At 36.9% G+C, this 144,179-nt stretch overlaps 2 long non-coding RNA genes across 2 annotated transcripts; both read right to left on the bottom strand.

Annotated features, from left to right (window-relative positions):
* Nucleotides 1-49,946: 49,946 nt before the first annotated feature.
* On the bottom strand, nucleotides 49,947-98,804 carry LOC130608661 (uncharacterized). Its single transcript, XR_008974600.1, has 3 exons — nucleotides 98,737-98,804; nucleotides 71,043-71,124; nucleotides 49,947-50,014 (listed from the first exon to the last, which is right to left on the bottom strand). It is a non-coding gene; the product is annotated as an uncharacterized LOC130608661 (long non-coding RNA).
* On the bottom strand, nucleotides 78,543-81,871 carry LOC130608660 (uncharacterized). The gene is made up of 3 exons (XR_008974599.1): nucleotides 81,816-81,871; nucleotides 78,827-78,957; nucleotides 78,543-78,643 (listed from the first exon to the last, which is right to left on the bottom strand). It is a non-coding gene; the product is annotated as an uncharacterized LOC130608660 (long non-coding RNA).
* Nucleotides 98,805-144,179: the final 45,375 nt, after the last annotated feature.

The following is a 144,179-nucleotide window of genomic DNA, read 5'->3' as shown; positions in this document are numbered from 1 at the left end:
TAGTCCGTATTATTATTGTCTACTGATGGTGACTGGGGAATAGTAATCCCATCTGGATATAATAAGAAATAATCTGGACCTTTCCTTAAATTCAAGATTTTTGGTTGGTTTTGTCAGTTTTCATGAACTAAAAGGTTTTGGCAGGGACTTTGTCAGAAATACCACAAAATATATTGGTTCCCACAGTATTGCCAGCCTAGTTTTCAAGACAAATAGGTTTTGCTAAGTTCAAATAAATTTTGCATGACTGTTCTAATTTGCAGAAGACTATGCTGAATGAAGAAACTCTGCTTAAACTTCTCAGGTTCACCCATTCTATGTAACTTTTATTGCAGTTTGTTTCTTGATACAGTAAGATAGTAGAAAACATGATAAGAAAAGTAGAGCTGATGTGAGAGATGGGTTATATTTACCCATTTGAACATAACTTTGCAAAATGATATGGAGATAGATGCCTGGGATTATACAGTCTGTCAGCAACATTTTGGGGAGCAATAACTTTTCCATGCTGTAGCTGTCTTGTAGACACATGGGAATAGATGATAAGTACAATGATGCTGTATGCACTGCATGTGAGTAATGGGGAAATAGGATGATGAACTACATCCCTGGCTTTCTCCTAAAATATTAGTATTATGACACCATTCTCAACAACATCTATATGCTTTTTCCTCCATATTAAGATTGAATGAGGACTTTAATCATCTGCTTTCATAAAATGTGCTTGGGATGACTAAGTGTTTGCTGCTTGGAGCAATAGATTTGTTGACAAAGCAAATTTTAGTTTGTAGATGCAGAGACTAGGAAGTAATCTGCATGCACTTAGCATTCTGCCTATATGAGCAAAGAACTCCAGTGCAACTGGGAAAGGAAGACGTGGCCAGATACTTGAGATCAGCTGCCATGGTTGGAGCTTCCAACTTACCAAAACAATCACTTTTCCATACCACACCCTGAGTCATGCATATGGGCTTACTTTGTGGATTTTGTTTACAGGGACGTTTATGTACAAGGGTACACAAAGGGAATATACAAAGAATTACAAAAGCTGCCAGATGGGGACAAATAACTGTAGCACATGTGGAGTCCTGAATCTCGGGGAATGAGACCTGTACCCCACTGAATGACTGCTGGACATCAGTTCAGACAGATGATTCATGCCCTTCAAATGACCACTATGGAATCTTCTAATTCTAAAATTGAGTCTATACCACACTGGCCAAAAGTCCCTTTTGTCTGGGCCTTGAACTATTCTGCATGTTCCTGTAACAGCAGCCTCAGTTACCACAGTTTCCAACTCCAGGTTAGCCATGCTGACCATTGTACTAAGTGAACTTGAGGTGATTCAATTCCCATCATATTTTCAGCTCAGGCACACTCTTCCTTTACTACCACTTGGAGTTTTCCAAATTATAGATCAGGAAGAATCACAGAGTGCATTTACAGTTACTTATAAAAATGCTTATTGTGGTTCTTTTATATTTTAGCATGTTTATTCAGTCATAAGAAAACAGGAAAAATAAAGCAAAAATTCATTTATGGTCAAATGATAAACCAATTTAATTATTAAAAAAAGGAAAATGCCAAAATATAAGGAGCAAGCAAACAAAATGAAACTTTTAATGTGGTTCTGTGGTTGAGACAGGAGATGGGGAGTTGTTCTTGGCAATGTTGTGGGTTTTTTTCTGAGAATTTGTTTGGGAAGCTTCTGTCTCAACTACGCATATAAGTCAGAGCACATCGTAGAGGGTGCAGAGGCGAGTCATTTCTTCAACTTCATTCCTGGATTAAAACAACTACATGTGCTGGATTTATGAGGTCAATTCAGTTTTTTTAAATCATATCTCAGTGTCCCAGAAATGCCTGAAAACATCTTGTTTTTCATTTCACCAGTGAAAACATTTGGATTTTACTAAATGCAAACCATTTACTTAAGATGTATTGTTACTTTGAGTATTTCCTTTGGCCAAGATTATCCAAAAATGGCTAGTAAATTCAGGAACTAATTTTTATGAGGTCTTTTTACTTCTTTTCCTGACCAAATTTAGGTCTCTCTCTAAAGAATCTCAAGTGGAAAACCAAGGATCATTAGACATTTTTTAAGATGTTAGTATTGTTTTCACCAAGTGCAATCATATCTGAGTAATAAATATATAAATCAGCCAACATATCTTGTACATGAATACTCTTAAATCTGTGGGTTTATTTTGTTTTCCTCACAAAACGAATGCAGGAGAGATGCACTTATTCATTGCATCCTGAAAATCTCATTGTTATTATTTTGACTGTTATTTATTTTTTATTACAGCAGTGTACAGAGGCCCTAATCAGGAACTGGCATGGGATATGACAGGTGGCTACAAACAGATGGGGAAAATACAGAGTAATAATAAGGCAAACTTGACCAAGTAAGCTTCAGCCACAGTAAAATGTATCAGCAATTGCTACCTAGAAATATAGTAAGTTGCCATAGTTCTCTTCCTAAACTAAAAAGTGGTCTCAGACTATTCAGGAAACCACTCACAATAAGTAAAGCATGTATCACAGTATGTGTTCAAGGCTAAAATAGTTTAAAGAAACCAGGCATTAATGGAAAGTCAAGAATGTGCCAATGTGTTTTCCTGATATGTCTGCAGTAAGAATTCAGACTATTAGTTCGAATGAGTTCAAGAAAGATTGGCTGTACATTCTTGTATGCATACTCATTACTTTATTTTTAATTGATAAACATCAACTATTAACTTGCTTACCTCATCCTACTCACCCTTTTCTGCTTTTTTGCATCCAACTTTGAGTCTTTTCTGCCTAAACCAATCCTTACAATATATGATCAAGATCAGTCTCTTCTCTGCTTGGTAAGTGGTTTTGGTGATCTTCTGCCTGTTGCTCTCAGCAGAATTCATATAAAGTGAAGAACACAATCAGGATGGGTAGAACTGAAGTAGAACAGAGAGTGCACATCATCAATCTCATTCTAGAGAAGGGAAAGCAAGTACTTCCAAGGGGACACAGTAAAAGTAGAAAGACTATTTAAATTGCTTTAAAGTGATCACCAGTGATATAAAGCCATAGGTAAGAGAAAAGTCTGATTTAATCATTAACTTTCACAAAAAATGAACTTCCAAATCTGATAAATATATAACAAAAACAATATAATTTTTTAAGGTATTGTGAAATTTGGCAAATGTATTTTGAAATACTGGCATGAGCCATTTTAGAGAAAACATGAGAATTAATTCAAGGTCCTTAGTTCAGATCTGGAGCTTCTATAGGAGTTCATCTGTATGAAAATGACTAGGAGCTCCAGTACACAGCAAGATACTTTAATTATAATTGAATTATTTTGTTTATAGATGCTTACTTTGCTTGTCTTTTCCCCACCCCCAAACTACTTTCATACTGTATAGTGTTTTACTCTATTAAAAAAGGAGTAGTGGTAGGGGAGTTATATGTTCCATTATATTTGCAACTATATTTTGGACATCAGTTACAGCACCAAATGTCAAAATGTGGAAGATACTTTTGCAGCAGCATCTGGTTCTTCACAGATCTCCAGATGCTGCTGTATTGGTGGTTTTGGAGTTGTTTTGGGGTCAGTTATTTTGGGACATGAATTGTTTGACTGTTTTGTCCTCTCAAAAGCTGTTTTCTTTTGATTTAAGCTATAATACTTGAGATTTCGACATACAATCCATATAGAATTGTTTTAAACCATAAAAAACTTAGGAAGTTGCACAAAGCATTCTATTATACATGACTTATGCAGTATCCTTTTTATGCATTTTACTTAAAGATATAGTCTGTTGTACTCTTGGAATGTTTCAGAAAGCACGGATCTGTAACTATTAAACAGCAGTAGCAAAGTGCTTAAACAGCAATGAGACTTAAACAGGAATTAGTGTAAAAGCCATTGTGGTCATACTGCTGGCAAAAATAACGCTATTCTTAGTGATGGGAAAAAGGATGATGCTTTAAAATCCAAACCACAAAAAATGTAAAATAAGGTGTTTGGACTCATCTGTGGATTTGGTCCTCAGCAAGAGACTGTGGGAAGTTACATTCACAAGGAAGAGAGCAGAGCAGGAGTTTTTAGATAAGGAACCTTTAGAGCAGGACTCACGGACAAGGGCAAGCACAGCTAGCATAAGTCTTTGGCACTTTTGGTGCCATGATAGTTCCAATGCCAACATGACATTTGATGCACAGGATATCTAACACAATGATACACTCATTTCTTTTTAAAGATAAATTTCAGAAAGATCACATTCTGCTCACAATTTTAATTTCACAGCTCATCAGTAAGGCTATAGAATGCACCATGTGCTACAAAAAAGCTATCTTAGACTGTTTGAGAGAGACTTTAAGAAATAAAAGGATTGTTTAATATATCTGTATGCCTGCAAAGCCACATCCTTTCATCAGAGTGAGGCGAATAGAAAAAGAATAAACACTTTTTTGTGACAGAAAAGATTTTCTAGATTACACCAAACTAGATTTCTTCTCCCTATTAATGGCATTATTTAAAATACCCAGTCTTGGACGTTTTTAGAAATTAAATACAATCTGGTTCACATAGGGAAGATTATCATCTGTTGTTTCTCCCACCTCAGCCTCAAAACCAAAAAATAACTTTTTTTTTTTCTGCTAGTATACCAAAGTTTTTGGCTTTTTGACTCTTAAGTAAGGGTTTCATGCATCCAAATGTGTGTATGACTCTCAGCCATCAGCAAGTATCACACTATGGTAAAAATCGTGGGTTTTGAGTAAAGAAGTAAAACTTTCCTTGAAGTGTTAATTCTCCTCAGAGATTAGTGCTCACAGAAAAGAAAATTTAGTCAAAGTTATATGATGAACTGACCAAATGTTATCACATGAGCTTCTAATTCATCAAATGCTCCAGCAGTTCATGACAGTGATAATTGGCAAGGCTCCATTTTTATGCTTGCAACTATTTCAACCTATATCATCTTGAACCCTAATACAAATGTGGCTCCAGCCAGTGGTATATACTTCCATGTGTGTGTGTTCCCTTACATGTGCATGCAGGTAACATTTGAATATATTCACAGCTTGGAGGTTGCTGTTAAGTTCAAGATCCTTTTTTCTGAAATGAAAATAGTGGACAAAAGAAGACATGGTGGCTCATGGACATTACGCAGCAATGGAAAATCCTGAATGTCGAAAACAGACCTGTTTCTCTGTAGCTTTTAACCACACAAAATGTAATTCAAAAAGCAGTCTTGAATGTGCCAATCACATGTTTTTTCTGAAGAAAGAAACAGTTTGTAGGGAGTTTAACAAGAAAAATATTTTCAGAATACCAGACAGAAATAGTACTGCAAAACACCCTACTCAAGGTTTAATAAATAATCATTAAAGTTGCTGGACAGATTCCTACAGGTTTCTAATAGGCTTTAGATGAGGACATCAGTAATAACCCAGTCAATGTAATTTATACCTTTAAGAGACCTGATGATTAGAAACAGACTTTTTTTTCAAAGCAAAAGACAAAATATGAAACAACTTCTTTTCCTTGCCTCTCCCACAGCCTATCATCCAACATCATTTGCTGTCATCATGCAAAGTACAAACAGGAGCATTTAAGATAATCTTTCATATTATTTTATTCCAAGAATAAAGCAGCAGACTATCTGAGGATGGCTTAAAATTCATATTTAATGAAAACATTACTTGTGAGGAAAACAAATACAGAAGCACAAAAATAGTTCAAAAGAAAAGATAAGGTTAAAATAAGGAAGGTGCATAGAAAATGGAACATACAGACCATAACAAAAGTAGAAACAAAACACTACTATTTTAGACACAGTAATCTAAGTAATCCTTTAGAAATAATTTGTAAGGGTATTCACAGGCACAACTTTAGTCTTCAAGGATAATAAAATTATAGTTTCACTTCTGGAATATGTTTAAAGAAAGAATTTGAAAGAAGAAAGTAGGTATGAGATTATTATTTCTCGGGCAGAAAACTAATCCACATGTAACCCCCAAACCAGCAGCACCATCATATACTCTATTAAACATGTTGATGTAAGTTCAAGGTTGTTTTTTTCTGAAACTATCTACACATATGCATTAAGATAAGAATGTATTTAAAGCATCTATAGTCATTGAGGCATAGGTTTGCATTTAATATCTTTGCTGACCTGGAGGCAGCAAAATGGGTAGCAAAGTTACATTACAAGAAAAATGGCAGCTATAGAGAATTTCTAAGTAAAAAGAAAAAAAAGAGTGATAATGTGCATTTGGGAAAACTAGTAAAGAACATATGAGAACATATTTGTTCTGTTCTGCACTTCCAAATTGAAATTATTTTAGGAATACGAGATGTCTGTACTTAATTTTGCTTTCTGAAATCAATAAGATTTGCACAAGGAAAAAGAGAGGCAAATTTGAGCCCTATGTGTATATGATTAAGGAAAACATATTTACAATAAATTAAAAAAAAAAATTGTTCTATAATTTGTACCCAAAAATAGCAGCAAATTTAATACAGCTTGTTAATAGGTATTACCTAATAAATGCTATTGCTGAAGCAAGTATACGAGCATTTTAAATATCTAAATTAAAACAAATCTTTATTGAAAGAATATCTAGTTTTCTCTCCTGCTGCTTCCAACAGTAGCCAAACAAGCAAGACTCTGTCTTTCCTCACCTCAATTTCTCCATCTGCTCAATGAGTCTTATGGTATTTATAACCCTGGAAAGTCCTTTATGATCAGCTGACAACAGGACATTAGATAGCTGCTAGACTATCTCAGTATCGCTTCCCACTGTGCGACATTCTCTATGGAGAACATCTGTACTCTTAATCATAATGATAAATGGAACATTTCAGGTTGCTAAGCAAAAGAAGTGCTACATACAATAGAATTACAGTCATTTGTATTCCATCAACACCCACAATGTGCTAGCCACTGCCACTGTTCTTACACACACACATACAGTCAGACAGGCCCTGAAGACCATGTTTAAAGGAAGTGGCAGCAGTACCTTAATGACACATCAGTAATTTACAGCATCAGAGACAACAGCATGATCTATGCTGTTAGACATAACACATCCTAAGCATGCTACATTTATTTAGAGACAAGGCTAGAAAAGCCTTTTAATTTATGGAGATGCAGAATCTGAAGAACTGTGCTTAGAAGTACTTGTAAATATATAATTATAAATAATAATAAATGCTAATTAATAACACTGATTCCTAAAAATCCTATTAACTCACCATTATATGTGACACCACATAATTGTATAATAAAAATCAATCAGTCTTAAAAATTCATCTGGTAAATGAAATTAATAATGAAGAGGGAGAAATGAAGTTACAGTGACTCAGCCTTGTTTTTTCACATTTTCTTGGTTTAGATGGTCTGTGTGACCATTTTGCAAGTAGAAATGTGTTTTGCAAAGGGATGCAAAAGCACAGATTTGTAGCATTAGCTCAGCTATTATCAATTTACAGAGAGCATTTTGTGAACACTTCAGTTCTAGTGATTTTTTATTGGGGACTGTAAAGGCTTCTTGTTAAAATTTACTTTCTATTGCTCAGTTATTCTGTCTTTAAATTAAGGGCATATTCTGCCTAAGGGAAAAATAGGCCTTGCATATATACTTTCCATTACTAAATAGAGTTTTGATTTTCTCCAAACAATATTGAGTAGAATACAGTTTCCAACACAGAAAGGCTCTTTTTGGTGTTTTTTTAAAAAAAAAAACAAAAACAAACAACAAAATAGAAGATGAAGAGGGAAAAAAAAAACAAACAAAAAACAAACACAAAACCAAAAACCCAAAACAAACAAGCCAACCAAAAATCCAAACAATGAAGCAAACATTTCCTTTAGATCAATGCAGTAATCAAAATCACACAGGAGCTCCAGTTTCTCAAAAGCAATTGAAAAATATTCTCTTAAACTCATGGAAGCATGAGGAATTGAGGAAGAAATGAGCTTCTTAATGCTGGAAGCTTTCAAGCAGAACCAGAAGAGCATCTACGATGATTTGTTAAAGTGTATGAAACACCCTTCTCTGACAATATGTTTTGAAAAGAAAATACGAAGGATAAGCAGATGTTTGACATTCAGCAAAGTGTATTTTCTTTGTGAGAGTACAGTATCATTATAGAGATCTGCAAACTTTTTCTTAACATTTATTTCTATATAACTCCTTTAGCAGTAATTTCCATATTTATTCTCTGGAATTTGCAAAAGGCAGGTTGCCTGCTAACTATGTATTATTTTTTTAATTACACTGCAAATTCCTTGCTCTTTTTTGGGGGGGTTGTTTGTTTGTTTGTTTGTTTTTTATATAACACTTACTTTTCCTTCTGTTTTGCCCTTTCATTTAGTACTACGCATTGAGATTTTTCCTTTGGTTTGAGACTTATGTGGACTTTGGGTACAGTATTAGTTGAAAACACTGCCTTTTCTGGTCTTTGGGTTTTAATCTAGCCATTTTAAAATGCAAAATATAGTGTCTTATATAATATTATTGTAAGTATTATAATATTATTAAAAGCATTATTTAACATGTTTAGATTTATTATTTTTTTTACCTGAAGAAATGAGAACTAAAATTTTAGATAGCGTTTTTCTTCTGTTTTTATTGGAAATTTCTGTGGGATCAAATACTTTCTACTCTCTTATTCCCACTAACAGTTTTAACAGTGAATTATTGCATGGAAAACTTGTAGTGGTTCACCACTGACCCTGAAGTAAATGGAGTTTACTACTGATTTAACTGAAGTCAGCTTTAACCTTTATATTTAAACTATTACAATCTCTCAATGGGTAATTTATTCTCCTTTGTTCCTACAAAGGTATGAATCAGTTACATTTCTGTGGAGGTGTGAGTTTTGACTTCAGAAGTGTCCATTTAAACCTTAATCACTAATAAGACAGCAGATGTCACATCAACCTCTTGCAATAATGATCTCTTTTCCCCTGTGTTTGTAAAGCAATAATGGGAAGGTCCTGATCATGACTTGACAATAGCACTATAAAAATAAATTATTACTAAGTGATATTGCTGTGAAAATGTATGGAAGACCCAAAGTATAAAAAGTGAACAACACTGCAGCTCTCATATTTTTAGTCAAAATTAAATTTTTTTCTTCTGTCATATTAAATGCCCTGTGGTTCTTCAGTAATGCAGCAAAAACAACTTCTAGACTCAATAAAATGGCAGTTGTAACATGTCTATCTATTTCCACTAGTTAAACATGTTTTCTGGAAAAGAAAAAAATGGTTTATTTTCCTGTTAGAGAACTAAGAATACCTAAGAAAAAAAATACAATATAACTTTCATTGAAACTACAGACATACAGAAAGCAAAGTTGCAAGGGGAAAGACTTTTAAGACTCCGTTGATTTGCTTTTGAATACAAAATCTGATTACATTTCAGCTATATGAAGGCTTTATTAAAAGTAGTATCAAAGCACTAACATTTTGCATATCATGAATGAAAACGTGACTCTTCACTGGGGTGTGCTCCAAAGTCTGCTAAATAGAAATCCATCCACTGAATTCTTAGGTCTTATCCTGGATCAACCCATAGTAATGCATTTGTTCAAGTTCTACACAGATTTTGGACCACACATGGCAAAATAAAACCACCTATTATCAGGAAAAAAACCCAAAACACTTCTGAATATATAAGTAATCAAATCAAAATGAGAAGAAGAGAAAAAAAGATATCTTGAAACCATTAATTTCCCATTGAGAAACATTAAGTTCCAGTCCTGATTAATTTTTTTTTTTGTGTGGTCCAAGATAAGAGATCTAAGTTCCTCTCATAATTTCCTATGCAGGATTTTCTAATCTCTTATCACTTCCGTGATTAAGTTTAATATTTTCTGAGGCATTTTGTCACAGAATCATAGAATAGAATCATAGAATCATAGAATAGTTAGAGTTGGAAAGGACCTTAAGATCATCTAGTTCCAACCCCCATGCCATGGGCAGGGACACCTCACACTAAACCATGCCACCCAAGGCTTCATCCAACCTCGCCTTGAACACGCCCAGGGATGGAGCATTCAAAAACTCCCTGGGCAACCCATTCCATTGCCTCACCACCCTAACAGGAAAGAATTTCTTCCTTATATCCAATCTAAACTTCCCCTGTTTAAGTTTTAACCCATTACCGCTTGTCTTGTCACTAGAGTCCCTAATGAAGAGTTCCTCCCCAGCATCTCCCTTCAGATACTAGAAAGCTGCTGTGAGTTCTCCAAGCAGCCTTCTCTTCTCCAGGCTCAATAGCCCCAACTTTCTCAGCCTATTTTCATACAGGAGGTGCTCCAGTCCCCTGATCATCCCTGTGGCCCTCCTCTGTATTTGTTCCAACAGTTCCATGTCCTTTTTATGTTAAGGACACCAGAACTGCACAAAATACTCCAGGTGAGGTCTCACAAGAGCAGAGTAGAGGGGCAGGATCACCTCCTTCAACCTGCTGATCATTGAGGAATTCAGTAACAAGGCTGATTCAAGGTTGGTGGCTGTAATTTCAAAGCCTAGTGAAGATATTTTCAGCTGATAAAAAAATCTCAGTAATTCTTTGTGCATCTGGCATGTGTGCCAATTTCTAAATGGTTGTCACTAGAAATGGTATTTTAATAGTTTTTTCACATGTGACTATTTTTTTCCAGCAGAGGTTTGATGTTCCTGTTTCAATTGCTATTAACCCTGTTAGTAAAAGTATTTAAACAAAATAGTGAAAAAGTCCTAGGACCAGAAGTTTTTCGAGATATAGGACCAGGCAAGGTGATGTGAACATATGAAGATCCCATATTTGACAAAAGTAGTACCCGCTGAAATAAACAAAAAAAAATTCTCTGAACCTTAATCTTGGACCCAGTTTTGAAAGAGAATCCTACATAAATGAGACAGTATAGTAAAGCAGCCTGCAATCTGTAATTCTCCTATGCCATGTGATCTCCTTAGTACCTACAACTTTTTTCTATATATATGATGTCATCACTAACATGCACAAAACATGTTTTCTTCTCTGTTTTTCACAAAAACTGTTATAAAAATGATTGCTAAGCAAAAATTATTTTGCAGAAAAACTGTCTGTAAGCTCCTCTGCACAATTGAACAGTAATTTATGGAGTGACAATTGTAAGGTAGGTACATAAAAATGAAAAGACATTAGAGGAAATAAAGTTTTTCAAGAAGAATATCTTATGCACTGGTGTGTGACTCACATTATTAACAAAACTATCTTGTAAGATGGTCTGTTAATAATAAACATAGCCAGATATTTCACACTGTGTTGGAATGTTGCTTCTTAGCCTCAGTCACGGAAAGAAAAATTATTAACAGACATGAAACTAACCTTTTTGGAAAATGCCTTCAAAGGACATTGCAGCATAGATAAAATACAAAACCACAGACCTCACAAATTTTAAATGTTGGAAAGCCTGACCATTCAAGAGGAAGTTTCTACTTAAGCAAACAAATTTTGAAAAGCAAGGGAATATAAAATTGATGGCATGCAGACAGCATACAACTGCTGTCATAGTCCTTCCGCAGCCAAAGAGAAGTCGAGACAGCTTGCCACCTCTTTTCAACACTGAATCTCTGATATTTTTAACCTATAGACTGCTTAATAAAGAGATTTTGATTTGTTTTCCAGGTTAAATGTTGGATATTTACTGTTTTTCATTTTGGCTCCATAATAGATTAAGAAGATACTCCAAGGCAGCATGACACAAGTATATTTACAGCAACTTCCCAGATGCAGTAAGAAGGTCTAAGATTTTCTGTTCTCTAGAGCTGTGTAACTGAAGAACAGGCAGAGGACAGTCAAAACAACAGGACAAATGGTAGTGCCTAATTCTCACATTCATATCATTGTCACAAATACTAGATCTAAGGTGTGGAAATCTGACAAAACAGTTTGGAGCAATTCACCATCCTAAGACTAGGGGAAAAAAAGAATCCATTAGGTAATCGCTGTGCTTTTCTCATATAATTTTAGAAATTACATTGTTCAAAATGAAGATAATGAATAAACAGCACACTGTCTTTCTTAGCCTGCAAGATTGTGCAGCTTGTTAGATTAGGTTTATGATGCAAATTATACTTGAAAGCCTTTGTAATGAAGAACACTTGTTTATGTCACGTGTGTTTGATTTACTATTCAGCTATAGTCCCAAGTGGAAACTTGTGATTTGTGACTAGTCCATAACTAATGGCTTTGGATACCAGTTGAATAAATCAAGTTTCTCATTTTTGCAGGGCTAATTAAGTACTGAAGAAGAAAGAATACTTTCCCCAAATTTCTCCATTAAAAATAAAAAGACTACAATTCTTCTGTATACATAGGACATGTTGCTGTCATCCTAGTGTTGCAATAATTTAAATGGGTGCTAAGGATGGTGAGTACTGACAGCATGTTTTATTGTGTACAATGAACATCTCCAATTTTTCTTTTCAGAGAAGAAGTGTAGATTTTCTGTGTATCTTATCACCAGTAATATGAGTTTCATATGGAGATTTAGAAAAACAGAAGTCCATATTGCCAACCAGACAGGAAAAAAAAAGTATTTTTTATTGTCCCAGTCTGCTTGGAAGAACTCTGCACAGTATCTAGACTAATAGGTTGAAGTTAGTCTTTGGTTTGACTTGTTTCTAAAAGATTCAGGTATTTTATTTATTATTTCTACTTACACTGGGTTAATTTCAGCCTTCTGACTAATTACACATTTTTGTATAGCTGATTAATTTGGTATAGTTCTTCAGGAAATCATGTAAACCCTGTGCTGCTGGCTGCTTGTCTTTTGAGTGAATTTATTTCTTCCATAGTAACAATTAACTATCAAGAGGGAACAGAATATGAACAGATTTTTTTTTAACATTGAAGAAGCAAGAGAAGAGGGAGACAAAGGTGGCAATCTGAAAAGATGAAATTTACAGAACTGTATACTACCATTAAACATTGTGATACAATCCTTCTCCCTACATCTCAGCTCTTCCCAATCAACATGATATTTAAAGAATGTGTTAAAAAATGCTTATTATTCCACAAAGACTTAATTAGTGTAATGCTTTCTGTGTGTACTTGTTCGTGTTCTCTCCAGTTTGCTTCATGTAGGACAGTTATTTTCTCACCATACCCTTAGAAATATTCATACACAGATTTGGAAATACATACTAAGTCAGGCCCATGTACCCTCTTCATATGTCAACTGAATCCCTTGGAATTCTACATAAAAAGTTCATTCTCCACTGAGGATGCACATATAACATCCTTTAATTCCTAATAAGATACTACCTGTGTAAGAACACTTTACAATAAGAAAATGGAAGACAGAAGAAAGCAAGAAAAAATGCCCAGTCATACAGTAAAAGTGGAGAATAGCTCAGCAGTTGTGAGGTGAGATATTTATTGAAATTCTTCTGAGGCTATAAACATTAAAATAAAACCTTATTTTTCTGCTTTGTTCATGACAATGACCTAAGGAAGCTAAAGACCCTGGATACACTGGGAAGCAAATATATTACCATAAAGAAATTCTTCCATACACTCAACCTGCTGCAGGAAAGACCCTTGAATGGCTACTTAAGCAGTTAAAAGATAAGAACTGAAAAATAGCTGTAAAATCATCAAGGCAGGAACTCACACATATCCTCTACAAATATCTGCCTTGAGGTCTGCAATTAGTCTTCCATGTTCATTAGTGCAAGGTAGAAAGCAATAAGTTGAATTCTTGCAAGAGAGATTTTGTCCAGGAGTAGAAGGAAAGGCCTAACTATAAAGGCAGGTAAGTCTTAGGATAGATTGCCTGACACTTTGGTTTTTGTTTCTGTGCTTTCAGTTTAGGGAAATATCGTATTGAACGGAGTGCCTGCTTTTTATTAAAACTTCTTATATTGAAGCTTTCAGACTTTCTTCTTCTTGTTCCATCAAGTATCTTTATCATATTTTCTTACTGATTAACACCTACAAATGTTCACTGGTAACTTTTAGGTGACTACTGCCAAAAAAACAGTTCATGTACTAAAGCAGTTTACTACACTAAAGCAGTTTACTCTACTATTTGCATTAGTGTTAGTATTTCTGCTTATAGTACTGTTGCTATTACCAATACTACTGCTATTTTTAGACTGTGTAACTATACGAGAAGCAGCTTTCTAATATTCCTTCTTTTTTTTTTTTTTCAGTAGCCCTTTGTCCTGGGTTCAGCAGTAGCAGTCATTTTTCCCCTTCTTAGTAGCTGCTGCAGTGCTGTGTTTTTGACTTGCAGCTTGGGAACAACGCTGATAACACCAATGCTTTTAGTTGCTGCTCAGTAATGTTTACTTCAAACAAGGACTTTCTGAGTCTCATGCTCTCCCAGGGAGGAGGGGAAGCCAGGAGGAAGCAGAGACAGGACACCTGACCCAAACTGACCAAAGAGGTATTCCATACCACAGAACATCATGCCCAGTATATAAACTAGGGGCAGTAACCCGGAAGGGTTAGATCACTGCTTGGGTTGGGCTGGGAATCAGTTGATGACTGGTGAGTGGTTTTATTCTCTTCCCTTTGTATTTCCTATATCATTATTATTGTTGGTGGTAGCAGTAGTGAATCATGATGCATGATTTCTGTTTCTGCCACACAAAGAAATAGCAGCAATCACAACAGTAACTTCACAATATTTTGCTTCATACACATTACTCTAATTACAAAAACTCATGGATAAAATATACGCAGTGATGTATCACAAGATTTAGGGAATGACCTCTATTTTCAGAGTGGATAAAACTCTCAGTACTAGAAATTTGTAGATTTTAGTTACAGGGCATTTTCATAGGGAAATGTTAATGAAATATAGTATCATAGAATAGTTAGAGTCGGAAAGGACCTTAAGATCATCTAGTTCCAACCCCCATGCCATGGGCAGGGACACCTCACACTAAACCATGCCACCCAAGGCTTCGTCCAACCTCGCCTTGAACACGCCCAGGGACGGTGCATTTAAAAATTCCCTGGGCAACCCATTCCAGTGCCTCACCACCCTAACAGGAAAGAATTTCCTCCTTATATCCAATCTAAACTTCCCCTGTTTAAGTTTTAACCCGTTACCCCTTGTCCTGTCACTACAATCCCTAATGAAGTGTCCCTCCACAGTATCCCTATAGGCCCCCTTCAGATACTAGAAGGCTGCTATGAGGTCTCCAAGCAGCCTTCTCTTCTCCAGGCTCAATAGCCCCAACTTTCTCAGCCTATCTTCATACGGGAGGTGCTCCAGTCCCCTGATCATCCCTGTGGCCCTCCTCTGGATTTGCTCCAAACAGTTCCATGTCCTTTTTATGTTGAGGACACCAGAACTGCACACAATACTCCAGGTGAGGTCTCGCAAGAGCCGAGTAGAGGGGCAGGATCACGTCCTTTGACCTGCTGGTCATGCTCCTCTTGATGCAGCCCAGGATATGGTTGGCTTTCTGGGCTGTGAGCGCACACTGAAGCCGGCTCATGTTCATTTTCTCATCGACCAGCACCCCCAAGTCCTTCTCCGCAGGGCTGCTCTGAATTTCTTCTCTGCCCAACCTGCAGCTGTGCCTGGGATTGCTCCAACCCAGGTGTATGACCTTGCACTTGGCTTTGTTGAACTTCATGAGGTTGGCATCAGCCCACCTCACAAGCATGTCAAGGTCCCTCTGGATGGCATTCCTTCCCTCCAGTGTATCAACTGACCCTCACAGCTTGGTGTCATCAGCAAACTTGCTGAGGGCACACTCAATCCCACTGTCCATGTCAGTGACAAAGATGTTAAACATGACCGGTCCCAACACCGATCCCTGAGGGACACCACTAGTTACTGGTCTCCAGTCGGACATTGAGCCATTGACCACAACTCTTTGCGTGCTTCCATCCATCCAGTTCTTTATCCACTGAGTGGTCCATCCATCAGATTGATGTCTCTTCAATTTAGAGACAAGGATGTCATGTGGGATAGTGTCGAACGCTTTACACAAGTCCAAATAGATGACACCAACTGCTCTACCCCTGTCCATCAGTAAGTAATCTTTAATAACAGTGAAGTTGACTGGAAGTGAATATTCATCCATATTGCTTTGAAAACAAGAATAGTGCACTGGAAGTATAAGTTTTCTCTTTGTTTAGCAGCGTATTATTAACCACATTAAACACAGAAATCTCAATTCATTTTACAAATTATGGGATATGAAAACACTGGGAAGCTCAGCAAACAGGGCCTTTGAAGTCATAAGCAAGGGAAAGTTATAAAACTTCTATGGGAAAATGACCAACTATTTACTGTAGGGTATTGCTCAAACTTACATTATTTTTACAGGCCAGAAAGCAACAGTAACTTTTTTAAAGCTCTTGTTGCAGTAGCATGACATGCTCTTGCTTTCATAGCTTCCCCTCTCAGGTGGTTGCCATATGTTTGGCTTCCTTGCAAAGGTATATTATTTCGTGACTTACCTCTCTGGCACACAGTTTGGTTGAGAATGCGGAGATTTCTTTTAGAATTAGAATGTTTAGCCAGTCTGCAGAATAAATATAAACCGGCACAGCAGAGCCTAAACTGGGGATTACAGAAGAAGGCGGAAATAACTGAAGAAACAGTCCAGATCCAGTTTCTGGCCACTCCTCAGAAGCTTTATTCCATCCTGGAAGCATAGAAGTAGATATCAACATGTACTGAGGGACTGTCTCAAAATTACTTCTCTAGAAGGGGATTTTTAGTTGTAAAGATACCTGTTAAAAACCTCAGAAACTCATGCAAGGGATTTACAAGTCCCAGTACTGGCTAGCTCCAAGCCTTCAGAACCAGCCTTACAACTACAAAAGTCCATGAGTTGTCTTTTCCACCACTAATAAGTTTTAGAGCCAAAATAGCAACCTACCCTCCACTTACAGAGTATCTTTTGTAAGGTAATCTCATTGAAATCTTTCCTGAGGTCTAAAAGTTTCAGTCAACTTGTTTATTCATTCAGCTTTTTCAGGAACTCTCTGGGACCACAAGCAAGCATGGCCAGAAAAACCCTGTGAGAGGCTGATTTTATGGTATTTACCAACTGATCAGAAAGAATTACAGAAATCTAGAGATGTTTACAACCAAGAAGTTTGTTTAGCAAGAGAACTTATGAATGCTTTCACTAAAACTGTTTGTCAACCTTTTAAAGTTTAGTCTTTATTCTAAAGAATAGAAATGTAACTCAGTTCATACTGAGGACAAAAATAAAGGCACTAGTGTAAAAATAAATGCCTAGTGCTGTATAGAAACACAGCAAGGTAAAAAAGTCCTTTCTTTCAATGCATGAGCAGGTAGTGGCTGGGTTAATATTTTCTTCTGTGACATATACACAGTTGACTACCTGTTTTTTCTAGCCCTGTATTTTTAGGTTTTCTTATTTCACCCACCACTGAGTTACTCAGACAGTAAATGAAAACTGTGTAAACTGTTGTGTCCTTTTCTTCTGCATTTCCTATCCATGCTGCTGTTTAAATGAAATTATTTTTCATTGTCTTATTCAGAAGGAAGGAATCAGAAACTTCAGAAAAACTGGCAATATGCACCGTGTACTATTGGCTCTTGTTGCTACACCAGCTTCTTCTGATGGGTTCACCAGAGAGGACTGTGAGCCACACACATGCAGTGGTCAGCTGTGCTAACCTCCATGGGACTGATTTTATCAGGGACAGATTTTATGCAGACTCCAAACCAGCTGCTAGTTCATATCATCAGCACGTTTGGTTCTCTGTATCCTGAATTTTTCTTTTAGCAGCTTAGCTGCTGGGTGTATATGCAAGACCGAGCATGGGGTCACCTCCTCATGAGATATTAGCCATACCTTTCATAGCCTTAATCATAAAATCATAGAATGGTTAGGGTTAAGATCACCTAGTTCCAACCCCCCCTGCCATGGTCAGGGGCACCTTATTCTAACCATGCTGCCCAAGGTTCTGTCCAACCTGGCTTTGAGCACTGCCAGGAATGGAGCATTTCCCACTTCTTTTGGCAACCTGTTCCAGTACCTCACCAACCTCACAGTAAAGAATTTCTTCCTTCTATATAACCTGAACTTCCCCTGGTTTAGTTTAAATCCATTCCCACTTGTCCTATCGCTACAGCCTCTGATGAAAAGTCTGTCTCAGGTATCCTTGTAGGCCTCCGTCAGATACTGGAAGGCTGCTATGAGGTCTCCACATAGACTTCTCCAGGCTGAACAGCCCCAATCTTCTCAGCCTGTCTTCATATGGGAGGTACTTCAGCACCTTATCATCTTAGGTGCTCTCAGCTCCTTATCATCCTCGTGGCCTTCTTCTATACTTGCTCCAACAGCTCCTTGTCTTTCTTATGTTGAGGACACCAGAGATGCACACACTTAATGTGAGTCTTAAAAATATTTTCCCTATTTTCTTGTACTTGAAACAGTACTTTAGTCTGTCTGGGGATGCACTTTTTCATCCAGGGCAAGATAGCTCCACTGCTAGCAATTAGTATTTTGCTACTGATTTCAATAAAGGCAGAATCTTTACCTAGATGTACAGTGTATGGAGATGACAAAATTAATCTGGTGGCCATTGCAAGTTTAAAATTTCTGGTAAGAAATACATAATTTATGCTGAATTTACAATAATCCAAAAGATCTTGTGACACTCAGTATTTTCTGTAAGAGTCAGGGACACATCATCCTCTTGAAGATTATTTTCTGTATTTCTTCTTAATATTTTTATTTTTCTTCTATTGAATACTCTCAGGAACAGCCATTCTTTGTAGAATTAGTTGTAATACTTAAACAGAGCTCCAGTCTCTTTTTGTACAGTCAGATTTTAACTCCCTCTCTGGATTTACATCTTCATCCTTGAAATATGCTTAAGCAAGTAATATCTTGTACTCATTTAGGTGCATAGTTTTATGGATTTGCAAAAAGCACTAGTGAGGATATATTCTTGAGCAATTAAGTATTTATGAAAGGAGTGCCATAGGCCCTATTATAAAAAGTCTGAAAATAAAACCTTAGCATCATAACTTGTTATCAGCACTTCTTTCTTCAAAAATGTAGAAAGTAAACAGATAAACTTACTGTTATCACCTTGTTCTATAATACAGGATTTTACATTGTTATCACTTTAGCTCAGCAAAGAATTTAAAATTAGTTTAGTTCATGCTGGAATGCTTTTCTGAGTCAAGGCCTAGTGGATAATCCACAATTCACAGATCTAGTGAAAGGTTAGGTCTTTGAGGTCAGTTTGATGTCTGGACTTTCAAATTGCACACAGAAAGTTTATTTGTAAGACAAAACAGTATGTTAAGTATTTAGAAGACTGCTTCTTTACACAGTTTAATATAAATCAACTTCTCAATATACTGTATTCACTAGAGATTCGTATTCTCCTTAAAAACTCTGTAACAAATATTTTACTTCTGATTTCAAAAGATGTGATACTTTTTGTAATAATTGTTGTCCAAAAGGGATTGTGAATATGTTGATCACCAAAAGCATCTCATGGGAGCTTCCATAACAATGAACTAAAGACCTTCTGGCTTCTCACAAGTGAGGAGAACCTATCTCTAATAGCTATGTTTACTATTTTTCATGCAACATAGCAACTTGGTTTTAGCTTCATGAAATAATTTTTTTCTATCATATACAGAAAAATTCAACTTGTTATGTGTATGGGTTTAGTGGCACCTAATGTAGCTATTAGTTAGGCAATTTAAGGGTATTATTTTGAAATACAGTGCAATGCTGCTTTTAATATTCTTTCTTTAACTCCTTCTTCAAATGAAAGAATTTGAATAATTTAAATATTGTCCTAGATAAAATGTTAAGTTAGTATATTGGTCCTCTACCACCTCTGATTTTAACAAATTTACCTTCTTATATATTTTGATCTCTTATTACCCAACTGACACAGCTGCACTGCTAAATTTGGCTTGGAAATAAAGATCTGCAAGTTGAATTTCATTTCAAGCTCTGCTGATGGATCTCTTCCTTTCTCCTGTGGATATAAGTTACTTATATTGTCCCTGCTATTAGAGTATCTGTCTGCTTTATAGTCTTCAGCTTATTTATCCTCACAGTCCTGCAGAGAGATTTTCTTGAACAGAGAAATTCAGCACAAAGGAATCAAGCATCAATTTAAGGTCACAATAGTGGGCCTTCACCCATCATCATCATCATGGCTTGACTTCACAAACGAAGATTTGGGAAGGGCGCTGATGACTAAAAAAGCCAACATGAGATAGGCAAATCTGGCTGCAAAAAACACAGCGAAAGGTCTCCTTGGGTGGTATAGGCGGGGTGTGATTCTTTCTACATTGTCTTTTCTCCTTGAGACTAGTTCTGAGTGAGTTCTCGAAGGAGTCAATGGCATTACGTATGATGTGTCTCCAAGTCTCCTGATTGGAGGCCAAGGTGGACCACTGATAGTAGTCAGTATGGCCAAGGCTAAGGTATTGTTTCAGGGAGTCCTTATATCTCTTCTTTGGGGCACTTCTCTTGCAGCTACCAGTGGCAAGTTCACCGTAAAACACGATCTTAGGGAGCCGGTGACCCTTCATACTAGAGACGTGCCCTGCCCAGCACAGATGCAATTTCAGCAATATGGCCTTGATACTGGTGACCCTTTCCTGTTTGAGGACAGTGACATTTGACACATAGTCAGTCCAATGGATGTTTAGAATTGGATGGAGGCAACGCTGATGAAAGCGTTCAAAGAGTCACAGGTGATGACGGTATATGACCCATGATTCAGACCCATATAAAAGAGTAGACAGTACAATGCCTCTATAGACACTGATCTTTGTACTTTTCTTATGGTGTTTATTGCACCAGACTCTTATGGAGTATTCTGAAGCCTCTATATGCCTTTGCTATTCTGTTGTCTATCTCTTTGTCAATCGCGGCATCCAAGGAAATAATGCTTCCCAGATGGCTAAACTGCTGAACTGATTTAAGCTCTGACTTGCCAATGATAATGTGGGGATGATGGTAATCTTCTTGTGGTGCAGGTTGGTAGAGAACTACTGTCTTCTTCAAGCTGACATCCAGCCCAAAAAGCTCAGCCTCCTCCGCAAAGCAAGATGTTAAACACTGCAGATCTGCTTCTGTGTGGACAACAAGGGTGGCATCATCAGCAAAAAGCAGTTCACAGACAAGATGATTTAGGGTCTTAGTGTGGGTCTTCAGTCGCCTTATATTGAATAGGCTACCATCAGTATGTGCCGCAGAATATATATGGACTCAGTCAGAGATCAATATGATCAGACAAAAAGCCATTTATTACAAAGCCTTAACCCCTTAAATACTGTTTCTTATATGCACTTATAGTGATTTGGCATATTATGATTGGATACATGTCTTGAAGACCCTTTGCAACTAACATATAATTGGTTAAGCACAGGTGTGGGAACTTGACCTCAAAAGCTTGCCAATAGTCCACAGTTCTCATTAACTCAGTGAAATCCAGCTTCTTCTTATCTTGCTTGTTTAGGTTTCCTCAGGCCTCTCATGGCCTTGCTGTATCTTTCAGGAGTTTCAGAGTTTATGTACCAATTATCCATTCTCCTGTGAGCACACTGCCTCCACAAGTACGATATCGAATATAAATGCTGTTTTGTTTGTCGAGGTCTACCGTAGCCCTTTGGAGCATCATGCTGAAGATTGTGAATAAAGTTGGTGCGAGAATGCAGCCTTGTTTCACACCATTGGTTATTGGGAAGGGCTAAGAGAGTGCATTGCCATATTTGACTTGGCCTTTTCTGATCCTCATGTAACAGAAAAATCATTTTGAGGAACCTGGGGGGACAACCTAATAGTTCCAAGATCAGCCACAGGCCTTTTCTTCTCACAGTGTCAAAAGCTTTGGTGAGGTCAACGAAAGTTACATAGAGCCCCTTATTCTGTTCTCTACACTTTTCTTGCAGTTGTCTGAGAACAAATACCTTGTCTATGGTACTTCTATTAGCTCTGAAACCACACTGACTTTCGGGTAGAAGTTCTTCTGCGATAGCAGGTACTAATCTGCTCAATAGTATTCTTGCAAGAATTTTTCCAGCAATGGAGAACAGAATTATACCTCGGTAGCTTGAGCAGTCTGACTTTACACCTTTTTTCTTATACAGAGTGAGATGATTGCATCACGAAAATCTGATGGTAATTTACCTTGTTCCCAGCAGTGCACAACTAGCTCATGAAATTTAGCATGGAGTGCATGGCCTCCATGCTTCCAGATTTCAGGTGGGACTCCATCAATCCCAACTGCCTTACCAGTTTTCACCTGCTGTATAGCCTTAAGAGTCTCTCCCATGGTAGGGGCTAAATCCAATTCATTTTTCACCGGATGTTGTAGAATGTGCTGGATTCCTTCGCCTTGGACTACACAGTTAGCACTAAAGAGTGTTTGAAAATGTTCAGACCAACGATTCAGGATGGAGATTTTATCTGTAAGTAGCATTTGGCCATCTGCACTAAGTAAGGGGCTTTGAACCTGAAATGTGGGTCCATACACTGCCTTCAGAGACTCACAGAATCCTCTGTAGCCACCCAGATCTGCACATAATTGAGTCTTTTTTGCTAGGTTGAGCCACCACTTGTTCTGGATGTCTCAAAGTTTCTGTTGGAGTTTTCTACATGCAAGACAAAAGGCTGCTTTTCTTACATGGCAAAGTGGCTGAGCGAGGTGTGCTTGATGAGCAGATCTCTTCTTTGTCAGCAATTCCTGGACCTCCTGGTTGCTATAATCAAACCAGTCTTGGTTTTTCTTTAAGGAGAACCCAGTGGATTCTACGGAGGACTGCAGGATGCTATTTTTAATATGTTGCCAAAGCGCTTCAGGAGAAGAATCTATAACCTGGTCTTCAAGCCTAGTTTGAAGGTTAGCCTGAAAGCTGTCCCTCACTGCAGCTATTTGGAGATTATTAACATTGAGCCTCCTCCTCAGAATGCCTCCCCTCTCAGGTTTGGGCTTGAAGTGGAAATTAAGTTTGCAATGAACAAGGTGGTGGTCTGTTTGACATTCTGCACTAGGCATCACTCAGGTGTGACAGACATCATGAATATTTCACTGGTGCACTAAGACATAATCAATAAGGTGCCAATGTTTAGATCGAGGATGCATCCAGGTTGTCTTCTGGCTGTCTTTCTGCTGGAAAATAGTGTTGGCGATAGTAAGCTGCTGCTCTGCACAGAACTCTAGCAAGAGGTGACCGTTATCACTGCAGCTGCCAACATTGTGATTGCCTAGTACTCCTTTCCAGGCTTCAAAGTTCTTACCTACTCAGGCGTTGAAGTCACCAAGGATTATGATCTTATCTTCTATAGGAATCTTTTGAGTGAGGTGATGCAGGTCGGAGTAGAATTTTTCTTTTTTGCAGGGTCAGCTTGCAGAGTTGGAGCATATATGCTGAAAAGAACAACATGTTTCTTATTGTGTAGTGGAAGACGTAGGGAGATAATACGATCGGAATGACCTATTGGCAAATTTTCAAGTTTAGAGACAATGGAGTTTTTAATCATGAAGCCAACTCCAGAAAGATGACTTTCAGTTTTGGATTTGACTGACCAGTAGTGTATAGCAGGAACCATGTTCTATAAGGCTACCTGCCTCTTGAAGGCAAACTTCACTGACAGCAGCAATATCGATGTTAGGTCATGACAATTCGTGGGCAATTAGCGCAGAACGGCGCTCAGGATGCCCTCTATTCGCTGTATCAAGCATGGTTCTGATGTTCCAACATGCGAGTGTCAATCTGGACACACCTTTGGAGGCAGGTGTATGCCTTTGTCTCTTTGTCTTTAATTGACCACAACAGAAGATGCCTGTTGGCCACGGCTAGCCAACCAGGTGGAGGGGGAGATGAGCTTTGGTTAGGCCACCTTTTCTAGGCCTCTCTCCATATGGAGCAAGCAGTGCTCTCCTTGAAAAAAAGGCTGCTTGGTCATTCAGGGTACTGCCGAACAAGACTGTCATCTCCTGGGTCAGTCTCGAATGACCAATGTCCTGAACCGCCTGCATGCAGGGTTGGGTCTGTGACTTCCAGTGCACCTTATCACCTGCCGTTTCGTCCCTCACCTATCGCTACAGGGCTTTGCAAGTGTGGGTAAACCCTTTGGGCCTGCGCAGTGGATTTTTTAGTGAGGCACAGTGTGTGCAGAACTGGCCTCACCCTTTACACCTGAGGTTCATCTGCCAGGGCCTAGCTAGTTTGGACAGTGGCAGCAAAGTCCTCAAGTTGTAGGTTTGGTTAGAGTGTCCTTCTCTTAGGTGGATGGCCTTACAGGGCTATACGAGCTCCATCTGCCCTGGTTTGAAGTTAGAGTTGTCCTTCTCCTGGGATAGTTGCCCGAAGGCTAGTGAACCAATCCTGCCCATGGACACACTTTGTCTGACCCTTCAGTCGAGACCTGTCTGGCATGGGAGACCCTACCAGAGGCATAAGCCACCACCAGCATAGCTCCCAACCTCACAAGGGCACGCAAGTGCTTTCCCCACGACAAGGGGGTGTCCATGAAAGAGGGGCCTTCACTACAGTGGAGGGAAATGACATCTAACTCTGCCCTTCTGTGTTACTGAAGACTATAATTATTATTATACTGTTTTAGCATTCTCTCTTTTGCTTTCTGTATCCCCCTCTTAATTTAACTCCTGAAAGTTTTCTGTCTTTTCCTTTCTTCATCTCAATTATACACTCCATCTGGCAGTCTGGCCTGCCCCTGAAACCAGAACTCTTCTTGCCCAGCTGTGTACTTGGCTTAATCCTTTCCTATAATTAAAATCACCTGCCATTTCTTTCCCTTGTTCTGGATAATAATTTTCTAAGGTATAAATACAGCTCTGCTTTGTTCCAAAGTGTTACTTGCTTTTCACAAGGTACTATTTCATTTCAAAACAGGTTGTGAAAGGATGCTATTTAATAAAGATCAGTAGCAAGAAGGCTGTTTTAGAAGAGCATTTAGATTATCCTTCACACATCAGGAGAAGAAATGGAATAAAAGGTTCCTTCCTTTCTAAAAATCTTCAACTCCAACCCATGTAATACGCAGAAGTAATCTGGATGGCCATACACTCAAGGAGATTTAGTATGTTTCTAGCCATTTTGGAGATCAATGTTACAGTGCGGTCATGCCTATCCGCATTGGTGCAATGCATTTCACCTTTGGGGTGGCCAGGTGAAATGACAACCCATCAGAGCAACAGCATGAACAAAGGCATTAACAAATCTGTGGAGTCTTACGTTGAGAGGAAAGGTTTCAGTCCACATGTTAAGGAGTGTGATTTAGTGAGTAGATGAGTAGTTAAAACTGCAGCATTGAGGGGGAAGTAACTTCTGGCTTAACCCAGATCTGGTGGAGCCAGAATAATTTCTCTGGCCATGCCCTAATTGGATGCACAGGGAAGGACGGCTATGAGTCTCTGAATGCTGAAATACAAAAATGCTCCCAGCATTTTGGAATTTCAGGCTTAATTGTGTTCTTATCAATGTGAAAACTACATTTAGCTGAAAGCTGATTTTTTAGAATCACAGTCTCCTTTCCTGTGATACCCCTGCGTTCTAAACTCTGAGGCTGTGTGTGCTCTGTGCTAGAATAGTTACCTATGCTCAGATAAGCCATTTTTATGAGCTGTGGGATGGAGAAAAAATGCCTATGGCAAGTCATAAAGGAGCTCTCGTGGTCAAAATTTATCTGAACTTGGGTAAAATTGCAATCACTACTGACTGGAATTTAAATTGAAAGAAAGACTGAATCAAGCAGAAGCTTAATAAAAATTTCAGAAATGTGGTCTACTCAGAAAAGTAAAATTTGTGTTCTTAATCAGGTATAGACTTTCAAACTATATAAATACGTTACTGCTAATATACTTTGGCAAGGTTTTCTAGAATGGAGGATAAAAACCAAAAGAGATTTTGGACTTCTAGGTCATTATCTTAGATGGAAAACATTTTTTAGTTAAAAAACATTAGAGGATTAGATGTTAAAGCATAGAACTGACAGAAACATTGTTTATTTAGTTTGTATTTCTTTTAATAATTATCATGGGATATTACTGTAACAAACTCACTTCAAAATTATCCTACAGCTATCTACAGCTAATTAGTCCTCTGAGTTTATTGATTAAATTTATTTATATTGCGTAGGTCACTGAGGTTCAACCATCTCATCTGTGTGGCTGGAAAAGAGTTGAAGGAAGAACAAAAAAAAATATATTTTTAAACACTTGAAAGTGTTAAAGCCTAGGCTACAGGTATTTATTTTACTATATAGACATCATTCTTACAAATCAGATATATAGGAAGGGCAATTAAAAACATTTAATGAAATTATTTTTCTCTTGGACTTTCACATATAGCAGCAATGTTTGGACTTCCCTGCTTTGTGACATTTTTGCACAGCTACGTGCAGTAATTTTTGGGTCAGTGACTTCTTTCCTCAAACTCATCACAAGATTAAGAAAACAATAGTAATATCAGTCATCAAAGTCTGGTGGACATGGAAGAACCACTTTTTTTTTTTTATTCTTTCTACACATACGTTCTGAGTAATTTAAGTAGTAGTAAAAAAGGAGATGGTCTGAAGGACTGAAGATAAGCAAGACAGGACGACTCAGTGTTTAGAAAGAAAAAGAAAATGGCAAGGCTACTTCGGATCTTCTAACAATTCCAGAATAAAAACATAACAGTGGAAAAGGATACTAACAAATTTTGTTTTTTGCTCCTATAAATGGATTTTTTTCCCCTTAATGGCTATTGATGCTCCTCTTATTCATTTATTCCTTTCCATTGCTTACTTACTCATCTTCTTCCAATAAAGTTTCTTTCTGTTTTTTGCTATTCTTCTTGGGTTTCCTAATTCCTTTCATAATTTCAATTATGAAAACTTGGTAAAAGGGTAAATGATTTCCCAAGTGACGTCCAGTCATTGCTAGAGCAAATATAACTGACAGATGAAAAAGCTGTAGAGACCGTGTAACCTTTCACATTTTGCATGTCTCAGCTAAATCCATATGGTTAGATATTCTGAATCGTATGAAGAAGACCTACATCTCTTTTTTGATATGTCCTCATTAAAGAAGTGCACATGTACTTATATCAACAAAACCAGACTTGACCATTAACAACAAAATGTTTCTTCTTAACCTTTTTTCTTGTCCTGGGTTCAGCAGTAACAGTCATGTTTCTCCTTTGTGGTAGCTGGTACAGTGCTATGTTTTGACTTCCAGCCTGAGAACAGTGTTGGTGAAACCGATGTTTTCCGTTGTTGCTAACTGATGTTTACCCTGACCAAGGACTTTGTGAGGCTCATGCGCTGACAGGGAGGAGGGGAAGCCGGGAGGAAGCAGAGACGGGACACCTGACCCGGGCTAGCCAGGGAGGTATTCCATACCACAGCACGTCATGGCCGGGGTGGGGGGTAACTGGGAGTTACCCGGAAGGACACGGGCTTCCGGGTGGAACTCGTTTTCTTGGCCGGTGGTATCGTATTCTCTTCCCTTGTTATTTTCCCTTATCATTGTTGTCGTTGGTGGTAGCGGTGGTGATTTGTGTTGTACGTTGGTTGCTGGACTGTTCTTGTCTCAACCCATGGGAGTTGCACTCTTTCGATCCTCCTCCCCGTTCCTCCGGGAGCGGGGAAGGGGAGAGCGCCGGTGGGGGGTGGGGGGGCCCTCGGTTGTTGTCAGCCCAGCACCACTCACTGGGAGTGAGTGAAAAAGTTGCCTGACTGGGTTTAAACCACGACAGTTCTCTAATAGGATAGTTATTCAGACATAAACTAATAGTTTAAAAAAAAGTCTAATATTCAATAATTTTTTTTCATAATTGTATTGCTAGAAGTCTTGCATGTAGTTCATATTTATCAAATATTTTATTTTATCACTTCTGAGAGGTTTCTGTAAACTTTATATCTCAAACTGAACTTCCACGCATAACTAAATCAGGAAAAAACAATATTTACCCTAAGAAATTAAATACATTGACTTGAGTATTTGGGTAATATTATTATAATGGAAAAATTATAAATAAGTATGTCATTATACTTTATGTTCAAACAAGGGCAAATTACAGACATTTAATCAATTTTCTAGTCCAGCGCAGCAACGAAAAAACATTTTTTATAGAGTTATCCTTACTGGTTTTGCTGAACTAATATTTGCCTACATTTTTTATAATAGGACTGTGTGGTAGGTGGGTGTGTACATATCCACTAAATATACATGGTAGTTTATATTATGCAAATACTGAAGAAGCAAGCAAATCTCCAAGGTTTCTATGAAGCAGGAATTGAAAAACTGGAAGGAGAAAGCAGTAGTTATAAGAAAAGAAAAGAAATCGTCAATGAGCATATACATATTGTTATATTTTCTCCTCATCTCCATTTAGTAAGTTTCTAATATAACAGATAACCCAAGATTAATTAAATATGTCTTGTTTAATAAGTTTTGTTAATTTTCCACAGTCAGTTTATATGTACAGAATTAAACAGATCAGACTGGATAGGTTTAGTTAGCCCAACTACTGATTAAGGAACATCAGCTGCCAAAGGCACTAGGCACAGAGGAATCCTTTTAATGCATTTGCATATAGTTTATATCCATTAACTGATTAGATGAAATATCATAAGACCCCAAGGTACCTGTCTTCAAGCAGAACCATCAAGCATATTTGCATACAGAATGTCATTTTAAAAGACATCCTAGCTGATTTCTGGTTGCTGCATAGCTGGGTAGAAGAAAACCAGGATAAAATAGAGGAACTGAGAGGAGCTGGGACTGAAGTATCTTATGACAGGAGTGCTCCCTGAAAAAGGTTGTCACTAGCTCTCAAATCCAACACGTCCTAAAAGCAAAGATCAGTCCTGGGAACCTTCAGCAGACTGATTTCGCAACAGCCTGTAGTCCTGAGTCCAGCTGTAGACTCCAATCTCTTTTCTTGAACCCAGCTCACGGAATCCAGATGAGAACCAGTTCAAGATGTGCAGAACAAGTTTTTCCAGCATACCTTCTGGATGGAAAATTTTTTTTTTTTTTTTTTTTTTTTTACCCTGTGATTAATACTTTCCAGATTCGCCTGTTAAGTCTTGCTGAAGAAATCTTTCCCCAGTCACTCTGGTGGAGTCCTTCACATTGATTTCAACATGTATAAAAAGATAACACATTTAATATATCTAATACAGATGCGTGGTTAAGAGTAGCCATCCTTGCCATGCCTTTGAAGTTGACTGCAGTGTACCACAGTACCTTTATTGTACTTGCTAATCTACCGGCAGATCAACACAAATGTAAATGAGACAGGAGAACAGCTAACCATGTTTCTGAGAAAAGATGAAGTTGACGAAGCGCTTGGGATTTCAGCAATGAGTACAGTGCAGTACAGCTCACTGGAAGACAACAGGGCACTGGTTCGTTGGCACTAGTCAATAAATACTGAAGAAAGTATTTTATACGCATTTCCTCAAACCTAATTTATAATACTACCTTGATGATAACTGCAAACTTTTTGAGAGATACTTATGCTTTTGATTCTTTTTTTTTAATTTGTAAAGATTTGCACATAAAGCAATTTGTCCAGAAATACTCATGACTGCAAAAGTGCAGGTAGTTTCAGGCTAAGATTGTTCAAATTTTTCTGTTTAGAAACAAAAGTTATAACACATGTAAAAAAAAAAAAAAAGGTGCTCAATTTTAACAGGTTATGAAAGATGATCAAAGCACAATTTAGAAAAGTAATTTATGAACAGCAAACACAATTAAATTTCTGCTGAGCTGATAAAAAAATAGAAGGGGAAGGGATGTGGGGGAATAGAAATCTAGACATTAATATCAACGAAACACGTTACGTTACTATGGTGGGTAAGGGTCTTCATTTCTATCCAGATATCACATCTTACAAGCCAGATATTTGCTTTTCGAACAATTTTTTTGAAGTTCAACTCCAAACAGATACTTTGTGGAAAAGTAAAGTGGTCTTTTGGTGTTGAAGGTTTCCAGCACCTATGGGCTGTAACCAAACTGGGCCATATTATTTAGTGGTTGGACTCAGGAAATGAGCAGTTTAAAATATCATGTTAAGACTCATTAAGATCTTCAAAATATTTCTCATGCTGGTGTTGACATTTCAAGTGCATAAATTCCACTGCCACTGAAGTCCAACTCTCATGCCAGTAAACTTGGAGCTTTCCATTAGCTAATACATCTTAGGTGCATAATTCTCTTCCTACACAGTGTATGGAACAAGAATCCCACTCCCAGCTGTTTTTGCTGGGGAAAAAGGCAAGTGAAGGCAAGAAATTGATAAACAAAATTCCAATATTGCTTTATTTTCTCCATAAGTATTTAAGGTTACTGCTTTTCTGTTCCTGTGTCTTAAGATTTGTCTAAAAGATTTTTGAGTTTGCTTAGAAATAATTATTTATTTTAGCGATATGTAATCTTACAGATCTTATGAACAATTTTCACCATTGCAAACTTCAGGTCAACATTGATTTGACTGCATTTCCCGAAGTTGTTTCATTCTATACTCATGGATTTTCTTTTCTACCCCTTTGAAAGGTTCATTTTTATGTGTGTTTTTGGCAGAAACAGTCTATTTTTAAGCATCAAATCTCAACTTGATAATAGTGTATTAAGTAAACTCACATGAATTGAACTACAAGCATTAATTAAACACAGATTATTTTAGTAAACGTAAAAATCCCTTTGTCTTAGTTTGGCCTAAGTGAAACAGTTCAACCTACACCCACCTAAACCAGGAAGCGTGAGAGATGCATTCAGGATTACAGACCTCTTCTTTCTATTTCCTCTGCCTCTCTCCCTTAGCTGATAGCTCTTGCAGGATATGCTAATGTTGTCATCATTACATAGCCCATGACTGCCTTCACCGAACTGAAAACATCAGCTAGAGTGAAAGATTTCTCTCTGAAAGACCATTTGAGAGGTCACCTGAGAGTAACAAACAGAACTCCACCGTGTTTTCTGACTTGGAGTATTTGCGAACTTATGAAAAAACCATGGAGATGTACAGCAGGGTATAGCTGAGCCATAGCATTTCTAACAGAAAACATAGGGGGGTCTAGGGAGTTAAAATTCAAGGGCTGAATAGAAGTTGGAAAAAGCTGTGAGAGAGATGCCAGGAAAGCAAAAGGCATCTGGAGCTGGGTCATCTTCCAAAGGCAAAGCAGTAGTGATTACTATTACTATTAGCAAGAAGACCAATATAATATCTTCATATTTATGTGAGGAATTTGCTATAGGGTATTAATTAACTCTTTACTGTGTATGGAGTCTACATGTTAAAAAAAGCCTAAGAAGCATTTGGTTATTATTCATTACACATTGGTCATTTTCCCAGGTTGTTATTGGGTGATGATTCTTCAGCATTCTCCCAAACACCAGATGTATTCCTAAAAGGCAAGATGTCAGTAACATTGACAAAATGCACTGCACAGAAGTTGTCAGCATTTCAGTGCTGAGCATCAGGGATCCCTCCTGCAGTGTAACATATTGATGCCTGGGAGCCAGATATCTGCCCTCTCGTTAGCACAAGGGCACTCACTAGCAGTGTCAATGCTAGACAGTAATGACCATGACAGGGGACTGGCTGGGGGATACATGCCATTGACAAGGTGCCCCTCCTTACCAACAGTTTGCAACCACTGGGAGATCCAATGAATGTGGTAGGGGCAACCTTTGACTTCAGATTGCCTAGAGACATTCTTATTGTTCCTGTCTTAGAACATTACAAGTATGATGTCTCAAGACATTGCCTTGCACATGCTGTACTGTCTTATAAATGCTTCTAAAAACATTAACGGAACTATCAGTAGCAATTAATGAGAAGGCTCCTTCACAGTAACTCAATGTGTTCGACTCTTTTTAAGCATATCATCTCCTTATATTTTCATTTGATTTTAACAAAGGTGTATTTCCAATAAGGATTGTATTGTAAGCAAAAAGACCTTTCCAATTTAATGCAAATTTGGAGACCAGAATGAGGTGAATAGGACAGTATTCATAACATAGATCCGCTGCAATGGATTTGTAAACACTCTCCTAGCATTACAATGCTGTCAGGTAAATAGATTTATAACATACTGGAATGTGAGACACCAGAACAAACACTTAAGGTTCAGATAAGTTTCAAATAATTCATATTTTGCAGTGTTTGAGATGCTCTGTCAAATTCTTTTCCATGTTACCTGTCTTCTCTTATTTTAGATTCAGCTCAGGAAGGCCTTCTCTGTGTTCATCATGTCTTCTTCTGTTTCAAAACAGACATAGGCTAAAGCATTTGCTGAATTTCATGCAATATTTTATGGAAGAGAAATAGTTCAGCCTTGCAGTTACTCAACCCTTCCAAAGAGGAGTGGTTGGAAAGCCTTTCAGTTTTAAGGCTTTTTTTTTGTAATCTAGGAGAATGAAAACAAGCACACAAAAATGTCATATATTTGTAAGCTTTGCTCTGGCTAACTCAATGTGTCGCCTTTCACATATCACTTTGCATAAAAGTTACTGACTGCTTTTCTAGAGTCAGGAAGAAGGGCTGGCCCTGCAGGATTCTTGGTTTAGTGGAAGCCTCTTTGCAAAGCACCTTTTCCAGGAAAACAAACATTTAAGTAAATCACTGCCTTTTAAGGGATGAACTTTATACCCAAAACTCAAGTGGATTTGAAATCTGCTTGAAGCAAATATAATTCAAATCTTGAAGGTATAATTAAATGGCTTTGGTTGGGATGAAACTGCTCTCATGGTAATTCTACTATTAATGAATTTTACTAACCCCTGAAGATTTTCACATCAGAGCTGGGTCAGCTGATTTAGATGGGATAATTTCTTTCCATGTATTTTATTTGTTTTGTCAGGTGGAAGAAACTCTATAGAAAACCTTATATGCTCATTATTTCAGGAAAATAGTTGACATTCTGAACAATTTCTAAATGTAATGGATCTCTCCACAACTGGCATTCATTCACAATGTCTACTAAGGGTACTACATTCACAACAGCACAAAATTGAAAACAACTCTTGCTGGTATGGAATCATAACACATGATGTAATGACATTTGGAAAATACTTATTAGGAAAGGAAATGGCTGAAGAGATATGTTATGCTGTATCTTGTTTTTCATGGTTATATTTAGTCTTTTACCAAGCATTGCATTTGAAGGTGGGGATAAAAAAAAAAAAAAAAAAAAGAAGCTTTGCAAAGGAACTGATTTCCATGATGAATTTGATCAAACACTGATAGACCACTGATAGATGTGGTGTAAAAGGAACAGGATCAAGTGACATAGCTGGATTGAGGATATATAGTAGGTCAATGGCAGAAGTAAAAACAGGACCCAGCACAAAATGGGATGTCTGGCAGTTTCACGATTGCCTTCTCTTTCCTGGAATTCCACTTTAATAATCTAACATTGAAATTCAATTTGGATGACTTAATGTCCTGCTAGTGTTCAGCAAGTGAAAGTCAGAAACTGTAAGATTTCTGCCTTTGAATGCCAGCTGTCTTTTACAGGGTAAATTGTAGAGGGTAACCTGGAATGAGAATTTGATCTATAATGACAGTTTCTGAACCCTGCTGCTTTTAGGGAGCATTACACAGCCTCCATGAACGGTGGTTATACTCAAGTAGAAAGCCTCCTGCCTGCTCTGCATCTCAGGGAAACCAGGTAGTAGTCTAAGAAAATTTAATTCCACTACCTCTCTTTTCTGTCAGGAAGAGAGCTTCCTGAACTTCTTAAGCTTAACAGAGGAAATACAGTAGTGTAACCAGAAAGGTTTGCCAATGACATTCTGGTAATTTGTACATTAGTTTATTAGGAAGGTTGCATCTTGCTCTGCCTTTGAGACACTCAGATAAACTGTAGAGGTGGTTTTGGTTGTTTTGTTGTTTGGGTTTTTTCTCCCTTCTAAAAGGACAGCATTAAAAAAGGATACTGTAAATTAGTTTCATAAAAGGGGGGATATTTTTACATATTTGTAGATGAATATTCCAATTCCTCTGTTTAACTATTGAAACTAATTTCCTTGTTTTAAAGATATAGGTAAACTGGGAGTTTAATTTCAATCTGGAAATGAGTTTTCCAGCCTTCCATGACAATTTCTGGAGATTTTGGAAAAATACTTGTTTCTAACTTCCAGCATCTTGTGCAGGATTTGGAACTGCAGATCTCACACTTTGTACAGGCCATTTGTATTTACCTATCTAATCTGGCTACATTAAGATTTCTAGCATAAAACTGTCCTAGCTGAAAGTAATGGATGCATGTAAACTGGAATGTATGCAACGCAGACCATTTCATAAACTATAAAAAATCATCACATCTTATTATCTTTAATGACTATGACAAAATTAAGTTATACTGCTTTTCTGAATACAAATGAGTATGTGTGTAAGCGTGTGTATGAGCATTAGTGTGTGTACATATTGGATACTGACTGTATCTAATTTTTCTCAGAGAAATGGAGACTTACGAAGCAAGTGCAGTTTCACTAATTTATGTGATACCATGCTTTTCCCACAATAAAGGGTGATCCCTTGACATATTTCCATGGCAGCTCAATGGGTTTTTTTAGCTGCTGAGGATCTTAGAAAATTTTTGGAGGAGAGGTATGTATCCGTGTGTGTGTGTTCATAAAACAAAGGAGATTTAAAAAAAGAGTACTGTAAAAATCAAGGACAGTATATGCTATTAATGATCAAGAAAAATACCAAGAAAATACTGACAACATAAAGCATTTCACTGTTATACAATGGAAAAGTGGAGAAAATGGCCAATAACTAAAGTACTGCTTTTTGCAGTGCCACAGGACAGTGTACAGTGTTGGGGAAATCTGGAGAGATCCCCTGTGTGCCAGTACTTTCTGTTCAGAGCTGAACCAGGGGGGAAGGTACTGTTTCTCCACCCAACTGCTGGTATGCCTATGAAGGACACTAAAAGTAAAAAGTATGGATTAATGCTGTAAATAATAATTATTGTTCTGTTATCTGGCACGATAGAATTTCAATTATATAATGCTGTACTTCTCCAAATAAACTGGATACTGCTGTCTGGACAGTGAGCTTTTGTTTGATTTTCTGAAAGAAATAGGATTTCTGAAACCAATATTTTGTGAGAATAGGTGCTAATTTTAGCAATGGGCTCTTTAATTTCAGAACATATTTAGTGAGATACCATGCACAGACTGTTTCAAGCAAGATATCAAGTCAATTCAGAAGTGAAGGTGCTGAGCCTATTGCTTGAAAAGGTTAAGTTCAAGCCACTGCTATGTGACTTGTGATAAGTCACAGACCTCCAAGCCCCATTTCCTCATCTTATGAAATACGAATAAGTGGTTTTTATTTTGTCTCACAGGGAAATTGGGTAGCTAAACACATAAGGAATGGTTGAGGGAGCTACAATAATAGGAGACATGTAAGCACATAATGTTTCAGTAGGGAAACAGAAATGTTAGCACCAAGAAGCACTGTGCTAAAGTAATGATTTAGAGTTAATGTACCTACTTCATATCTTTTTCAGTGAAAAAATAACTGAGTAATGATATAGTGATGAAGTTCTGTTTTAAATTCTTCGTGCCCAAGGCTTAAACTGTGAAATTACCTTAGCCACATCTGTAGTGCATTTAACCTGAAAAAAGTCACTGAATATCTGCTGTTCTAAAATAATGTTTTAAGAATTTTCCTGGATGTAAAGGATTTACACAATGCCATTGATGTCCAACTGTTAATACCCACTTTTTATTTCACAAACATTCATATACTGTCACTTTTGGTTTGTTTGAACTAGTTTAGACAGGACTGAAAAATGCTTAAATGTGTGTATGTTAGAAACAAAGCTGTGTTTCTGTACTTTGCTATTTGCTTCACCTTTTTTTCACTTCTTCCCAACTTTCTAGATTTTAAATATTTTGCTGAAGAACAGGGCTTTGCCAATTTCAGTGAGGTGAGAATCTGACCATTTTCTCTTTAGCTTTCTAAATCTCCCTCAATCTTTTTAGGTGCTCTGTTGAGGACAACACCCTGGGTGCAGAGGCATGTGCCCTTCTGGTTCCTGTTACACAAGGCTCTCAAGTAAGGATAAGTCATTTAAAAGCAGCAGCCATATAGGACATTAAAAGCACTCCATAAATCTAAATGAACAAAAAAAACAACATCATGTGGATTCACAAATTTTCTTTAAGGACAAAAGAAGTTATAGACTGGTCTCTGTCCTTGTTTGTGTGCTATATTCCAAATTGAATTTAAGAAGTATTTTACTCTGCTACTAAGAATATGTTTACAAGAACACAAATTTTGTTGACAGAAAACACTGCAGCACTTGAAAAGTCTAATAATGTAGATCCAGAGAGCAATGTGTTACCAGGAACTTTCCCTCCAGAACTTTTTTCACAATGTGCGATATAATGATGTTGTTGTATTAAAAGTGCCACTACCTACGTATTAAGTCAAAATTGCTTATTGTCACTGTTCATGTTGTTATGGAAGACACCAAAACTGCACTGAAGAGAGACAATTAGGAAAAAGCAGGATATTGACATATTTTTTTGTTCTAAAACAGGTTGCATTTTTGCTAGCATGTTCACCCACTAATAGGGAACATGTGCTGGGATTAGACCATTGTGAGACAGGTTAGTTTTACCCTGCTGATGTTTTGTTGTTGCAATAGTAATCCTGTTCATTAGCCTTTGGGCAACTATCCCAGGAGAAGGAGAACTCTAACTTCAAACCAGGGCAGATGGAGCTCATCTGGCCTTGTAAGGCCATCCACCTAAGAGAAGGACACTCTAACCAAACCTACAACCTGAGGACTTTGCTGTCACTGTCCAAACTAGCTAGGCCCTGGCAGATGAACCTCAGGTGTAAAGGGTGAGGCCAGTTCTGCACACACTGTGCCTCACTAAAAAATCCACTGTGCAGGTCCGAAGGGTTTACCCACACTTACAAAGCCCTGCAGCATCAGGCGATGGACGAAACATCACGTGATAGGGTTCACTGGAAGCCTCAGACCCAACATTGCATGCAGGTGGTTCAGGACATTGGATGCTCGAAACTGTAGTAAACGTGGGTAAAGCCCTTCCCAAACCTTCATTCGCGAACCCAAGCCATCAATCAATATTTTAATTCTTAAGGGCATCAGTCAATTTTTCAAACAAAAGTTTTTATTGAGAAGGGAAATTCATAAAGAGCACTATTTTCATTGGAAGTGAATTTTGCTTTAAAAATTTAAAAAAAAAACCCAAACATTAAAAATGGCAGAGCTAAACTGTACTTCTTTAAAAGCCTTCTCCATTTGCTGAAAACATGAAAAAAAAAAAAGAAAAGAATGAAGCAGGAATTTAAATTTTTACTGTATTTTTAACTTTTTCATATTAGAGAAAGTAAGCAAACAAGAATGTGGGAAGTATTCCTCACTGTCATAAGTCTGTGGCTAAACACTACCAGGCGTAGAAAACTGTACATATGTACATAACCAGAAATACAAGAGATTAAGAATATTTTCATATATCAAAACCTTTTAACAAGGTTATAGAATTGCTTTCCAAAAGAGTGGGCTTATTATTCTGAATTGTTGAAAGAAGATGAGAAAGGAAAAGAATTAACTTGAGATTGCAGTACCTTCCTCCCCTCTGTGACAAGATTGATGGGATGACCTAATATGCCTTCTGCATTTCTCAATTCAATTACACTGATGTGAACTGTCCCCCTGAGGTAGATGACTGTCTTTCATAGTTTACTTTCCAAATAGTTTCTCTGATACACTCTGGAAAGGTCTTAAATATTCTGAAGCAGAGACATCAAGACTGCAAATTCAAGGAACTTGTTTTCTGGGTAGCAGCCAGATTTGATTCCTGGTAATTTTTCAGTAACTCTGGTTCTTGAGAATTGTTTTCACCAAATCAACTTGTGCTGCTAACAGCTCTCTGCTCGGTACCATAGTCAGCATGTAGTCTAAACAGGCTATTATCCCAAGCTCTTGCTCACAGAAGGCTGCTACCATGGAGCTAACTAGAGGCCAAATGGTAGGCTGGAGAACTGCCAAAGTTCCCCTTCCCAGCAAAGGCTGGAGGAACCTTTGACATTTTTTCACCAGCAAGATAGTAAGACATCCTTCAGATCTAATCTCACTATCCAGTTGTCCCACATTGAGGTGTCTCTTAGGAGATGGACCCCTTCATCTTACAACTCATGTATAGTACTCCAATATTCAGCCTTTTCAGATTTATCATAGATTAATAATTCTTCCTCTCTCCTTTTGGGCAACAGGAAAAAAATTGTTTGCAAATGCTGTTTGGTCTGAGATAATTTTTACTGCTACTTGCTTTCTTATAAAGGAAATCATCATTTCCTTGTATAAAGGGTTTGTTTGAATTATGGGAAGGAATTTGGGAAGTGATAAAGTATCTGCCAAATCTCTCAAAGTTGAAATTGTGAACTTCGAGTTTTACCAAGGTCTTTGCTCCTATCTACTCAGCTGTTGAAACATCATTCATCTTTCTCCTTGGTCACCCATATTTTGGATGTCATGAAAAGAAGTGTGAAAAGAAGTGTGGTTCCCTCTCTCTACTCCACTCTCATGAGACCCCACCTGGAATACTGTGTTCAGCTCTGGAATGTGGACCTTCTTAAGCAAGTCCAGAGGAGACCCGCAAAGATGATCAGAGGGCTGGAGCACCTCTTCTGTGATGACAAGCTGAAGGAGTTCAGGTTGTTCAGCCTGGAGAAGACAGTACTCTGGGGATGCCTTAGAGCAGCATAACAGTACCTAAAGGGGGTCTATGAGAAATCTGGAGAGGGACTTTTTAAAAGGGCAGGTAGTGAAAGGACAAGTGATTATGGCTTTAAACTGAAAGAGGTTAAATTTAGATTAGATATTAGAAAGATGTTCTTCACTATGAGGGTGGTGAGACACTAGAAGAGGTTTCCTAGAGAAGCTGTGGCTGTTCCTTGAACACTCCTGAAAGTGTTCAAGACCAGGTTGGACAGGCCTTTGAGCAACCTCGTCTAGTAGAATGTGTCCCTGCCCATGGCAGGGGGTTGGAACTAGATGATCTTTAAGGTCCCTTCCAGCCAAACCATTCGATAAGTCTATGATTCTATGGTTTTGGGGGAAGCCATCTAGGCTTCCTGAGAATGTCACACTTTATAAGAGAGAAATTGAATGAACTATCCAGAAAGTGCTACACTGGCCAGGGCATGTAATTGTGAGCCTCTGATTTTGATAAAGAGAAGAATGGTTGTCCTACCGGAAGGAAAGAGCAATCCACTTTCTAGGTGAGTATTGCATTATACATTTTGATGAAAAAAACTGTCTGTATGTTTTACACTTTACTGAAGCTGAAGGGTCAAAAAAGGAAAAGAGAGGTTTGGAAAACTGATGCTCTGTCTCATTAAAAAGAAAAAGTGATTAAACCAAAGAATCCAAAATCAGGACAAAACGCTTATACACAATATTTTGGATGTGATTGTTCAAATAACCCAGTTGTTTGGACTCAGTTTGACTGTTTCATATAGGCTTTGTGCCTATCTAGTTTTTATTATTAAAAAAAAGTATGTAGTTAAATATATATTTGGACAGGAAATTTGAAGTCAGTTCCAAAACACTCTGGGATTTGATTAGTAGAAAGTATTAATTAGGGATCTTTCCAATGCAGCATGGTCTGCACAAAGAGTTTTGATCAACTTTGTCATGGAGTGGTATGATATACCCTGTATTAGACTGTTAATTATACTTTCTTTTATATTAATGACAATGCCTGTTCATAAATCAGGGCTTTAAGAATGTCACTATTCTCATTCCAAGATTTTTTGCCCACTATGCATCAGGTGAAGCTCATGGCAAGGTACAAATCCATTTCTTGCCCTTTTTCTCCAGACAGGCTGAACTGTGCTATTAACCTTACATTACTGGATATTTGAGAAAGCCAATACTTTGCAACTGAACCGTGCTGATATTAGCATCTGCTCATTCCCTTACTTTCTACAGCTGAGATGTAGAAATACTTTCATACGTGTTATCTGCCCATCTTTTAATTCCATGTAGCAGATGACACAGAAAAACATTTCCCCTCTTTTATTCGTAATAAAAGCAGTGTAGGAGTACCATTTTCAGCAGCAAACTTTAGAGACTTTTTTTTTATCCTTTTTTCAGTTATACTTTGCATAAAGAGCAGAAATAAACAAAGAACATTTTTGATCATTCAGCTGACATGTAGAGTAAGGATAGGCACATTCCCATGCTAAATATTTATAATCACAGCTTAACAGTGCCTGAAATTGAAAATCCAATTTTTTGTAAATCAGGACTGAAGACATCCTGAATTACACAAGTCTGATTATAAGTAGTGTATAATAAAGATTACTTTAACTTCCACTTTCAAGTCCCATTCTTTTCTCTCATCCCAGTGCACTTTGTGACCCCTCTGTTATCTTTAACATCCTGTGAGACATAAATATAGTCGTTGCTTGATTTGTAGAATGTTTTGTGTTTTGTATCTGTCTGGTACATGTGGGTTCTCAGAATTTTTCTTTTTTTTTTTTTTTTTTATCCCAGATCTGGAAAAAAGATGATCGTGCTGGAATTGCTTCATGACTCATTTCTCTGATCCATTTTTTGAGCTATCATTTTTAACAGACAGATTCTATTCAATTAATGTACTGTGTCAGCCATCCTGGAATCTGATTTTTTTGGACGTGACCTTCATTCTTATATATTTCACAACAAAGAACTCAGAATAGTATGAGAAGTTTACCTAACAGAATTGATTATCTCAGAGGTCTGCTTTCTTAAACACAGCTGCAGATCCCAGTCCTGTCTGAAGCATAGTTTGACAACAGCAAAGACCATGAATTTATAGTACTTGGTTACCACATGGGCAGAGATTCTGATCTCAGAGGAAGTTCTGTTGTTAGCACGAAAAAAAATTCTATGTCTTCTGTATGATTTTACATTCTATTGATTAGACCAACCTTGTCTAGCTTGCAAATGAAGTCAATGTTCATAAATATATAATAACATGTGGCTTTTTTTTTAATTTTATTTTTATTGCCTATATATTTCATGAGCCTTCCAAAGGTTATAATTGTTGCATGTAAAAAATTGTTCCTTCTCCAATTGTCCTTCTTAGGAAAAAATCTAATCTGTAGCAATCAGAAGTAGCTTTATTCCTCCTGCATATGGTCAGTCTCCTTTACCCATGGACTGCTTATCTGTTCAGTAACTAAACTAAGCTTACTGTGCAGACTTACCAGAACAGCCTCTACCTGTACCAGATGGATCCCATTATCTCCAATATGAAACCAGAAAATATAGAGAAGCTCCTCCCATGGTCAGCTTAATTTTGGAAGATCAGTTATGTTAGTGTAGCTCTTTGCCCATTCTAGTTGACTGACTCTATACCACATTCCCAGGAAAAAAAAACAAAACCAAAAACAAAACCAAAAAGCCGAACTAGTTTGTGAAAATAATTGTTCTGTACGATAAGAATCTTTGAACATTATAAGAAGATGCTTTTAGCATCGGCTTTTGAGTCACAAGTCTCAAGTAATGGAAAAAATGCTCTTGCTACGTATTGCTGCTGCCCATCTCTCTGTCTGGGTGTAGTGAGGTTTGTAGAGTGGCCTTATATTACAGCACTGGCTCTATGCAAGCCTTTGTTCTCCCCTTGCTGTGATCCAATGCTCCTGGCTCATATTCACAGGCAGAATATGTGCCTGCTCCCCATGGTGATCCTTCTGCCCAGTAACATTCTCCAGTTCTCATCCAGTATTCTCATGCCTGTCTTTGCTGGAATGGATCATCGGGGACTATCTACACCTTTAAAGTTTAAGTCTTTAACTCAGCTAATGGTTTTGCTTCCTTCAGAGAGCAACGGCAAACTCTTGCTTTTTCTACTATGACTGTATTAGAAACCTACACTTTTTCACATCCTATATTAGATGTTTGAGATTAGATAAAGTGAATAACAAATGTCCAAACAATTTCTAGTTTTCAGCAAAAATTTAACAATATATGTTAAATGCTTACCTTTCAATTAATAAATTAGTCTCACACTTTAATAAGGCTTTTATTTTATACACTTGATGTGAAATTTATCTCAAATAAGTTTTATTCTTCACTACTTTTTGTGGCTGATGGTCCAGAAAAATATCATAGATTACCTGTGACAGCTAAAATATAAAATATAACTTCTGTTCTTATTCTCTATTATTTTGTGTCATCCCTAAAGTGAGAGTCCCATTTCTGAAAACATTACATCAAAATAACTTGGCATACACTTTATTTATTCATCTTAGTAAGTAAGCAATATAAAACTTAAAACAAGATTACAGTTTAGAATATTATATCTTTGAATATACCTTAAAAGCTGAAGTGTAAAATGCTTTATCCCACTGAAGATTCATTACTGGCAAATCAATACAGTTTATGACAGCCAAACTTTCTGAATAGTGTTACAAAGAAGCCACAAAGTGAGCCTGAATTGTTTAATCCAACTCTAGAATTCACTTCAGGTACTTTAAAAGTCTCTTGCCTGCACTCTTTTTATCAGACTAATGTTGTACAAATAATTTTCATAACTGTGGTCCTGTAGCACAAGTCAGTTTAGGAATAGAAACTGGCAAAAGCAGAAGTGAGGAAAAAAAGAAACAGTATCAAGGAGAAATGGAAATGTAGGAAAAGAAGTTCTTTTGAATTTTTATGTACATTGTAATGGTGATAGAGCTCTAGAAAGGACCAGGTGCCTTGCAAGCAAAAAGATGGATATAGCTGTTGCCCTGAAGAGCTTAAACATAAGGGGATAAAAGTGAAGATGATGGTTTGAAACACAATAGGCTAAAGGTGTGGGAATGGTAAAAGATGTGTCACTGAATTCAATAGCAGAAGGCAGCTGAGATGCATCATATATCACATTCACATGTATCTGAGGTTCAAAGTATTGCTATGCTCTGAGAAAGCCTTTTTCACCTCAGAACTGTAGGAACAGCAAAAAGACTGGCAGAGCACAGACTGTAGAGAAAGGAATATTACTGAAATTTCCAAGACAAAAAGTAGAAAACAATCTTCACTGGTATTTCTCTTTTAATCTGCCATTACTTTTATCTTAAAAACAGTTAAGCTGGTAATGTGAAACGTACCCTGCTTTATTGTTGTAAATGTATTGATTCAGAGAAAACTCCAGGAACAAACTTGCTAACAAAGTTTTCAAGCTGACAAGCAGGTATTCTTTATTGCGGCGCTGGGAGACATGGGGGATAGCTCCTCCTAACGTATGTCGCCGTATTGCTACCCAAGCCAGCCTTGTATAGTCCCTGGGCATACATACATATTCGTGAGGCTACGTATGGATTACATCATTTTCCAGAAAGTTCCCTGCATGCGTACAGAATTGTGGTGGTGGTCTCTGAGGGTCATTTACTTCTTCCAGCAATCTTCATCACTTCTGGCAGCCTTTGAATCACGCACAGTAGATGCTTATACCAGCTTAATTGGTTCGTTAGCACCAGAGACATAATAATCCTCCTGTCCTCCTACTTATCAGTTGGTTTAACTGTAGCCCATCCTGGACACCTGCCATTCTCAGATACTCCTTATCCCTATGTCCTGTTCTTCTAGACTTTTTCTTAAAACTATGTCAACTATAATGATTTATCTTGTACAAGAATTCTCAGTATGTTCTCTAGCTGTACTCTACTTTTTTTTTTCTGTGTACCATGCACTTCAGTAATTTTCCATTGCTACTGTTACAAAGCCATCAAACTTAATATTACTTAAAACTGATTCTAAAGGTTTATATATTCCATTTTGTAATTTTGTGCTCCCCCTTGTCTCAGTATACAAAGGCTGATTTACTTTTCATTCCCAAATTAATTTTCATTTAAAGTGAATGATCAGTCTCCTCTAAAACCAAATCTAATTTAAAGTGCTATCAGAAATCATTATTTGCCAAATTAAACTAATATGTGTGTTTGGTTTTGTTGGTACTCTCAACTGCGACATTTTATGAGCACAGAGCAAGGATACATATACATCTCTATCAATTTTCTGATCAGTAAGTAACTGCTGAAGACATTATTTCTTAGTATTTCCATTTTCCACAAAAATAAGGGCAGTTTTCACAATAAAACTCTCACAGCAAAACCGTTGTTTTGGGTTTTTTTTGAGAAACCTATGACTTTCTAGCATGCAGCATAGTGAAGATATAGACCAACCCGACCTCTTAAAAGAAAACTTGCACAGCAAACCATCACCCAGAACTTCCAGATTTTATATGGAACAATTATTTCACAAAGAGGTTTCACAGCATATCTGCAAATGTTTATATAACTTCTTAATCTTTTCAGATACATTTGAGGATGCTGTTCTTATCCATCCTCATGCCTTGTCTTTTCCTGTAATCTCATATTGCTGTCCTCTATAACATCTTGTGGTATTGGCACCACAGGTAAGTTATTTGTTATATAAAGTTCTCTGTTATCAGATTCATGTTTGCTGTCTTTCAGTTAGTTTTATGTTAGTTTACATCTATGTTGTCTTCCAGTTCTGTTGAATGTCCCCTCTGTTCTTCTGTAGAAAAGGTCTAGACAGCATCTGATTGAATCCCTAATAATTCTCTGCATTTAATTGATGGCTTGGCTTCGCAAGCAAAGATTTGGGAAGGGCTTTAACCACGCTTACTACAAGCACGATGACCAAGGGCATGTGGGATATGCAAATCTGGATTGAAAAAAGGCTGCTTAGGCAATCAGGAAGTGTCCAACCGGGACTGTCATCTCCTGAGCGATCTCGAGCTACCCATGCGCTGGTCCACCCACATGTAAGGTTGGATCTGCAGCTTCCCATGCACCTTGTCACCTACCGTTTCAACCCTTGCCTGTCCATACAGACAAGTGAGAGTAAGCTCATCCAGCCTGTGCAGTGGATTTTTTAGGTGAGGCACAGCTTGTGCAGAACTGGCTCCACCCTTTACACCTGTGGTTTAACTGCCATGGCTTAGCTAGCTAGGATGGTGACAGTAAAGTCCACAGGTCATAGGTTTTGTAAGAGTGTCCTTCTCTATGATGGAAGACCATACAAGGCTAGACGAGCTCCTTCTGCCCAGGTTTGAAGACAGGAGTTTTCCTTCTCCTATGAGGAAGGCTTGTCTTCGCTAACAAAGATCCAGGAAGACCTTTAGCCATGCAATCTGAACAAGACTGTCATCTCCTGGGTCAATCACAAGAGACCAATGATGCAATAGCACAACATCAAGAATCTAGGTGGGATTCTTAGAGGTGTTCAGTCATAAGCCTGCAGATGGTAGCGTCACGCCAGTGGCTCCTCAGCCAAGCGCATGCACCAGGGTTCTGAACCTGTGGTTCCTCTTGTACTGAGCAGGATTACTATTGCAACAACACATCATCAGTAGGGTAAAACTACCGTTGGTATTTAATTACATTACACTTAACACTACAAAGCTTGAATGGCAAACTACATGATACTGGCATGAAATTCATGTATGTAATTTTCCAAATGATTTACTTGTTATATTCCAGCAGGTATCTGGGGAAAAAAGACAAAAAAAAACACACACTAAACAACCAACCAACCAAAAAAAAAAAACAAAGCAAAAATCCAAACCAACAGACACAAAAACAACAACCCAAAACTTAACATTATTGACAACTGTCAGATAACACTTTTTTCCTTAGTAATGACCAATATGTTGCAGAATGACTCTAAGAGCAGGACCATAGAGCCCTGGAGGACTGTGCGAGCAAGGCAGGGGGTGGCCCCCACAAGTAACCGGAGACCGGACATGGGAGGAGAACGTGGAGGAAGCTGTGTGGGGCTAACCAATACTGTTGTGCCAAGGAGGAGTGGCTGAATACTCCTATATATGTTGCCAAGTACTGGCTTCTCTTAACCACTAAATTATTATCAAGTACATATTGCAGCACATGCTAGTACTGTCTGTTATGAAGAATATATACTCCTATATATATACTATATATATATACATATATACTCCTATATATATATATAGTGTGTATATATATATACACTCCTATATATGTGAACTGCGTCACAAATAAAGTAGAAGTTTGCTTATCACCCATATTGGGTTGTCCTGCCTGCTTCTCCTCGCCGCTTACACCAATACATGTTTTTTTCTGCATTTTCCAGCTGAAAGCGCCTTTAAACTGAAGATCCTTGAAACCTATGGGAGTTAAAGTTGAGTAAAAGGAAAGCACAAATGTATCAAGTTCTTTCTGCTTAAACCCTGTTTGTTAATTAAGGAATAAATTAAGGAATTTGAGAGGTCATTCTTGAAATCTGATATACTATTGTGTTAAAAACTGTGAGATTACATATGTATATAAAGACAACTAATTAAGACATAGATTGCTGGATATGTACTTGTGATGTAGAAAAAAAAAAGAGCTTAAAGAAAGTTAAATCCTAAATTATGTGACTATTGATAATTAAGCCAGACATTTGAGCTAACCCAACATTAAATAATCTACATTCTATAATTCATCAAAGAATAAAGTTTTTTTTTTAAGATAATTGGCAGTGATTTCTCAGAGATTTTACATAATACCAGCATTTTTTTTCTTTAGCGTTTGCAAGGGAATTGATATAGTTCCCAGGGCTAGATAGGCCATACAATGAAAAAGTTGGTATGAATGATGTACACTAGACTGAAGGGAGGTTAATCTTTATATTCTTCATAACAGACAGTACTAGCATGTGCTGCAATATGTACTTGATAATAATTTAGTGGTTAAGAGAAGCCAGTACTTGGCAACAATTTTGTACTTCCATAACCTCTGTGCGCCATTGTTTAGGTCATCATTAGTCTACCTATCTCAAAATCAGTCATGTTAAGAGGGGTTTAAATTGGTGAAGAATTTTCGCTTTGTTGCATTGCTAGTTAGCATTGACTGAGGTTTAAAAGAAAATTTAGAGGAAAAATTAGGTAAAATTAGGCAAAATAGGAAAAACATGATAGGTACAATGAAGATACCTTGCGAGGTAAACATACTGACTCATGTTAACGTACATACATTTAAATGGATTTCGAATTGGAGATCCTCAGGACAGCGAGGAGAGCATGCAGCAAGCTCACTGCCCCGGAGTTCAACAGAGCAGACTTTGGTCTCTTCAGGAACCTGCTTAGTAAGGTTCCATGGGATACAGCCCTAGAGGGCAGGACTCTTGGTTGATATTCAAGGATCACCTCCTACAAGCTCAGGAGTGTTGAATCCCAACTGGAAGGAAGGGCAGCAGGAGGGCCAAGAGACCTCCTTGGGTGTATAAGGAGCTCCTGAGGAAAATTCGAAAGACAAAAGAGGCTTATAAAACGTGGAAGCAAGGACAGGCTGCCTAGAAAGAATACAGGGATTTTGTTTGGGAAGCTAGGGACCAGGCTAGGAAAGCTAAGCCCCAGTTAGAATCAAATTTGGCTAGGGATGTTAAGGATAACAGGAAGGATTCTATAGGTACATAATGAATAAGGACAGACTAGGGACAATGTGGGCCCCCTCAGGAAGCTCTTGGGAGAACTGGTTACACAGGATTTGGAGAAGGCTGAGGTACTTAATGACTTCTTTGCCTCAGTCTTCACTGGCAAAGGCTCTGACTGCACCACCCAAGTCTTGGAAGGCAGATGCAGGGACTGTAAGAATGAAGACCCTAGGCCCACTGTAGAAGAGGATCTGGTTCAAGACCATCTTAAGAACCTGAATGTGGTCAAGGACCTGATGAAATCCATCCTTGGGTCCTGAAGGAGCTGGTGAATGAAGTCGCTAAGCCACTGGACATCATATTTGCAAAATCATGGCAGTCACGTAAAGTTCCTGACAACTGGAAAAAGGGAAATATAACCCCCATTTTCAAGAAAGGGAAAATGGATGACCTGGGGAATTACAGACCAGTCAGTCTCACCCCTGTGCCTGACAAAATCTTGGAGCAGATTCTCCTGGAAGGCATGCTAAGGCACATGAAAAACAACAAGGTGCTTGGTGACAGCCAGCATGGCTTCACTAAGGGGAAATCCTGCCTGACCAATTTGGTGGCCTTCTATAATGGGGCTACAGAACTGATGGACAGGGGTAGAGCAGTTGATGTCATCTCCCTGGATTTGTGCAAAGCTTTCGACACTGTCCCACATGACATCCTTGTCTCTAAATTGGAGAGACATCAATTTGATGGATGGACCACTCGGTGGATAAAGAACTAGTTGGATGGCTGCATGCAAAGAGTTGAGGTCAATGGCTCAGTGTCCAATTGGAGATCAGTAACGAGTGGCGTCCCTCAGTGATCAGTGTTGGGACTGGTCTTGTTCAACATCTTTTTCAGTGACACGGACTGTGGGATTGAGTGTGTGACAGTGACACCAAGCTGTGTGTCTCAGTTGGTACTCTGGAGGGAAGGAATGCCATTCAGACGAACCTTGACACACTTGTGAGGTGGGCTGATGCTAACCTCATGAAGTTTAACCATGTCAAATGCAAGGTCCTACACCTGGGTCGGAGCAATTCCAGGCACAGCTACAGGTTAGGCAGAGAAGAGATTCAGAGCAGCCCTGCGGAGAAGGACCTGGGGGTGTTGGTTGATGAGAAAATGAACGCAGTGCACATTAACAGCCCAGGAAGCCAACTGTATCCTGGGCTGCATCAAGAGGAGCGTGACCAGCAGGTCGAAGGAGGTGATCCTGCCCCTCTACTCTGCTCTCATGAGACCTCACTTGGAGTATTGTGTGCAGTTCTGGTGTCCTCAACATAAAAAGGACATAGAGCTGTTGGAACAAGTCCAGAGGAGGGCCACGAGGATGATCAGGGGACTGGAGCACCTCCCATATGAAGACAGGCTGAGAAAGTTGGGGCTGTTCAGCCTGGAGAAGAGAAGGCTGCTTGGAGACCTCATAGCAGCCTTCCAGCATCTGAAGGGGGTCTATAGGGATGCTGGGGAGGGACTCTTTCTTCATTAGGGACTGTAGTGACAAGACAATGGGTAACAGGTTCAAACTTAAACAGGGGAAGTTTAGACTGGGTATAAGGAAGAAATTCTTTACTGTGAGGGTGGTGAGGCACTGGAATGGATTGTCCAGGGAGGCTGTGAATGCTCCATCTGTGGCAGTGTTCAAGGCGAGGTTGGATGAAGCCTTGGGCGACATGGTTTAGTGTGATATGTCCCTGCCCATGGCATGGGGATTGGAACTAGATGATCTTAAGGTCCTTTCCAACCCTAACGATTCTATGATTCTATGATTTTCTAGTGAAAGAAAGCATAGAATCAATGGATAACTGGTGGGTTTTTTTTTGTGTTAAACATGCCATCAGTTACGAGATACAATGAATACGATAAGAAATACAAATTTCCATTTTATAGCAAGTAAGGCATTTACTCTAAAAAGTGATAAAACATAGAAAGGTTATCACAATGTTTAATTTGTGATTATTCTTCAAGACAGAGCACATTCTAAGCAGGATCCTAATGATTTAAAGAAGCATTTGGTGTTGATAGCCTGTGTCTAGATCCAGAAGACAACTGTGTTTCATATGGTCAGTGACCACATTATGTAAGTATTCTATACTGTCTGAAACTATAGAAACTTTTTTTTCTTGTATGGATCCTGTTGAACTGTTTCATCTTAAAAAATATTTCTTTTTTCTTCAGAACAGAGAAAGTATTACTCAAAATGTTTTTAATATAAACACACCATTAATAGTTTTTGTTAATTTGGAAAGGGGAAAGAGCAAAGAATTTTTGCTGACTAACCAATTTCAACCAGTTTGAAATTGGTTAGGTTAGTCAACTCTTTTTTGTTTGTCCCTTTTATGTGGTACTGACATTGTACAAGAGGAGTCTCTGGGATTGTACTTTGGTCACAATGTTGTTACCACAGCAATAAAGAAAAGGGAAAGTTGGAGAAAATGGTGGTGGTGTTACAAAATGTTATGACAAACCTGGATTAAAGTGGAAGCAAAGTCTGTGCCCTGGTAAGAGACCATGGGTTCATGAAGCATGTCTTCTTCATATTTCTAGCTCTGTGACAGATATAGGAAATCAAAAGGCAGATGTAGTTAATTGTTACAAAGGTCCAAACACTAAAAATAGAGGCCTAGCAGGGAAAGCATATGAAAAATTGCATTGCATTAATAACAGTGAAAGCATTATGTTAAAGAAGCCAAACAAATCAATGTCCTTGCAGTTAAATGGCCTTTTCTGAGAGCAAACCATGAATAACTTCCTCTAATCAAATCTGCAGAGAGTATACACACTGGATAGAAGGGCAGAGGAACTTGATATGACAAGGTATACAAGTCACACATTGTCCTATACAGGACAAATTTTCAACAGAATGCAAACCTTCACTTTTTTCAAATTTATGTGTGTTTCCTGGAGAAACAAGAAAAGTTAGAAATGTTCCTAGTCAATTTCTGACATCAATAGAAAGATTCCTACTGACTTTACACTCTAATGTATCAGCTCATAATTAACAGGGGCAATACAGAAAGCAGCAGATAATGCACCAATAGCAAAAGAAGGTGGCTGTAAATTTGCCCTCTTTACAGTTATTGCTTTAAGAAGAAATACTTAAAGTCATATATTATGGTGTTCTAAGAAGTCATAGGTTGAGTAAAGGTGGCACACATCAGCATATAAAGCCACTCACCAAAGGGATGTTTGAAATTTAACATAGTGCCCTCCCTCTTAAGATTTCACCGTGTAGCAGCACAAAATAAAAGGAAATCTCTTGCTGTGTTTCTTCTTTTTATACGGCTAATAGGACTAAGTTAAATAAAATATAAAATTTGCATAAAGTTTGTTAGAATTGCTTTTTCACAGATAGGCTTCTATTTCAAGTCTCTCATATAGATAAATAGTCTTGGACTAATAAAAATTCATTTTTAGATCTGCCTCTTTTTAGGTTTCTAGATAAACAGTGAGAAAATCTGTAGGAAGAGCAAACATTCATACACAAACATGGCCTAGAATAATGCTTCCATCTTTGCATGAGAATTGCAACATACTCAAGTGTTGAATGCTGTGAACAATGGCATAAACCAAACATTTTGCTTTGGGTTAAACATATTATTTTCCTTTAATTCTTGGTCATTGTGGCAATCTAATAGGAAGTCAGCAATGAGTGAAAACATATGTAATGAGCATGTAATATTGTATCGTATTTCAATGGGCTTGTTCAGCCTGGAGGAGAAGGCTCTGGGCAGACATTAAAGCAGTCTTCCACTACCTAAAGGAGGCCTCCTAGAAATCTGGAGAGGGACTTTTTACAAGGGCATTTAGTGATAGGATAAAAGGAAATGACTTTAAGCTGACAGAGAGTAGGCTTAGATTAGATATTGGGAAAAAAATATTCACTATGAGGGTGGTGAGGCATTGGCACAGATTGCTCAGAGAAGCTGTGGCTGCCCCATCCCTGGAAGTGTTGAAGGCCAGGTTGGATAGAACATTGAGAAACCTGGTCTAGTGGAAGGTGTCCCTGCCCATGGTACAGGAGTTGGAACTAGATGATCTTTAATGCCCCTTCCAACCCAAACCATTCAATGATTCTATGATTCTATGATATTTAGAGCTGTACTGAGGTGCAAATTGTGTTCCTAAACCAATTTGTAACATTCTAAGGGCCTCCCTGGAGTCTACTGGTGAATCTGCATTTCTGTAGGAAGAGATCTCGAGTATGTACTAACCTTTTCACACTTAATACTGTTGCCAGGAGCTGGTACATCACAGAATAGAGTCTGCCTGGGTACCAGCTTCAGGCAGTGAGGGTAGGGGAGAGCAGTGTCACTCAACATCAAATTTTGGAGAAGAGTCACTTGGCAGTATAAACTGATAAGTAGTGTGGGGACTAATCCTATCGTGTGACTTCTCAAGCTACAGGTAGTGAGATTACTTGTGCATTTGAAGTTAAGCACATACACAAGCATTGTATGACCATGGTCATAACTTTTTTCTCCACAGTATTTAAAATAATTTAAAACAATATAAAATTATTTGTTCAGTTCTTAAAACCCTTAAGATGACATAGCTGAGAGCAGGTGTTCCTGCACTTACTTGTTCCTGAAGATACGGAGTCATTGACTTAATGATTGTGACCTCAAATTACAGAAGATGCTTAATGCTACTGTCAGAGAAGTATAAAGCTGCTTTAAAGAGAAGAAACACAGAAACAGAGTATCTCTAAACATGAGAGAGAGAATTTTCAGACAGAAATGGATGCTGAGGTCTCATATGCAGTGAGGTATTTATTGCCAAAGGCGTTATCTGAATTACAGAGTTATTTCTACATCTCTTTTCACACTAAATAGCTCCCCTGTGCCATTTAAAAGGGCCATGGCATTCATTTTATTTCATGGAGAATGAGCAGCTTGTTACATGGACAGAATAGAATTTATTCCTGTGTATCAATTTTTTCTTTCCAATGATGAAATATTTTAAGATGGCTGAGAAAATATCTTTCATGCAATGCGTTAAACAAGTTTTAAATGACCTGGACATTTTTTTTTCTAAAATAAAAAAAAAGAAACATTTATCATTAACTCATTGTTTCCAGATTTCTTTTTGCTGTTATAAAAAAAATGCTTAATTTTATTTTTCTTTCTTGAATTATATTCTGTTCTGAAAGCCTTATCTTTTGATATTATTTGCATATATTACTACAAAGTTTATATCTATATATATTTATTTATATAAATAAAGCTTTACAGGATCTCTTCCTGCTCAGATGCACTTGTTAGTGCAATTATACAGTTCTGACCCGAAGGAAGCAACAGGAAGTATAGCTTAGATTATTACAATAGCATTGAATAGTATGTGCTTTTTTTCCTCTTTTGTAATTAGAAGATTATTCCTGATAAAACTGACATTTTTTTGCAAGGATTTAGGGTTCCTGTGGGATGTTGTTAACTCTAACACTGAATGTGACAGAGAATGCTGAGGTTTGGCAATTTGCATCTGACATCTATGAAACAAGAGAAAATCAGTGTTAAAGCTCTGCCTGTGTTCACAATAAAATACATCAGGAAAAGGGAAAACAGTTCCCCCCCCCCCCCCCCCCCCGGTGTTTTTCTAGATAACTGTTGCAAAAAAGTTCTGAAACAGATAAAATGGTTTTGATTTTTCTCTTGGATCATCAGGAAAGCTGTGTCTCCATCTTTTCTTTTTCTTTCTTTCTTTTTTTTTTTTTTTAACCCACTCCAAAGCCCTGCTTTCATTGGGAAATGAAAGAAAAATACCCAGAGAAGTTGTGGACGCACCATAGCTGGACATGTTCAAGGCCACGTTGGGTGGGACTTTGAGCAACCTGTTATAGTGGAAGGTGTCCTTGCCCATGACAGTGATTGGTGCAACGAGATGATCTTGAAGGTCCCTTCCAACCCAGAGTGTTCTATAATGACTCTATAATGATCCTATGATGATCCTATGATGATTCTATAATGATGAAATAAAACCACTGGATAAGGCCATACTAAAAATAAAATCCATATCTGCAATGGTGAGCCATGATGGATGCCCGGAGAAGAGCAACGAGGAGAGGATAAGCAGTCTGCAAGACTTCCCAAGAATGCTTCTGCAGCCTTCTTCCCCTAATGATACAGTGGCTGCACTATCAAGAGGCTGCCTACTCTAACATCATGTTAGCTTGCTTTCATATGAGCAGCACTATAACCAAATGTTAAGGATAACTTTTTCAAAATTCTTAGTTGCAAGAATTCACCAAAAAATACCACAGTTCTTTGGGCATGTGTTTGCCGTAGAAGGAACTAGACTTTGTGGATGACCTCATGGACCAAGAGTCTAAAGAAATGGATTGAAAGGCATAATTTAAATGATAGGTGACAATCTTCATTTGCATCCTGCTCTCCACAAAGACAAGAGAGAGGATAACACCAAGAAGAGAAAAATTGCTGATGGCATGCTGCAGTAGGGTGGTGGAGCTAGAAGCCCACTTCTGCACCCCAGCAGAGGATGGAGGACAGGGGTTTTTTGCAATGGAAGATGAGAATTTGACAGTGTCTTATCCTCACTTCTGCACTGGCAGTACTGTGATGGTTTCATTTGCATGGAGAGCTGAAGGATCCTGGTGGCAGCTCTTCCAAATCCTTTTTCTGTGGGAATGCAAACAATGTGGAACAAGCCACAGCAAAAGGGAGCAGTGAATCTACAGCTGTGGGATGGGGTTTTAGTGGGGAGACTAGGAAGTAGTTGGGTGGTTTGGAGGATTCAGATAAAACAACAGTCAGAGATCCTCCTTGGGAGGACTTCAGTCAGTTGAACAGCATGATCGGAAATGAAAGGAGCACATGATAAAAAGTGTGAATGAGTCTCTTTCCCCATGTGAGTATTGTTTGAAGAGGGAAAGAAAAATGAAAGACAAGAGAGGTTAAACTGACTGTTAAATAGAAGCACATTTCTTGTACATAAAATTTTATTGTGAGGGTTGTGTTTATGAGCCTAGTGAGAAGGGCTGATTAAATGAAAGGTTAATAAAGGGACAGCATGTGGTTTCTGACCTAGGTGTAGAAAAGTTTTAAGGTGGGAGAGAAAAAAGTCTGACTGAGGGCCAAGTATGGAAAGAGGAAATCTTACATTGACACAGCTCATAATCAGTGCTCCTTATTTAATATGGAGGAAGCTGCTGCAGACAGGAAAAAGAAATGTGGCATGTCCCATTGCTTTACTGCCAAGGCTAGCAAACTCCTGTCTAGGATCTGTTATCAGACTATAGTCAGTACCCCATGTGACTGCAATTTCTGTATCCCTCAGTTTCAAAACTCCTAGCTCAGCACAAAGAAAATAATACCAACTAAGCTAAATATAACAAGACTATAAAGAACTGAAAGTTTCATATGTAACCTCGCACATTAAAACTGATTATTTTGCATAGGTAAATGACCAAAAATTGAAGACAGAAACCAGCAAAAAAATTACAGTGATGCTTTAATATAAATCTACACAATGATAAAATTATAATGTCACTGGATTGTGGAACTTTAGATAAAGTGAGCTAGATATGATAGCCACTGTAGAATTTGGTCAAAACATGATCACATCTGCTGATACCTTATATGTAATCGTCATACATCTACACTTGCAGGAGTACTGAAGATCCCAACTAACTGAAGTGGTTCCTTTTATTTTATTAGTTTAGCCTAGAGTTTTATTCAGTTTGAAACCCCTACCATCATTCTCGCTACTGAAAGTTAAAATATACATGAATTATGAAGAATGGAGGTAAATCCATTTGCTTCATGCAACCACAGGCCAAACTGTCTAACTCTGGTGTAACGAAGTTTTGCCAAAGCTTCTACACAGCTGTGAAGCTTATGTTGGTGTCTGATGGGCAGTTTTCATCTAATTGCATCTGTGGTACTTCTCGTTCTCTGTTGACTTAGCATTTCCTGAAATGCAACCCTGTTTGACCTACAGTCTTGGAAATGCCTATTTAGTATGGCAAATTATAATTTCCAGTGCTTCATCAGCACTTTTGGCAAATAACATTGTTTTGGCAGAAATCCATTATTTTTATGGAAATTTAGACATGCTGCTCTGTAATGGAACATAATGACAGGATGCCCTCAAGTGGCAAAATATAAACTCCACCCAGTAAAAGTTAAAATGGTCAATATATAGACATTCCCTGCTAGAAGACACCCTGTTAGTTCAGATATTGACACTCCAGATGAGCTTTAATATCTCCTAGTCCTAAAATGGTATGAGGAAATTAATTAAAATCATGTAATATAAACTTTGTAAGACTAGAATTTGGGCAAGAAAGAAAATGCCAAACTTGAAAGGTTGTCTAGGTTTAGGCTACATGGGTTGATTAATTTCTTGCCTAAAGTATTAACTTCTAGTACTTTCACAGGACCAGCAAACTCTTCACGTACTTCCTCGTATTCCTAGACAGGGACTATCAACAGAGTATAAATTGCATGAATTCTCATATATTTGTATTTATTCAGGCATGTTCCTTCTATTTCAAAAGCATTCTGTACCAAGCCCTATGAAAGTGAATTACATTAATATATTCATAAAGAATCACATATGATGTTTTATAGATTCACTGTTCTTTGGCAGTACAGCACACGCACAAATAATTTTCTGCATTCATAGTAAGTTGTCTTCCACTAAGCAACAAACCTGGCAGCAACAAGAAATATTCAGCAGTTGGCATAAATTTATTTTTAAGGGCTCTTCAACTCTTAATAAGAATTTTCATTCTTCCCCCTTAGGAAAAAAAAAAAGAAACAAAAAACACCAAACAAAAGACAAAAAAAGTAAACAAAAAAAGGCCCATAACAAACAAAACAGAAGATTTGATTAACTTTTTTTTTTTTTTCCAAGTAACCCAACAGAGGTTTTGCAATGAATAGCATTACTACTTTGGTAATACAGTTAGCTTATCTTATATGAGATAAAAACTATAGGGTCTGTAAGTAAGCCAGGATATACAAGGTTGGAATATTCATTAATAATTCAAATACTTCCAAGATTACTTTGCTAAACAGAACAAAGCAGAACTTAGGGGTTGCTGCTGCTTTCCCTTTAAAACTGTGGGGTTTTTAACTAAATAGATGTCATAAAAAAAAAAAAAAAATGGAAAACAAGTGATAAGTAGCTCAGTTAATCCTAAACTCTTCCTTTTTAAAGTCACTGTTTTATCTAGCATCTGAGGTTTCCCTTCATTAGGTCTGTAATCTTCTTAAAACCTTCTAGTTCAATAACAGCCACAAGTATTTCTACATCAGCTTTTCCAAGTAGGTAATTTTACATACATTCATGAGCCTGTTGTGACATCATCCACACTGTTCAAGGACAAAGGACTTGTGATTATTAAAACATCATGCTTTTCAGTCATGTTTTACTAGGCTAAGACCTATAGTATTTCTTAAAGTACCACACTGAACATTTTGCATGAAGGCTAAGAGGTTTTAAAACAATGTAGATAACCTTATTCCAGTCTTTATAAAAATAGAATAGCTGTGAAAAATCATTAATATTACCACAGGTGTGGGAAATGATACTAGAATAATTCCCTTTTTGCACAACACTTGTTTCCCTAACTCCCCACTCAGGCAGCTACGTGCCCACATAATGTGGTCCTTGCCCTCTTACTCTCCCCTTCTGACTGCCTGGGTCAGTCTTTACATAAAAGAACCCAAGTTCCACCTACAAAGCCGTCTCTCTGTCTTTATTTTCATGGCAGACACTTTTATATCAGAGTATTTTCATCACAGTGGCACCCATACCAGAGCCACAATACTGTAGTTAAGGGTCTGTTCTTTGGCATTTCTATTCTAAAGCACTATTGTGTGAGGTTGCTGAGCAGCTAAAATTCCTTCCATGCTGAGACTTGGCATACAAGTGCTTAGCTCAGAAGCAATTTAATTTTTAAAAAATTTTGGGTTTTAACTCTTGGGTGTCCTTTTGGAAAATGCAATGGTGAAAAATAATAAATGCTGACCGTCTTCGAGTGATTGCTGGCTTTGCGGTGGTGTGAGCAATTTTTCCTATGAAATATTACATGCTGTTTGTCAGTAATGCAGATTAAATAGTTTTCAGGGACTATCTGTAATCCTTGAATTGCCCTCTATGAAATAAACAAAACAAGATACAGTAGTAATTTTTATCTTCTGAATGGATGTTACATTTGCTAAAGTGTGAGGGTTCTCCCCTATAATGATAATTTTAAAATATTAGAGTGGTGGCTATTTTAGAATTATAAATTAAAAAAAAAAAAAACACAACAAACCAAAAACAAAACAAAAAAAAAACCAACAAAACCCAAACTAGGCAAAAAACATAATACCTTTAATATCAGAATGGCTTTAGACAGGAGATTTTGGAGATAAAGTAGTTGCCACATGGAATGAAACAGAATTCTTCCTTTCTTGTCCCCTTGATCTATCTAGCAAGGTTCACTCTGAAGATTTCACACCATCTTTTGAAGCCATTGTTAGGGATTGCTTATAGCGGCAAAGTGCCAGACTGATGGACTTTTGGTCTATTATCCTGTGGTTAGGAAAGGAAAGGATTCTGAGCAGCTTAATGTGGATTAATGGTGCCACTTTAAATTATATCACTGTTATTTCAGAAAAGGCAGGAAAACACTGAACCATGTTACATCAACATATTGATTTTAAGTTCTTATACACCCACAGACACTACTAGTAATAGAAAAAATGGACTGAATGCACAAAGAGCTTCAGGATTGGGTTTTGGTTTTGTTTTTTTTTTCAGTCTTTTAAGATTGAAAAAAAACTGGGGTTTTTGTTTTAAGAGCAGCTGGCAGATTATGTGTACTTCCAGAAGCAGACACAGGCACTAACTGATAATGATAATTTTCCATTTAAATAGATTAAATGATACAACTTGAGTATTTATTCCCACCATAGAGGCAAGTTGAACCATTAACATCCAAGCAGGACACTCTCCTTGGGTACAAAACAGGACTGAGGGCAGAATTTACCCATGGGATAGCATGAAAGGGTGGTATGGGAAGCCATATAATTTCTTTTAGACATCACAGTTTTGCTTGAAACCTGACACTAGGACATAATTTGCTGAAGGTATACTGGCCAGAGTAATTTATTTATTCTCAGGTGTTAGATGTCAAAGCTAAATGATGTACTGATTTTACAAAAATTACCTCACTGATCATAGCTGCGATATCTAAACAGGCTTTTAAGATGTCTTTTAGCCCGTTTGCATGCTGGAAGAATGCTATAAAAACATATGTGGCCCTCAGGCCTTTCCACCTGCCATGCAGGTTTCCCAGTAAACATGGTAGTCCAGTAAACTAAGCTGTCCTGAAAAACTTATTCATGCTCTGAAACTATTTTTTTTAACTCTTGTATTTACTGTCCCTTTTGACATACCTCTGAAGATAGAAAGAAAGCATTAGGTACCAAATATCTATTTTGAAAAATGCTTGTATTTATGTAACATTTTTATTTTTCAGTTTTTCAGTATAAGACCAACAATTGTTGGGTTTATACCCTTAAATGCATCTATTTCTCCTGCTGGGAAACCAAACTCAAATACTGTGTAATATCTGATGCTGTAGTTCCTTTGTAAGGATTACATACAGGTGAGAAAACTGGGTATGCATAAAGCTTGAGAATTGAGAAGTGGCATCTTCTCAGAATCAGGGTGTGATCACTAACAAGATGGTTCCTCTAAGATTCTTCTTCTAGGAATATCTAGCATCAATCTCCCAAAAACGTGCAGCCAAGATACTTGTGGTCCAAGGAAAAAAAAAACCAAAAAAACCCTACAAAATAAACCAAACATGTGAGAGATAAAATGCAACCCCCATATATATATCTATATTGATAAAAACATATTCAGTTCCACTACCTTCCATTTTTCTAGAAAGTCAAAGAGAGAAATGTAATTGGAGTACCAACAGAACTTCAATTCAAAATCGTGTCTGCAGCAGCAGCAAAAGAAACCTTTGTGAACATCAGCCAGATATGCTGTTTCCTTTTTTCTTTTTTTTTTTTGTGTAAATATCATCTTTTTCAAGCTTAGTCTAGTGTGATAATCATCTCTCTTTTTCAACAAAATGTGCAAAATATCTAAAGCAATTAGACTGCATTACTGTCTAATTATACCAAATGGTAATTTTCAAATCAGAGTTACTGTATTTTCTGTAGCTGTACAATCACAAATTAGTAAACCTTTAAATTAGCTAGCTTCTGCTGGAATCACTTGCAAGGTCTTTAACTGCAGTACAGCAGTGTGAATACACTTCTGTAATGCACCCAATTAGTAAATTATTCTGTTACTCATTACTCAATTAAAGATTGCTTTTCTTTTTACACATTTTTACACGTTTGTGTGAGTTTGAGAGTTTGTGAATAAGTATAACCTATAGAAGTAAACCAAGAAGTACTCATTTATCGGGTATTATTTCTGTATTATGAAACTGAAAAGCTCTTCTTCACACAGCAGATTTTATGAGGTTCTTAATTGTGCAACAAATGCAGGTGATGGATGTGTAGAGATTAAAACCAGATGTCTTAGTTAAAAAAAGAGTGCCACTAGCTGACAATTTAAAGATCAAGAGACTAAGTCTGTTTAATCATTTTTTCTTTAAAAAGAGTGTTCTGTGTTTTGCTTTAATGATGGACACTATTTCCTGCCTTACAAGCTGTGAAGATTGACAAAAAATTTTAACAAATTAAAACAAGAGATAAAGAGAATTTTGATTAAACACCATAGTTCTTCAAGGAAGAGTGAATAAATACATCACAAAATGACAGGATAGGGCCATTCTATAAACAGCTGGAAAAAAAACCCACAGTGATGTTGTTTTTGCAAAGAAGTAATTACATCAAATGAGTCATTAAGAACATTCAAATTCATATGAACTATTGCAAGCAGAGAGAAAAATAGAGAAGCAAAACCATATAAGAAATTTGGTATAAGATAGGTTTTTAATTTCTGGATATGTTTTATGTCAGTAAAACTATGATTTCAAATTCAGTTTCAGTAAGACTTGACTTCATAAAAATTATACAGAATACACAGAACTAGCTCCTGATTTAGTTTCTTTTTAAATAATGCAATAATACTCCAAAGAGAAATTTTTCATACTAGTTACTTATCAATTATTAATGTTCTAGACATAGGAAACATCAAAAATAAGGAATATTCTCATGAATTCACAACAGGAAGGAATATTTGGGAATATTAATTGATTATAAGATTATTGTGAGCCAGTAACAGGTTGTGGTTGTAAAAAACCTGTGAATAATATCTTAAGCATTTCAAGGATGCATAGTAAAGTATAGTGCTGTAATAGCGATAACTCATCTGGAATTCTGTGTGCAGTGGATGCTACATAACATATATAAATCAAAACCTGAGTGAATCCAGAAAAGGGTCATTAAGGTAATCAGATGAATTTTCTTATAAGAAGAGAATTAAAAAATGAAAGCATGCTAAGTCTAGAAGATTGAAGACTGGGATGGATTCCATTGCTACCTGCCAATGCCACACGCATGTACAGGGAGCAAAGCCTATCTTCATTGGAGGCAAAAGTAAGCCCAGAATCAAAATAGCTATTTTAACTAGGAAGTTGAAAGGTTTTGAAGAAAGCCCTTAAGTATGATTAGAGGGAAATAACAGGGAAATTATTTTACGCAGAACTTCAAGTTATGCATAGGATATAGTGTATGTCATGGTTTCTTGTAATGGGAAGTGAATGGATCAGGTGACATTATGGTAAGTATGGCAATTAGAGAGCACTGAAACTGTGTTTTCAAAATTTTTCAGTACATTTTGTGTACAAATCTGGACTGAGAATGATGACAACATAGCCTCTCTTTCTTGGGTGCCTACTTTCATTTACTGCATCTTCTCCAGCCATGTATTGCCTGGTTCCTGAAGCTTCATAGTACACCTAGACTGAGCTGCTTACAGTTGAAGAGAGTATGTAAAGAGTGAAGCTACTGTAGTACAGTGACTGGAACTGGTAGACCTTTACACATGTAAATCCAGCATACAGTAGTCAAGAGAAGGTTTGTTTTGTGTTTGCATTCTAAACACAGAAACTTGAGTTTCTTAAACTATCCACCATATCTATCTGCACTGTTGTTTTCCTCCTCCACTATGACACAAGGCGAAGAATATGTCATTACAATTTACGTCTAGCATGGATGTATCCCTGACTTTTTTGTTTCCAGCATACTAGTCATTGTACAGACAAGGGAAAAAAAAAAAACAACAACAAAATAAATCCTTTGCTCATGAATTTTGAAATCAAAGGAGTCCTTTTAATATGTGACGTCTAGATGAGAGTCATTACTTGAACTGCTCACAGATCATGTGCAAGTTACAAGGCAACAGCACATGCCTGAAACCTCCAGAGGGAAGTAAAGAAATACTTGGATAACACCACACTCCTGAAATTTCACTCTGACCTAAAACTGAGTCCCCTCAGGTAATGGTGTGTATACAGTCGATAAAGGATGATAAAGTGTTTGCATTTCTCTAATTACTTGTGTGAGAAAATATTGTACACCTGAAGCTTCAGAGTAATAGATTTCAGTTGAGACACACAAATCCTTTTAGCATTTGCAGCTAGGGCTTTTACCTGTTACAAGCTACAAGACAGCAGCTGATAAACAGAGCGAAATGGGTCATCTTTCCAGCTATGCCACCCATCTAATGTTTGCCAAGAAACCTCAGGGAAAAAGGACAATTTTGCAAATATAATTATAAGGATCCTTTGCTTGTGTGTGCATCAAGAAATCCTTGAAAAATAAATAAAGATATTAATTTTTTTTTTCTCATATGTCATCACAGCTATACATGGTAAATGTTTGGTGCCTCAGCCTTGAACATTGGCGTCAGAACAAGGAGCCATGTGAAAAGGTTAGTAAAATATGTCAGCTTTAGCTTTAGAGGACTAATGCATTCACTCAGAACAGAAAATCCAGAGAACAGATACAGGACTAAAATGAAACCAGTAGGCCAGTTAGAAAGCCTGCTTTGTGTGTAGAGTGGGTCTCTGCATATCAGGCAGTGTAGATGTAAACAGCTGTGATGCAACTACAGCTTAAAAAACGATCATCCCACTTGCTTGTAGGTAGCAGATTCATTTTCAAAATTCAATTAAAAAAAAAAATAAAAGTGAACTGATTTAAATGTCCCTGGGGAGAAGTGAAAGAAAAGATCATGGTCAGAGCCAGCCATTCAAGTCAACCTGTGATTTTGCAGTGCTACAAATCTGATAAATGTAATCTTTTTGAAAGATTCAATTAAAACCATTATTGTTGAAGTATCAGATGGAAGAGCAACCATTTTTTATTATCTTTTCCATCTCCCTGTAGTGTACCTTGCCGCACTGTCAGTGTCTCCTAGCACTTTAGGTAATTTTAAGGGAATGGAACACCTAATATTACCAAACTCTGAAAAGTAGCAAGGATTCATTATTTAACCCTTCATTGTTTAACACTTAATCACTTTCTGTGAGAACTGACTAATAGTAAGTAAGGTTTTCAGCTAACTTGGGTGAAAAGATGAGACTTACAAGATGATTGCTTCCTAACAGTTCAACAGAGGGAAAGATCAATGGTAACATGTTACTTTTGAATCTAAGGAAAATTAGATTAAAACCATCAGCCTCTGGTTTTCAGGTATGAGATGAAAGGTCCCTGTGACAGCCATGGGAATACTTCTACTGAGTCAGTATTATTTTGCATCAGTGCATATGATCATCAGAACCACAAGCCGGATGTAAGACCTCTATTGAGTCAGTATCACAGCCACAGCAGCACACAGTTTTTTATGAGGATGAGGACAGTAAGTTAGGTTTTGCTAAACACTATCATTTCCTGGTTGGACTGAGACTAATTCCTATTCTTACTATAAACCAGACTGTGCCAACTCTGTAGACACAACTCACAGATAAAGGACAACAGACTGAAGTTCAGCATGACTGGTAGAAACTTAATAACCCTAGTATACTTAGACAACTCTCTCAGGCTGCCTTGTGTTCATTAAAAATTGCCTTTAAGAAGTAATCATGAGGGGCAGACGATTTTAAGAGGAGAAACTGATGAATTATAGACTAGATTAGCATTTTAAAATCTTTAATAAAACAAATTATTTCAGACTACCTAGAAGATAACAAGGAAATAAGAACCACCGACCATTTGTCATTGAATCAGAATGGTTTGGGTTTGAATGGACCTTCAAGATCATCTGGTTCCAACCCCAACTGCCATGGGCAGAGACACTTTCCACTAGACCATGTTGCTCAAAGTCCTGTCCAAACTGACCTTCAACACTTCCAGAGATGGAGTATCCACAACTTTTCAGGACAACCTGTTCCGCTGTATCATCACCCTTATAGTGAAGCGTCATCTGTTTTCCTTTTGAGATGTTTAATGAGCTTCTGTATAGCGTCATATATATTGATTTCATTAAGATTTTTAACAATATGTTGCATGGCTAGTTAAAACTTCCATAACGTGAGCAAATAGATAAAAGCAAGTTCTGAAGTTCACTGTTAACTTAGAAAGATGTTATAAGCAGTATTTCACGAAGATCTGGATGGAAGATATTAAAGAATATAATGGCATAGCTGCTAATGGAACATAGACCCTGTTTGTGCAGGCTTCATAAGTGAGAGTGACTGCAGGCACATTTGAGTACAGTGCTGGGATTTGGTGTGAACCTAACATTGGAGAAATAATCCTTGGAAAGACAGATACTGTTCAACAAGGACAAATGCGGATTTTGACAGGTAGAAAAAATCCTCTGTCTCTCATAGTAGTTTAATTTACAGTTATGAGAAAGAGTACATACAATTTTTAGCAGAATGTGAACAGCTGATGCAGCACTGCTGAGGCAAGTAATACCAGTAGGCATAAATAATGTAATTGCAAGACAGATGAAGTGGCCCTTTCAAAACTCATACTGCTGGTGAGGCCAGTACTTGTCCTGTCTTGAACATAACAGTTAAAAAAAGATTTTGACTAGCAAAGAGAGAAAAGGATCAAAGATCATAGCAAGGGCCTTCTCTAAATCCTTGCATTGTCAGGCAAGCTGAAAAGGGTAGAAACCAAACAATTCTCAAGTCCACTATGGACAGAGTGCCATAATATCACAGAATCAGAGTTGAAAGCAGCTTTGAAATGTTCTTGCAGGCAAAATCATCCCTTCTAAATATGTTCTTTGTCAGACCTTGAGTCATTAGCCTGAGTAGAAAATTAGTGTTAAAAGCCACTACTCTCATATTTAGAAACCTCCTTCTCAGTCAGATCATATAAAACTCAGGTGGCAGTAAAAATTTGCATACAAAATTAATATATCCTGCAGCATGCTGAGAATTTTTACCATTCCTTGTTTTAAATATCATTTGCATGTAATGTCTAGTACTTTGATATTACCAAGCTAACTGTGTAGGCTAAGAGAATTTTCAATAATCTTTCAAGAAAATCACTTTTTTTCAGTGACTGTTTGTTAGAAAATATGGATATAAGCACTGTCTGTATTCAAAAACCACTTAGCACTTATTTTTATTTGAGAACTGGAAAAAGAGAAATATAACCCCCATTTTCAAGAAGGAGAAAATAGAAGACCCAGGAAATTATAAACCACTCAGTCTCACCTCTATGCCTGGTAAAATCTTGGAGCAGATTCTCCTGGAAGGCACGCTAAGGCACATGAAAAACAGCAAGGTGCTTGATGACAGCCAGCATGGCTTCACTAAGGGCAAACCTTGCCTGACCAGTTTGGTGGATTTCTATGATGGGGCTATGGAACTGATGGATGGGGCAGGGCAGTTGAAGTCGCCTACCTAAACTTATGCAAAGAATTCAACACTGTCCAACATGACATCCTTGTATGTAAACTCAAGAGACATAAATTCGATTGGTGGAACACTCAGTGAGTAAGGAAATGGCTGGATGGCCACACACAAAGTGCTGCGGTCAACGGTTCAATGTCCAACTAGATACAGGTAAGGAGTGGTGTCCCTCAGGGATTGGCGTTGGGACTGATCCTGTTCAGCATCTTTCTTGGAAACACGGACAGTGGGATTGGGTGAGCCCTCAGCAAGTTTGCCACCAAGATGTGTGGTTCCCTTGATACGCTGGAGGGAAGGAATGCCATCCAGAGGGACCCTGACACACCTGAGAGGTGCGCCAGTGCCAACTTCATGAAGTTCAACAAAGTGAAGTGCAAGGTTCTACAGGTGGGTCAGAGATGCCCCAGGCACAGCTTACAGGCTGGGCAGAGAAGTGATACAGAGCAGCCCTGCAGAAAATTAGTTGAGCTGGCTTCAGTGTGCACTCACAGGCCATAAACCAACCATATACCAGGCTGCATCAAAAATAGAATTATCAGCATGTCAAAAGGTGTGATCCTGCCCCTCTACTCTACTCTCATGGGACCGCACATGAAGTACTGCGTGCAGATCTGGTGTTCCCAACATAAGAAAGACATGGAGCTGTTGGAACAAGTCCAGAGGAGGGCCATGAGGATGATCAGGGGAGTGGAGCACCTCCCATGTGAAGACAGGCTGAGAAAGTTGGGGCTGTTCAGCCTGGAGAAGAGAAGGCTGCGTGGAGACCACATAGCAGCCTTCCAGTATCTGAAGGGGGCCTATAGGGATGCTGGAGCGGGACTCCTCATCAGGGATTGTAGCGATAAGACAAGGGGGAATGGGTTCAAGATAAAATAGGGGAAGTTCATGTTAGATATAAGGAAGAAGCTCTTTACTGTGAGGCTGTTGAGGCTCTGGAACAGGTTGCCCAGGGAAGTGGTAAATGTTCTATTCCTGGCAGTGTTCAAGGCCAGGCTGGACAGAGCCGTGTGTGATACGGTCTAGGGTGAGGCGTCACTGCCCATGGCAGGGGAGTTGGAGCTAGACGATCTTAAGGTCCTATCCTACCCTAACCATTCTATGATTCTACGATTATTGAAAATGTAACAAATGGAAATAAGTCTGAAATCTGAAAAAAAAAAAAGGTTAATATTACTTTTTACAAATCCTTAAAAGAAAACTATTTAGATTACTCTTGATAATATTAGACTCAGCTAATTAACCTTTAAAAACAGGGAGCAGGATAAAAAACTCTCCCATAGGAGCTGGCCAAGCAGGGACAATGTATTCCTACAATATTACACTTATTGCCAATGCGGTGAGACACAATCCTATCTGAAGTTTGATCTACATTGTATGTAACAATCTTCCTTTATATGAGATTCTAAGAATTATGTTTATTAAATTACAGATGAAAATGGACAGAAAAAATGGAGAACTGTGAATTAAGCAAATAAATAAATTTCTATTTTTCATTATATTTTTTAAGAATCTTTAAGTTTAATAGAATTTACATCCTTCTAATATTTTCCCCTTCCTCCTAAAACTTAGATTGATAAATCCATCATTCTTGTCAGCCTCAGTAATACGTTTTCATTGAAAAACCAACTTGATAAAAAGTAGCAATAGTTACATGTCAGGCCACCTAAGAGAAAACATATATTTCAAAGTCTGCTCTCTGCTCTTTTGAACCTTTGTAAGATGTGATCTTGAAATGAGAGCTGCACTAAGCTTTTTCTTAAATATCTGATCTGCAGAGAAAGAGTTCCTCTAGGAGAAAATCTTTTGAACTTCATATATTTGAATCAGCTGTTTTATTTGGAAAACCTGTAGAGTAATTTTGCTACATGAATTTGAAACAAAAATAGTATATATAATTCAGTGCTTTTATGTTGTTGTAGGAGGATTTCTGAAATTACATTTAATCTCTAGCTAAAGTTTCAAAGCTTGTAAGACTTTAAAAAATAGTTCACATTCCTGCAGTTTTAATTGAGCTGTATGTGAAGTTTTACGGAAAAGGAGAATTTTGGAACAATAGTGTCCAACTTATCAAAGGTAGTTTGATAACATTTTATTTAAGGTTAACAACAATAATTCTCATATCATCCTAACTTGAGAAAGAAGCCAACACATAACATTTTTGTTATTGAGAAAATGGTTCTGTACCACATTCACAAATAAATGTCATTGGAAGACTTCTTTTCATCTGTGTTATATCCAGCAATTTTTAATACATTGATTCAAAATATATACTAGGTCAGATTGTTCGGCCAGAAAACACTCTGATCATGTAGTCCACCCTCCTTCATGACACAGTCCCCTGGCCCTCCCTGAATTAATTACTGTTTTAAATAGTGGATGATTTCTAAAAGCAAAACATTTTAATAGACAGAGAGCTCACAATGCTCCTAATAGTCTGTTCTGATGGGTAATAATTTTTACTATTTTTAGTTTTAATTTCTCAAGTAGTATCTTTTGTTCTGTTTTTGTATGAAATGTTGAAGAGGTTTTCATTAAGAAATTTTTCAGTCCCTTAAGATTCACTGTGATCAAATCTCTGCATAAATTTTTCTTTGATTCTGTAAACAGATTTTGAGTCTTTGACTACAAGGCACATTTTCTAATACTTTGATCCTCTTCCTGGCTCCATTTGTAATCATTTTCCTTTGGTGTGTTCGCATTCACTTAAAAAAATTGCATTTACTCAAAAAAAAAAAAAAGTCTGATGCTTAAATTACACTACAAATTATGTCTATGATGTTAACACAGTAGTCTTCATTTTAGCTACACCAGTGAATGTCATTTGTCAGCTTGATGACAATGTTAGTGTTCAGTTTTATAGAAAGAAAGGGTCTGCTGGAATTCTCTTTTCAGGAGAATTTGTTCCAGTGTGCACTTTGAACTGCTTTTCTGCTCAGTCTTTTCCAACTAGTCTCTCATTAATTCCCTTCCTTGGCTAAACTATATTCCAGTACCACTGGGATACATTTTCAAAAGTATCTAGCCTTAGTGTGATGCTCATTTCCCATAAAAATTAATGGTAAAGCTCCTGTTGACTTCTAGCAACAGATAGGAAGAAATGCCAACATTTCTGAAAGACCTTAGACTAAATTATTTCTTCTTGATATTCATAATACATTTATTAAAATCTTGCTTTAAAAAAGGGTGCCACCAAAGTATTGACATATTTCTGCCTGCAAAACATTGAGTTATTAGCTCAGAAAGCAAATATGGATATATATATCAACACAATTGAAGTAACAGCCTTTAAATTGTTAAAATCATGCTATGACTTAAATAACTGTGAGTCATTTAAGCTCTCTGAGCCCTCTTTCTCGGGGCAAATGAAGTTTCAAATTTGCTTTGAAACCCTTCAGAATTTATTTCTATGGGAGACTGGATAATGTAAGGATTTTTGAATAGAGTTAAAATTTGCTCTTAGTTCAAAGCAGTTTTTCATAAATTGTGTCAGTTATCCACAGTTCATGGTTATGCCTTTAAATTTCCTCTTGCCTCTTCATTAACTGGAGACAAACCTACTCACCATGTAGAATGGAGAAAATAAGTTGTCCTTTAAAGATTCTAATCTCAGACCAGAAAAATGGGCATCTGGTCACTGTAAATGCAACTTTCTCAAAGAAAAAAGTAAAATATTAAAAACTTCTACAGAGGCCACCATGATTCCAATTTTGGCTTCTCTGGAGGATGCATTGCCAGAGCAGGGAATATGTAACAGTCATGCATTGCTGAGGAAGCAGGTCAGAAAAGTCTAATATATTTTCCTGTGCATCATACCATGATTTACAACTCGTAGGTGATTTTGCGGGAAAATATTCAGAGGATGTAGTAATAATGAAGAACAATCTGTCTTCTTTTAATCACTTTTCAAAAAGCTGTAGGCTGCTGCTAGGCCACCCTTAGCCTCCTATTAACCCAGATAAACAAGAACAGCTCTCTTAGTGTCTCTTCACAGGTTCTGTGCTTTAGGTTTTTGGCCATTTAGTAGCATGCCGCTGGATGCTCTTCAGTTCCTTAACATCATTCTTGAACTTGGGGGCCCAGACGTAAATGTAGTAATTCATATCAGTGGGAACTTATCCATTGTATCTTATTCCCAATAAGAAAACAACTGGCTTATACGCTACTTGGTGTCTATCATAACCTTCAGGTGCTTCTCAGCAGGGCACATAGCAGCCAGGCTGTTCACTATTCCTTTATTTCAAATTTTAAAGTATTAACATGACTTTGCACAGGTTTATTTTTTGATTTTTTTTTTTTCCAGTCACACATTCCAGCACAGAAGTATTTAAAATAGAAATCTCAAAAAAGAGTACTGGAAAGCAAGTACATAAATAAATGAATACTTCTGTGGCATTCATTGTTGACAAAACTGTATTGCCTACACTGCTATTAAGGGAGGTAATGGCTGTAAATGGCACAGTAAATTGCATTTTAAGGAATTCTTCATTCTTCAGTGTGGTGAGTTTTAAGTGAGATTCCATATTTCATAGTTGAATATTTTTAGTGCCTCTTGAGCCATAGTTTAAAATCATATGCTGTGCTTTTGAGTCATTCGGATAGATTTCCATTGCTAGTTTGGAACCACCCCAATCCAAGAGCCCTGTGATGATGTCTAGAAAAGTAGGGGAGCTCGGAAGCTTGCACTGTGCCTTTTAAATGACTGAAGAATTTTGTAAGAAGCACGAGCAGAATCTGATATGAAAACTGGAGGCAGGATACAATGTCTCTGCTAGCATACATCCTTTGAGGTTGACCTAATCTCCCAGGCATGTTGAGATAAGTAAGACATAATGGCCTCTAATATGCAACATGTATGTTTTACACGTTTCAGCAGTGGACCTCCATGAACACATTTGCCATCTGTCACCTGTGAACATTCTTTGTCCAAAGACCCACAATGTATGTGGTATGAGTTTTGGGACTACTGATTATATGAAGATTTGATATGTACCTCACAAGGTCAAAAGGCCTTTTTTTTTCAGAAATGTGCATATCATTTGCATTTTTCAGAGGAGATAAAACCATGAGAACAGACATTTACAGGAAAGAGGATTTTGTCATATGACACATAACCCCATCATACAGAGGAGTTTTGGGAAAATTGTAGGGTTTCCTTAGCATTTCAAGGTCAATATGTTCTGTAGCAGAATGTTTTCTTTTTGGTTTTAACTTCTAAGACTCCCTGATATCAGTTTGTACGCTTCCATTTCTTTGCATTAAAGATGGTTTCTTTCTGTTTTCTCCTGAATTTCAAGGGTATCATTCTAAAGTCTTCTTCTTATGTTACTGCAGGCTACTTCAGCACAGTATTTAGCAGATTGTCCCCTTCAAATTATTACTGGTATTTCAGGAAATGCTTTCTTGAATTGTCAACCTAAAGTTTTGAAAGAAAAATTTGATATTAGATACTATAATCTTTATTAACACCAGCTTTATTATTTTGGTGTACTTGCTGATTCTCTGCAAGTTACAGCATGTTATCAACTTAGAATCAGGAGAGATTTCACAATCTGCCATTGAAATAGCTTCACTTGAGAGCCAATGTGTTATAATTTATTATTCAGCTATCTCTGATGTAGAGTTACTTGGAACATTCATTCTGGCATTCTTCTTAGCCTATGGATTATGAAATTACTAAAAAAAATTTAGAGGCATCCAGAACCAAAAAACAGTGTCATGGTCACATTCAAACCACAGGGTCTGAATCTCCACAGTTCCTCCATTTTTAAGTTGGTGACACTTCATTTGAATCAGTGGTGTGATATCCTGGAGAATCAGGATGCAAAGGGTTAGCACAGAACCTAGCTTTAATTAATCTTCTTAGTGTTCTGGAGGTGGAAGCAAACAGCTCATTAACAGAATTTGCAGATGCTAATAAATTGAGAGAAGTTATGTACCCAAGGGAAGACTGCAAAATAATAAAAGGGCATCCAACAGGGGTTTAAAATGTGGACAAAAAATAACAATTTATCTCAGGAGAGCTTATATTAATACAGCACAGAAATAGTTAAAAGCACAAATAAGAATACAAATTAATTCCATAAATTAGAGAATGAGACATTGTATCAGCAGAAGAGTATTTTTTCTCTAAGGTATTTGGAAAGAAAACCAGGAAACAGAAGAGTTTGTCACCAGTGATAGGCAAAATAGGTAGGCAAAGTGGATAATTAGAGGCATGATACAATGCTTCTGCTTTAAGGGTTTTCAGTGAGCTGATGAAGTCTCCAATTCACTATACATGCTCAGTTAGCTCCAGCACTGGATTTTCCACGACTTCGGTTGTCTAAATGTTCTCATTCTTTAATCAGTCTTGCTGTATGGTGGCTGGGTTTAACCCTGATGAAAATGTGTATGACAATATGAAAATTGGAATTTGAAAATGTACAGCCTGTGTATGCTTGTTGTCCTTTATTTATTTTTATGTATTGGTAAAGTTAAGAATTCTGACAACATAAGAAAATAAAGAAACGAGCAAGTATTATACCGTTTTGGCCTATCAGGAAATCCTCACAAAGCTATTTCAGTTTTTTAACAAGTTTATTTACAGAAATACATAATAATGTTTTAAACTACATGTTTGGATAAAATAATTCCTTGTATTTTCTGTCTTTGGACCTCAGTAGCTGAAGACATTTATGTATATATATTAAAAAAAAAAAAAGTAAAAACAATGATTTTAAGAAAATTATATTTGTTTACACACAATTTTTATTCCTACATTAGGTTCTATGTTTCTTCACTGTGGGGAATATTAGACACACTGAGAAATAAAAATTGTACTGCTTGCTTTGGCTAGCTGTAAAGACACAGTCATGAGCTCATCAGGACATAATGCCATTCAGATGTGAGCCTGAGGTTTGCTAAACATTGCCAATGACTTTTAAAGCTAATCCGTATTTCTTTTATATTTAGAAAGTTAAAAACATAATTAAAAACTTCAGTTTGTTTAGCATATTGTTCAAACATAATACAGGTCACTATATACCTGATATGTTTTGCAGCAGCGTCTTCCCTTCAGTACTTTCTTACCCATGGCACTTTTCTTCTTGTTATCCTTTCTCCTTGTTTATTTGTTCAATGTTCATATCAAACCCAAAAATGTTCCTTTCTATTCCCAATACAACCATTCTTCTTTCTCTTCTGTCCGCCTTTCTGTTAGAATGATGGTTTCTGCAGTAGCCTTTCTTCTGCTTTTCCCTTCCTTCTCTAATTGCATTGAGGACTATTTGGAATAATTCCCTCTGTCTCTAAAGACTCTTAAAGATCAGATTAGTTGATCACCTCATCATTTTTGCAGTCCCTTAGTTGGAGGTGGCCTAGGGCTTATTTTGAGCTTGACTCAATATGATGTTCTCTTGTTATTGCCACTCAAGCATATGTATCACAGCTGTGAAGCTGCAGAACATGGAAGTTTTTGGCAGCTTGCTTTGCATTTGAGGATGATGAGATAAAAAAGCTATATGAGATAAAAAGGAGATGTAGCATCCTGAGACACGAATGATCACATATGGGAAAGAAGTAAAGAAAATAAAGATTGTGTAGGCTTTAACTTCAAGTGCAGATTTTTGTGTATCTGATTGCTTAATGATACACATCTGTGAAATCAGCATTGTATGCCCTCTGAAAAAGGGCAGTTCAATTTGTTGATGTTATTATGGTATGACAGAGCACGATTTGATCAGCATTTGTACAGTGCAATTGAACTCAAGAAAAATGAGGAATACTGAAAATATGTAGGTTTTGTAGACAGACAGAGGAGGATGAGCAATGGAATGGAATTTCAGCTAATGTGTGTGGTATGTCCGGAATCTTTATCTGAGATATAGTATTAAAATTGAATTTCTCAGAAGAAATATAAGACTGTCAGAGAAACACCACTGGCAGCATGAGAAAAACTAGTCATTACCTTCATTCCGTTATTTATCTGCTTTACAAGCATAAATCAGTCATTATGCTTTATCACAAAATAGCTAATATGACACTTTCCCCTATTCAATTCCACAGGTATCCAGTGAGACAATCTTCTTGGCTGTCAAATAATGTACCTTAGAATTGCTTAGGGTCAGGATCCCCTTCTTTCACCAAATGGAGTCCTCTCATTTATCACTCTAGGTCAGGTCATCCAAGTAGTGCTGGTGGGCATCCTTGGCTGGCTTCCCTGCATGGCAGCTGCAGAGTTCTGGCCATGATTAATCGTGTTGCATTTACAGTGCTATATTAATTGTTTTTATTCACAGCTGAAAAAAACTTCAAAACTGTTAGGTATCTAACAGGACACAAATTGCCAATTTTGTTTCTTTGTATCAGAAATAAAAATTTATCAAGCAGTAACACTGCATCATCACAGCTGATGTGATACTCTAATCAGAGATTTGTATTTGTAGTTTAATATTGGTTCTAAGAATGTTACAGCACCTATTTTTTGTTATGATTATGACTCAGGATCCTGAAGATTATAAAGTATCTTTCACCAAATAACTAATATTGTTTTAGAGATTCCAAAATAAATTAATAACTAGGACATATCAAGATTTATGTTTAAGCTAAGCTTTCATATTTTCTCTAAAATAGGTTTTTATATTTTAAACTCTTTGAACAGGAGCCTACAGGATTTATTTCCTTCCAGTAGGTGCTCCTTAAAGCTTAACTCTCTCTGTCTCTAGCTGTCCTGTGGACAGAGTGCTTAGTACCATTCTATTGTATCAAATCCTACTTTGCTCATTTTTCCAAAATCCATACCAAAGCTTTAGTTTGTGATTTCACATCAGAGAGTAGTAAGCCTAATAGCTGTTGCCTACCATAAAAAAGACAACACTTTCTTCATTTCCCACCCTCAGCCACAGAGTCCTCCCATCTTCCTCACTGCTGTTCATCTGATACATGGTGGGTGAGTTGATAGTCAGAAATTATTCACTAATATCTTAATTAGTTCACTGAGGAAAGAAGGGTGCCTTCATTTAAAGAGAGCGTATATGGTAGGAAGGAGCTGCAAAGGGGAGGACAGAAATCTGTTCTGACAGGAGAAACCTTGAAACTCATCTTTAGCATCTATTTAATCCAGCAAGCATTGCATGGGAATCCCAGAGCATTCTGAATCACATTCTTATTGATTTTTACAGTGCCTTCATTGTTATTACTCATGATACTCATTGCTGAACGGCACACATAAGTGTGAAAAACAATATACAATATTATACTGCTTATTCTGCTTTAAGTTCACCATGATCTTGGCAAATTATCACTAAATATGGTTCTTCTCTCATTTCCACCTGTAAAATCATAAATATCTCTGCTGAAGACAACCAAATTATGGTGCTGTGGAAGTGGACTGAAGAAAGTTTGAAGGTGATGGTTCTTGGTTGGATATTACCCCTTGTATCTGGCTGAGGATTGAGTGACACAATGATTAAGAGCTGCTGAGATTCTTTTTGTGTGTGTGTTTTGAAGCTTCCAGACAAAACAAGTCACTTGTAGCCCAGGAAAACTATTCTCTGTTAAAAATCTCTAATAAAAAAACCCAAAATAACAAAAAACAAAACAAAACAAGAATACAACAGCAAAAAAAAAAAAAAAAAAACACAGAGAAAAAAGAAAAATTGGTGTGTATGTTGGCCTTCATATCCTATGTGAAAGTTTATCTGTTCCTGAGAAACAAACTTCATCCTGAAGCTAAAGTCTCCACTAGATTTAGTGCATTGGCTCATTATATTAGTGCTTTTGGCTGTGTGCCTTGCCTTTCTGCTCATGTTGCTTATACTAGAGCAGATGCATACCCATCCCTCCTCAGCCTTTCTTCATAGGATTGTTTTTTACCATAAATTCACTGCCTTTCACTACTTGAATTAATATGTTGAGCTGTGAACTTCAGTGAATCAGATAACAAAGCATGTTTCCTTCTACTCCTGCTATGGGCCAGTAAATCCTGGTAGAGCACATAAGAAATGAGTATGATGTTTTGTCATATAGCCATTAAATCCATTGGCAAAAATCTGTCAGAGTTCTAAGAAACTCTCAGCATACAACCATACTCTCAGTGTAGTTTGGAAGAAACTGGGAATTCTGAGGCCAAATCTTCATTTTATAAAAGAAGGTATTTCAGATATTTTCTGCCATCTCATTCTTCTCAAATTTCACTAAAAAAAAAAAATCATATAAAAAGACAGTGTATTTGAAGAAATCAGCCTATTATCCATTTATCTACATAAGGTCATGAACTTTAACATTTAGGTCAGCGAAAAGCACAAAAAATTTGTTTGCTCAAAAGGCATGCTGACTGGCACACTGCAAAGGATTTATTTTTTATTCAGTTCCATCTAATTGTATGTGATTTTATCTATTTCAATGCATCATATAAAAACAAGCAGAAGGAAAGTTTTATAGTATGGCATTCATCATCTAATGCAGTATCTTTTGTCATGCACATTTCACATTCTTTTTGCTGTATGACTAATACATGTGAAGAATTGGAATGTTTTAACACGTCCCTTTAGAAACTGGGATAAAAATAAAAGCTATGCAGTCAAATAAAAGCAAGAAATAGAACACACCGAATTTTCCAGTACATTTGCTTTGCTCTGAACTATCAGTGCCATTTGGTTTAAAGGCAAAATAATACAGAAGAAGAAATAAGAATGATCTAAGAGTAGGAGTGATCTACTGGAATTGAAGTTCTTAATATTTTTGGTGTCTCTACTGCTGACAAGGGAAATAGAATAGAGATGAAAGACAGGGTGTATGGCTGAAACAACAGCACTTTGATCTTAGTCTATTCTTTTAGATAGCTCTGCATTCTTCAAAGCCTGGCATACGTTAAATCAGCTCTTATGTTTCTCAATCTGAGTGTAGGGAGAACTGCTGCCACAGAGGAGAACAAGGTTAAAAAGGTGCAGTGGTGAATTTCAAAACTTACCTACAGAGCAGCCTTTAATCCAAGCATGGTCGTAAACAAATATCTGGCCCCATACATCGTTATTGTTCTGAATGAGCAATATCTTCAGTGGTTACGGAGCTGCAAGTGCATGTTGAACTCTTCCCAGCCCCCTTGATTAATTGATTAATTTCAAGATTAATCAAAGAATTATCATAAAAAGTTTCTAGCAACTAAATTAATCTTTTTTTCTTTTTTTTTTTTTTTCCTGGATAAGAGTTTGTGGGATTTATAAAGAAAGTAGAACTTTTTTTCAAATGAGTTTCTTCTGGCAGTTATAGACAACAGACACTGGAATGGGGTTCATCCCACCCAAAACCCAGAAACTTCATTAAAATCTTTATCATTCTCTGTTCATAGCATCTTGCAGTGAGTGGCAGCAAATCCCAGTGGCGGAAATATGTAAAAGGGGGGTAGCAGTTAATAATGAAGACACTGCAAGATAAATTTCCATGCATATATTTTTTTTAATTTCTAATGCTTGAAGACATAACAGGCTGTTACAGAATTTTCTCCTGAGCTAAAAAAATGTGAGAGTTGCCTTGATCCTTGAGTTTAACTGTCTAAATTTTTAAGTGGATGTGCCAGCTACTCCACTTTACCTAGGTCACGTGAGGTATGTGGGTGACTAAAAGCAAAACAGTTCTGTAAGTCGGTAGCCAAGTTTATTTCAGCTTAGAGAAGCTGAGCTACATTCTCCAGCTGAACTCACTCCTGAACTGTTGTACTGAAGCTAAGTTTTAGCATGGTGAAGCACATTTCCCTTCTGCTTTTTCATATTTGACTATATTCAAAGTGTTGCAAAAGTGGGGCACAGACACAGTTATTCCACCACTCTGCCTGCTGGCGGATCCATCCTTGCGAAACTCCCAGACTGACCCACATCCCTCCCTGCCTCCTGTACTCAGAAGGAAGGCAGAAAGCCTGTATCTGCAAAAAATTGGTAAAGAACTAGTGCAGATTTCCCTCTTTGGGGTGTTCTTGATACTTTCCTATGTATTTCCATTCTTATTTTCTTTCTTGTCAAAGAGATGGCCTGCATAATACTTCCTGTTAGGAAGGGCTGAAATTCAATTCAAAAGTCTGTTCTGGTTTTGCTTTTTTGTGTGTATTTTAGGAGAGCTAAGTTACAATCATGAAAGGAAACTAATACACAAATGCCTGTCTTGCCAGCTCACATACAATCGTTTGATTCCACTGATAGTTCAATGTCAAATTGCTCGCAATACTGCTGAAAAATCCCAGCTGTACAACTTCAGGTATTCTGTATACTGATATTATTTTAGATTGTCTTAGCTACAGAAGATTGATTTCAAAATAAGATACTCTTTAACATATCGTCCCCTCTCCCTGTTTGCTTACATATTAGTTGGGTCAGCAATTTTGAAATAGCTACAGCCTTGTTCATTAACATGTTTGTTGTCATTTTGGCCACATTAAACTTGGCATCAAATTACTCATCAGCATACGGAAAAGCTTGCTGTGGTGGTAGGAGAATAATCGAATTGTCAACAAAGATCAGTAAATTAATGTTAACATTTCCTGTTTGAATTCTCTAGTTCTTCAAATCCTGTTCATAAAACGAAGAAAAATATGCAAGGTAAAATGTGCTAGACGTCTGATTAGAATTTAAGCATATGAAAAGTGCTCTTCATTTAACAGGCTTAGAAAATTAGTTGAAAAAAGAATCCTTAAGTGTCTACGCGTGTTCCTGTACCTAGTAACTAATGTGTTACCAGAGAGTCAGTCATTTTCTAGAAAACTCTTCTCTCTCACTGGCATGATTTTTGTATGCTTTTTCTTGCCTCTCTTTGCCTTTCCTTGGTTTTGCCTTTCTTGATTTTCTTTCTTATTTTAATCTTTTTTGAATACTTAGAGTTATTAGTAATATAACTTTCCAGTGTTTGTGCTTTAGTGTGATGTCTCTTGATGAGATTTTCCATTGCCATGTATATTTGCAGTAGTAGTGAAAATAGAGGCAGTCATTATTTTTGTGAAAATATTGAGGTTAGCAGATGTTATTTATAAAAAAAACCTGATATTTCTCATGTACCAAAAATTTTATTGGCTGGCAAATGTATTTCCCTTAATATGCCCACTTATCCTCCAGTCTTTAAGTGCTGTATGAACTGGTCTTAAAATAATACACCTAAGTCAAGACCAAAGATTAGCTGTGCAGCCAAGTCGAAGACATAGCTGTAATACAAAGTAACTGATTCTTCACAAGACAAACGGCTCAGACACCAATACTGAAGATATTAGTATCCATCCCTCTTTTCCATGACTTCCTTTGACCTCTGTTGAAAAATAGCCTCATTTCAAAGTGTGCATTCCCTTACCATGATGTTGTACCTGGAACTGGAAGGGACAATAAGTATGAGCAAGACAGTTATTCATGATGCTCTTTAAAATAAGCGTTTCTTTCAAGTTACATAGATGTAATTACACAGATGTCTATCTACCCTTTAGGCAAAGGGTTACTGGTGGGATCTTTTGTTTTTTTTGCAACAGCTGCTGTTGTTAACTACTTACATGAGAGACAAAGATAATACAAGTACTTCACTTTTTGAGTACCCAAGAATAGTCTGTGAATTGCTGTAGGGTGCCTGCAGGAGCTCAACCTCTGTTTGAGAACTGCTACCTGGGAAGGATAGTCTGGCTGGTTCTTGCTACTGAAGAGGCAGAAGGGAGTTAAGAAATAACATTAGTATTTGCAACTAATCTTAATATGTAAGGACTGCTGAACTCATAATGCTGTATGGACAAAGTCTCTGTAGATATCTTCCCAGCATATCACATACTTGATACTTTTGCCTTCTGGAAAAGTGTAATAGGAAAGGTAGGGTGGATGGGCAGGCTGACAGGAGGTCTTTCTCAGTTAACAAGATGGTTAATGCTCAACTTGATCAATAAGATGATCAATTTTATTCAGGTAGGTATCTGTTTTGCCAGACAGTATTCAGTGTGTAATACTTATTACAAAATGTGGGGGAGAGGAGGAGAGAGTGATTTGAGAGAGTACTTGGTGATCAACAAATTTCTACGTGCTAGAGACTCATGAAAAACTTTGAATTACATAAAAGTGGAGTACTAGATATGGTAGACCCCATATAAACCAAACCTAGTCTCTAGATTTTGACATGTTCAGCTCTTTTGGATGTGTACTAACAATACCAAGCCAATGAGCAAGGTAATATTTTGTGTAAATTTAGCAGGAATTGAGCTCAGTTTTTAATCTGAAAAGGATGCGATGAGTATTGCGAAAGGTGCTTGTTTGTTTTTTTTTACACTCTCCAGTGCTCACAAGGAATACACCATCTTAGATCCATATGATGCGATCACAGATCCATGGATCATTATGAAATGTTTTCTTTCAGATTAATGGCCTTTTTTTTTTTGGTTGATGAAGCAACTGTTTTCAGTATGATAAATGTGTGTGTAAACTAAGCACAAGAAGATAAATAGATAATTTTCTTGTTTTCTAATTTGGGAATGAATGATAATTTTACGTTTGCAGAAATTAGGCAGATGATATGTAACGATGAAACCAGTTGTTGTTCCCCGTTTGAGCAATTTAATAAATGTGAAAGTATTGTTTGTTCTTAACATACACACCTTTGAGTCAACAGCTGAACTACGCTATATCTTATTAAATACATTTAGTCAAAATAAATCTGAATCTTTGTCTGAATATTGTTCAAATTCTGACACATGAAAGAAGAAGAGTCTGTGATTTTCGAAGGGGTTGAGACAGTTCACTCTGACCAACCACAAGGTTCAGCCTGATATTTCAAGAAGTTTCAAATTTCCTATAGTCAAGTAAAAGGAAAGAAAGAGGATTTTTGTTCAAACAACACTTATTTCAGTAGACATAAGTGAATGGACATGATGAATGTTACATCATGTATACATTTATAAATACACACTTTACACAGTGTACAGATGCCTGCTATTTTCCCTTATTCTGAAAAATGAATAGTTTTCAATCTATATATAGAAAGACTTCCAATGAGTAATGTGGGTAATGGCAACACACCAGCTTAAAACCAGCAAGTTTTGAAATATGTTTGTTTTACTTACTGTCAAATGGAATGTGGTAATGTTATGAACTGTAAGTGCTGTCTCCTAAGATGCCTGGGGTGAAATCTTGAACCTACTGAGACCAACAGGAATTTTGTCCTTAAATTCAGTGGCTTAAGCTTATGCGTTTATATGTCAGAACAGTGATTGGAAGCATAAAATCTCAGTCCCACCTGGGAGCCATCTCCTATAGTATAAACTTAAGAAATGAGTCAACTAAATACAGAAAAAAATCTTTACTGCAAGACATGTAAGCTGCAAAACCCAGCAATCTAAACACTAATGATTTTGCTTAGATTTTTGCAGTTCCTGTGTCATGTTCAAGTATGTCAAGTGTTCAAGTAATTTATTACTAAATAGATCCAGTGAGAATATTAGCCTCTTATGGTTATCATTCTGGTAGATGTTGATTGTCTGCACTGATACTATGCTAATATTTTCTTTCCACCATTCAAAATGTATTATAATAATATGAACCAAAGACCCAACTTTTCACAATACTCCTAAGAATCAATAGGCAGGTCCCTGAAGGTATAGCCTTGATTTGCATATGGATTGAAGGTTATGACTAGTAGTTATGATGCGCAGATTGACTCCACAACTTGTTAAAGTTGTAAAGTAGGTATGCTTTTTATTCGGCGCTGAGACGCACGGGGATAATTCCTTAAAGTCATGCGTGCCTCAGCGTTGTTTCCCTCTACATTTATTCTCTAAAGTTATATATATTCATAAGGTTGCATAATACGCCTATACATATTCATGTCCTATCTCCGCCTCATATTAGAAGTTAGAAGGTCCTTTGCGCCTGCGCAGTGCCCCCTCTGGTCATGGGCAGGGGTCTCAAGATGAAGTAACTGAGTCTTCCTCCTGTGGGTAGGGGTCTTCAGGATGAAGTAAATGAGTCTTCCTCTTCTTGAACTTTTCACCTTTTAGTCTTCATATATGGCCTTAGGGTTTGGTCGGTGTCCCAGCCATAAACCATCTGCATCTACCCCTTCAGGTGTCTGCTTTTCCTTATCAATAGCTGCTTATCAGTAGAATCAGGCCTCTGCTTTTCCTTGTCAATAGAACCAGGTGTCTGCTTTTCCTTATCAATGGTTAGTGCCTTTGTTCTGCTTAGTAGGCATGATCGGTACAGACAATACTTTTGTTTAAGCAAGGGAATTTCTCTAACCCCCTTGTACAACCCCCCTGTACAACCCCCCTGTACATTGGTTAACCCTGTAGCAGTTACATTATGTGAACACTTCAAGTAGCACCATCTCCTGAACTCTGTGGAAATAAATATTTTGTTGGCATGTATTAATTTAAAAATTGAACACCTAGTTATATTTTGCTGTGTTTTAAGATTAGTCCTTGTGTTCCATGAATGGAAAACAGTGTTTAAAAACTGAAAAGAAAAAAAAACCAGCTCCATGTGAAACACATTTTTCTGAAGCGATAGTCATACCATAAGTAATGGATTTATGTCCAACACCTTGCACTATGAAGCAATTCTTGACAGAGATAAATCAGCCTGAGAAAAGTGAAAAAAAACATGAATCAAAAGAAGGAGTGGGGGAAGAGAAGGTATTAAAACCAGACAAGCACAAAAATAACTAAGTTAACTGAATAAACATTATGAAAACAAAAGATAGTCAAGGGAATAGTAAGGAAGTAGCATAAATACTTCAAAGGAAGTCTTATTTTCATGAAAAACAATACTATGATTAGTCTCAGTTTTCTAGCCTAAAGGTATTTTTCTAAAATTCTTTTGCACATTATTCATATTCTTAGTATAGAGCCATGTTGGCTCCATGATTATTGGTAGTAGTGTAGCAACAGAAAGAGCTGTTTTGCTTTCTGCTTTGCATTCATTATTCAAGTGGGCTCGAATGGTAAAGTGGCAATGGAATTTGGCACTCAAGTGTCTACCTTTGGTCTCACAGCTAGAATTTGATTCCCAGCATTCACAGTATCTTTTGAAAATGATGAGTCAGACAGATGCTGGCAGACTTCCAGATCTTGGTTACATGTGTGAAAGGACACAGCTTTTCTTTTAAAGAAGGGAAAGAAAGAACGAAAAAAAATCCCAGATGAGCAGTCATAGTTTTGTGCCCAGAGAGAAGAAAGATGAACTAAATTTGCATTAGAAACCCCTGTACCTAATTAGGAAGCAGAAGAATGTACAGGAGGCACAAGAAGGTATCTCTTGCATTTCCAATTCTCAACAGCAGGAGAGGAAACAAAGTTTAAAATGATAACTTTTGTTTTAAAGAAAAGCTTTGTACTGCTGAAAACAATCCTTAAAAATAGTGAACAATAAATAGTAAATCTATATCTTAAAATAAATAAGCTAACTTTTCATCTTTCATCAACTACAAATTGACCTAAGTTTATTGACTTTAGAAACAATTTTCCTCATTTAAACCCACATGAGCTAGAGATATGATGTGAATCTTGTCACTGGGAGAAAGAAGTGAAGAGCTTCAGGCAATGGTGCAAATTGAAAGATACGTGTACCACCAGTAGAACCACTTTACCGCGTAAAGAAAGAATTGAGGTGTGGAACCTGGGTCCAATCTGGATTCTAAAACTCCCCCAAATTCAGGAATGGTCGGATATGATATTTTTCATTGAAACCAAACCCACTAATTTCCAATGAACTAGAGAAAGGGGCAAAAGGTTCAGACTCATTTTATGCCACGCACAAGGGTGACCTCTTCTGGCCGAGGACAAAGCTTTTAAACATTCTCCCCTGAGTTTTCAACCCCTTTTTTTAATCGTAAGTCAAATTGTTCCCTTCTGAAAAGAAGTGCCTGAAACTCCATTTACTAACACTGTGACTTTATTAATCAAAAATTCTAAGTGTGTATGGTATTTAATATGTCTATTGTATCAACCTGGCATATGCAAAGACTTCTTGGTATTTCTGGTACATTCTAAGTTACTCCAGAAATAGAATATCTGACCCTATGATTGCCACTGTTAAGGGTGAAAAAGTTCAGAGTAAAAAAATTAAAGTAAAAATTAGAGTTGAATTGTCAATTGTATTTACAGATGCAACTGCTATAGTTTCATATACAAATATAAATTCCCTACTGTATGGGGGTTTTGTAATCAGGCTCAGCAACACCACAGCTCATCCCTAAGTCTTGTATACAATTTACTCATATTTTAAGCTATTCCAAAATTGCAATATAACTTTATAAGCTGGGAAAATATTTCATGTAAAACATTAAAACAATAAGATTTATTATTTTTATAGTAATAAGTTACTCTGATTTTCTCAACAGAAGTGTTCTGATTGCCTCTGGAAAGCAGAAAAAATGATAAAGCTGTAAATGATCAGTTTCAAATAATTTTGAAAACTGACTATCTTCTTTTGCTCTTCAGATGAAAATACAGATGTAAAGTTTTAGCTATGGTTGGTCATTACCATAAACAAAAGATAAAATCTATGAAAGGTTGTTTAAATATTTTCAGTGCAATGGCTGAGGCTTCTTAAATATTGTTGCTGTTACAACAGATGAAGTTCCATCTGTAGTTGGTAGTAACTTAAGTTAAATTCAATATCGTGTTAAAGTCATTGATGGAGTTTAAATCTGTCAGCACTAAAAGAGGTCCCTTTTCCAAGACAAGGTTAGAAATTTCATCCTTGGGGTGATGAAACCTGGGAATACCATTGCTGCAAGATCCTTTTATAACTGATATTTTATGACATCAGTTCTCAAACTCAGAATTCCCAAGACACAGAAGCAACACATGGCTAAATTAATTCTTCATTTTCAATTGCTTTTTGACATATTCTTTGCAAAATACACCTGTCCTTATGTCTGAAGAGCCAACCCAGAGCTTCCTGGATAAACATCCTGATTATTTTTAGAAAGTTATTTAATACCTCATTAGTTTAAGCTTAAAATTCAGCTTAATAGGATAATAAATCCTTTGGAAATATCTATGCTGCAGTGTTAGCTGAAGGCCTGAAATTGTACTTGAGATAACTCCATCTTCACCTTGGCTGAAAGCTAATGTTGGACAACACCAAGCAATGAACATACCTGAATTTCCAACAGGTACAAACAGAACAGGTTTGAGGTTAAAGCCCATCCAGGAAAAGGCTCAAGCTTAACAAACTTAGATTATTCAGAACTCCAGCCCGGCTTGGACACAGACAACAGTGTTGTCTAACTGTAATTTTATTGGTTTAATTCATCTAGGATTTCTCTTTATGGTTGAAAATGAGCTTTAAATATATAGGGAAGAATTGGTAACTGGGAACTGAAGTAATTTTCTTTATTGAGGAAACATCTGGAAAACTTAGATACTTTCATATACAATGTTGGCAACATCAAAGCAGCAATCCAATAATATTCAGATATAATTGGGAAGTCATTGAAAATCTTTCCATTATAACTTCTAAACTTCCCCAGCTGCTAAGAAAAACACTGCCACACCACTCTGGCAGCCACACGCAAACCTATTTGAAGGCTGTGCCTCATACAGTTCAAGTGGCTGGGAATTTTAACTGCTACTGCAGGAAATGGGCAACTTCCAGGATACCTCTATTCAGGAGAAGAGCCTTTGTTCAGCACTGGGCTTTTTGATCGAAAATATAGAGCATGGTGGGATTGAAGAAAATCAGTTCAGTTGCCAAAATGAACTCTTCAAATCCGAAGCTTGTTGCCTGGTCTTCCTGTTTCTCTAGGGGGAAAAGAGGTAGGAAGCATCGCTATTGTAAACACCTTTCGGTTTAATTTTCTCACGTGAATTAATTCATCACATCTAACACTTAGAATTTACTAATGGGCAAGAAGAGTGTATACCTGTGGGTCTGAAAAGGAGATACTAGACTTGAAATACTGCTTTCTTTTTGATTCTCAACTGCAAAAATTCCAGGAACAGTCTGAGAAATGCCTCTCCACACTGAAGGGCTAAATTTTTGGTATGTGCTACCAAAAGTATTTATTAGTGCTATGGTACAGTCTGTTGCCTGATTTTGATGTGTAGGTGTAGATTTATTTCTTATGAGTGCTTCTATTTAAAATGAAATTTCAGTTGTTATTCTCTCAGAAAAAGAAAATAATGCATAAATTATACAAAGGAAATATGATATGAAATCTGAGACATCACAGAACTCACTAACCTTCTGGTAATCTTACTGTACTGTAGATTTTATTATCTTGCATCTGAATTTCTGTTACATTTTGTAATGAAAGAAAAAATTCACATTTAATAAAATATTTTCATTTTAAAGTACACATAAATGCACAAATGAAATGGGACATCATGCAATAACATTTTTAAAGCCCAGTGTTTGTATTACAGCATGGGTAACTCTACAGTGACAACTTATCAGTTTAGAACTTTCACTGGGAATTTTACAAGAAAGTTGTTTTACAAGTATAAGGGTCAGGGAATTCATGTTTCACTTTTCACCAATACAGAGGAAAAAGGATGTTGGGGGTTGGATAGAAAGATATCAGTAAATTGTTTCTTTTCAAAATCTTTTTTCTGCAATTTTTGTGTTAATTGCTCCCACCTTCTGCTACTTTAATGCAAAATGGCTTTGTTAATCACTCTACAAGAAGCAACCATTACACTTTTCTTTGAAACCATCAATATTGCCCTTCAGTCTATTTAGGTGAGATATTAATCCTTCTCTTTTCAAGAAACTGCCTTTTGAGCAATGTAATCTAGATTTTCCCTCCCTCTCTTCCTCCCTTACTCCATCCCTCCCTTCCTATCTATCTTAAAGCCTGTTGCTGCTTATACCTTCTAGGGTAGATTTGCTAGAAACTAAAGACAGCTGCAATAATTGAAACTCTAAAAGTATCTAGGACAGTTTTTACCTCCTAGTCAGTGGAAGAAACAAGGCACTTGATCTACATATTTTCATTTTCCTTACCTCTACAATAAACCACAAATGTTATCTTAATTTTTCCTATCTTCTTTGATTATTCCATTTTTAAGTTGGTAATGATCAGTACATGCATGCCTACAGCACAATTTAGTCTCATGCGTAAGTTTTGAAATGATCCTATGTTTATGGTGGAGCATACAGAAAATACCAAAATAGAGAATATCAAAACTGAAGCACTTCATAAGAAGAAGAAATGACAGTTCTCAGGATTTCAATTATTTAAGAAGATATTTACACACATCAGCCAACGACTGAACATATGAAATCTTAATACTGTATATGGCTTTCATATATCAGATGAATGTGGTATACTGAACACTTCTGTTCAAAGCATCACTGATACCACTTGTCCATAATAAGCAAATCTGCTATCCTTTATTTCCCTTATTTTCCATACTTACAACTTTTTCACTGAGTAGCATAACCACAATGGTTCTATGCAATAAGTACAATGTCCGGCTGGAGACCAGTAACGAGTGGCATCCCTCAGGGATCGGTGTTGGGACCAGTCTTGTTTAACATCTTTGTCGCTGACATGGACAGTGGGATTGAGTGCACCCTCAGCAAGTTTGCCAGTGACACCAAGCTGTGTGGTTCAGTTGACACACTGGAGGGAAAGAATGCCATCCAGAGGGGCCTTGACACGCTTGTGAGGTGGGCTGATGCCAACTTTATGAAGTTTAACCATGCCAAGTGCAAGGTCCTACACCTGGGTCGGAGCAATCCCAGGCACAGCTACAGGTTGGGCAGAGAAGCGATTCAGAGCAGCCCTGCGGAGAACGACTTGGGGGTGTTGGTTGATGAGAAAATGAACATGAGCCGGCGCTGTGCGCTTGCAGCCCAGAAAGCCAACCGTATCCTGGGCTGCATCAAAAGGAGCGTGACCAGCAGGTCAAAGGAGGTGATCCTGCCCCTCTATTCTGCTCTCGTGAGACCTCACTTGGAGTATTGTGTGCAGTTCTGGTGTCCTCAGCATAAAAAGGACATGGAACTGTTGGAACAAGTCCAGAGAAGGGCCATGAGGATGATCAGGGGACTGGAGCACCTCCCTTATGAAGACAGGCTGAGAAAGTTGGGGCTGTTCAGCCTGGAGAAGAGAAGGCTGCGTGGAGACCTCATAGCAGCCTTCCAGTATCTGAAGGGGGCCTATAAGAATGCTGGGGATGGACTCTTCATTAGGGACTGTAGTGATAGGACAAAGGGGTAACGGGTTAAAAGTTAAACAGAGGAAGTTTAGGTTGGATATAAGGAAGAAATTCTTTCCTGTTAGGGTGGTGAGGCACTGGAGTAGGTTGCCCAGGGAGGTTGTGAATGCTCCATCCCTGGTGGTGTTCAAGACCAGGTCGGACGAGACCTTGGGTGATATGATTTAGCGTAAGGTGTCCCTGCCTACAGCAGGGGGGTTGGAACTATATGATCTTAAGGTCCTTTCCAACCCTAATTATTCTATGATTCTATGATACTATTCTCTGATTCTACATCCAGGCTTCTGTCAGAGGTGTCAAAACAAACTCATGAAAAGCTTTGCCTATCTAGTGTCTTCCCAAAATGCAGAGCAAGGTATCCCCAGAATTACTTAAGAGACCTCCAGAGTGTTAGATCCCTGAGGATCTGAATGCAACAGCAGTGGTACCACTTGGCTGAAGAACATCCTTTGAGCCTTCCCTGTTTTGAAACAAATCATTACAATAGAAAAATAGCTCAGAGATCTAGTTCATTTAAATAATCTTCTAATCTGACCTGCAAACCTGTCTCATTACCTCAGCCATTTAGCTATGTATTTCCCTGTATGAATGGAAGTCATTCTTCATTCATAGATGCATGAGCATTTGTTCCCATCCTAGAAATCTTGTGCTGGCTAAAATCTTCTTTGACAAAACAGCTGACCAGCTCTAACTTTAGAGCTAGATCTGTCCTCAAAGCTAGGACATACTAACTCCTCTTCAGATCATAGTTTTTGTGGTGGGTCTGTTGAAAGAATTTTGCTTTCCATAAAGTAAATCAAGTTTCTGAAAGCCAGTAATTATCCACGATATCTCCTTAACCGTAAATGAGAGATAAAGTATTATACAGTGCCATATCCAAGATTCCATAACTGCAATTTTTTAAAACATTCCCAGCACATACCATTGAACAGTTTTACTAATCTGTCAGGAGAGTATCTCACCAGACAATCCTTTAACTGTGGTGAGGGTTTCTGTTTCAGATAAAATGGGACTGCTGATCTTTTGATTAACCTCTACCATAACCTCAATATATCAGATAGGTCAATTGATACTACACAGCTAAAAGTGGCTACTTATAGTGGCTTCCAGAAGACTCTGGAAAGCTCTGCCTGAACCTTTCAAATAAGTTATATTTTAGAATGAAGAGGACTGTGGGTTTAGGTCATCACTTGACATTCTGGGCAACAGATTTCAGGTCAGAAGCCAGGTCAGCAGCCACTCCTCAGATCTGCACTCCCACAGATGGTTAGATCCCACATGTCATAAATCAGGTAAAAGATCAAATTCTAATACATCCAGGAAACCAAGAGGTATGTTTAAAAGTCTTATATCATTCTGTCCAGGATTTCCCTTACCAAAAGAAAGGCTTAACATCTAACTTCAGACCTGGATGCTCCATCATCAATTTAACACATCCAGCTTTGTCGATCTGTTCATACAGCAAGGTTAGCCTAGCCACAGTCATTGACTTTTCAAGCTATGTGGTGGATACATAGTCATCCACTTTTCAAGATTATCCTCTAATGTCCTTTTAGAAGTAAGTCTTCCAGTGTTATACTGTTCCTTTGATTCTTACAGAGTACTTTCATTTTGCTTGTCTTCCTGCCTATTGTTAACAAGGCCAGTCACAGGCAATTCACTGGTACGGCGATAGAGGAAACATTTTGAATGCCATACTTCAGACATGGCAGTTTGGTAAATGTAAAGGACCAATGATAATTGGTAACTACTTCACAAAGTTCAGATTAGTGCTACTCTAACATAGGAAGGAAACCCCTTCTATCCTACTGCCATCCCCAGTCCTTTTCTTTATCAGTACTAAACTGATTCAACCTCCACCCTCCAAGAGGAAGAAAAAAAGCTTAAAACCTTCCCTAGCCACAAACATATATGTACATTTCTATAACTACTGGAGGCTGGAAACCCAGCACCTGTGCATGATTTCTTTACAAAATGGGACCAGCTGCCTTTTTAAGGGTCCCAGAACTCTAATGCTCTGTTATATGGGAGTGGGGGAGGAACAAATTTCTTACATTTTTCTTAAGCAAGCACTAGAGTGGAAGATAAATTAGTGCTTATGGACTCATGAACAGGAGGTTAAGATGAAGGCAGAAATAGAGTTAGGGCAAAGTTGGGAGGACTGTCATGGTTTAACCCAGCCAGCAACTAAGTACTTAGCAGCCACTCCTTCTCTCCCCCTGCCACAGGACGGGGAGGAGAATCAGGAAAAGGTAAAACCCATGGGTTGAGATAAGAACAGTTTAATAATTAAAATAAAATATCATCATCATCACCTTAAGAGGGAGGAGAAAGAGGGGAAAGAAGGCAGAAATAAAACCTAAGACAGGCAAGTGATGCACAATACAGTTGCTCACCAGCTGCTGACCAGTGCTCAGCCCTACTCTGAGCAGTGATCAGTCCCTTCCAGCCAACTTCCCCCCAATTTATATACTGGGCATAATGTGCTGTTGTATGGAATACCCCTTTGGCTGGTTTGGGTCAGCTGTCCTGGCTGTACTTCCCCCTCCAGCTTCTTGTATACTGCTGACAGAGCACGAGAGACTGAAAAGCTCTTGACTAGTGTAAGCACTACTAAGCAGCAACTAAAACACTGGTGTGTGATCAACATTGTTCTCAAATTAAAGCCAAAATGCAAAACTGTACCAGCTACTAGGAAGAAAATTAACTCTATTCCAGCTGAAACCAAGACAGGGTTCTGCTGTAAATCAAGAAAGAACAAGAAAAAAAAAGAACAATAAGGCTGAAGGAAAACGAGTATCCTGGAGAAGATGTAAAATATAGGCTAGGAAGGAAAATGAGACTAACTGGGCATGAATAAGGCAGGAAGCAAGAGGTACAGTAGAAAAAGGGAGACTAGAATTAATATAAATGTGAGCAAAGTATATATTAAGGTAGGAAGTCACTTCTGCACATAAACTAGAAAAATAAAACCCCAACTGTTGAATTAATATGTTATTTTTACTTATTTTATACAGAAAACTGGAAGAATTTGCTCGTAAAGAGGAACCAACTTGAGGAATTATTTCGAAAGTGGGGTTTGGACACAGTAGACCAGAACAGCTGCTAGGAAGCCATTACAGTCCATTGTGCAAATTTTTCTTAGTTCAGTGCTTATTGGCTTAATAGAGTGCTCACCAGGAATCTTTATGGTCCCCCCTATTAATCTTTCTGTCAGCTTTGCACAAATTCCACACTTAAAAAAATATCCCCAGCCCCTCTACACTTAAAGCATGACAAGAATGCAGAGGGAGTTAGACCCACTCTTCCAAAAAAAGAAGGGGGCTGCACAGTGAAGATACTGCGCATTGCAAAGGTAACAGGGGAACCACATTACTGTGCCTGGCTACCTCTCATTCCCTTTCCCTATATCTAAACACCTAATTTACTTTGACTCCTCATTGCTTCTCACAGAACCAGAGTTTTCATTTCTTTCAAGGTAAAGCAGATGTGCCCCTCATCACATCCCAAAAAACAAGGGGGACAGAGTTCTACTCTTCACTCATCCTTACCTGCCACTTCCACTCAAAATGATCATTTAAGTAGAACTCCTAGCCCAAGGACTGACAGAAATCTTCTTGATATTTGTTTACACAAAAGGCATCTTTAAAAGGATTATTGTGGGGTGGATATAATTTTTTCCTCTGTGGTCAAAACAAAGTGTAGTAGCTTGTTTTTTAAACCCACACCAGTGCACTCACATAGCTTTTGGAATGGTACTGCATATGCACTATCCATCCACAAGGCAGTAACTAGAGATGACTCAAATAATAGAAGAAAGGTTGCATTGAACCTGTGTGGGATTTTTTCTAGTATATGCGTCCGGTATATGCAAAATAGATCCTGAAACATCATTAATTTTATGTTCTCCCTTCAGTCCTGAGCATGATAAATTGTCAGATCATTTTTCTTACAAATTAAGTAAGCTTTGATTTATCTTTGAACTAGGCTTCAGGCTGGGGTAAATTTTTCCTAATTGAATTGTAGTCACTAAAAAAACTGCAGAGATGTGTTGACATAACCTAAACCACTGTGGTTCTGATGGTTTGTTTAGCATAGCTCTTTGCTTTGGAATGGCAAGTTTAGAGAAAAATCTGTACAAATTGCACTCCTCAAAGCACATAAAGATCTGTGACCTCATGCAGCAGTTATTGCGAAGTATTTAAACTTTTATCTGGAGGTGGTTGGTCCTTTTCTATCACATGTATCTAAGACTGCAATCTAGCTCATCCTGCTGTGCAGCCAGAACTGCAGAGCTTTGTCTTGGATCCCACCCTGAAGCTCATCCTTTTTTGAGATTACTCTGTGAAAAGTGGTTACAAGTACATTCATTTCTCCAAATCTTCCCTTTGAAAAGGCTTTTACTTACGAGAACCTTTCATGGTACATCTGAGTTGTGGATCTGAAAGATGAGGCTGAATTTTCCATGTGTAGCAAATAGAATGAATACAGCAACAGACTACAGAATGCTATGTAAATTATTCACAGGATTTAGGATGTTTGGTTATGTCTTGCATTAATCAGTATGGTTTTAATTACACAAATGAAACACATTTTTTTACTAAAGGATCAAGTATCCAAATTTGAAGATAACAGACTTTTCACATGTTTTATACCTTCTGTCATGACAGATCAAGATATCATTCACTGCATAATGTATATTACTCTTTTAACAGTAATGTTAGTTTTCTTCAGGGCAATGTCATAACAAATAAATATATAACAAAAATGTGATGTCTTTATATCCTTAACATCTGAGGTGTGAGATCGCCTACATTAGCAACTGCCCTTGAGCTAAACAAGATAGCCTGAAAATTCAAATCTGTAGAAGACTTTACTGTTGTCCTTGTGGTTAAGAATTTATAGATAGACTGGTGCCAACTTTTACTATGTATGTAGCTTTGGGTTTTTGGATTTTGTTCAACTTCTAAAAGCCTGTTTTGACAGCACAGATTTGTCTCTGGGTAAAACAGCTTAAAGACAGGCAGAATGCAGCTTCCCATGTATTTGAAAAGAACCTATGAATTTGAAAGGCTCTCTGAAAGAATGATTTAAAAAAAATTAAGGGACAGACATGGAGTTACTTGGAGTAAATCAGCACAGCTCATTCAAATTCAAAGAAGCCACACTGATTTATACCAGATGAGGATCTGCCCATAATAAAATCAGTTTAAAATTTAAATATTTATATAACTGAGGCATTACAGAAAGTTTAAAAGTAAAAGACTTTTCTTAATTTTTCCAGTCAAAGTCCCATGACTTTTTGTGGTTACTGGTATGTTTCCACCATGCTGTATTTTTAACAAAGTTACTGGTTCTTAATTTGCTGCAGGCCATCATGTATCTGTATCTGTGTGTAATACTGAGCTGAACAAATTAAGCAGAATAAAAATAAAGCTATTTCTTTTTTCTAAAAGAGCTTTAAAATTAACAAAAGATAATTGCCCTTGATTTACAAATACAAGGTGATAACTAGCAAGGCAAGGTTTGTTAACATCTAACATCTGAACAGTGAATAGAACTTCAAAAAAATCTAAGGAAATTTCAGCACACTTATGTCCAACTGAAGGCTCTTCATAAATCTAATGTTGTCATTCTTTGAGTTCTCCCTTTGGATGGTGCTTGGGCCCAAGTTTTGCAGATTGTTTTTCCCAGATATGTTCTTGTATTTATTGGCAGCTCCCCTGAAGTCAATGACTTATTCTGTGTAGGAGACCATGTGTGTAAACTGAAGGTATTTTAATAAAAAACTGCAGATTAAAGGTGTTTGGTTGAGGGCTTTTAAGTACAGTTTCATATTCTGGTCCATGTATACCTCAAGGAACATGTGATTCAGTACTTTTAATGTTTTGCATAGTTCTTTGTGCTGATCCATAGTCCAGATGTTCCAGCAGAAGTTATCAGGAAGCCAATACGCTGCTTGGGACCATTTTTTTTAAATACAAAGCAATGAGTCAAGTCATCCGCTTGGAATAATAAAAAGAATTCCCCCTCCTCCATGAGAACAGCTCAGCTTAGTTCACTCATCTAGCAGAAAAAGAATTTTAAACCTGAGTTTTCACAGTGCCATCTCATTTTGGAAGTACTTGGCATTTACAGCCTGTTAAGATGGTTTTCCATGTTGTCCAAGTATTATTAAAAGTGTCTGGAGTTTCTTTACACAGATAAGTATATTAGGACTGAGTTTCAGCTAAGAAAGTTAAAAGGTGGTTAAGCATTGCTGGAATGTCAGCCATTTAGTCTGTGCTTTTGCTATGCAGGAAGCATACATAAGTTCTCCATTGCAAACCCATTTCCAGGGCTCACTTCTTCATACAAATATGTCTGCACATAAACTGTACATCTGGAGCTGTTGATCTTTGATTTTTATATGAGCTGAATAAGTTGCTTAAATGAGCATGCACTTTTCAATGGTCTTTTAGGTCAATATGTAGGCTACCCACCTTAGTCATAATATAACTGAGCCCTTCTACATTTTAGTTGAAATTTCCTTTTGTAATTCAGACTATGATTGTTGCTATTCTGACTTTCCAGATGTTTTACTTGGCACAGGTTCATTGCAAAACTTTTTTCAGTACAAATATTGCTAATTTGAACCATCCAGATCCACTAATTATAGGCATTTCTGGAATCAGAATGATTTCCCCACACTAGCATCAGTGTATTATACGCTTGTTTAGGCAGGAAAATATTTAGGTGAAAAATTAAGAGTTGATTCATAAATATAAAACTTAAAATACCTGTATAACTCCCCTTCACCTCTCCCCAAAAAATAAAATGCTTGGGACGTCTTTAAATAGTAGTTTCAGATATTTTTTTCAGAGTAAGATTCATTGGGAAATAATGTATGTCCATATGTTCATACTTTTATTGTGTGTAAGGTGCTTTGAATACTCTTAAATGAGGTAGTGTTCAAAATAGCTGCTACATACAGAATGAAAAAGTTTGAAAGTATTGTGTACAGCAACATTCTGGGTGAAAGGTATCTTTTGATTATATCAAAAGGTAATGGCCTGAAGTTTATTTAACATTTCAAGTATACTAGGAAGATGTCTCTTTTAGGTACATGTACTTATATCTGAATATACACTACACCCCTCATAATTTTTAATATATTTATTCTCCCTAACAATCCTGCCAGGAAGTAATATTATTTATTAGTCTATTAAATTATTTTCTATTAAAAAAGAATAAAAACCAATGTGCTAATGAAATTCATATATGAAACAAATCTGTGAGAAACTAATTTTAGATTAGAGTCACAATAATGTATGATTTTTAATTATTCCTTTTGTTTTATTCACATACATAGAAAAGCATATTCATTAATACATGTATTCAAAAGTATGACTTATCTGATTATAGTATTATTCAGAACCACTATTCTGTAAGGCTAACCATTCTGCTGTTTGAGGAGCATATCATATTGCAGAAGTAAGGAGGAATGGTAGCTTCTAAGCTAACTTTATTGGTATTAGGAGCCCCTAAGTGTGGCATCTGCAAATGAGACATGATAATATATTACAAAAGCACAACATGCCTCAACTAAGCAACACTGTAGCAGCTAGTAACACAACAGACTCCCACATGCAGTCAGACCATACACAATTAGGCAAACAACAGAAATTATGAATGAAATGGGGTCTTGGGATTTGTCCTGAAAGATACTGCAGCTGAACATCATTGACATAAAACATTTGGGAAAGAATTTCAATGATGCTCACCCTGAGAGGAAAAGGCCTCATCAACCTCTTTGGGTTATATCCCAGGGTACTCAACCACTCCAATTCATCCGACTCCAGTTGTCATGATCAGAGAATGGGCAACAGGTGTTCCTCCGTGGAAGGGAGGGTCAGGGATACCAGGAAAAGGGGAGCAAGGAGATTTGATGAAGCACATGCATAAAGCCCAGCTAACAGTTGGTGAAAAGATGACATTGCAGATAGGAAGGAAGTGCTAGCAAGTGAATAAAAGCCAAAAGGATGCTTTCAAAAGATAGATGTTAAATGTGTATGTGGTTAGAAAAAGATGCCCTCATTTTTAAAGGAAGCTATTTCACAAGGACTATTTGTATATTTGCTAGTGAATATGAATAAGACACTGTCGCATAATGGGAAGTAAACTTGAGAAAAAAAGGAAAGATTTTTATCTCAAATATTCAAGTTTAATCCAGGGTTCTGTTGAGACTATACACATATAAAAAGGTCAAATTTATTTCGAAATATGAAAAGATTTGCAGCACAAAATGCCTTTCCTAGAATATTTGCAGAACCATTATAGCTTAAGAATTTTATTCAGTTATTTTTCCTTTTGGGGCCAAACTTCCTCATTTTTTTTCTTCAGAACTACAGAACTTGACAACATTTATGGCCTTGAAATGTATAATAGCTTCAGGCAGTATTAATTCAGCCCCGATACTGCTATGCTGAAGCAAATCACCAGTAAAATTAGCACTAATTAAAACCAAAAATATTTAAAACCTAATTTCTCATTCCAAAACTGTCCACTTAGTGAAACCCAATTAAAATGCAATTAGCTTTAGAAGAGATATATATAATACGTAAGAAGGTTAATTGCTCTACACTTTGCGGGTCTAATTTGTTTTCAGATTACCTAGTATAAGAAAACTTAAGATGTCTTTTAAATTTTTCACTCGTAGGGAATATTCATTGTTATATGTTACCTACACTTAAGTATTGTTATTAAAAAGGAGAAACAAAATTGTATATTGTGAATAATTCTGTATTTGTCGTTTGCTCATGATAGCTCCAAAAGATAGGATTTTTAGTAATAAACATCTCTATTTTAAGAAATTCCTTACTTTCAAAGATGCCCAAGTGGTTATTTTCATCTACTTAAATCAACGTTTTTCAGCTTTCAAAGATACTGAGTCAAAACCTAAATAGCTATTAATGGGAGGTTAGACACCTGCTTGATGTTATGATGAATCACTTCTGCCTAGGTAGCTATTTCTCATTACTGACCTGTGAAGGATGTGAACATTTAGCTGAGATGGATGCCTAGGTTCCACATTTCTTGGATGATTTGATGACATGAATCACCACTAATTTTATATACTAATTTAATTTAGAGAAAAAAGTTTACGTTATTATAAATCATTTGTACTTGCTTCTGGTAGCAAGATTAATTTTAAATTTTTGTTATATTGTTAAAGGATGAAAGAAATCAGTATTGAAAGCCAATGAAACCAACTTACTTCTCAAATGTATTAGTTAATAAATTATGAACCAGCTTCAAATGGAAACTAAATTCTGAGTCTTCACTGTTAAGTAGGTAAACATCCTTATTCATCTTTACTGTTCACCCTACCAGGCTTTATTTATCATTAAGTACTGATGGGCTAAAAAGATCTCCCTTCGTTTGATATGTGTATTTGAACTCCCTGCTTCTGAAGTATATAAGGAATTCTTCTGCCTTTTTTGTACCTGTTAAAATGACATCTTCTCTGTCCACAAGTAGGTCTATCATTTTAGAATTTCTCTTTCTGCTATTATGTTTAAACTGTGTTAGTTATTTAGCTATATATCAAGGGCTTTTTATCTTAAATAGCTCATACATTTCATTCTCTTTTTTGCATTTGCATGCAAACATTTGCATTGCTCTTTTTCTTTTTTTCCTATCAGCTGCTTTCAGTTCACTTTAGTGCTAGAAAAGCTTTTAACAAAAGCTGTCTTTGATTTGCTTTGGGTTTAGGTTGGGTTTAATTAACTTTTAAATATTTTATTAATTTGAAGTAAAAAGAGATTTAAAAAATAAATTACAAGTAGTTTTTGGTTTGTAGTACGTTTGTTTCTTATTTGGTGATCCTAGATGTGGATTTTATTTACATCCATAAATTGCATCAAAGAGATGGCTCTTAGCAGGTAACTATGATTTTCACTTTTTTTTAAATAAAGAGAAAATTGGTGTATTTTCTGATTTCACTGCTCATTTTTATAAAGGAAACATCAGGAAAAAATTACCCTCTGGCCTTATGTCTGGTAAATTATAATTACAGAGCAAGCCAGACATTGTCAAGCTTGGAAGAATTTAAATACCTGTTGGTTTTAAACAGTCTTTTTTTTTTCCTAAAAATCTTGAACAAGCTATTTGGAAGTTTCAGAGATAAATATCACTTTTTAGGTGAATGTGTTTTGTTATGGAAATGCTGTACCTGTACAAAACCATTTTGGATGCTTGGGGTTTTAATGTTTACATACCCTTAAGAAAATCATGATAAAAGTATCTAAGGAAGTGGATTTATGTGGGTATATAAATATATCTATACATACATTAATAAATTGTCTTTTAATGTAAGTCATATGCCTGAGCCTAGACTTGTCCCACATCCAACGCATCTGGGTGCAAGCCCAGGCTGAGCCATAGGCTCTGGATGTGCTCTGGATGAGACCTCCGGCCCTATGGTTAACTTTCCTACCCTCTGCAGCACAAACACGCACGAGAAGGTACCACCAGTTATTCTGTGTGTGTCCTCCATCACCCCTCACAGTAGTGTCAATCATCTGAACACTCCTTGGCCTGCTCCATCACCCAGTACACTAACAGCCTCTGCTTCTGAGGCACGTAGCCTGCCTGAGCAGGGTGCAAGTCATATTATATCAATCACTTCTGGACCTGGGGCTGTGTAACCTCTTGTTATTCTAGCTTCTTCAGAGATGAAATGTATATGTAGTATGTATATATATCCTATGAAATAGAATACATTGTAGAAAGTAGGACTTGATTTTTGACTTCTTTCTTCTTGATGACTTTGAGTCATTATTGTGTGGGGCGATACAGTGGAAGAAGGGGGGGGAGTGAGTGAACGAGCTGAGTGGTTGGGTTTAAACCATAACATTTTCTAATGGGATTGTTGGTTTGTTTGAGTTTCTGTTGGTTTTGGTTTTTTTTGGTTGGTTTGTGTGGGTTTGTTTTTGTTTTTTTTTTTGTTTTGTTTTCTGGCTTCTCATGACTTACTTTTCATGAAAAAAGAAAAAGGAAAAGAGAAAAAAAGCAAAAAAAAAGCCTTATTTAAAAGCAAAAATATTGAAAGCAATTAATAAATCTGTGTTTAATCTTTTAAGGAGAAAAGTATTGCTTGTGAAGAAAACAGCTTAACACCACCAGAAAATTATCACGTCTCCCAGAGTAAGCAAGAAAACCTTGTAAATAATAATTACCTTTTTGGTCTGCATAGATAACTACTCTCATGGGAGGTTACCTACAATGAAAAACTCCAGCATTATTTCTCCAGTCCTTTGTTTATTTTGTCATTAATATTTTTCAACTGTCTGGACAAATAGTAGCAGATATCAAACACATTTTTTGTAAACTGTAATTACTATCAAAGCAAGCTCAGGGCATAACTGTTTTTTAAGAGAAACAACCCATTATAAATAAGTCTAGCTCTATTTGTGCATTGTGAGTAGAGCCAAAGTTGACAGCTTATGGCAGCAATGATATGTACAAAAAATTTAGCATCACAACTGTAGAGGAAGAGTCTTGGCTTAAACAGATCAGAACAATTTTTTATTTCAGTTGACTAATATCCTTCAAAAATAGCTTCGTGGTTCTTCCATTTGATGATAAATTTGTAAGAGTCTTTGCCTGTAGGAATGTGGTAGATGAGAAAGATATGGACAGAAATAAAATCCAAGCAGAACAAAAGGTGCACAGAGGACCTCTGTGACAGTTAAAGTCCCTTATTGATTGATGTAGCATTTAGTACCTTCAGATAGGAGATCTGAACTTGGACGCTCTGCTTTTACTGTTATCTTCCTATATAAACTTCTTAAATAGGGAGAAGGACTGACTCCTGCATATGTAATTTTGACAGGAGAAAGGAAATTGCTAAAGCCATGTGCTCACAATATCTTCATGAAAATCCTGGTGATTTTCATGTACACTGAACCTCAGGTCTTCAGTAGTACTGTTCCAAGAACAGTAGATAAATATGAGAAGATCATGTTTTTCTCTTATTATTACTACTATCATGGTTGATGATTATCATAAATTAATATTGAAATGGAGTTTGGATGGCACTGTAGAATTTCAGAAAGAAAAAGCCCAGTTAAATCAATAAGTTGTATGAACTTTGGTTTTCAGATAAGTGGAAATAAAGAACTTACAGTATTTCCTCTGTAAATTTATATTTAGTAGAAAATATGCATTGAATTAAAAAGGACATCAGCTAAAAATGTATTCATGTAGCTGATCAGTGCTCAGGAAGTGTAATTAAAACAGATAGCATGACCTGACTGGATAGGGAAGACCAGGGTGCATGCATGAAAATTTAATGGAATATTTAATTAGATATTTTTAAAGTACTGAAATAGATGTTATTTTTAAATAATTTTCATTTATTCTGTTAAATTCTGTACAGGTAGCAAACTCATTTTATGATTTTTCTTTGTAAAGGCCAGTACGATTATGAATAGGAACCAGGAGCAGGATTTTAAGACTCTTCTTTTTTTTTTTTTTTTTTTCACTTAGAATTTCAGAACCACAAAATGTTTGAGTAAAGGTCAACAGTCCAAGGCAGTTCAGTCTGATATGTGATTGCTGAGAGGACAAAGGGCAAATGAACCTTCAGACATCACCGTTGTTTTGGAAGGGTTAGAGAAAAGGATATAAAATGTCCTGAGTATTTTCTTTTTTTTTATTTTGGGAGGAATTTGCAGAATCAAAGGCTGTCAAGAAATGATGTGTATTTGCTGCTGTGAAGAACACCACCACTGAGAAAAGGCAGCAATTCTGGCAAATTGCCAGACCAAGACAGAAATTTGGGAGAAAATGAGATTACTCAAACAAAAAATATTGTCATGTCTCCGGATACAATTCTGAATTATTCTAAGAACTCCAGTATCTAATACTTTATCCTTATGCATGATGAACCTGGGAAACAAGTAGAAAGGAGATACCATGACCTTCCAAGCCCAGAGTCATGGCAGTTTCCAGGCCTAAACTGATGTGACAACACAGAAAACATAGCGGTCTAAAGGAAGGAAGACAACCTATTCCTGCCTTTTCAGAACGCATTTAAGCCTGTGACGGGATTCTTAAGTATTGTTCTATTTTGTGTAGGGGATAAGATAGCCAGATACTGGCACCATAAAGAAGTGAATATTCACTTCACTGTTTATAAAACATATTTGTTTTGGAAAACCAGGATGATAGTTGAATAACAGGGAAATACATATACTCTTAAAAGAGAATTTAGAATTCACTGATAATGTCTTTCCTAATCACATAGAGGCTAAAATCCCTGAGAATAAAAGGAAAAATTTGGTGGAAAAAAAAAAGAAATAAAATAAATTTACTCTCAATCCTTTCTGTGTCAGAAAAGATCTTGACTCCCTGCTCACCATGAGAATGACTGCAAGGCAGGCAGTGTCTTTCAAAGTCCAAAGTCCCTTTGCCTTTGTAGCATATTTTGTACAATACCAGAAACTTAAAAGTTTTCTTTTTTTCCTTTTTGGTTTTTAGAGTAGAATTTAATTCATTCTGTCACAGCTGCTTCTTTACAGTTTCAGGGTTTTCAAGACTCGTTATGATCTTTCTGGTTGACCCTGACCCATTCCTCATGTTTCCATGATGTGGTATCATGATGTTTCCATGAAGTGCAGTCCCTGAAGGGGTTAATGCTCCCCTGCCATTCAGCTGTTAGTTTCTCTTGAATTGCCCACTACACTGTCACAAAGGATAACAGAGATGTAATAAAAAGGTCACGCAGGTGCTCCCACAGAATATGTTATCAAGTCCTAGTGAAGGAATGTGGGTAGGCCTATTTGAATGAACAATGAGGAGACAATAAAAGGAAAGTCGAATTATAGACAGCAGGCAGGTTTGCACTAAAAGAGTAAACAGGATTTACTGTATTCAAAGAGCCTGAAAAATTACACTCATCAACCACGTATCAAGTAAATCGATAATACCATTATGTGTTACAATGCGAATTAGCTTTAACAGCTATTTCCTACAGGTCAGCAGGGACTCATGGCTAATTCGATTTCTACTGCATTGTATTCACACTAATATTGCTTCAAAATGGTATTATTTTTGTTTTGCTTCTCACCTTATACTTCTAAGAAAATAAAATATAGCCATTAAGAGGTGTAGTTTTAACATAAGGTTCACTGCTGCTGCACCATGTGTCAAAACACTGAACACCAAACCTTTGTCGTGAGTGTACTCCTACTGATGCCTTCATTAGCCAGTCAGCCTTCTATTCTTCAATAGATCAATGCCAGCTCCCAGTGATCCTTAGAACAGGTCATCCATGAGGACTGCTGTAGTAAGGGTCCTTCTGCCTACCACTCTCCTTGCTTTAGCTTGTGCGAGGATTCCTGGATGGCTATTATTCTCAAGTGCAACAGCTGAGTGCTTAATTGGGAGCCAGTAAATGAAAATAACTTGATGCTCACACCTTTTACTGTGCTTCATGGTTTAATTTAATAAATAAGGGCAGGAAGGAGGGAGAGGTACAAAAGGGTACTTTGTGGAAAAATCTGTCCAATATATGTGGTTGATGTGGATAGCAAGTGCATATACCATGGAGAAAACAAAAATAAAATGTGAGCAGTGAATTGTGGCAAGGCAATACAAGAATGACATTTAAGGTTTTCAGTGTGCAAGGACTTGTGACAGAAGTCTCAGCCTTTATGAGATAGAAAGCAGGACAAATATTCAGTAGAGCATAACCAAAAAGATCTGCTACAATAATATGCCAACAGTCTTCCACAAGATCATTTCCCTTTGTAAATTGATCATAATCTATTTTATTTATGGTCTAATTTTACTTCTTTTACTCCATGATTTATTATTATTTTTTTTAATAGAAAAGGAAAGGCACACTGAGGGGGGTTTTGGGTTTGAAAAACAATACCCAGAGAGATAAAGAGGAAACTGGAGAGATTTAGGGGGGCAAGAGAGGAGAATCATATATCGTATGTGTTGCATCACTACCACTGCTCTTCTAAGATTTTGTCCTGTATCTGACTGTTTATTCCTCTAGACAGATATGCAAGGTACTAAATCCTGAGATATATAAGATTACTAAATCTTATGCAACAGTCACTGAGGTTCACATCCATGAGCTGTTTCCAGCACTCTAGCATGTATTGCAAATGAGTCACACAAGCCATATGTGAAGAATTCAAACAATTTTTCATAATGCATTTAGCCTATGATAAGGGTAGTGAACTCTTCTGAGTTGCTTCTGGTTTTGAAATTTAAGGTTGCCTTCATTTCTCATGTGTTTTTATCCAAAATGAACTTTCACACTACTCTAATCAAATAACTGAAAAGAAAAATCCAGATCGTCCTTATTAAACAAAAAGTGGAAGTCTGCAAATAATTAAAGCAACCAATGTTCTTAACTGATCATTACAGCTTATTTATTGAATTTTTTTGTTTATGACTAATAACAAAAGATTGAGGAAAGTCTTCATACAAGAGAGTCCAAAACCAGGATAATAACTGGTGGCAATTTTTAGCTCAGTACCGTGCACTACAAAATAATCCTTTTCCATCTTTTATAAGACAAGCCAAATAATTATTTGCCATATGTCATAGGGTGCACACAGGTTTGCTTTGAATCTCAGTTACCCTCTCAGGTTTTCATCCATACAGTGTTTTTTGGGGGGATCTCAGCAAACACCTGGCTTCTAAACTTGCTTTTTGCAGATTCTTTGCACATGATTGTATGTTTAGAGTTTGACTGAATAATAAGAGATTAATTATTGGGTAATTAAAATATAGGAACACGTGTGTTACTTTTTAATAATGTTTTTTTTTTCTTTTTTTCTTTTTCTTCCTGAGAGAATGCCTAACTGGATGGGGAGGCACCCACACTGCATGCTTGAACTGGGAATTGTTTTCAATATGCAGAAGGTCAGAATGGGTCACTTGTACATAGTGTGTATTTCTAAATTGGTTGTTTTCTTAGTGGCTTATTAAGATCTTGATTTAATGATTGCCAGTCTTTCCATGTAGAATATTGCTGTAAAGGAGAAAATATCAAAATGTGCAAGAAACTGACCTAACTAGGCGAGGCCTAGAGCTATAGTTTTTACTTTGCCTTCAAGTTTCTCTGAACATTGCCAGTCATCAGAAGACAATAGATCAGGAAATGCAATCAATTTCTTGAGAACTTATGTCATTTGCTTAAGTTACTCGTCATTTTTATTTAAAGTATTAATAAAATAAATTTTTTTTTTAAACTGGAAAGAAATTGTAAGAAAGTCACTTTGAGGTAAGTCAGAAAGCATGAAACAAAAGCGTAGAAGCAGAAAGAAGGAAAGAAGGTCAGAGCTGTCAATACGTATTGTGAATAAACTTTTTCCACATTGACCTTTTATATCCAAGTTGCTCTTTGGGACCACATCCTTCCACATGCAGAGGGAAGACTGTTATGTGAGTCAAAACAACAGAAACCCACAAGATGGTAACATGCAGACTGCACTTCTGTTTGTATCACTCTCTAGTTTCATGCATTCATTCATCTGCAGCTGCCTTCCCTCATCTTTGAGGCTGCAACAAGGCTTCCTGCTGCCAGGCTGTGGTGAGACATTTTGGCTCAGCCCTCCTGGAGGCAGAATGAAAGCACCATGAGTGATTGAAGGTAACAGATAGATGGACTAAGTGCTCAGCAAACAATACATGTGACTATGAAAGACCTGGTGTCCCAGGCCAACTGTCCATTTGGCCTAACCCCAGCATTTAACAGTTGCTCAAAAATACTTGCATTCCATTACAGTTCATTTTTCCCCACATATTTACTGTAAATGATTGCCATAATGAGTTCCAGCTTTTGAGCTGGACTGACCTACCTTGTCAAAATCACAGCAATGTCAGAAGCTGGAGACTCTTGGTGAAAACTGCATGTGTAGGCTGCTGTACATGACGTATTTCAATACAACTTATTTTGTCTCCTTGTGTAGCCCACTGTATGGTGAGCACAGGTAGCAGTGAACAGCAACAGAACATGAGGACAACATGCTGAGTTATAAAAATCCTTTTTTTTGAGTGGGGGATTATGCCTTGTCTTACCTCCACCAGATACACACACTGTATGGATGAGTGTTGGAAAGGCACTCATTTCTTTTACTTCTCACTGGTTTTGGGGACAGAATTTAGCCCAAAATTGAGCTGTGTCATTCTAGTTTTTTAGATGTTATTTTCTGGAGAATAACTTGCCATAAACAAAATACTGGAGTCTGGTTAGCCAGCTAACAAAAATGATTGCACAAAAAGATATAGCTAAGATTCTAAGACTTCTGTAGCTTCAGAAAAATACAAGTAATGTTTAGTTAACTATGTGTGATTTTCCAACCCTTTATTCATAGCTCTGTACAAAATATATAATTCCATCAAACTTCCATCTCTCAAGTCATCTTTGTTTCTTCAGGCTCTAGAAATAGATTTTGTCATGAGTAAACTCAAGAACCTCATTATAAAAGCATGTCATTCAGACAGCATTTGTCTTTTCCTACCTATTCTCAGCACTGGTGAGGTGCACTGGCCTCACTATCGGCTGCTCAGAGGGCAGCTCCCATCCCAGCCTGTGTAGGGTCTCTCCACTCCCACGCTTTGGGCTCTCTCATCCTTCCTGCAGGTGAAGACAAGGTAGACATTTAAGTTTTTCTGTATTTATTTCATTTTCTGTGATTATGGTGGGAAAAACAGTATGAACAGGAGAGGGTGGCGATGTTTGAGGTACTTCTAACTTTCTGTAGATGCTCAGAGGCTCCAGCAGCAGTTTGTGGTGATCCTCACAGTCCTGTTTCCAGCAGTCAATTTTCCTGCTGATGGAGCAGCTGGGAGGTGACCAGGGTATTCTTCCTGAAGCTGTGGATAATTTTCACATTTGCTTGCACTCAGTATCTAAGTATGACTTAGGTGCTACTGGAAAACAGTGCAGGGAACAGAGGTTAATGTTCTTGTAGTATTTCAAAGTATTCTAATCAAAGTGAGGAGGATGATAATGCTCACAGATGAAATTTACCTTCAGATGTGGGTTTTTAATCTATAATAAATTCTGCTTGGGTCCATTTCACGGTAGTAAATGCGAATAGTAGTAGACTTGTATTACAGCTACACTGATAAAAGCTTCTTCCTCAAACTGCGGCCTCTTACTCCATAGGCCAGTGAACTGAGTGGCTTATGCCCCTGCTTTCCATAGGGAGCCGCTCTAAAGCTAGCGGGTTACTTCTGCCTGTCATAGTTCTCGGTCCAGGTCTCCCCTGAGCTGTGCATGTTGCCTTTGTAGTCTCAGATCTAGGGTGGGTTTTTTGTTCGTGAAACTGTTCTTCAGGTAGCTTGAAGATTGGTACATCACAGTGTAACCCTAAGGTTGCATGCTAACCCAGTAGTGCCACTAAGGGGAGTGGTACGTATCCGCAGGTGGAAAGCCTGCTGAAATGGCATTGAATGGAAAAAGCCCAGCCACATGCAGCTTCATCCTTCCATCCATGATGTCTTCAGGGAGGGGCCTCTGAAGCGAATTATAATCAAAACTGTACCCAGGTTTCATCTCGGGGAGGAACATAGACAGACTGGAATGTCAGAACAGGAGAATTATATGGAGTTATTTTACAGCCTACAGTTATCCCATGTCATCTGTGTGTTACTGAGTACTGAGCCATGTTTTCAAATCAGTTCATGCAGGAGCTAAGTATGGTAAGTGACCCTTCCTGATCCTGCAAAGGCAAACAAAAAGAAGTCCTAGTGCTTTTCTTTCAGAAATAGCTATGTGGAGGTTGATTTAAAATAAAATTGGAGTTGCTTTTCATGGCTTGAACCATGAAAAAAAACAGTATAAGAAAAAAATTTATTATGGTGTTATGTTTAAACCGAAAATAAAAATACACTCACATCCAAAATTTAATTTGTTACAGTCACACAAATATCTGCTAAATTTTAGGCGCTACAAAGAGTAGTTCCTAAAATTTGTCTGACCAAGTCTTCACACTGGGCAAGGTCTATTTTATTTGGATAATATTGGAGCACTAAACTGCATATTAACAAGGATGCCAGCAAGTTTGACATCCCATGTTGAATTTTAGGCTTTTGTGGCTACAGTGTTGTCTATATCCACGCTAAGTAATGTAAAATTTGATTGGATACATCCTTATCAGTTACAAGTATAATGTAGCATGCATACGTTTACCCTTGCAGGCATATAGATGTATGGCTGCATACTTTTGTGTATGGAAGTAAAAAGGAAAAGAAAACAAAAGAAAAGAAAAAAGAAAAGAAAAGAAGAAAAAAGTGCTGAAACAATTAGAAATTTGAAAGGCATAATATTCATATCCTGTATTTGTCAGCTTTTTATGTCAGAAACTAGGATAAAAAGAGAAAAATCTCTCAAATGGGCATAAAAAACCCAGATGAAAATTTAAAGTTCAAATTCACAGCATTGGCAGGTTTTTTCAGGGATAATTTGCTAGCTGTAAATTTTTTCGCTGTGTTCACAACTCTTCCTGTCTTTAGGTTGTAGTATGGTACCAGCTCACAATAAATAGGATGTAGAACCAAGAGCTTATGCCATTAGATACTTTTGTTCAGTTTTGTCCAATTTAAGCCAATGTTTGTCATCAATTTTCTCTTTTTGTCACCCTCAGATCTGTTTATAATTTACCTTATAAGAAACTTTTAATTGAAGATAGAGAGCTCTACATCAAAGATATCTTGATCCTAGGTTGGCACTTCCAGGACTCTATAGAATTACAGACAACAGTAAATATTAAAATACGTGTCTTGTGAGATTTTTTTCAAGAAACATTTGGTGTGTATGGCCAGCTGCTCTGAAGGTGATTTTTACTACTTTTTCAAACAGATTGCACTTTTGTTGTGTTTTTCTTTCCATTTATTCCACTGTTATTTTGCTTATAAATATTATAAATGTTGGCATCAGATATTAAATAAAAGAGTGTATGACAATTATTTAAATTAAAAATCTTTGTGTTGCATTCAATCAATAAATGATATAACAGAAGATAGCAAACCATAATTTAGTATTTCTAAAAAAAAAACAACCCAACCAAACAACAAAAACTAAAAAAAAAACCACAAAACAACACAAAACCAAAAAAAAAAAAAACCCTCACCAAAAAAAAACAAAAGCAAACAACAACAACAAAAAAACCCTACTAAAAAAACAATAGCCCAAAACAAAAGCCAGAAACGTATCCTGAAATGTCTGAGCTATTTCATACCAAGTAGAAGAGCTCACCTGGGTCTCATCACACAAATGCTACATTTGGAGCAGGAGGATAGAGAGAAGGCACTGAACACAAAGCAGCTCCCAGAGTGCTGAGGCCACCTCCAGCCTCCCATATTTACACAACCCTGAGGACACCATCTCTGCCAACCAATTCCTTCATTGTCATCTTTTAGGATGTGCCACCTTGGAGAAAAACCTGACCCATAGCACTTATTGCTGGGTCTATGTTGGACTTCTCAGTTACAGCTGAAATAAAATGGGCAGCTGGAGTGGATAGAAGCAACTTTCATTACATAAATGATCTGTTTTGAAGTAGCTGAATGGCATGAAGATTTGCGCACACAGGGTGATGGGCAAACTAATAGTTTCCACTTCTGAGGTAAAATGTGGATAATATTTATTTTTTTAAGTAAGTGAATTTTTATGTAAACACGTAGCTCTCCTTACTGTTGTGAATAGTCAGTTGCTATGGGAATGCAGTAGGCAAGGTTTCATATTTTACCTGCAGATATGTCTCCACATATCCTGCTACCACAGGCCCTAGGCACCTAGATGAAACTGAAAGGAAATTGAAGTAAATAATCATAAGACTGTATGTGTTTAATGACATAAATCTCTATTTAAAATACACTTTGTAGATATTCCTCAGAGGGCTCTCAAGAGTATCTTGTCATATTGTGAGATTTTCTACTGATAGATTTCTAATGACTGATAGAGACTGGTATAATTTTCCAAGTGATCAGTGTGGTTTCCTTTCATCTTTGAGTTTCTATGAAGCAACCCCTAATTTAAAGTCTAATATCTTTCTTCTGTTCCCATATGCAGCAGATGGCACATGCAACTACATCCTACTTTCTAATTCCTATGTGACATTTATTATTCATCAGAAAGGAAGTTAAAAAATATTATCTTTCCAGATTCTGGTTTGGCTAATCATATAAATCAAAGAAAATATTTCTTAAAAGAAATTATATTGGAAGACATAAAAAAGCATTAAAAGTATAACATAGGGGCCACCCAGTGGGGCAGTAGTGTATTGTTCTGTCAAAGAGCAGTTCAATAAAAAAAGCACAACTGTTGAAAACTTCCTTGCCACCATTTTCCACTATATAGTTCTGTGTTAATCTGGCAATATTTTCCATTAAGTACAAAAAGAACTGGAGCAGTGCTCAAATATTAGTGGCGACATATTCTAATATACCCAAGTTTCTTTCTATTTGTGATTAAGATTCCTTTGTTTAGGGCTTTAGAGAAGTGCTTAATAATACCTCTTTCAGGACTACAGGCACTTCTCCTTGCATGTAGTTGTCTTTGATGTGTCTTTGGTTAAAAGAAAAAATTCTTGTCTGGTTAACTGAAAATCTGTATTTTTAAGTGAGTATGGTATATGTAACACAGCACAACCGATTTAAAATTAGAAGTCTTAGACAGCATGGCAAAGTTGCCTGATAATTAAAAAAGAATTGCATATTGGTAGCTTAATTTTTCTTTAGCTTGAAGTTGTTTTAGTCTTGATTTTTCAGACACCTGAATGTGTTTTGAAACACAGATTCTTGGTACTCAAGAGGACTTTTTCTAGTAAGTGATATAAGTTTTCTCTTTTTTCTTCTTTTATTTTTTTTATTATATTGTAAAAATAACTAGATATTGTCCAGCTTACAGGTTATGAGTTCCAAGTTTGATTGAAAACACAAAAAAATGGAGATGCAATTTCAGCTTCTGTTTTGGTTTAAAAGAAAAAAAAAAGTAGAGTTAATCTAGAATTTGGGGTTGATTTAGTTTCCAAAAGTAGTAAGGTGCTTTGGGTTATGCCTTTCTGCTATATCTGCTCAGACTCTCAAGGTGCAAGGTGATCAGTTCTATGGTAACAGTCATGGTATCATAGAACATGTTTTTAAACTATCATGTACAGCTGTTTTCAAAAACAAAACCAAGTCACTGTTTAAAATATCCTATAAAATATCTGGCCTAAAGCAAAACAAAATGTATGCCTTATCGATTCATACTATTGTTACTGAATTGTAGTCATAATAACTAGAGACTTTCATGTGGCATCTGTTTACTGCTATTATACAAATCACATGTATCTTGCTGCATGCAAATAAGCATTTAAATGATAAAAGTTCATGTCTTTTAACAGATTCAACATTCTTGAATTCAGAGCATATATATGTACCAGTTAATCTTGTATTTTTTCTTCATAGTACACCAGCTCCCTGTGTGATCACTGATCCAAATGTCTTAGTTACTGTTTTGATGTTGATAATTAAATTCCACAGGCTATAAAGTTAGATGTGCTTAGCAGAGGTTATGCTAATATATGATTTTAATCTGAACTAAAAAGAGTCACCCTGATAATAGCAAAGGAAGAACAGAAGACATGCTAAAAATAAGCCTTTTTTCCCCTAGTCATATAAAATCTACTTTTATGATTTTTTTTTTTTTTAGGCTTTAGAAGGATGCAGACGTTCTTGTTCTTATAGTTCCTGTTTAATAGCTTCAGTGATCAACTGAATAGCTCCTCAGTGATCAACTTTTAAAGTGATTCTGATGCAAATTAATCCAGGATCTTCAGGTCTTGCTGTCATACTCTTCTCCAAGAGGCTATCATCCTTGTTACACCTTGTAAACATTTCCTAGCAGAATATAATTCAAAAATAAACAGAGTGAGACAGTATGAATATGACCTCTTATTAACTTGAATGTCTTTATATAAATGTGTGCAATTCTGAGACAGCTTTCCCAAATAGGTGTCCCTGTGTAAGTAATCTTGAAGCTTTAAGAGTTACCTTAGCAGTTTTCCTAAAAACAAACAGAAATCAGGACGATCGCTTAAGCTAAGTAGTACTGATGTTCCCCAGATCTTAAGTCATCCTTTCTTTACTGTGAATGACAAGGCTCACTTTTTTCATTTATGCTTACAGGATTTTAATCTTTTTGTTTGTGAAACTTAGATTAAATCTCATGAGGCTTTTGAAAGTTTTTCTTTAAAATTAAAAAAAAATATTGAAATTTATCAGTAGAAGGGAGGTTTTTATATTCAAATCAATGTTAACCCAAAAGTATCTAACTTGAGGAATAAACCCCTTGCATATAGTCCTTTCAAAGTTTATGTGGTGATAATATTTCCTATTAATATTTTTTTTTTCTCAAAGGAACAATATGTTTTCAGTTTGAATCAACTGTTTTCTTTACCTATGTCTCCTTTGAGCTCTTAACTAGATATTAAAATAACTGAAATTTATTTTCTTTAATATTAAATTGCTACTGACATGAATTATTAGAATCATACTCTAAAGCTCCTGACAGTTATTTGCATTTGAGAGATAGAAATAAAACAGGAATTATTAGTCCAAGGATTCTGTATGTTAATCTAATTAAGAATCCAGACTTGTTATGTCTTGGTTGGAATCCTAATACCAAAGGAATTTATAGCTCATTTCACTAGAAATTTGTTTATGTCATCTGCCTGTAGGAAACGAAAATGATTGCTACAGCACCTACAGCTTGTATTGCACTTCCAGAACGCATCATGGTTTTGCTACTACATCCAGATGGGCTACTCAGTAGCTATACAGTTAGAAATGTTCTTCAGACCTGATCATAATAGGGGAAAAATATTTGTAGTATATCCTATAATTTTTAAATGTATTGTTTTGGTGTATACAGAGTGACTTGTTCCCTCTCACACTTTCTCCATTGCCCCATCTTTCCTTCTCTTTCTCTAACACTGTAATTCAGATATTACTATAACTGAAGATGGTAAAGAAGTCCTGATAGCTATTAATATGGTAGCACAATCTATTCTATGTATTTATTTCCAGAATATTAAAACTTTTGGATTAATTGATATTTATGCATATAATTTTATTGCTATATTTGATTGCTATATAATTGCAAGGTTATTTATGTAACTTATGGTCAACCACGGTTTTGGAAAACCACAGTACTTTCATAAAATTCTCATCTGTTGGGTGATCACTGCCCTCATATTTATTATTTTCAACTTCTGTAGTTCTGAAAATTTAAGGGAAAAATTTACTTTCTCTATGGAGCCTATAGTGTGAAGCTCTTCAGAGACATGTGAAAGAAACTGTTATTAATTTGGGTCCATGAATTCTAGATAATAGATTTCATTAAAAACTGTTTAGTAAATCTGCTGGTGAAAGAAATACTTCTTATGCATCTATGTTCTTTTCCTCTCAGCTTTTCCCTACATTTTCTACTTACCAAACTTAATTTAACCAACAGTTCAAGAGGAGTCCACTGATGACTGAGCTGGGGAGAATTAGAAATCTAAGATACAAATTTCTTTGGTAATTTCTGAGGCCTTAAAAAACTTCAATTAAACTGGGCTGAGCAAAATATCTTCATTTGATTATAAGAAATTTCTTTCCATCTCCCTTTTATTATGATCCCATTCATTGTTTTCCATCCTATCAAAAAGAAAGGAAAAGCCTTGCTTAACTCTTCCAAAGTAACTATTGCCATCAAGTAACAAATAAAGCTTTTAATGATTGAAAGGTAGCTATAATCTAAATGCTTGGTATTTCATAGATCCTCCAGAACACTTCTTTAGTTGATCAAAGCCTAGTCTGGAACATGGATGCATGTTTTCCCTCTGTATACAGCAGTCTCTTTTCTACAAATATAGGCATTTACTCGTTGGTTCATGTGTTCAGTCCTTCTCATTATACGTTTTGTTTTTCCCACCTAAATTAAATAGTAAAATATTTGAGGCACAGGTTCCCTTGAAGACTCCCTTTGCCCTTATATTCACTGGCATGTAGGAACAACAATAAAATCAAGGCAAAATGGATGCTGTCATTCAAACGTTATGAGCTTCAATTAACAGCTAATTGAAGTTTGTTTTCCAGCAAGTACTTACTTTAGGAAACAGTGTCCAAGATTGTTTTTTTATTTTTTCCCTCCATTTTTCTAGAAATACAGCTTTTTTCAGAATGTGAATTAAATTCAAAAGAACTGTCTGAAGCAAAATGTTCACAGAATGTATCCCTATAAGCCTGATGGGGGTGGAACTGTTCACAGCAAAGTACTTACTATGCTGGTGTGGTGCTCTATATACATGGATCCAGAACTGCACTTCTGCAGATGGAGCTTTGAAAACAAGGCTGAATTCCAGATCCATTGGGTTTTGCCCCCTTAATAACAATTCTTAGAAAGGAAAATCTAATGAAATCAAATGAAATTATTTCACAGGATTTTGTCTTTTTATCCCAGTAATCATCTGGACCTTCAGTTGAGGCTTTATTATTCTTAAGCATAATTCTATATGATTCCCATGCAGATGAAACATTAACACAGATGATAATTTGAAACTCTCATTATTCCTCATAAGAACTTCAATAAATCATTATAGTATTATCATTATTCAGACTTGTTTTGACAGGGCTGCAACCTTCACGTTTCAAAATAAATTAGGTCTGAATTTATCTAAGCCCAGGGTACTTTATGTGTTCTGAAACTGTCATGAAATTTTCACTGCTATATATCTTCATAGTGCTAATTTACCACCAGAACCATATGTTCCTAATTTTAGATTACAGCTGTATAAAACACTAAAAATTGTGTTCATTAAAAGTACTCCTGTGGTTAGGTCAGATTATCTATATTTATTTTAGGCATGAGGTAGGGTTCATATTCTATTGCTAGTCATTCGGTAGAGACCGTAGCATACACAGGAATGGCACAGAGGAGCTGAGAGTAAAAGCAAATTTGAATACAAGGCCTTTTTTTTGTCCATGAAAGTTCATATTCTTATTCAAAGGAATTTGTATACATTAAACATTTGCTACATTCCCCAAATATAACTTCAGTTTTGGCACAGAAATAAAATGCCAAAGATGGTTTTCAAGTGTGCATTTCTTTTCGTAGATATTCAGGGTTATAGTTTTGGTTATTTGTAACAAATTATAAAAAATATTGTCAAGTACACAGGGATGAAAATGTATCCAAAAGAAAAACATCTGGCAAAAGCATGTATTTTGATCATGTCAGTTTATGGTTGACTGTCCTACTCTCAAAATTAGAGATGCTTGCATATATGTTCATATATGTAGAAAATTCTTTGAAGGGAATTTCAGTGCATTGTGTGTTACAAGAAATGCCATGCAGTAATGTTAATTTATTTTTGGTGTTGTTCTTAAAGCAAGTTAAATAGATACATAAAACTTACATGAGTTGTTGGCACGCAAGTTATTGCTTCCTGGGGACTGCAGAAAGTTACTGAAACCTTTTTGAAATGATGTCAGGATTTTTTGTAATTGAATATGCATATTTTACATGTTGGAGGCTAAAACACAGTTCTTTTGGCAGGCTCTTTCAACAGATGCACATGCTGGGGCCCTATTCTAGGAGGTCTTACAGCATACGTAAGTCAATATTTGTGCATAATTTATAAAGCTGAGCAGTGGAACATGGCTTTTCCATCAAATATACACGATCGTATTTCCCTCACTTTGTTTTTTTGCTTAAAGAAAACAGGGTGTAGAAACCCCAAAGACATCAAAATTAAAAAAAAAAAAATGTTTAAAAGTAGGATGAATAACTAAACATAATTAGCTAATCCTAGTAGAAGTTATCTTTTTTTTTTTCTGAATGAAAAGCACAAATGGAATACAGAAACAAAGGAGAGTACTGAGAACTTGTAATTAGTCTTTCAATCCATACTTTCAAGTCTCTGAATGTTTCTCTTTAATTAGCCTGTCTTTCAATTTCTTTCAGATTTTGATGAAAGAGACAAACACAGGCAAGGTTGTACTGAGCAGAAACTATCTTCAAAACATGTCTAAAGTGTTCATAATATTAGGTAAAGAATTGCCTACGTGTCTTCTAGTTCTTTATATTCCTTTCATGCATTCCAGTTATAAGAAGGAGAAGACACATAATAAACATGCTTGTGAGGAAAATGAATTGCTGTGTCTCAAATATGATGCTATAGTGACTGAAGGTCACTGAACTCAACCCACTAATTTCTGGTACAGCCAGTGATTAGAAATACATTGGAAAAACAATGAGTTTAATACATCATTAGCCATTTTCTTTACAAAGCAAATGTTATGCAAGTATTAAGCTAAATATTGTTTGACTTTTTTAACTTGCTGCCAAATTATCAATGATGAACATGTACCACATGGACTACATGAAAACTTAAGGAGTAAGGCATAGAGATATTTTAATTTCTCTCCTATACTTTTACAAGCAAAGTATGAGAGTGCTACACTGCTGGGCAGAGTATCAATAAATAATACAATTAATATCAGCTATATCCGGTATTTCAGGTATATCCAGTGAATGCTTGGTAGAGAATAGCTTACATCCCTGAGTACACTAGGATAAGGGTTTTGGAGCTATTACTGTAGAAGATAAACATGAACAGTGATTGCTTTGGATCAGAATATACTTTATTAATGACAAATTATACTGTCTTAGTGAATGCCTTATCGGAACCACTCCAGAATATTTAAAAATTCAATAAACTGTTATAAGGATCCCTCATTTTAATAATTTTTAAAATAAGTATTCTTCCATTTGGTCAAATTTAAAATACAGGAATAAGACCAGTGGTGTTCCTGGCACAGCTATTGAAACATATGCACACATGTACTTTAAAAAAAAGTTCTGTCTTCTCTGCTCCCAAAACTCTTTTCTGGCCAAGCATTCTGGTTATAGGCTAAGATAATGTTTTATCGCTGATTTTATAATTGCCATTTTACCACAGGATCTGAGTATATCTTGCGTTCTCACACAACTTCAAGATTTAGGAGGAAAGTTTAATGAAGCCTCTGTAGTGCACTGGTTTCTTTTGACCAGTGATGACAGCATGTCATTGATTATTTATTATTTATTGTTTAGAAATGTAGGACCAGGAGAAAAACTAAAAATCCATTCTGATCATCCTAATCTACTATCAGTTGCTTTCAGGTGCTTGCTCCATTCAAGAAACAATGTCATGATGAAAAAAATTTAGAATTTCTCATTCCAGGAAAAAAAAATCCATATTAGCTAAAGCTTTTTGATGTACAACTTTGAGAAGTGGGTTATTTCTTTATTTCTGGTATGGTAAAAATCCTGTGTTAAGTGCCTTATCTGAAGTATTTTGTTACTTCTACTCCAGGAACTGGGATATACTAAAATATATATATATACACACACACACACTAAAATACATATATAGTATATATAATATATATACTAATATGTATTTATATAAGGTTAACATGATTTGTAGTTTCAGAAAATGTCTTGCTTTCATTCTGTTTATATTGCTACCCATTATAATGAATAAAGGTTTGCTAGAAGTCGCTAAAAAACGTAAAACTGGAGTGAACCTAAAATTCCTTCATACAAACTTAAGAGGATATCATGATCTTGTCAAGTGCACAGTAAGTTAATTGTTTAACTGACAATTGAGAAAATATTCAGTAATTTCAACTTAGATTTGCTCTATTTATTTTTCTCCAGTTTTTAGATTAGTCTTTGTTTTATACAGTGCATAGGAAAAAAAACTTAACAAAGATTTATTACTCTACAGATAACAAATGAACAACTGTGACAGCTTCCCAATAAGTTTAATGTTATTGCATGTTAATGAAGAAGAGCTCTTCTGATGACAAGCATGGTCTGCCAATTTTTGTAGCAGTTTTCAGTAACAAAGTTTAGATTTGGACTTGAACATTCTAAAGAATATGAAATAATCAGGTATAAGCCTTTAAGATTACCTTTTATAAAAACAGAAGTATTTCAATATGAGGAAATAGAGGATTTTTTACAAAATATGCTAGGTAATATGTTGGTGGAATCACTGGGAAAATAGAAAAGACTTAGCTGCATCTTTCACATTCCTGGCAACTTTTGTTGATGTTCTAATGTAAACGCTGCTTTTAACATCTTGCTGTCATAAATTTCAAATAAAATTATAATGAAGTCAAAGATAAGGTGTTAGATCTGGCATCAAAAGCATAGTCTACACAGACAGTGATAAACTTCCTTACATAATAGAGAGAATGAGCTAAGAATTCAGCTGTATCAAGTGTATCATAACATAAACAACTGGAATAACGAGTCTAAGGGCAATTTTCCAGTATGCAGATGTGATTAAATGGGATGGAACATCAAGTAATGAGGAGTATTAAAGGACTTGAATCACTGAAGAAATATGCCTGATCTAATTTATAGTAAATAGGCTTTGACAAAGACAGATGTATTATTAGGTGTTAAAAGGAAAGTAACTTTATCTGTGTGAATGAAATGGTACAGAAGTCTTCTCATTCCAGATAGATAATGCACACCTCTGCCAATACCCTGTATCTTGCACTTTATATATAAGCAGCACTTTATACATATTGTTTCACAGCAACTCTTACATGAAATGAACAACTGTGAAATATCAAAAGGAAGCAAATGTAAAGGGAAGAAAAAAATACACAAAACCAAACAAATAAGTGAGAGAAACTGGAAATACAATATTTCAAGTTCTTTTGAAACCTTCAAAGCTAGATTCAAATAGACTGAAGGGAAAAATCCAGCTTTAGTAGGAAGATTCAGTAGATTAAATACTTGATTCTTTTATATGTCTAGATCCTTAATGCTCTTTGCAAGAATACTGAGTTTTGGTTTCAAGTGGAAAAATGTTGCTAAATGTTACTTTCAAAAATGCAGTGGCTTTCTTCTGCTTCTCTCTTTTTTTTCTGTATTTCCTTTCCTATATTGAAATTTTAAGTCAAAATTTAAGTCTCAACAGAAATAGTTTCAAAATTTACTAACCATAAGCACCTTAAACTGTAGCTGCTTACCTAAAATTTGAAGTAGCCTGGGAAACTTGTTGAAATAAGCAGCTTGTACATACACACATGTATGGCAACATACTGGCATTCTATTAAAAATATATATTTGGTGACTGCTGGCCTATATGTTCAGATTTCACCAGACTATTTTTATCCACTAAGGGTTCTTCAGTCACTCTAGAAGGCCTTTCTGTCCCTTTTTAATTACCCAGATTGTGCCTAACTGCAGTCTTATTATCCCTCTTAATTTACCACATTCACCACCCCTGGTCTGAATCCAACCCCAATTTAACAATTTATTTTACCTGCAGTGAGCTATCTTAAATCAATTTCTCTCTCTCATCTCTGCAGCCTGATATCTGAGCAATAACCATGAATGAAACCCAATTTTAGATCTGTGGCAATACCTCCTTATCCTGTATGTTAGGGAGGCAGCCAGACGCAGAAAAGAAGAACTCTCATTTTGTCACATCCAGGAATTTCATCAGGGTTTTGAAACATAAATTTAAAATCACAAAATTAAATTAAATAATCAAGGGTTATCTACATTCTTAATTTGGTCAATGTGAGTAATTCCCAAACTCATTAAAATGTAATGTAAAGAAGAAGACTGACATTTCTTTTCCAGCGCTACTTTTAATTTTCTGATACTTTAATGCATTGGTTGCTTGTTACAGCTATCAATACATCCATGCACTAAGAAAGCAAGGAAGCCAGATAAGTGTTAGTGCTTTAAGTTTCCTGAGTACTGTAGATGGTCATTGGTGAAGTAGGCTGTAAAATGGATGCTTTTGAGATTTTCTATTTGTATCTATTTCTGAAACAAGTCTGATGACAAAGTAAGTTGAAATTCAACAGAAGACATGATTTTTATGCCATTTATTGATCATAAATGAGTTAAATGTTTAACATACCTAACAGAATTTATGCTATACTATGTTTTGTTCTGTCTTTGTTGAGAGACATAAAATGGTTTAAGAAAATGGTGGCTGTACATAAAGAAATAGAGGGTAAGCAAACCCTGCCTGTCTCATTTTGTTTCCTTCTTTCAAAATAACCTCATCACTTCATCCACAAGGAAACTCCAAAGTACACCACTTCCCAAAGGAATGTGAAGAATCAGTGTATTTTACCAAGAATACCAACACACTGAAGTAAGTTTTAGGCATAATTATCTTATACATTAATTTGTATATAGTAGAAAATAAAATTTACTCTGGATAATGAGTTGCTTATGCAAAATTATATAATCAGCAAATTCAGATAGTAATTCAATACTCTAAAACCCATAAAATATAATTTGATAAAGACAGGACAATATTTGTATTTCCAGGAGTAAACATTTGTTTGAGATGAGTACTCTTAAAATAACCAGATATCTCACCACTACCTTGATACTAACACAATATTTCTCCAGGATTTCTGACATGACTCAGGAGGCCAAATGTACTTCCAGAAAAGCAGTATGAAATAAATATAACCGACCACATTCTACTGTGATTATATTTTCCATCAACAAATATTATATGGTTTCAGCAGGAATCTTTTACTATTAGGGCATTTTTGAAAGGGAACCTCAGTAGTAGAATTAATATAACCTTGAACAAATACCTCTTGCAAGAGATGACCAAAAAAAAAATAGCACAACTAGGTTATGACTGTGCTAATACTAGCACTGCTTTCACCAAGTCATTTTTTCTCTTTGTTTCTTTACACACACTCTCTGTATCTTTTGGCTAATCTGGAGCCACTTTGATTGTTGAGATTGTCTTTTGACTGTTTTGCATATGTCTAGTCTGTTTCTTTGATGTATAGACACATATTTCTAACAGTAATTATTATTAGAAGCACTGCTGTTTTACCACGTTGTGGTACTTTTCAATTTTCTCAGTCTTTTTTAATAAGCAAATATATGAAGTTAGAGGGAGCAGAAGACTACAAGAAGTTGAAATATATGATTTGTGTCCAAGAGAGTGCCAATGAGTCACTCTATTTTAGGTAAATGCAGTGACTGGTTTATGTAGGGGGTTCAAATATACTAGTGGAAATAAATAAAATAAATATTTATCTCAAATAAAATGAAAGAATCTTTAAGATTGCTTCATTAAGAATGTTTCTTCTTTCCCCACAAATAAATATTTCATTGTTCTAGAAGGTCAAAGAAATTAGCCCAAAAGACTTCTATTATGAGCTATTGAATAACCGAAGTCAATAAAGAGATACTGATTTCTGTCAGTCAAGGGTACACAACCAAGGAGCATCCAATAACTGCAGATGTGATGCAACTGCCCACATACTGATTTCTTACACGCCATTATCTGTACAGCACTCTGACCATACCTATTGATGGTCCTCAAATATAATACTATTATTTATTTACCTGAATATACTCATAGTGTCACTTGGAAAATGGATCCTTCTGCCCTCCAGGCCTTAACTTTCTGTCTTGAAGCATCAGCTTTAAACCACCTGTCAGAAACATAGATATGCCTTTGAGACATGGCAGCAGGATTTTCTGTGATCCTACTCTGAACTTTACGGTTAACCACCTACTGAACCACCTGACTAAATGAACACATCACTGAGTCCTAGTTCTAAAGCTTCTCTCTGTAACTAATGAAAGAATTATCAATGTCGGTACCACAAGCAGATCATTATTTTCTTAAAGAGCATATTTACAGCACAGATATTAAAAGTGTTTTTTCCAAGTGAGATACCACACCTTGGGCTTTTTTATTGTTATTACTAGTAATACTAATAATTGCTATATAACCATCAACATAATTTCTATCCTAACTTTACAAAAAAATGTTTTTCAAGCAAATTCTATTTTCAGATGCAAGTCTCTTTGAACAGAACATGCCTTTGAGGGAAATCCTTAAGCAATGCTAATTTGCTGTGTATACAGAAAAGATACTAGCCCAAAGAACATCCTAGGTTTTTTTGTCTTCTAATTCCAGCATGTGACTACTTCACAGCTCTGCAAAGGGTGTTTGAGCTCAGGTAGGATTGAGTGAAGAAGTTAGTTCCTTTTTAAACGTGCACCATATTTATTTTCCTCTTCAGGCACTTGGTACAATAACATTTTTTTTCTTTTCTCTTTTTCCTTCATAATAAATACTTGTTTGTTTTGATAATAGCTGAAGGATATCTGTCAGTTTGTAGCATGATCTTGGCCATAGAAGAATCATCTTTGCAGCCTTGCAAAATAGGAATTAGAACTCTCCTCCATTTAGATCCTCAAGGTGCTGGGCTGAATATTCAAACAAATCCAGAAAACATCAGACTAAAAGACCTTTAAATGTGCCATCAAGAGGCACAGTGCTGGCTTCTAAATCCTGAGTTTGTTGGCTGTGGCAAAAACCTTTTTCATGTTGCTCCCCTTAAACTCCAGGCAAATGAAAAAAAAAAAAAACACCAGAAACCAAACTCCAAACCAAAGCAAAAACACCCCTAAGCACACAGAATCTCATTATAACATCCTAGTCTGTAAAGATAAAACCACTTCTACCACTTGATGCGAAGACGAGTAATCAGCACATTGCATGACAGAAGACCACAAAAGTTGCGAATAAGTGCAATTTCAGGGTGATCAATATTGGTAATCAGAAGTGTGTTTTTCAGGAATCCTTGATAAGAATTGACATGTTTATTATTTTTTATTGAGACAGGTGGGCAAAATACAGTCACATTTTTTACTATCTACTTTTTATTTTTATTTAGACTTCTGTGCTGCTCAGAGATTTTCAGGAACATGGAAATCTTCAATTTTGGCCACTAGAGAATTTTACAAAATAGAAGCTTATAAGATTTACTTTCTGATTCTTTTTTAATTGCGTGTTTGATGATAAAGTACATTCACTTTGAAATTTACAAAGATTTGTGATATTAATAGCCTTAAGCTATTTGGGGTCTTAGTCCTTATGAAGATAGAGTTTTGGTAGACTTTCTCCTCCCCACCTGACCCCTTAGTTTTATAGTTAACCAGTAGTTTAACAAGGAATTTGATCAAAAGACTGACTTACTTAGGAACTTTAAGTATAAAAAAATGTTTTATGAATAATTTGTAAAGGATGAATATAAGAGTTGCAGTTGAAATGTCAGTTATTAAACAGGAAGTAATTAAATGAAAAATTGGCTGAGGCTGGAGTACACTGGGAAGAAAAGTAAAATATCTAAATCCTGAATGGAATCATGAACTTTTTTATTATTTGCAACCTATTGTTTCCACATATTAATGCATACAGCCCTCAAAGTGGCATTTTCACTAAGGCTGAACATTAACTTTATAAGCATTGAGAAATCATTACCACTGGCTCTCCAAAAGACCTGGAAAACCTGAATTTATACAGTAGGTCAGAAGATGATTGATGCCAATAACCCATTTCTAAGCTAAGACTTTCCTTTGATATGCACCTGTAGAGTTTTTACCAGTCACAATATTGGGTGATGCAATGCACTAAAATAGTTTTCCCACTGACTTTAATGAAACAGGGGCTTTGCCTACAATTTCAGTATTTCCTTGTATCTAATCTTTATCCGTTTCAGACATCTAGAGATGTCTCTTGTGAAACACGATTTTATTCTGGATGCATAGCTATCAGGATACACGGGAGACCACATACCTGGCTCTGTCACGATAACTTTCATTGAGGTGTCTATGCTTTCCTCTAAGAGTTCTTTGAAGTCACCTCCTCCTCTCCACTCCTCCAGATTGACATAATGTGCTGGCACAATAAGGTGACTGTGGGCAGATACACTGTCATCACCACCAATTGCAGCCCATGCTGTACTGTGTGCTGCATCACAGACTGTATGTAGTGTACACAGGTTGTCAGAGTGAGGGTCAGGATCAGGTCAGGCATGCCACAAAATTTGGTAAATGAGATGTCTTCCTGATGATGTTGTCTGTGATACACTACACATGGCCAAATCAGGCACTGGAGCCTGGAGTGTCTTCAATGGAGTAACCTCTAGAAGTGAAGTATATGAACCTTTTGTCTCCCCATTTGAAAGAATACATGCACTAGATAGCCAAAAGCATAATACAGAATGCATGAGTAACCACAAATTTCTTATGAAAGTGTACTTCAGCCATGTTCTGAATAATTTGTCTGCTGCACTTACAGGAATATTTTTGGACTTATTTCTTAGAAGAGTCTTTTGGGACAGGTGAAAACAGAGAGGTTGAACTGAAGGAGTGGCAACTTGATCAAAGGATGGAGCTGAATGCTCCATGTATAGTATGTATACTATATATACAGCAGCAGGTGACCCATATTTTGAGTTGGATGACGATTTTTTTAAATATTGAACAGGTTAAATTGGAATGAATGAACTGCAGCAAATATTCTATGGTTATTATTTTTAATGATAATGGTTCAAAAGTAGAATCGGAATTGAATGCTACATAACAAGAAAAACCTATTCCCATAATTGTTATTTATTGACCTGGCTATAAACTGAAATATTTATGTTGTTTATATAATACTCATTACTTTTCCTTTGTTCCAGGAATTCAAAATAAAGATCTGATAATTTCTGTATATCTCTTGACTGTTTCCAGGTATTTCAGTGTATGCTTTTGCTATTTTGTGTAGGTTTTGTGCAGTGAAGTATGAAAGCTGATTTATCTGCAACAGACACACCGAGGGAGAAGTCTCATCAGGCACTTGGGAAAGAAAGTACACTTTTCACAAATGAACTGTTAATTTATTTCCCATTTCAGCACCCATGTACTCAGGGACATTGGAGCAGCTGTGATGAGAATGATGGATGTTCTAAATTGGTTGCCATTGAACTCTTGTAATTTTAAAAGGTCATAGAGTGAAGAAAATGAAAAACCTCTGTTTTGGCAGAGAAAAGGTTACCCTGGCATGGCAATCTGCCAACATATACCTTTGTGTTCATATTTAGCACAAAATCCTAAAACTAAAGTATTCCTAAATGTAATCCTAAAGTATTTCTAAAATACTTTGTCATCATTTTTATAAGGCTGTTACCTCTTTAAGAGTTTTATTTCTTATCATTTTGCTTCCATTTATTTTGTGTTCAAAATTTGATCTCAATGTATTAATATACTTCTAGTCTTTAATTTGCACATATTTTGCATCCCTCAAGTATCCAGATAGCACAAGTATTCCCACAATCAATAAATTTGTTCCTTTTCTGCCATTCTTTGTTTTGTATCAGCTCTGTACCCATGACCTCGAGAAAGATAACTCGTTCAAGATTTTGTTTTCCAGCTGTAGTTACAAGTAAATGCTTGTTTCTTTTCAGTGCTAGTCTTTATTTTCTTCTATTTTTTAGTCATTTTTCTGTTCATATTTCTGAAGAGAACAATACTTTCAGCTAGTATCTTATATGAGAATTTTCTACTCATTACCTTCTTTTGATTAGGTAGTTGCTGAGCCAGGAAGGTAATTAGTTGCCTAACTCTTGTTTAGGCCTAATTTGTCAATGAAAAAAAGGGGAATACAGACCTTAAATAAGTCAAGTACACAAAAACCCTTACAAATTCAGCAGAGTAGAAATATTCTCACTGTGTAAGTTGCCTAGTTCAGATGGCATTCTAAGCACTTTACACTGGGAGCCTGGTTTCCTTTATAGCTAATGGTAAGTATATAGTAAGTGGTGATTCAGAGGATCCAAGTTAGAGACTTGAAGTTTGTCCTGGTTTCGGCTGGTTAACAACAAAGTTACACAGAATTACTTTTTCTGTTGCTCCCTATCTATCCCTTCATTATTTTTTTTATATAATGAGTTGAAGCTGTTGCAAGGCTCTTTGCTCCCCATATTCACATTGGCAGAACTCCTAGAGAATCCCAGAAGCCTCACCTCTGAGGTAGTTCACAGTACTTAGCTGCACCCTTTTTTCTTCCCCTTACTCATCGTAGACCTTTCCTTGTCTTGATCATTACAGCTTTTTATCAAGACCCTTTGAATTAACCTTTATTAAGAGTGACCTGAACTTTATACAGGATTAAATGGCACACTGGTTTTGTTCTTATATTTTCTGGAAACTTTCTTAGAGATATATGATAGGATTGAATTTTCTACAGCTGAAACAGCAAATAACTAGCTGTCATTCTGCAGTCAGCTGATACATCTTGGACTTCGAATAAAAATCAAAGATCCAGTATTTTTAATGGGTCTTTGACCATTTCACTTCATAGGAAGAGCCTGTTGTGGAAACTGTTGGAACAAGTCCAGAGGAGGGTCACGAGGACGATCAGGGGACTGGAGCACCTCCTGTATGAAGGTAATCTGAGAAAGTTGGGGCTGTTCAGCCTGGAGAAGAGAAGGCTGTGTGGAGACCTCGTAGCAGCCTTACAGTATCTGAAGGGGGGCGTATAGGGATGCCGGGGACAGACTAAAACCAGTGGAGAAGAAACATCCTTCAGTAGTCAGTGCCATCCAGAAATAAAAGTTCAGAAGGTATAATAAAATGAGAAGTTCCTCAACAGTTTGTGACATGTTTTCATCCAAAAAAAAGGACCTCTTCCTATTATCTGAGACAAACATCTTACCAAAACAAAACAGAAACCACTAAGGAACTGGCTCCACCCCTGCCCCATGCCCACCTTCACAGATCACACCTGAACTAATTGTGTAAGTTCTCTGAAAGGAGAGGTTTAATGAAATAATAATCATCTAATATGTCTGACGTGGATTGAAGGGTGCTTGAGGTAGAGACGTCGGAGACTGAGATTTCCTGAGATAAGTAGGCTTCATTAATGAAGGATACCTGGAAGACATATACTGGCTGCTAAGGGAGTATATGAAGTATAACACCCTGAAGACACAAAGGAAGAAATTAATCCAATCTGCTCACACCTGTGGTCAGGCCACTTCAGTGCTTCACATCAGCTGAATTGGAATGCTTCCAAGAGAAGCCATGTGTAAAGATACTGCCTCCAGCACTGCACAGCCTTACATCAAGCAGCTCCATCCAGACTTTTTGGGTGTGCGATCACCAAAAGATGGGGAGAGGGAAGAGAAATAGTGAAGGGGAGCTGGGAGCAGTGTAATGTGGAACATTACTATACATTTTCTAGTAATGATTGCACATCCTTAAATCAAGCGGTTAATTCTCATCTGTCTTTAGATCATATAAATAGAAAAGTATAAAATAACACCATATAAATTTGACTCCAATCTAAATGTTTTCCTGTCTGCCAGTATACCTGAATACTTTCACTATTCACAACTAGTAGCTCATGTTTATTATAAATGTAATGCTGCAGGAACTATTGAGAGAAATTTTATTTTTCAAAGAAAACAGCTCTGTTACTGGTTGAAAAATTAGAATCACACTCATAAAAGAGAAACATAAAAATGAGATACCACTGAGAAAACTTATTCCTAGTTTTTACTGTTACTTCTAGCTTTCTTTGAGGCAACACTCTGCTGCAGAAGCAAAATGAGCACAAATCTTCAGGAATGTTTTCTTTAGCATAGGACTTCCGTGAGACATCTTTGGCCAAAGAAAAAGTTCAATAGTTTTAGGTTAGAATATGAGTTTTTAACATGTGGGTGCATATATAGAAATTCTTGTTACTCTTATGAATTAATATATTCTTCCTGAATTGCACGGTTTTCTTCGATTTTTATATTTTTTTAGATCATTACCATACTTTTTAAATCACATATTCAGGGAAACTTGCACTGTACATGCATTTTAGAAATTTTGTAATCTCTTACTCATCTTTTGCATTGCACAGTATCTGGACTGGTTTAGCACATGATAGATTTATTATTTTTGGGGGTATACTGCAGTCATCAAATCACCATCAAATGATTCTGATTTAGCTTTTTCCTTATAGCTTTGCTAATCTTAATCAAGATTTCTGCAACAAAAGCTCAAGAGGCTTTACAGGAAACCGTATTTGCTTCCCTGTTCCCTGTATTGGCACTGCTTTTTGAGAGGGAATAAGATCTCAGTAACAGCTGAAATTTTTAAAGGAATTTGAGTGGATGGAAAAGTAAAACACCATGTGACTAATTTCATTTCCTTTGGAAAACTGACTACCTTGCAACGGGTGGAATGGACTCCCACGTGTTCAAAGGTAAAAGTCCTCATAGTCTTCATGCAGATCAGGAATTTACATCTGATTTTCTAACACCTGGAGATGAGTAGGTTTTATTACCAGGCTTGTGTGTCTGTTGAAAGGTTTTGCTAGTAGCTCATTGTACCTGCACAAAATAAGATAGTTTTAGACTGCAAGAAATAATACAATATGAAACTTTGTGAAAGAAACAATGATTGCCTATTTCCAATGTTTTTTTGCAACTAGATCTCCGTAAACCTTTATAGACTTTCTGAAATAGAGTTTGTACCTGAAAGAGCCCAGTTTTCCCAAGGTCAGATTACTCTGTGAACTCAGATATGATTTATGCATGGTAACATAGATCAAAAGTGTGTTGGAGGAGGACGTAATTAAATGAGACAAAATATGAAAAAATAATGAGGTGGTTTCCTATTCAGACATCTCTGTACAGGCCTTAATCCTTTTGAGGGAAAAGAAGATAAGAAACAAGAGTATAAAAGGGTATTTCATAACCAATTTTATGTCTTGTCATCCTGATTCTGAAACAAGGATTTTCTGAAAAAAAAAAAAAAAAATGTTGGACAGCACTGACCTTTTCTCTCTGATTTTAACAGGATATAAATTAAGCCCTACATATTTAAAAGTATGAATATATGTAGGATGCATATAGAGACCAAATAGGATATAATATCTGGATGTGCACAATCTTGAATACTAGAAGAGTTACTGAAATATATAAAAATCGTAATCATTTGTGATCGTATGAGGATAAACCAGTAGATATCAGAGGATTTTGTTAACACAACTGAAAAATATACACTTTCTCATTCATGACACTAAGGCAATTTTAAGATCCTGTAAGCACAGTGTAACTTTAAAATTAAGTATTAATAACACTCTAAACCTTTAAAGGGAACAAGTCAAGGACAAAAACTCAAGTTATAAGAAGGCAAACATAATCTTTTAGTAAGAAAAAATTGAATAATTCCCAAATCTGATTAAAAATTCAATAATAGTACTGTTACAGGTGAGATGATGTAAACCCATAGTGGATTTGTATAATGGGAGTTATTTAAAAACCTGGGAGATACCCTTATACACCACTCAGTTGTCGCACACATGCTCACTGGCTCCCCCTACCACACCAGGTTCCCTAAGTCTCCAGTCCATGCCCGGGAGATTAATGTCAACCGAGAGAATTTGGGCAGAAAGTTGTATAGTGCAACCGGTACAAAGGCCAATATGACAGACCACTTCTTCCTTTTGGAAATCCCTCTTCTATGCACAACCTCTTTCCAGTCCTAGCTTTCCCAGTCTACATAGTCTAGATAAGGAAGCACAACACACAACTGGCCCTCCAATTGGTGTGTCTCCCTCAAATCTCTTTCTCAGTTGAAAGATTGAGGATGACGCCGGTGACACTGGTGTTTAGCCCAGGTGTTACAAAAATTTACAGCCAGCCCATACCAGCTGCAGCTAGCATGTAGGAGAGGCTTCTGCCTCAGAGTTCAGAAGTTCAGTTTTGGATACTCAGCCTTCCCAAGCACATACACCCAATTATCTTCTGCCTGGTAACATTCACAATTTCAGCTATATTTTTACCTATGAGTATATTCTTTGATTACTCTCCTGCTGAAGTTGAACAGCCTGTGTTTCTTTCCACAGCTGTTTTATAAGACCTACCCAACTTAGAAGAAAGAGCTGGGAGGGAAAATAATATTTTATTTGCAAGCATTTGCTATTCTATCATAACCGAATATACAGCACACCTAAGATTGTGACTGCTGTAGAATAAATAAATCATATTGGACAGTATAAAAGACATAGTCACAGAACACTAACTTGGAAAGAATGCTTGTTTGCTTACTTAGTTCACGCTCATCAAAAGCAGAATTAAACTATATATTCTCTTGAGCTTTATACAGACAGGTTTTTACATGTCTGTAATTATGAGATTTCCATTGCTTTTCCTGAAAAGTTTTTTCATAATCTATTATCTTAGAATATAACTCTGGCACTGATGATTTTTTCACATAAATACAGTAAAACCTATTGATAGTTGATATCATCCAGTAATTCACCCTTCCTTGCTTGGTTGGTTGGCTGGTAAAATTTATGCCATTGAAAACATAAATGTCTATTTTCGAAGCAGATGCTCATTTTGCACTTAGGCACAGAATAACCTATAAGAATTGTCCTTTCCAGGATAAAGACCATAAAAATCTGTGGAAAAAAAATATAGTGGTGATCTTGTGTTCTTGCATACTGAAGAGGCAAGAACCACAAGTGAATGCTTTGTGCAAAAATCACTACCTGGACAGTCATACACCAATAATATAAAAAAGTTTGACACAGTAATTCTACCCCATCTGCTTAGTACTGGTAACTTTAAACATTAAAAATTTCACAAAATATTTAAACTCTAAAATTTAGATACTGACAATCTTTGTTTTCTTATGATGAGCTATAGATATTTTCCAGTAAACTTTTCTTATTACCTGAAAGTCTTGAGGTTAACAGAAGTTATAGGTGTCAATTTAGATATTTTAACATCTAAAACTTAGTCACCCAGCAGGAGACTCTGCATACAAGGGAAATACTGCACACTAAGGAGGTAGTTGCCTACACCAAAGAAAAACAATATGATTTGCATAAGAACTACTTTGAAGTTCTGATGCAAATTAGGGCTTCTCCACCCCTTGGAATTTCAAAACATAGTCCACTTCCAAGAGTGTGCACGTAGTAAAAAAAGATTACTTTTTGCACGTTACCTACATGGTTACAGAAAATAGGAGGGCTTGCTTCCAGACAGGCATTTACTGCTAGAGACATGGACCTGTAATTTCTACTTCTCCAAAGCACGTCTTACTGATAAGACTATTGAAAGTAGCCTGAATCAAGATCTTTATAGCCAGCAAAAACTAGTCATCTATGCAAAGAAAAAAAAAAAGCAAAGCACAAGGGAGGCTGGCTCTGCATCCTTCTCTTACATACAGAGGAGTTGAGTGAGGACACAGTGTTACTGCATGGTACTATTCAGTGGTATTTTAATGAAAAATGCACAATCAGACACAGATGGAAGCCCAAAACTCTCTGTTAAATGAAAGATTCTACCATAAAATGTATGCATTTTTTAATTCAATATTATTCTTTAAAAGTACTTCAGATATTTATTTCATACTATTTACATAATTTCTGACATATTGCCCAATTTGTAATGAAAAATAACTTGGGAATTACAAACTCGGATAGAAACAGCTTTCAGGACTTTTCTTTCAAACAGTATGTTGTGTGTTATACAGAGAAGCCATCTTTTGACACATGATCTACAAATGTATGCTGTCTTTTAATTTCTTCTTCAATTACTTCTGCTATGTGCTTGGAGCTGAAAATATCATTTTCAACAGAAAAAAAAAAGAAGGAAAACCACTGAAATCCAAGTATCAGAATTACAAGGTCATAATATTAAACATTGAAAGGTATTATGATAAGATGATCATAATACCTCATCCGGGCCACAAAGGCAACCAGACGGCTGGAGCACCTTTGCTGTGGAGATAGGCTGAAAGAGTTGCAGTTGTTCTGCCTGGAGAAGAGAAGGCTTCAGGGAGACCTTAGAGCAGCCTCCTTGTACCTAAAGGGGCATACAAGAAAGACGGAGAGGTTTTTGTTTGGAAGACCAAGTAGTGATGGGACATAGAGTAACAGATTTAAATTGAAAAAGAGTATATTTAGATTAGGTATGGGAAAGAAGTTCTTTACTGTGAGAGTGGTGAGGCACTGGCACAGGTTGCTCAGGGAAGTTGTGACTGCCACATCCTTCAAAGTGTTCACGGTCAGGCTGGATATGGATAGGGCTTTGAGCAGCTTGGTCTAGTGGAAGGTGTCCATGAGGGGTTGAAACTAGATGATCTTTAAAGTCAATTCCAACCCAAACCATTCCATGTAAGATTCTATGATATAACAATATTTTAAAAAAAATATAAATCACAGAATTGATTTAATTACAAGAAATACAGGAAAAAATTAATAGAAGAGAAAATAAATTCTGAAAAAATCTAGTAGTGGAAAGAGTGGAGAAGGCAAATAGTTGTACATATAGCATAGGTCATTAAAATGGATAGCACATTATGGAAAAGGGATGTAACAGCTTACCTATTTTGCATTTAGGACACTAAGTGACAAGAAAAGTAGTATTTGAAGAGATTTATAAGTAAAAATATTAGCTTCCCTCTGTTTTTCTTAGGAGATTTTATTTCTTAAATCCAGGTAATTCTTTTTAAAGAAGTGCTACCAGATCAATCTGAAACATTCTAAGAAGTCATCACAATAACTAAACAAAGTTGACAGCGTGCATCTTAAACCTTCCTGGAACTTCAAAATAGCTTGTATGTTTGTAAAACAAGAACATATTGGCAATGGCTTTTTTTTTAATCAAACATATCTTTGCAGTTTCTGTGCCATAGTACTTCACAGCTGATTATATCGTATTACAGTATGTGTTGATGTAACCATAGCAATCATTAAATTCATTCTTGGAATTTCTAGGACACATGGGTTCTCCAGACTGTTCAAACATTTGTTCTAAAAGTGTAACACTTTCTTTTCAAAAATAATTTATTTTTAAAGAAAATTCAGAGTTTTTATAGAATGTTTAGACACTAAAGTAGTTGTGCATATATAGTCTGGTCTAATGTACTTATTTCACATTTCCATTTCTCATTTGCTGTTAATCAATCTGAATTAAGTCAAATCTACTGTGTCCGCTATGCCTGATGCTTGGCATTGGTCAATTCACTACACACTTATGTACTGCTTTAAAACTATCTGGAAGATATAAGCAGTAATTACCAGGGAGCCAAGACTCAAACCCCCTCAGAAATACAACGGTAAGTAATAAATTGGATTGTTTAATTATAAACATGCATATAGGCTATTATAATCTCAATAAATCATTCAACAATATCTACACCAGGTGGAATCATAATTCACATTTTAAGGAAGAGTCCTGTCCTATAATTTGCCTTTATTGAGCAGATAATGAAAAGATCATGTGACATGAATGAAGAGGGAATACTCAGCTGTTAAGAATAAGTCTTTCATTTTACTTTACAATGAGGATTTTTAAATGCCAGCATTTAAAATGTGTTGAACTGTTTTACTAGTCCATAGCAGTACAATTGTTGTAAGGAATATAAGGACAAGTATTTAGGTACTTGTTAAGTAATACTCAGAAACTTACAGGGTGTCAAGCAAGGTAACCACCAGAACCTGGGAAATGGAAATATGGGATAGCTTTCTAGAACATTATTGGTTTTGGTGGGATGAGCAGAAGAGCTGCCATTGGAGTAGTTTCTTTACTCTTTGTTTTGGAGTAGTTTCTTGACTCTTTGTATGATCATGGCAAGTATTTCAAGCCCAAAATAACACTGCATCTAATGATAATTGTTTTTATAAGCTTCTTATGATCAGTGACTGAAAAAAAAGTCTAACCACATAAAGAATACAATTACTGTTATTTATTCTGATCAAAGTTTACACACTATATTCTAGTTTCAAATATAGTATACGGTAAGGAATACTTCAGAGTGAGTGTACAAGTTCTTTTGACCGTTTTTGTTTGTGAACTAGACTGTGGTAATTTTGATTAAAAACCTCTCTGGCTAAAATTTTTAAATTTGTTTTCTGACAAGACTACTAAAATTATGGCCTAATTTTGACTTCTCATGAATATTCAAAAATTTCCAATACCTTTCTCTGCGGTTTTAATGCTATTAATTTAGTTACACTACACTTCAAACCAAACAACTCCAGAAACTGAGTCTGCAACTTATAGCAATGGCTTAGAGTGTGTCATCATCTAAAGAAGCTGTTTGAAATTCACAATAATGACATCCTTGCATTCAGTCTCTGAGATGTGGCTTTCATGTCATAAATCGTTTAAGTGGTTAAAAAGTGGTTTGCAGGCACGGCAGAAAAATAAATAAATAAACCAGTGTTATTCTAGAGTTAGTATACCTTACAAGGCTAAGCAAAGGAGTGGTCTGTATCCATCACATAATGACATTATAAATCTTTGTACCTTGTAAGGCAGTGACATGAAAAATTAGACTGAACAAGCCAGGGATGCACTATTTGTAAGCCTTAAAGGAAAGGTTAATGCAAGTTAAATATTGACATGTCAGCAATAAGGATTATAGCAATTATAAATTTGCACTAATGCCAGCTGCTGTTTAATTATTATGTGACACTGACAGGTCAGCCTGGAAGATTGACAGCTGAAGGTATTTGCCTTATAGGAATTATTCGAGACCTTTGGAACAGGCTCTGATCTGTTACACCAGTTAAATTCTGCACACAATCTACTACAGCCAGGGGAGTTAATTCATATTCCCAGTGGTAAGAGCAGAATCTGATATGGCATGTGTTGAATTAATTTTCCCTAGTGTCAGGAAAACATATTGTAAACATACAATAACACACTTTCTCTCTTTTTTGCTTTAAGTTACTTTTCTAAGAAATACACTAAAACATATATAAATAATGTTAGCATCTGCCTGAGAAAAAGTTATGGTGGGGAAGTAAGAAATGCAAATTTATACTCTAAATGGGAATGTTTTCATTAATCTCAGTAATAATCATAAATCTTGAGCTTTTGGGAAGTGCTCAGAAATAAAAAATAGGTAATCAATGAAGGCAAATTTCACTGTTTTCTAAGGAAAAATGTCAAGTAATGATTAAAACAGATGAGTATTTCTGGAGTACAGGCAAAACAGTAGATTGAACTTTTGTGCTGAAATATACTGGGTCTGATTAAATTATTCATCTGGGAAAATTAATTCAATGACTGTCATTTTGCTGCATTTGCACTGTTCACTAAGCAATCTTGACATCTAAAGATGTCGCTGAAATTATGGCAGTAAATGACTGCAAATGACCAACACGAAGCCTGCGAATCAATTAAATTCTAATTAAACTTTAACATACTGAATGAACAGGATTTAACTTAGGGAGAAATCTTACCTTAGTTCCTCCACACACTAGTGCATTTCTAAAAGACTCTATAAAATAGAAAATCAGGACAGTCATGCCTTTTCTCCCTTAAGTTGTATGAAAAACAACTTACTGATTAATGCATGTCTTGTGGCTTTTGAAATTTCTATATCATACCTATTTTCAGTATCTAAGTAAAACTGGAGACTGGTCCCGAAGTCCCATAGCATTCCTGATAAAACTGCAATTTTCTAAGGCAGACTTCTGTGCTTTTGGGCAGTTATTAATCTGTTTACTTGTAATAAGTCATTTTGCCTTCTGAATACAACAAATATGCTGCAGCTCATCACGTAATTTCATTTTAAATACTTTGCTTCAGATGTCTCGAGTTACTGAAGGAGCCACTACTGATCCTCAGCCCTAGGAAGTGGAACTGCATTTAAGTTCTTATCTATCATTAAAACTTCTTGTTTCCAACACCTCAGTTAAATTCTTACAGATAATTATTGGGCTTAGGATTTTTTTTGTTTTTAATTGACAATTATGCCTTTTATGGAAACATGGCTGGGGGCTTCTATACGCTTATACATTTCCCTTCTTAACCCTAACCCTTACACTCACTCTTACAAATTCACTATGTGCCGTGATTTAAACCCAGCCACACAGCTCGTTTCACTCACTCCTCCCCTTTTTGCCCTCCCCCTGCTCCTGGAGGGATGGGAAAGAGAAGCAAAAGAATGCAACTTCCACGGGTTGAGATAAGAACAGTTTAGTAACTAAGGTATAATACAAATCACTACTGCTACCACCAATAATAATAATGACAAAGGGAATAACAAGGGAAGAGAATACAACACCTCACCACACACCGACCAATAACTCACCCCCCCAGCCTGACCAAGCACCGACCAATACCTAGCCCTACCCTGCAGTGCTAGTGCTTCTGGGTAACTCTCAGTTACGTCCTGGGCATGACGTGCTGTGGTATCGAATATTTCTTTGGCTAGCTTGGGTCAGGTGTCCTGTCTCTGCTTCCTCCCATCTTCCCCTCCTCCCTGGCAGAGCATGAGGCTCACAAATTCCTTGGTCAGACTAAAACATTTGAGCAGTAACTAAAAACATCGGTGTTACTCAGTGCTATTCCCAGGCTGAAAGTCAAAACACAACGCTGCACCAGCTACCAAGAAGGAGAAAAAATTGACTGCTACTGCTGAACCCAGGACACTATGGAATCAAGGTTTTGACCTTCCCTAGGATTCACTACAGGTTTTCTTGTATTCTTATTTTCAAATTTAATTCAAATGTAAAATTAAATTTCTGGTAAAATGAAGCACATGAGATCAGTGACACACGACTAAACTGTAAAATATCTGACCTTAAGCAAGATCTGTTGGCATCACTCTTTCTTCATTGAAAAGAGGATGTTTCACTTGTTAAAAGAAAAAATATGTGAAAAGTAATCTCTATGAAATTTCAAAAGCAAATCTATTTCATGTTAAGATTTTATAGTTGCAAAATTAAAACAAATCAGAGACAACTAGTGCAGCAGAAGAACCTCTGTACTTTAGATTTGGGTCAAACTTCTGGTATAGGGTACAAAGAATGTACTAAACAGGTTCAGTATTATAAGAAAGAAAGTTTACATAAAGACCATGAAAAAAGATTGTGGCTCCTTGCCCTGATCCAAAGCAGAGCAAGTGGTGACAGTGGGTTCCCCTAAAAAACGCACTCCTGATCCAAAATAGAACAGCAGTGTAGACACATCTTGTATTGTCATTCCACTGTGTTCTTCATAAATGAAGTGCTGAATTGAGACCTCATTATTGCAATATACTCTGGCTGCATACTATACTGCAGCACCTCTAAAGCAGACTAAGGATATGGCTGAATCCATGTGTTTTACCCAGACCTTTCTTAAACTATCGAGAGGAAACACTGGAGATGCTCCTCCACAGAAAGAGTGTAAAAGAGATTACTATAAGAGCTTTCAGGTGATCAAAATATAACTGTTTGTATTATAATAAAAGTTTCAGTGTTAGTAATTAACTTAATGTTTGCAAGTTTGCTGGTAGAATAAACTCAAAGTCCTCTCCAATCAGATGAAAAATAGATTTTTTGATTGTTATACCAGCTCTTTTTCTCCTGCATGCAAACTAACAGCAGCATCATTTGAGTTTAATCAAAATATTTATAAGTGTACTTCCAATTGAATGGGGCAGGATGCATTTTAATTAAAATGTTTTCTCAATTTGAATACACAAATCCAATTTACACAGAAAACTAAAGATATTTTCCAGTTTGAGGGTGGAGTTGAAAGGGAATTATGGCACATATTTCAAGGGCAAAAGCCTTTAAAAGATTGACCAGTCTCAATTATGTAGTTAATTCCTGAGTGTGCACATATGAAAAAAGTCGTAACAAGATCCTAGGGGGTTGGCAACTGACAAAGTGCTTCTGCACCTGGCATTGTACATGCTATGCATCACAAGCAGGCAAAAAAGTAGAACTCTGCGTTTTCTGGAGCACTTCATCCTGGTATAACAGTAGCAGTACATGCCATGATAAATGTCCTGGGGGAGGGAAGACGTTTAACTAGCGTCCATTTTGGAAGACCATCATAAACAAAACTGATCAGAGTTATTTTGTTTTGGTTTGGTTTTTTTGATGCAAGGTCATGAACCTCAAGCAGCCATATGCACAACTTCATAGCGCCTCTTGCATTCTTCCAATCTTCACTTCGTTCCCCAAGGGTTTTGGGTTTTTTTCATTTCTTATTTAAAGAGTTTCATGTCAGTCAAAGAGCAATTAGACCTTTGTTGTTTGGTAGTTATAAGGTTAATAACACTTTCCAAACCTACTTGAACAAATTCACATAGGGACAAAATAAGATTTTTGCTGTCTTTGTGTATACTTTGTGTATAGCTGGGAACTGCCAGTCAGGATCACACCTATCATATCTCCAATCTTGCATGCTGTCTGAAATAGCGTCCAACACCAGTTCGCAGATGTCATGTCATCTACACTACTGCTATTTTCCTACAGACCAAATCTCCTCCTTCCCATTCAGACATCCCAACACTGTGAGCTTTTGGAACATTGTTTCTCTGAGTAGAGCCTCCCAAGACTCTTTCCTGGGTTGATATAATAGACCTGTAATGTTCATAGGAAATTTAGAGTCCCCTCTATTGTGAATTAATTAGTATTTTTTAGTTCTTTTTGACATTATGCTACCAAGTTACTATTCACATAATCCTCTAATATTTTCTTGTAGCTTTCTCTGGATTTGACTATTAATTAACTAATTTCTGATATTCAAGAAATCTGCATTGCTAATATTCACTCTTAATATTTATAAATATATTAACACTGGCATCTTCATGGAAACTTGAACTGTTGTCCTGTTAATCAGATGTGACAAAACCCAACCCTTTACCATAAACTTTTTTTCCTCTTGCCTTCCATGGGAGACTTCTGAGTAAAGACTTGTTTCTATGCACAATTATTACTTTACTAAAATATTCAAAGGACTCCCACAATATATCACTTATCCAACTCACTAGATCTGTTATCCTGGAAGAGACATCCAACTTCAAAAAGCAAAATTGTTAAAAACAAGCTTATTAAGCTGGATTGTCCCCCAGTAAAGTGAAAAACCCCAAGATTTTAGTCCCAGAGAATTTTTCAGCTTTATTGTGAGAAAATAAAAATAATTAATGTATCCCTGAAAATCCTTTGTGATATAGAATGAGGTTAGAAAAAAAATCATTGAACTTTTCAGCAATATCCTTAAGTTCCTCCAATGTTCCCTCAGTCACTTTTAAATATACAAAAAAAAAAAGGCTCTGAAAAATTTGGCCTGGCATTTAGTGTGCAGTTAAAGTAATTGTTACACACATGGCACTGAAATGATGAATAGAAGGGGTTTATTGCAATTTAAAACTTTTAACACAGCAGAGTTTAGTAATGTGTCAAAGAGCCTCATAGGTAGCTGAAATCAATGAAAGCAGAGGCAAATCATGAGCTGAAATGCTTTTTTTTTCCAAGCTTTTCATATCCCTTTATGTGTAAAAATCTGACTCTTGCATATGTTTGCAAATTATGGGATTCATAATATTCTGGAATCACTGTAGTAAAATGGGAATGAGAGGCAGGGACCTGAGCGAATAATTTTTATTCTTTATTGCATGATGTGGAGACTTTCCTACAGAGTTCAGGGAAAGGATTTTGCATGGCCTTCTGCTTTCTCCCTAGCCTCGTAAGGCCCTGAGGACAAGGATTACCAGAAACTTATTCTTACCACAAAGGTATTTATGGAAAACCCCCTTTCAGCATTCTCCTGTACAGATTTCTACCAAAGCATGGCAAAAGTCAGTGGGGAGGTGGTATTATTGCCACCCAGTTTATTGATAAGCACGTTTTCCTTACTCCCCTGTTCATTCCTATCCACTGGCTTCCAATGGTCAGACTGTGCTGGTGACAAGAAGTTATTTTGTAGGCTTCCAAATTCATGAGTCATAAAAAGGTCTTGGTGGAGCATTTATTATCTGTTTAGTATTTATTCTCAATTTATCCTCAACAAAATAAGATTTACATGCCTTGAGTTCCCACGTTACTACAAAAATCATGAACACTGTTATAATCTGCAATTAATCTAAAAATAAAATTAGGTTTGTTGAACAATTTATATTTCCCATAAATTCATGTTAATTGACATTAATTGTTCTCCTTTATGTCCTTAACGACGAAAGTTTTACACTTTTTCATCATTAAGGATAAATGTCCTAGGTTTACAAATGTCCTGTTCTTCATACTTGTCATTTCTGAACATTGGCACAATACAAACTGTCCTTCAGCTTTCTGGATTTTTTATCATTTCTGAGATTTATTACAAATCAGCACTATCAAGCCAAAGATGTCATCAGAGAGCTCTTTTGTATACAGCTCTCCCGGCCTGATGATTTCAAATGTTTATCACCACCAGATGTTCTTTAACATATTTTTAGTTATTAATAGAGAATATCTGTCTAACAACATAAATCTTGTTTCTAAATGTAGGAGTGTACCTAAACTTTTCAGCTTTTTTATTTCTTAAAACATCTTAATCTTCTCCACTTAGTGAATGACTTCTTTCCTGTTTTCTCTTGTTTGATGAACTTAATATATATTCTTAATATATAAATCTTGGCACATAACAATTTTATTTTATTAATATCAATATTTTATTTATTTATTCCATTTTATTGGTTGAAATTTGATGCTGCTTTTAACATTTTTTTATACACTGTGTTTACCTTTTGACTTCTGCTTTAATTTCACCACTGCACAAATATTAGGCATGCAGCCAAATTGCACCCTTTCTCATGTTCAGAATCATATTCTGAAACATCAAGTAAACTCTTTTTGAAGCATTCTTAATTTTATTCACGTGGTCTTTTGTCTTCTAACCACTGTCATATTTCTTACTGACAGCTTGTTTTCTGGTCTAGTTAGACACTAGTAGGACAGTATATACTAATGGGTTAACATCTCTAAAAATGAGTAACACATTATTGCAATAAATTTAGAATGAAAATGACTGATATGATGCATAAAGGAAAGTCACAGAGATGTGAAGGAAGGCAGTATCACCTGTCAGTCTTGGCAATTATAATTTCCCTAGTCTAAGTCAAACTCCATATATTATTTGAATAAATCTTTTTCTGTATGTATATCCTAAATTTTTTATGCCCAAGGCTAACAACTCAATAACTGCTGGAACGGGTCCATCTCTAGCATTCTGGAGCTGCTACTCCACAGTAGACTACAAACTTCCAAGTGTTATAACATGAGGTGAAAGCAACACATCCTATGTGGCACAATTGCATCAAAATAAATATGGATCGGCTGTAGTGGTTATATGCTCTCCAAGCTGTTCAAAACTTAAAATGTTCTATGGTAGGGAGCCTGTAGTTTTCTTTTATGTTCTTGATCTATTTTCCTCATCCTTAAAAGCACACAGAAACTATGCAGTTCATAAAGGCATGTGTGTGTCATAGTCTTCCAGTTTTCTTGGAGTGCTTCTACAAGATGTCAAATTTGTAAATTACAATCTCATTCTTTAAGGTATTTATGAGGATACCTGGCTTTAAACAAAGTAGATAAACACACTAAACATAATGGGAGTCATTACTAATTTTATTCACTCTTTGCATATTGAAACATATGTAATTTGATACTTTTTTATAAAAAATATTACTGCTAATTTTTTTGCTAGAGTCCATTTTAGGGTGATTTTGGATACATTATTCTTATGGTAATCTAAAGAGATTTGGAGATGGAATGATCCGAATAGCAAAAGAAGCCAATGTTACATATGAGTTGGTCATCTACATCACACTTTCAAGCATTTCTAGTAATCAGTTGACATTCTTAAAAAATGAAGTTATCCTAAAGTCCTAACAGAGGAAACTAATTTTAATTTAATTCAGCTAATTTAAAAACAAGCAAAAGAGAGCATAAAACAGTCCTAAGACTATGTCATATAGGTATATATTCCACACTTCTGATCCGCAAGACTGCCTCTGATAAGAAAGAAAGAAGGGTCATTGTAGTAGGCAATTCCCTTCTGAGAGGAACAGAGGGGCCGATATGCAGAGTTGACCCTCATCATAGGGAAGTGTGTAGTCTGCCTGGAGCCCGGATCAGGGATATCACTAGGGCGCTCCCCAACCTGGTGCACCCGACAGACTACTACCCGCAGCTGGTCTTCCAGACAGGTGAGGGGGAAGCTGCTTCCCACAGTCTGAGGGGGATGAAGAAAGACTACAGGGCCTTGGGGCGGATGGTGAAAGACTCTGGGGCTTGAGTGATCTTCTCCTCAATCCTTCCATCTTCCACTGAAGATGTGGGACAGAATGGGAAAATTCAGTCCATAAACGATTGGCTTTGAGACTGGTGCTACAGGCAGGGCTTTGGATTCTTTGATAACGGCTGGTTTTATAGGGCACCAGTCTGGACAATGACAAGTGGGAAAGGTTTCTCTCACAGAGGCAAAAGGATGCTGGGGCACGAATTAGCAGGGCCCATTTGGAGAGCTTTAAACTAGATTCGAAGGGGGATGGGGTTGTAGCTGGGCTTGCCCCAGTGGGGCAGTGCTCCAGAATTGATGAAGACTGGGAGGCCTCCTATAATCCTAGGGTGAAATCGGTGTGCTCAGCTCGCTGCCTGGAATGTCTGTACACCAATGCGCGCAGCATGGGAAATAAGCAGGAGGAGTTGGAAACCTGTGTTAAGTCAGGAGACTATGATCTGGTGGCAATTACAGAGACGTGGTGGGACAGCTCACATGACTGGAATATAGTCATGGAGGGCTATGTCCTTTTCAGAAAAGACAGGCCAGCCAGGCGGGGTGGTGGGGTTGCTCTTTATGTACGGGAGCAACTACAATGCACCGAGTTCTGTCCAGGGACAGATGACGAGCGAGTTGAGAGTCTGTGGGTGAGAATTAAGGGGCAGGCTGGCAGGGGCGATACTGTTGTGGGTGTCTGTTACAGACCAACAGATCAGGGTGAGGAAGTTGACGAGGCCTTCTACAGGCAGCTGAGAGCGGCCTCACAGTCACAGGCCATGGTCATCGTGGGGGATTTTAACTTCCCTGATGTTTGCTGGAAGGACCACTCGGCAACCCAGCCGCAGTCCAGGAGGTTCCTCCAGTGTATGGATGATAACTTCATCCTGCAAATGGTGGATGGACCAGGAGAGGAGCGCTGCTGGATCTCATCCTCACTAACAAGGAGGGTCTGGTTGAAGCAGTAAGGGTTGAGGGCTGCCTTGGTTGCAGCAACCACGAGATGGTGGAGTTCAGGATCTTGTGTGGTAGGACTAGTAGAATACCAAGTAGAATTGCAACCCGGGACTTTAGCAGGGCAAACTTTGGCCTTTTCAAGCAATTGCTAGGGGAAATCCCAGGGGCAAGGCTGCTTGAAGGTAAAGGGGCCCAAGATAGTTGGTTGACATTCAAGGATTGCTTTTTCCGAGCTCAAGATCGGAGCATCCCGACACGTAGGAAGTCAAGGAAGAGGGCCAAGAGACCTGTGTGGCTAAATAGGGAATTGCTGGGTATGCTCAAGTGGAAGAGGAGAGTTTACAGGTCATGGAAGGAGGGGCTGGCCACTTGGGAGGAATATAAGGCTGCTGCTAGAGGATGTAGGAAGGCAGCTAGGAGGACTAAGACCTACTTAGAATTAAATCTGGCGAGAGGGTTCAAGGACAGCAGAAAGAGCTCTTTCAAATACATGGCAGATAAAACTAACACCAGAGGCAATGTAGGCCCGCTGATGAACGGGATGGGTGCCCTGGTGATAGAAGATGCAGAGATGGCAGAGTTACTGAATGCCTTCTTTGTCTCTGTCTACTCTGCTGCAGGCAGTCCTGAAGAGCCCTGTACCCCTGAGACCTTAGATGAAGTCAGGTGAACAGAGCGGTTTGCCTTAGTCTATGAGGAATGGGTTAGAGATCAGTTGAGCAATCTGGACATCCATAAATCCATGGGTCCAGATGGGATGCACCCGTGGGTGCTGAGGGAACTGGCGGAAGTCATTGCTAGACCACTCTCCATCATCTTTACCAAGTCTTGGGAAACGGGAGAGGTGCCTGAGGACTGGAGGAAAGCAAATGTCACACCAGTCTTCAAAAAGGGCAAGAAGGAGGACCCAGGTAACTGTAGAACAGTCAGCCTCACCTCCATCCCTGGGAAAGTGATGGAACACCTTATCCTTGGTGCCATCTTAAGGCATATCAAGGATAAGAGGGTTATGAGGGGCAGTCCACATGGCTTCACCAAGGGGAAGTCATGCTTGACCAATCTCATAGCCTTTTATGAGGAAATAACACAGTGGATGGATGATGGCAGAGTGGTGGATGTGGTCTACCTTGACTTCAGCAAAGCATTTGACACAGTCTCCCACAGCATCCTCACAGCTAAATTGAGGAAGTGTAGACTGGATGATCAGGTAGTGAGGTGGACTGTGAACTGGCTGAAGGAGAGAAGCCAGAGAGTTGTAGTCTATGGGGCGGAGTCTAGTTGGAGGCCTGTATCTAGTGGAGTGCCTCAAAGGTCAGTACTGGGACCGGTATTATTTAATATATTCATCAACGATTTAGATGAGGGAATTGAGTGTACTATCAGCAAGTTTGCTGATGACACTAAGCTGGGAGGAGTGGCTGACACGCCAGAAGGCTGTGCTGCCATCCAGCGAGACCTGGACAGGCTGGAGAGTTGGGCAGGGAATAACTTGATGAAATATAACAAGGGAAAGTGTAGAGTCCTGCATCTGGACAGGAACAAGAAGTAGAGTCCTGCATCTGGACAGGTTCTAGTATAGGTTGGGGAACAACCTGCTAGAGAGCAGTGTAGGGGAGAGGGACCTGGGGGTCCTAGTGGACGACAGGACGACCATGAACCAACACTGTGCCCTTGTGGCCAAGAAGCCCAATGGCATCCTGGGGTGGATTAGACGGGGGGTGGTTAGTAGGTCGAGAGAGGCCCTCCTTCCACTCTACTCTGCCCTGGTGAGACCGCATCTGGAATATTGTGTCCAGTTCTGGGCCCCTCAGATCAAGAAGGACAGGGAGCTGCTGGAGAGAGTCCAGCGCAGGGCAACAAAGATGATTAAGGGAGTGGAGCATCTCCCTTATGAGGAAAGACTGAGGGAGCTGGGTCTCTATAGTTTAGAGGAGACTGAGGGGTGACCTTATTAGTGTATATAAGTATATAAAGGGGGAGTGTCATGAGGATGGAGCCAGGCTCTACTCAGTGGCAAACAATGATAGGACAAGGGGTAATGGGTACAAACTGGAACACAAGAGGTTCCACTTAAACTTGAGAAGAAACTTCTTCTCGGTGAGGGTGACAGAACACTGGAACAGGCTGCCCAGGGAGGTTGTGGAGTCTCCTTCTCTGGAGACATTCAAAACTCGCCTGGACACATTCCTGTGAAACATTATCTAGGTGTTCCTGCTCCGGCAGGGGGATTGGACTAGATGATCTTTCGAGGTCCCTTCCAATCTCTAGCATACTGTGATACTGTGATATTAGCTGAAAACAAAAAGTGAATTCATGCCTGCCAGTATCATCAGGAAGCTAAAATATTAACTTAGGGTTTCTTGATAGCACAAATCCCAAGTCTGAAATAATTCTTATTTCTTAAATGCATAGTGCATGCAAAATAGGAAGGTGAGATTTCCCTATGGAATGCATAAATAAGCCTTTAATAACCTATAAGTTAATAAAATTATTACAGTTACAGTAACTCACTCTGCTTTGCATGGACTTTCCCTAAGGCTACTAACGAAATTGTTTCTGAAATGTTCTCTCCCCTAACACAGAGGTATATGGAAAGGCTCAGGGACACCAACACAGCACTCTACAAACCAGGAACCTGCTGGCAAGTTCATATTTTGCACAATTATATTGCTAATCCTACCACCAGATCCTGGGCTGATGTCAATCAAGACAGTCCTGCAGATATTTGTGAAGGGAGTATCCTTCTCTCAGTGCCCAAGCACTGGTGGGGATCTTCAGCAGTGGTCTGTCCTGGGTTCAGCACTAGCAGTCA

The sequence above is a fragment of the Pezoporus wallicus genome, unplaced genomic scaffold, assembly GCF_028554395.1.
Source record: "Pezoporus wallicus isolate ANWC-B61680 ecotype Strahan unplaced genomic scaffold, APGP_CSIRO_Pwel_v1 scaffold_13239, whole genome shotgun sequence".
NCBI classification, from domain to species: domain Eukaryota; kingdom Metazoa; phylum Chordata; class Aves; order Psittaciformes; family Psittacidae; genus Pezoporus; species Pezoporus wallicus.
Note: the sequence above shows the minus strand (reverse complement) of the source record. Positions and strands in the feature narration are given on the sequence as shown.